Consider the following 113086-nt stretch of genomic DNA (forward strand, 5'->3'; position numbering starts at 1 on the left):
TACTTCTTCGGTCGTTACTGTTGGGATGTCTATCTCCTCTGAACTACTGTCTCGTTCGGCATTATCCTGTATGTCCCGGCTACTGTACAGATCCCTATAGAGCTCCTCGGCCACTGTGACTATTTTATCCCTATTTGTGATGACATTGCCTTGCTTATCCTTAAGTGCATACATCTGATTTTTCCCCACGCCAAGACGTCTCTTCACTGCTTTCAGGCTACCTCCGTTCTTTACAGCGTATTCGATCCTCTCCATATTATACTTCCGTATGTCAGCTGTCTTGCGCTTATTGATTAACTTCGAAAGCTCCGCTGGTTCTATTCTGTCAGCTGCGGTGGAGATTCTCATGGTTTGCCGTTTCCTGATTAGATCTTTCGTCTCCTGTGAAGGTTCACCAGTATCCTGTCTAGCCATAGTGCCCCCGACGTCTACTGCACACTCCGTGATAATGCGTGTGAGGTTGTGGCTGGCTTCCTGTGTCGTAGGCTCGGCTTCCTCGTTAAGGGCGGAATATCGGTTCTGCAGCGCGATCCTGAATTCTTCTACTTTACGTCTTACTGCTAGCTCATTTATCGGCTTCTTTCGTACTATAGCTTGTTGCGGTCCCTCCTCAAATCTAGCCTAATTCGAGATCTTACCATACGGTGGTCACTGCACCTTACCCTTCCGAGCACTTCCACATCCTGCACGACGCCAGGGTTATCGCATAATATGAGGTCTATTTCATTTTTGTGCTCCCCATTCGGGCTCCTCCAGGTCCACTTCCGACTCTCCCGTTTACAGAGGAAGGTGTTCATTATGCGTAGGTTATTCCGTTCTGCAAGCTCCCCCCTGTTATTTCTACAGCCCAGTCCCCCCTGTGGGTCCCCCCTGCTATTTCTACAGCCCAGACCATAGTTCCCAACTGCCTTGTCTCCAGCCTGATTCTTGCCTACTTTGGCATTGAGGTCCCCCATAACTACGGTATTCTGTGTTTTTACTTTGGCCATTGCCGATTCCACATCTTCATAGAGGCGTTCCACTACTTGGTCGTCGTGGCTGTATGTGGGCGCGTAGCCCTGCACCACCTTGAGCTGTACCTCTTATTGAGCCTAATTACAAGACCTGCTGCCCTTTCGTTAATGCTATAGTATTCGTCTATGTTGCCAGCTATGCTTTTATTGACTAGAAATCCCACTCCCAGTTCTCTTCTGTCCTCTAGACCCTGGTGACATAGGGCGTATCCATTTTTCAGCACCGTAGGGGCTTCGCCTGCCCTCCTAACCTCGCTAAGCCCTATTGCATCCCAATTAATGCCCTCTAATTCCTCGAACAACTCCTCGAGACTTGCTTCGCTAGATAAGGTTCGCGCGTTAAACGTTGCCAGGTTCAGATTCCATTGGCAGCCTGTCCGGATCCAGGGATTCTTAGCACCCTCTGCTGCGTCACAGGTCTGACCGACGTGGTCAGTTGCTTCGCAGCCGCTGGGGACTGAGGGCCGAGGGTTAATTGGCGTATTCATGGGAGGTTGTTGCCGTTACTACACCAGGGTGGCCAATCCTGCTCTGGTGAGGGAGTGCATTGCCGGCAATGGTCGCCGGGGTCAGGCCGCACCCCAAGCCCCTTTTGTGCAATTCCATCAATACGCGGATTTTTTTTTTTAATCCGGTGGGAACTGTCCGGCACCGGGATTCGAACCAGGGTCCTTTCTGCACGAGAGGCGGGTGTTCTACCTCTACGCCATCGCTGCATCGTTCTTGGGGCTTATCAAATGAGCCATTTATGGGCGGTTACTTTCAAGAACCCGGACAGAATGAAGAAGATTTTGGAAAACCCGGAAGTCAAGGTGAAGGGGCACCGGTGCATTGTCGTCGACCTGTCAAACCAAAAGGTACGACTGAAGCTGCACTGGTTACTTTACAACGCAGCTGACGATGATGTCCGCGTCGCCCTCGCTCCGTACGGGAAAGTGGGGGAAGTGTGCAAAGAGAGGTGGCGAGTTACTGGAGTTCAGGAGAAAATCTCGACAACCAGGACGGTCAACATAACGCTCAAGGCTGGGTGCCTCACCAGTTGAGAGTATACCTGGCGAGCTAGCCCTATTAGTAGTCCCGGGACGCGCACCACAGTGTCTGCGCTGTGGCTCGACCGGGCATGTCCGGCGCGAATGCAAAGCTCCACGGTGCACGTCCTGCCACCGCTTTGGTCACGCGGCCAGCGAGTGCGTGCGTACGTACGCCAAGGTCACGGGACCAACGCCTCAAGGAGAGATAGCGTCCGAGTTCATTATGGATGAAGCTGACGCCGAGGACGCGGCCAGGGGCACGGAGAACGCCATGGAGGAGGAGATGTGCCCTCCGGTGCTGCCGGAGCCAAAAGAGAACCTCCAACGGCAAGAGGATCAAGGGCTACCAGAAAATAAGGAAGAACGTCCAGGTGTAGCTGGTGTTTCGGACCCGGGGCAAGGCCACGGGGGAGACGTCAGCTCAACCCCTGTCACCAAGTTTGAGGATGACACAGACGCCATGGATGCGAAATCAGCGGGCGTGAGCAAGCGTCTGCGTGACAGCGACGGCAAGGGGGACGGCAACGGAACGCCGGGGCTGGGAGAGCCGCCTGCAAAGGCGACCACTCAGCGACGGCCGACGACAAAACTCAAGTCCAGCGTTGAGACTGAGCGGCACAAAGGAACCGGTCAGCTGACTTGGGTGTCCCTAAAGTGTTTGTGGTGGTGGCGTGATGGCCGCAGCAACGCGTGTTTGGTGCACCTGCATAAAGCATGAAGGCTGTACCAGGCTACCGTCCGGGAGCTACTACACCGCATTCTGGAGAGCGCAGTGCAGCGTGCTCTCGTGCACCCCGTCCAAGGTACTCGGTAATGACGAAAATGAACAATGTGAGCGCTGTTGGAGATCTTCTGCCACGCCTTCGGAGTAGTACCCATTTGAAAAATGGTTAAACGTGAACGGCCACTTCATATTGACACCTTAAATGCACGAGGCCTTAGCAGTCGGCGAAAGCAGTACCAGCTAAATCGCCTGATGAATGAAAAGGAACTAGATATTTTGGCTGTGCAGGAAACCAAAATTGGGACTGAGGAAGGTACTGATGGCATGGTGCGTCCCTTCGCAAATCTTTTCAGTGTGTGTGTCAGTCACTCTGTCACTTCATCGGCAGGGTGCTGCATTTTTGTTAAGAACGCCATAGACATTTAAATTGGAAGTGTCATGTCCAGCGACAATGGCAGGCTAGTTCTTTGTGATTTTCCTTTTTCAGGTGGTAAATTTAGAGTAATGTGCATTTACGCCCCTAATCCTGTGAACGACTGGAATCAGTTTTTTTTTTTTTTTTAAGTATTTCTAACCATCTGAAGTGTGATAGGAATATCATTCTTTTGGGTGATTTTAATTGTGTGTGCGCACGGGAAGACCGCGTAGGATCGGGGACTTGGAACGATAAGAGTGTAGAGACCCTTATTCATATGCTAAATGAGTCTGACGTGTCAGATGTGGCCCACTGCTCGGGTAACACGAGCACGGTGTGCTACACGCACTTTCAGGGAAGCAGCCATGCGCGCCTAGATCGGATTACGTCTCCCTGGAGCTTTTGTCGACGTGCAATAATTATGTATACTGGAATTTTTCTAGGGGGGAAGAGGAAGGGGTGCAAGAAATTTAGTTGGGAGTTGTGGAAATTAAATGCTAAGTTACTAAAGGACAACACTTTCAATAGAACAGTGGAGGAGATTTTCGTGAAGTGCAGAGATGAAGTTGAAATTGGGTGGGGAGAAAAGTGGGAGCTTTTCAAGCAAGACATACAAATGGAGGCCATTGAAAGAGCGGTCTGCATTAAAAGAACTGAAAAGGAGGAAGAGGATACCCTCCGTCGCAATCTCAGTCGTATGGTGAAGCTAGAGTGCCAGATGCCAGGATTGTTTGGCGACGATATCGCAACCATCAAAAGCAGGCTTGAGGCGATCGATCAGGAACGCTACAGGGGGGGCAACAATTAGATCACGTGCATAAAGGCTGCTGGCAGGGGAGGCGCCCACAAGGCGCGCTTTAGAAGATGAGATGCGTTATGTGAAGGCCAACAAAATTGAACAAATAACCTGTCAGGGTGTTGCTATGCGCGAGGAGGAACAAATAAAAAGAGAGTTTGTGCGGTTTTACACAGAACTGTTCAGCCCTGCAAGTCCCAAAGTAGATGTTTTTGAGCAAGAGTTTCTTTCACTGTTACCAGTGTTAGATGAAGAGACTAAGCAAATACTCGAAGAACCCATTTGTTTGAAAGAAGTGGAAACAGCAATTGATGAGTTAAAACATGGGAAAGCGCCGGGTCTGGATGGTCTGGGTTCCGACTTGTATAGGATGTACAAAAATAAGGTTGCCCCTTTTTTGTTTCTTTATTCGAGGAAGCTTTCAAAAATGGTGCGCTGCCAAAAACTTTCACCCGCACGCACACCATTCTTATTCCAAAATCTGAGGATCCTTTGAAAAGGCAGTCTATAACAGGATATCGACCCATTACTTTGGCCATGACAGACTATAAAATATTAATCAAGATTATTGCCAAAAGACTTCAGAGTGTGATCAGTATGATTGTCGGGCCACACCAGACATGTGGCTTTAAGGTGGCAGTATTGTAACAAACATTCACGTTGCGCGAAGTGTCTTGCAGTGCTGTGACATGTTGTGACATGTAAAGTAGCAATGTTATTGAGAAAGCCTTTGATCGCGTCTGTCATGGGATCCTTTTATCAGTTTTGGAGCATAACGTTAGAGATGTTATTTTAAAGGGCGTTAAGATGGCGTATCATGATTGTTTCACGCAGCTGATAATTAACAAAAGTGTTACCGAGTACATTCCAGTGTCATCATCAGTGAGGCAAGGGTGCCCTGCTTCCCCATTGTTGTTTTGTATTTTTCTAGAACCCTTTTGTTTAATGATTATCAATGATAGTTATGTACGAGGTTTTGTGTTGCATGCAAGCGAAGTGAAGCTGCTAACGTATGCTGATGATGTGGCCATATTCTGCACAGACGAACAAAGTGTGAGTAGAGCTGTCATGATAACCAAAGAATTTTGAGACATCACCCAAAGCTCAGTCAATTGGCAGAAGTGTGCCTTGTTTTGGCACGGAACCTGGGAATCAACACCGACTGTATTTGAACGCGTAAACTGGACCACCACGCCTGGGTGGTACCTGGGGGTACCGATGGAGAGTTATTTGGACAGCAATCAGTACTGGCAAGGCGAAACCCAAAGACTGCGTGACAAAGCCACAAAGTGGGGAGGCCGTGCATTGTCTGTCTTGGCAAGCTCCACTGCCTGCAACTTGTTTTTTCTGGCGAAATTGTGGTTCGTGATGCCAGCTATTCACTGTTCCCGTGTTCATGTGAACAAGTTGCATCGTATTTTTGCTGCCTTCATTTGGAATGTAACATGGGAACGCACGAGCCGAAGTTCTCTTTTTCGAAGAGTGAAGCTGGGAGGGCTCGGGCTATCGCATATATATGCGTAAGAGAAATTGTTAATCGTTTTATGTTCTTCAGGGACTCAAACGACCCTTTCTTGCGAAGTTTTTTACAAGTTGCACTTGCCAATGCTTTACCGCAGTTCATGGTTTCTTCATGCAACGAGGAATGGCCTACAATTAGAGGTTATCTGAAATAAGTAGTTGACGCAGTTAGATTCCTTTCTGTGCGGTTTTCTTTGGATTATCTCTCAAATGTTTCCAGGAAGGGTTTGAAAAAAGATCTGAAAGAAATTCTCTTTCCTGTACCTCTGTACCGAGCAGTGTACTCTGCAGGCCGAGGACAGGATGTTTTGTCCAGGGTGAAAGCTATGGTAATCCCAGCCTCTGTGAAAACCTTCTTTTTTAAATTGCACATCAACACACTCCCTGTGAAAACATGGATGGAACAGCGAGGTCTTTTTGTTGCTTGGAACAACTTGTGCGTTCTTTGTCAAAAACCTGAAACTACAGAACATGTGTTTATAGACTGTTGGGATGCCATTTTCTTTTGGGACGTCCTCATGAGAACCCTAAAGAAGGAGTATCCGGTGGCACCCTATGGAATCAGGTTCCTCAGTGTAAACAATGAAGACGATGTACCGCATGACATGATCATGCTTTTAGGATTGGATAGTATCTGGCGCTCTCGAATGGCGGTGCGCCACGCGGATGTCAATGCGCAAACTGTGAGCGCATATTTCAGGGAAAAAGTGAACTATCTGTGCGAGTTGTACAAAGTGGAAAATCATGACGCGGGAATTTTGCCAGTGCTTCAAAAATTGACATCATTTGATGTTTACAATAGTTTCCGCCAGCCAAAACATGGCAGGCACTTTTTATTACATCGCTGAACTTTTTATTACATCGCTGACTTGTCAAAATGTAAAAAAAGGGAAATAAAGACAAAAAAAGGATTTGTGGCGTAGTGGGAAGAGCACCGCGTACCTCCTGTTGCAGCCAGAGAGTCGTGGGGTCGAAACCGAGCGCCGCTAACAATTTCTTTTTTAAATGCGGAGCATTTCTTAGGCTCGCGATGTCACTCGTCGATGTTGTCGGCGCCGTCCATACGCTCACGACGGCGCCGTCCATACGACGCGCACCTGCGTCGAGGCGCAGGTGCGCGTCTCTCCCCCGTACCCTCCTCGCTCTCAAAAACAGGTGCGTCGGTGCGGGAGGAGCGCGTGTACCCCGTGCGCTCCGTCGCTCTTAACAACAGCTGCGGCGGCGTGGGGGGAGCGCGTCTGTGCGCGCATGCGTCGTAGCTACCCGTGCGCTGCGTCGCTCTCAACAGTAACGGCGGCAGGGCGTGTACACGTGATAACGGCGTCGTGGGTGCGTGGAAAGTTCGCTCGCTTGTGTACGGAAGTGTGCGCATGCGCGTCTCTCCCCCGTACTCCTCTCCCTCGAACGTGGGCAGTGTGTAATAAGCGGCGGAGCGCGCGTTCGGAATTCAGTAGGGCGTCTTTGCTTGGCTTTCGCTTGACTTGACGGCACCAAGCAATAAAGACAGACTTTAACTTTGCACTCTTGCCTTCGCTTCTCCTTCATCCAATAAATAAGAATAATAAAGACGAAATAACAATTAAGCATTCCCAAACCATACCCAATTACGCAACATTCACGCGATACCCCCACCACTCTGCGACGCATTTACTCGAGTCCCCCCCGTGGGAAGATGCGGGAGGGTTTTTTTATAGTGTAGGGGGAGAGGTGCGGACAACGGACGGACGCCGGACATAGCCCCGAGCAAGAGATGCTTTGCATCTAAAACGCTTCCCGTGGTCGGAATCGAACCTGGATCCTTGGAAGTATGAAACAGGCATCTCTCCGATTGAACTATCATCATCGCACTCCGGGACCGCAGCATTTTCTTTTGGTTCGTAGAGCGCAGGGGTTCGTCCAGAATTTCGAATTGGGGGGGCGTCGAGGTTCTCCTATGCAGGGTACGTGCTCGTATAAATCCCTGGACAGAACTCGTGGTTGTGGAATCTTTTTTGGGGGTGCCGAAATACTTCTGGGGAACTGTTCGGGGGGGGGGGGGGGGGTATATAAATCCCTGGTAGAGCGGGTGTTGAATTTGGACTTAGCTGAGGACGAAACTGTCCGGGCCTGCCAGCCACGGAGAACTTTCAGCGGCAAGTTCAGAAATAAATGTGTGGTGCAACAGCCGGGTCTCCGACGAAGGGAGTGGGGCCACCAGCTCTGCTATTTCTCCATGGTTCCATGCACCACTAGTGCAAGCTAGTGTTTTTGTTTCTTCGTCTTTTTTTTTGTTTGTTTTTCATCTTTTTTTTTTGTTTATTGGTTTATTGTTCAAACGCAAACGCAATACAGGAGGAGTTCCCGAAGTTCCAAAGAACTGTCCGGGGGACCTCCCATGAAAAGATATCAAACATTGCTACATTTGAAAGCAGCGACAATTATACATTGCTGAATAAAGTAACCTGATTAGTAGGAAAAACACTTCATAGACAAATTAGTTTGGACATTGTACAAGAATAATATATGTCATGAAGTTTTGAACAATACAGTCATCAACATACCGAGAGCATAATTGAAAAGTTAACTGTCAACTCAAAGCTGAGGCAAAAAACTGCGTACAAACAAGAATAAGGAAGTAATGAAGACACACTCAGAAACTTAGAAAACATGATATTTGGGGAATCCTGTGAAGTTATCCATCCGTCTCTAATAAGAGTGTAACGAAATATTGCTTCACCCTTCTACTAAACTGTGTTGACGTGCGAGAGGATTTTATATGGTTAGGGAGGCTGTTCCATATTGAAATGCCCATGAAGTAAGCCGTGAATTGACCATAGTTTGTTTTGGCTTTGGGTAGTAAAACATTGTTATTTTCGGAAAACTGCGTGTTATTGTAATTAAACAGAGCAGTGGCTGTTAGGCTGTCAATAAATATTTCCTGGGCATGAGCACGGTAAATCACTGTGGTTACCTTTTGCTGGAAAATATTTATCATAGGCAAAATATTTAAGCTGTGAAATATCGGTTTCGCGTGAGCCATGAAAGAACTAAACGTAATGAGCCGCAACGCTTGGGTTTGTAAATGTTGCACATGCGCAAGATGAGTGGCATATGTGTTACCCCATGTAGACACGCAGTATTGCAAATGGCTATGAATGAAAGCGTGATAAAGAGAGATCATAATGTAACGCGGAAAATAGTGACGTGATTTGATAAGTACCCTTAGTCCAAATCCGATTTTTTTAGATAGCAGTTTAGTGTGCAGACTAAATTTTAGGTGTTGATCCAGCAGCAAGCCTAGGAACATCACATCTGATGAGGGATGAATGACATGGTTTTGTAATCGTAACGGCGATGTTAGTTCAATTGTGCGCAGCTGCGAGTGAAAGATTACAAAATGGGTCTTTGTAGGATTTATGCAAAGTTTGTTTTCTGCGCACCAGTGGGATAGGTTGCTTAGATCATAATTTAATTGATCAACTATTACGTTTGCCGATTTATTGTAAGCATAGATGGTTGTATCGTCAGCATATAGCAAGCAATTACTCAAACGTAGACATTCTGGCAGGTCGTTTATATATATTAAAAATAATATTGGGCCCAGAATAGAACCCTGAGGGACACCTTTATTAATACTGAGTGGTTGTGAAAGAGAATCATTAATTTTGACGACTTGAGATCGGTTAGTTAAGTAGCTGCGCAGTAGTGATAAGGCGGGACCACGGATTCCAATATTTTCAAGTTTTTGGCAAAGTTTATTATGACAAATGGTATCGAACGCTTTTGTGAAATCAATGAAAACTGCTCCAACATTGTCACCTGCATCAATTCGGCGTTTTATATTGTCGGTAAGAGATATTAAAGCTAGCTCAGTGGAATATCCTGGGCGGAAGCCATACTGATGCGGTGTTAGAATGTTAAATTTATTGAGATAGCTTAACAACCGAGTTACAATTAATTTTTCGATTATCTTGCTAAAAAACGGCAGTACACAAATTGGACGATAGTTCGAGGCTGTTTCAGGATTTCCTTTTTTGAAAACTGGAGTTACCCTACCGAGCTTCAGGGCCTCTGGAAATGTGCCAAATTTAAATAAACCGTTTATTATGTGAGATAAAGCGGGTGCAATATAATGGGCTACAAGCTTCATTTTTAAGGGGTGTATTCCATCAAGTCCAGGCCCCGTCGTTTTTAGGTTTAAAATAGTAGCGATAACTTCCTGCGTGTCAGTCGGGAAAAGGTAAAACGAGCGTACGAGTGAAGAGGGGCCCGTATATGGTGTACCAGAGGTTGATGATGACCTCACGTCAGTACCAATAAAAGATCGATTAAATTCATTGGCGATGTCAGTTGAGTCAGTCAGCGTACCGGCCTGTGTAGTAATTTTTGATATAGAGTGCTGTGATGTAGGCTGATTAAGAAACGTTTTGATTAGTTCCCAAGTTTTCCTAGTATCGCCTTGACATTTTAGGATTTCCTTTTCAAAATAAGCCTTTTTCGCCTCTTTTAAGAGCTTGTTAAGCATGCTAGAATAATTAGTGAAACGTGTCCTTAGGGTTAGGTTGAAGGGTTGACGCTTTAATTTCTTATGCAGGTTGTGTCTCTTATTGATACTACGCAAAAGGGCCCGGGTTATCCATGGATTTCTTGGTGCAGAGTACCAGCGCGTGATATGAGTGGTAGAAGTTGCAACTTTGTACGAACTTTGTATTATAGAAGTGAACTTTTCAAAGGCAATGATTGGGTCTAACTCGGAAAGAACGGGTTGCCATTCAGTGTGCGCAACAGCCTCTATAAACTTCCCGTTATCGAAAGAATGCTTAATCTGCTTGTGCGTCTGCTCTGATCTGATCGACTTCGAAAGTAGAAACGTAGGATAATGATCAGTTATTGAAATACTAACAACACCTGCAGAATATTCGGATGTTAAATTAGATAGTACGTGGTCTATTGTAGTTTGTGAGCCGGTTAGCGAACATCTTGTGGGTACCGTTATAAGTGACTCAAGACCATAACCTGTGTAGCAGTTTACATAGCTAGAACAACCAGAGCTAGTTGGATCGGTGGTATCAATATTGAAATCACCAAATAGCAAAATGTTTTTGTTTTCACTGGTTAGCTTGTCTAAAATCTGTTGAAGTTGTAAGCAGAAATCACTGTAGTTCGACGATGGTGATCTATATATTGTGCCGACTATTGTACTTTGGTTATTTGTTTCCAGAAAAGATTGATCGAATTCTAACCACACAGACTCGACGTTAGCGCAATGGAACGAAATGTCTTGGCGGCAAATGTATAGTATGTATCAAGGATGAATATTGCAGAGCCGCCATAGCGACTGTTTTCGCGGAAGCTAAATTCAGAAGTATAACGGGGAATACCATATAAATTTGCATCGGTGGGAATTAGCCATGTTTCTGAAAAACACACGACAAAGAAACAATGATCTACAGTTGTAAAGAAGTCGATTATGTCGTCGAAATGTTTTGAAAGACTGCGGGCATTAAAGTGAATGAACGACTTATGAGTTGCTCGGGTTTCGTTAAGCAGGGATTTAAGCTCACCGGGGCAGTAACAGGCCATTTATCATCGGATCACAGAGCTGCAAGAGCACTCGGTTCAGTGAATGACGCTCAGGTCGTGGACGCTGGTGATGACATGCACTCGGCTGTCCTCGTCCTTTCTTGCCTTGATACGGCAGTTTGAGGTCCAGAGGAATTTCCATTCGTGTTCCTTTTTCCGATCGAGCGCCTGAGCGAATAAACGCTTGTTCTCGGGCGTGAGGTGCTCGTTGACAAAAACGTTCTTTTCTTCCGCCTGAGGAAAGCCGAGTGCAGTTGTCATCAAGCGGGCTTTTCGAGCTTTGGCCACGAAGTCTGCCTTCTTAGCACGAGAGCATAACCGAGCAATCATATTTTTCCCTTCCTTAGCCGGTACGCGGTGAACAATATCGATGTCAGCACTCGTGACAGGGCACCCGATTTTGTCACCGATTGCTTGCAAGATTGCAGTGCAGTCCTCATTTTCGGTACACGGGACTCCTTTTATCTCAATGTTATTGACACGTGAGTATTGCTCAGTCTCGCCAAGTCTTTTCGATAGTTTCTCATTTTCTTTTTTCAGTGCTTTGTTTTCCGGTGTTAGACGGGTCTGTTCAGTTTTCATGGCTTCACAAATTTCGTTAAACATACCAAGGCTCTTTTTCATTTCTTCCACCTCCTGACGAAGCAAGTCAACCTCACGTGCCAACTCTGCGTTAGTAGTCTTCATCACAAATGCAATGTACAGATCTTGGCAGCAGCAAATGTGCAGAAACAATAACGAGGTAAAAAAACACAAAGGATAACTAAACACTAACCTGCGGATTCAAAAGCGCACAGTTACGGAGTGGCCTTCTTGCACAGATGCTGCTGCCAAGTGAAGCACTGCGCAGATCGCCGGGACTTATATGCTGTATATGCTGCAGCCCGCAGCGCCAGGTTGCGGCTGGCTGGCTTGCAGATAGTGGTCCGTGGCGTGGGGCAGGGTGATGTCAGCGTTGGAGAAGCGTTGGCCGAAGACAACGCAGCCTCGTGCGCTTGATCGTCGCAGTGGTTCACGTGGTGCGCTGGCTTGAAGCTGTATGCCCTGCGGATTCAAAAGCGCACAGTTACGGAGTGGCCTTCTTGCACAGATGCTGCTGCCAATGCAACAGATGCTGCTGCTGCTCTCACGATTAAAACAGCGCACGGGACAGGCCACGAGAAAAGCTGGCAAGGATGGGCGCTGCTTGTCAATTTGGGTGCTTCTTGACGAGATAAAAGGAGTTTGAAAACGTTGAAGGAAATAGTCATATGGAGAATTTCACAGAGCGACAGCATTGCGAATACACATTAAAGAAACAACTGGAATATTTTGCGAGCCACTACTTCAAAACTTGGACTATAAGAACAGAAAGACAGACATTGAGTAAATTGGCGTGGGTGCCAGCCGCGGTACCACCGAAGTATAACCGGTAAGAGGGGAAAGAAAAGATGGTGAAGCAGAAAGCAGAGAAAAATAGAAATGTAAAGAAAAGATAGGAGACAAGGAGGAGAAAGGTAGAAAAGGGGTGAAGAGGAAGGTATGTTGGTAGAGAGATCTACCATCTGCGAAACCAAGCCCAGGGAGCGGGCCGGCAAAATGCGGCATTTATTAAGTTCCAATGGTTTTGTTCGAATTGTTCTACTGCCCCTGGGGGGTGAAAAACGATGCCTCGACTCATCCTGGCTGGGCGAAAAAACACCCCCCAGGAAGAAAGGAATGGTCGTCGCCTCTCCTGACCTATTCCGAATGATTGAATAAGATGATTGCTTCGTCCCGGTTCCAGAAAGACAGACAGAAAGAACTCCATTTTCACAGAAGTAGAGCTTGTGGTTCCCGTGCCACGCGAGCCGGTCACGAGATTTCGGTTCCTGGTGGCTTCGCCGCCATCTGGGCAAGTCATAATTGGATTACTGTTATACCATCTGCTCAGCAAGGTCTCCCAGTGCTCTGTGTTTGATGTCTATTGGGATCCCAATGGACGATTGTAGCTGTTTCAGGCTGTTTCAAGACGTCTTCAAGACAACTTGTGTTTCATGGGTAGGGTCTAGTTGGGTGGTAATTCTTCTAGCTTTGCAGCAGCAGCAGCAGCACATGGAAGCACGGCAATAACCAAATTTGCTCATCCACTAGTGCAGGCTGCTTTTCGTACTATCTTCTGCACCTCATGCATGCATTTGCGCTTCTGCGCTGTACCTTGTTGCAGCAAGTGAAGACAGCCGTCAGCGACCAGAGTGACACAACAGACCTGCAGCTTGTAGGAATTCGCTCGTGCCATTTTGTTTCAATTACCGGCGCCCCTTCTCCTGCCATCTCGGAGCGAACGGTGAAAAGACTGTGCGATGGAATGGGGGCTTGGCACGTACTTCGGACACTAGATAAACCCAGCGGCGCCTGTAATGGGGGTAGTTTCCAGCTGGGGGAGTCGCCAGCCACCTTCAAGGAGCCCACACGTCACCAAGCGGTCAGACATCCGTCCTGCCGTGCCATAAGCCTCCGGACATTGAAGTGCTGTGGCGAATGCATCTCGAGTCCTGCGCCTCCTATTTCTGCTGCTTGAGTAAAGCCCGTATTTGACTTCCAACTTGCTGTGCGGTGACGTTTTGGCAAGGCTGTTGCCTGAACTGTAGATAAGACTACCTGCAGCTCCAGGAGCTGGACTGAAACAGAACCACCAGGGCTGGGTGGCGCCATCTCGCTGCAGTGGGGTGATGCTCAACTTGCCCTGGAGAACTCCGCATCACAACTGGAGAATGGAGCCACAGGTGCTACGTGATTGCAGCGCAGTTGCCTGCGAACACCGAGATCAACACGTGCGCCCACACCTGACCCACGGCAGAGTCGTTCAGTACAAAAGCCAAATAATGCTTCCGTAGAAATTGTGACTGCTCCCACGCACGCCAGTTGAGATACGGTAGCAGTGTAGCTGAACGTTTGTGCGCGCGTTGTTAGCTGGAAGACTAGAGACATTTATCGGCAAGCGACTGAAAGAGATGGCGCTCGTCGACAGGTAAGCAATCAGCGGCCGATACCAAAACTCGGCAGCTGGAAATAAGCTGACCTGTGCCGACGACCTAACTCATGTCTTGCAACAGGTAGGCTGTAGGATGCTGCGCAAAACAGTAGTTAATGTCGAGGTAATGTTTTTAACCTCACTGGGATGCCTTATGCGAGCGCCGCCATGACCAAGCCTACGCATCCCTGTTGCTAACGACAGACATGGTTTCCAGAAAGCATGTGCACCACACCAGTGAACACAACCTATACTGCCTTTCTTCACTTGTGTATAGCATCACACGCTTTTTATGTAGGGTAGTTGTTCACATGATGTCACTCCCGTAATGTAGCTTGTTTTCTGATATGACTGAAAACTTCTACCAGAAGTTCAAAGTGCCAGCCCGTGCTGTTGTCATGCTCAAGTACCAATGCTCTCTGGCCTTGTCGAACTGTTGTTACAGCTTTTTGCCAGAGGTGCCACAACATTGCTCCCAATGTTGAAATAAACTTTGATTTGATTTCAATGTAATGTGCATAAGGTGTGTGCATGGGTCGCATTGTTTGCATTAATCTGAGAATATTTCTGGTTGTAGGAGACTATAAGCAAGTAGGTTTGGATAGGGTTTGATTTGCTGTTGCCTCCTTGCCTTGGCCTGTACAGTGTTGAGCGTGCGGTAACAGTAAAGTTAGAGGTAAGGCATGCAGTAAAGTTTGTAATAGTTTATCCCTTTGCATGAGTGACTAAAGTTCTGGAAATTCCCTTTTTTTGCCTGAAAGAGCAGGGTTCATTCTCCGGTCTGCTTCACTCCCTCCCTCAAATAATAAAAACAAACCATGTATTTTGCCAAGATTTTAAAATTATCTCATCACCAATGTCCTTACTATGAAACACTTGTATGGGTGAACTTTTAAAATTAAACATGCCTAATTATGTACCCAAATTAAGACACACAAACAGGGGGTGAAAGCAGTTTCTTGTTCCCAGGTAAAAGACAACAGCATCATTTCACTTAAACCAGCGATATATGTACACTTGTGCTGTCATGGAAGCATTTGATGCAAAAAAAAAGCCTTCTCAACTTTATTACGCAGTCCTTTGGCTGGTTGCAAAATCATCCTGCACATTTTGTGACTCAATATAATGCACCTAAATTCATTTTTTCACATTAAAAGCCCACTGAACAGGCAATAACAATACAAAATTTCTCTTGTAAACGAAACTCAATACTTCTAAGTCTTTCTTTTTTTTTGGTTGCAGCATTAAGTAATAGTGACTAAAATGTTAGTCATGCCAGAAAATAAAAACCATTTAAGCAGTTTCGCAAGCACAGCTACCACAGTCCACAAAAGGCAGCCTAAATTCCTGGCTGGCCGTTGACATTATCGACTAGTCAAAAGTTTTATGACTGAGAACCCAGCACAAGTCACCTCAAAGTTGATTGTCTATTTGGGTCAAAATTCCATATACAGATGTTACATGTGACTTGCAGAGACAGCAATATTTGGAACTGTTAAGTCAGAACGACATCATTTGGTTAAGTCACAAAATGTGATTTACTTAACACAAGCATCCAACACTGTTCTGTGGTATGTACTTTCATTTTGTTTCAAGCTGTCAGCACAGTAGTCGAGTCCAGCTAAAATCATGCCAAGCTCTTAACACAATATTTTTTAGTTCGATAACATTCTTGTATGATGCAGCCAACGTGTTGAAGTCAATAAGGGCATGTCTTTCCTCTGTTTTCACTGGGAGCCTAGCATCATACCTCAACCACATTCGGCCCAAATGCATACAAGAAAATCGAATGTCAGAATAATTCACTATGGCCCGTAGAAATGAGAAGACAAAGGCATAATTAATAAATGAGTTAAGTTAGGGACGTCAAAACAGCAGATGAAAGCGTGAAATGAAAGACTTTGATGTTGCAAGTTCCGCACCTTTTAAAACTGTAATAGCGACTATTCTCTAAATTTACAAAGTGGTCATTTGAAAAACAAGAACAAAAACATTGCTAAGCATTTGCATTAATAAAGCTACAGCAACAAACTACACTTTCAGTGCCACACTTCAAACACAAAAGTGAGCTTCGAAACAAGAGTGAGCAAAAGGAGCACTAAGTAGTGAATTCTCGGGGGTAGAAAAATAACAACAGAGTTCAAGCACCGCCAAAAGTGCCGCTACTACACTTGCTTCTCTGACGGTTCCACTGGCCCCACCCCATTGCTAAAGCCAGATGATTGTCAGAGGCAGAAGCAGCTCCTACACACGTGCATTCGTAGAAACAAATAAAAAAAATATCCTTACGTCATAACAATGGCCAAAATTTCCAAAACAAAAGAGCTGCCAGCAGCAAAATGACTTTCGAACACATGTACCTTACGGTAAACAGTTAGGGTAACTTTTCCCGTTGGCACAAAGTTGCTCAAATACTGCGTTTTATTTGTGCAGCCATCTCATACTGAATTTTACTGCTCCTGCACTGCTTTGCTGCGCTGCGATTATGACTGCTTGCCTGCATCAAAACTAACCGTAGGTTTCCTACAACTCAATAACGTGCATCTCCAATCAGAGAATAAAAGTAGCGGCCGACATCAATTACAACTACGACATTTGGCACTCACTTTACCAAAGTCAGTAAACCACTATATCGTACAGAACATCCTTCCAGCCAAGCTGCAGCTGACACAATAAATGCCCACTGTACAGACACATACACATATGGCAACGACATCTATACAAAGTGACTTGATCAGGACACTCCACTGGGTGCCCAAAAGCAGACACGTTATCACAGTCATGCACAGTGCAGCGTCCACAACTAATGCCCCAATAAACTCTATATAAATGTCGGCTTTCTCATGTCGCCGCAACATCTTTTAAAAAATCAAAGTAAGAACTCGGGCTGCCAGGTGCTAAGTGATGCGCCAACGATTATGAAATGGTGATCTCAACTTATGAAAAAGGCTGTCGCAGCGATGATGAATTCTTTTTGCCACTTAGCTGCAGCCAGGCAACGCTGCCATTGTAGGTGCCAACACTTCCCAATTATCACAGACTTGGCGCCCAAAAAGTAACAAGATTTAGACAGCTCTTCAACAGTTAGACGCAAACATGGCTAAAAAAATTGTTCTACAATGGTGTTCTATGGTGGTGGTGGTTGCAACAGTACAGAACTGCCATGACTGCATCAATAGGAAGCCAGAAGTAGATTGTTTACACATGATGTAAGGAGATAATGACAGCTTGACGGTTGACTGACTTGCCTATGTCTTGCCTATGTCTCAAATTTCCTGCAGTATAAGCTCCATCTGCATGCTTGGTGCTAACACTTCCCAATGCCATTTGCACCCGCAACAACTACCCAACTGCCACGGTACTTTGTACTGTAACAAGTAGGTACCATGTTACGATACCTGGGTGCCTGACACAAGGTACCGAGAGGCCAACTGAAACCTTGAAAGCACTTAATGATGAAGCTAAGGACCTTGTCAAGAGTTCACACAGCTCTACCTGTAGACAGGACATCAAAACAAATTAAGCTGAACCAACAGCATTGCACGCATGTCAGCAGCGTCAATTTTGATGAACACTTTCAGAAACCAAGGTACTGAAAACCAAAGTTTTCTGTCATGTTTTACATTAAAAGCGCTACAGGATCTCTGCTGTGCAGAAACATCGAAGTTTACATTATATGGCACACCATCACTTGAATTGTCCGCACTATTTCACAGCAGTTGGGACCAATGCCTGATGCCATCAGGCTGGCAACAGCAGGTTAGACACAGAGAGGTTTTGTCATGAACATTCATAAAAAATGTGCGCCGATTCAGTTCTTGCACTACCGCAGTTTTTCCACAAGCCCAGGAGCTGGCCTCCCAGTCGTTGCAAGAGATGGGATCCGGTGACCACTGGATAACCGAGACACCGGTGTAACGGAAATCATGCAACTCTCTCCCTCGAGGAGACGAACAGTATCCTTGCTACGTGGGCTGATAACGGCACCCCTCGTTGCGCTCAATGTTGAGAACTTGCACTATGTTGGTAGCACCTGAAAGACCACCAGGAAAACAACAATGAAACACGCATTAACATTCGCAACGAGGTAACTTGACAACACGGTTTTCAACTGAAGCATGCCAAGAGTGTCGTGAAAAACGAACGGAACGGCACGGCATGGACACGGGACGAAAGCAAAGGTACAAATTGCTGTCAACTTCCTTTTGACTTTTCGCTGCCCACTTTTCTCGCAAGAACCTCATCGCAAATAGTTTAGTTAACTGTTCATTATATGTAATGGAGCTGAGGCATGAAGGGTAAATAGTAACACAGTTGATGAATGCGTGAGTGTAAACCGGTGGAGTGTTCACAGGCTATGCAGAATGGCCATAAGTACACCGTCACCCTGACATAGTTACACCAACGTCATGACGCAGTCAACAGAAAAGTTAACTCCATAGCACATTCAGCCGGTACTTCTCTCGAGAGGAAAGTTTGAAAGTTTGGACTCAAGGCTTACTAATAGAGGAGCGAAGTATCGAAGCACAGCACAAGACAAGAGACAGAAACACAGAAGACGACACACAGACCGCTAACTTCCAACTTTAATGACGCAAGAAGCCTAACCAGCACATAGTGCTCTCATAAGCCAATGTGCAAATATCACGACAACACAAATAAAACCGCGTAGAAGTTTAACCTTGTCATAAAACAATACGTTGCAGCAAGGCTAGCGTGGGGCAATCTGGCAGATGATGCCTGAACGAACGCTTAAAGGAGCATAGCTACAATGTTCGTAATCAGAACCGGGGCTTTCTTGATTTGCACTGCAAAACCTGTGGCTGTTTTGCTCCCCTCTTTGAGAAGTGTGTTGTTGTGGCCAAGCACCGACACCCCCTTACGAGCGAAATTTTTGAAGCAAAAACCATCGCTGATTTGGGGGATCATTGCGTATCGAAACCATCGGTAGCTTTCGGGGCCAAAGAGCTAGAGTTTTTTAAGGTCAGACCCTTGAATGTTTGTCCGGAGCGTGTGTAACTTTCACGCATGTGTTTTCTGCTTGCACTTGCATGCATCTGGCAACGTTCTATCCGTATTGTTTTTTTTTTTAATCGGTGTACTTGTATTGTGATACTTTTATCGTTTTATGACAAGGTTAAACTTCTACGCGGTTTTATCTGTGTTGTTGTGATATTGACTACATCCTCGTTGGTTCAAATGAGGCATGTTGGCCGATAAGAGCACTATATATGTGGTGGTTGGGTTTTTTGCGTCATTAAAGTTGTAAGTTAGGGCTGTGTGTCGTCTTCTATGTTTCTGTCCCTCGTCTCGTGCTGCGCTTCAATACATCACTATGTAGCAACTCGCCCAAACCAGTGCTCTGCTGGACTAATAGAGGACCACATCATCAGTTCGAGGTTCAATGTTGAGTTCAAGGAGTACTATGCCTCTTTTTTGGACACTGCCAAAATAGCTGTTTTGCCCAAGCAACCCGTCACCCAAGAGTACAAAGAGCAATTGCCTTTGCTACGACAAGTCGCAAAATGTGTGCCCACCTCCAAGGAGGCACACAGCTTGTAACAAAGATGGCATGACGTCGCTTTAAACCGAAGACAAATTTTTTTTTGCTTTTTCTTTGGCAATAAGCAGTTTATAATAAAGCAGGAGGAAGAGCGCATGACAGCTGGTAACAGTGCATGCATCACAACATGGCCCCCATTGCAGTGAAACTGCATTTCGGAGTAAAATTCACATATTACCCTCACGCCAACTTTACAGTTCAAACTGGTCAATTAGTGCTGTAGGTTACACGTCCGAAAATGTACTGCATTGTGCCAGCATAAGAATGAAACACTCCATGATTTGCCAGAAACATTTTGAGTTATCTGCACCACAACACCCACAAACCTGATTTTGAGGCAATTAATGCGACGCCCCAAGTTAAGCAAAATAAATTACAAAATCCTCTGGTCAAAGTCAAGAAAATACAGTACGGGTCTTACCCTTACCTACTGGTTTAGATGAAGCACCTTCTTCAGATGATACATGTACCATTTGTTCGACAAGGTTGCCGGCGTTTTAGCTGCGACAAAAGAAGGAAGGGAAAACCATAAGCACTTCACAGTGCCAAAGTTTAGAATAAACGACACGCAAAACAATGAGGGCTCACAAATCAGCCCGGCTCATGCCAACAAGACTGCGCACTTATGAATAATACAGTGGCTAGTGCTAAAGATCCACTTGATTCCAGTACATCAGTCTTGACAGCTTTTTCCCATTATGACACATTAACCTCTATGTATACGGCATAGCTTTGAGTGAGAGGGGGGTCCTTGATTCCAAGGAGAAGAATGTGGTGCTGGTTTTAAATCTGGTCTCATGCCTGAAGTGTAGTGCACCCGCTATAGTGAAAAGTATCAGTGGCAGGAGTTGGCAATGTACTCTAAAGGCACATTTCAATAATATGTGCCATTTTACAATCAACGTGCAGGTTGTAACTCTGAGTGCACAAATAAAATCGTTCAACATGGATACGCCGTAATTAAAGGGTGTGAAACACCAAACTTTGTGGGCAGTCTGTGTGGAGAGGCCAGAAGATGTACAATCGCACTCCATATGAGCTATAACGTGAGTGCACACTAAAGGGAACTCGGAGGTTCCACAGTGACGGCAATAACCGTTGTCCATCAGATAGAGAAAGAGGCACTGGAGAAGGAAGATGGAGTGGTTGGTCCGTCATTCTCAAATTGACTAAGCATTCCTTGCGCAAACTTACCTATGATTATTACTCAATTCTAATTACTGTTTCTGCCTTCTGTTTTAGGCATCAGAGTGACACACCACAGCACTTCACCGCTGTATGACAGAAAGCGCTCTTCAGTGACGCAGTTCCAAAAACTATTTTAACACCAAGTGCAACAGGGAAAAGCAAAGCCCTTTCCCCCAAACTGAGATGCACAACACTGGTCAGCGCAGTTTTCAAACCTTGCAGTGCTGTCTGGCACATGATTGCGATGGTGCAGACAGAAATGGCATTAACCTCGAGTTTTAGCTCTCCTAGCGTACAGCCGGCCTCAGGACACATTCAGCTTTCAAAGCCCAAGCAACACCATGCACAGCTCGATTACACATGCGAAAATCAAAGCCAGCTTGCACAATGGTGCAAGCCTAATATCAATGCAGAGCTGTGTTAGTCTCACTAAGCTAAACTCGACGATCGCCATTTAGGTCACTGAGATCGATTTACTTAGTGCATATATACAGCGGTCATTAGCAAAAGACTAAATCAAATGCAGAGTAAAGTATATAGGTGCTTTATTTGTACCGTGCCCACTTCAGTGTTCGTATACTTCGTTGCCCGCCGCCGCAAAGTCTTTGTCGAGCGCTCCCTCACCTTTGAAGACCTGCACTACGTTTTCTTCTTGTTCTGAGTGATCGAATTTTCACCTGACAGATCGGCATGCTTCCTGATAAGCCACCTCTTCTTCGGGCGTCCGGATCTGCTTTGGGCACCCAATCCCCTATGTGCGCGGGTGGCGCAGAGTTTGAGAGAATTCTGATGCAGCCACCACAGCAGCTCCAAGTTTTACTAGCATACGTGGTTGCCCCTGACAATGCCGAGCAAGTGAAGTCGGGAGCAGACGACAGCTGTTTTGTCGGTGACACTGCCTGCTCAAACGTTGACTGGCGCGTGAGCTCAGTCCTTTTGCGAGCCCCTCACGTGGCACAAGCCCACGCGCCAGCCCGGATACATATCTGAGGATAGGCGCTTGCCCTGCCAGCTTTTATTCTTTTAATTCCAATGCTTAAGTTTCTGATTCACAGTTTTGTGTAGCGGGCACATTTGTTGTCCTTACACCTAATTCCCGGCCACTCCCCCTGTGGGAATGTGCACTCGAATTTTTCTTGGTATTTTGTCAGCATATTGCCGCGAACCATACATTGGGTTTGTTTATTTGTGTTTTGCTTTTACCGCCCGGCTGCACCGGTCTGTGTTATCTCTGCGCCAAGGGAAGCGCGTGTTCCATTCTTTCTTTCTGTGCCGCATGTGTTATCTGTTGTGATAGGGAGAGCATTCTGATCTAACGTGAACAGCCCGGAATAATCTTATTGGATCTACTATGTTCTCGATGCGAATCGACGTTTCGAGAACCACGCACGCCGAAAGATAAAAAGCCTGCAGTGCGGACGCCGGGGCATTCGATTCGACGACACTTGCCTGTGCAAGTCACTTTGTTGACCGCTGCTTCGCCGCCTCTGTATTCTTTTGAGTTGTTAGGGGAGCACAAGTTCACTCCAATAAACGTGTTTCTCCTTCAAGACAACTGCATCGTCCTTGTCTTCGTGACATCTGGTGCAGGTGCTGGGTACGCACCCTTCATGCCCACTACAACCTCGGGAAGCCGCCAAGCCAGTCCAACAAGAGCCAGCCTCCGCCTGCAAGATTTACCACCCGAGTTTGGTTTGATGCCAGAAGGGACCAAGAAAAGGAACGCTGCAACCAACACCATGGTGCAAGAAACAACGTCGCCAATCGTCCTGCAGCAGCCCCGGGAACCGCCATCGTTCCGGGGAGCCCCCGCTGAAGACCCCAAAGAATGGTTGGAGAAGCTGGAGCGCGTCCGCATCTTCAACAGGTGGGACGACAAAGAAACTTTCCGGCATGTCTTCTTTTACTTAGAAGATGCTGCTCGAACTTGGTCCGAGAACCATGAGAGTTCTTTGACCGACTGGACTCACTTCAAAAGGGAGTTCCTTAAGACATTCACTACCGTTGTGAGAAAAGAGCGAGCTGCGCTTTTGCTTGAAACTCGGACACAACACCCCAACGAAGGGGTCGTGATCTTCGTTGAGGAGATGAAGCAACTATTTCGCCGCGCGGACCCCGAAATGACGGAAGAAAAGAAGTTGCGCTTCTTGATGCGCGGTGTGAAGGAGGAGCTGTTTGCTGGACTTGTCCGCAACCTGCCCAAAACCATCGCTGAATTCGTGACCGAAGCCAGCACGATTGAGAAGGCTCTCAAAATGCGTGCTAAGCAGTATGACCGGAACTTTGTTGGCGCGGATAGTGCGAACTACGTCGACAACATGCAGATTTCGGCTGATAGCCTACGCGAGACCATCCGCGCAGTAGTGAGAGAGGAGCTGCGGAAACTTTTCCCGACAACGCCGCAACCCCAAGTCGCTTGCCTAACTGATGTGATTCGGGAAGAAGTTCAAAACGCTTTGGGAACTTCTGTGGCATCCGAAGTACACTGCGAGCCCCAAGCTATTACGTACTCCACGGCTGTTCACCGACCCCGCCCTGCTGCAACACGTCGTCAAGAGGCACGTCGTCAAGAGGCCCCGCCCTACCGCCGCCCACTGTCGCCCGCCCGACCCCCGGTAGCACAAACCCAGACGCCGAGGAAGACTGACGTATGGTGAACACCGGATAATCGTCCCCTGTGCTACCACTGCGGAGAGGCCGACCACATCTACCGTCGCTGCCCATACAAGAGACTCGGACGTGGTTTCTCCGTCGACGCACCACGCCCCCGACCCGGCCAGCACCCATCTGAGATTGAAGAATACCTGTCGAACACCAGCTGTGGACCAGCCCGTTTCAACCGTTCGCCGTCGCTTTACCCGTACCAGTCGCCGGACCGCCGTAGCAGTGCTGACTTCGCACGTGGAAGGTCTCCCAGCCCATGCGGGGGAAACTAAAGGTGGCAACTTCGGGAGGTGAAGTTGCTCTACGGCGAAAAACTGGAAACCCTCCAACGCCGCAGGGACGCGCTGAAGACAGTGATTCCCTCATCCCGACGACCCGACCTAACCCTGACGAGACTCCCGAACACGACGACAGCTACACGGCGCGACGCGTACCCGACCTGACCGAGACGTCCGTTGAGAAGACGACGACAACGACGATGCACAGTGCCCGACCATCAACACGTACAAGCAGAGATACGACGCGCCGACGAACCCGGAACTCGAGGAAGACTGCATTTGACGTCAAGGTGTCCATCGACGGCTTTGACGTAGTCGCTTTCATAGACACGGGAGCTGACTATTCGGTAATGAGCGGACCATTTGCGTCTAAACTGAAGAAAGTTATGACCAGATGGGACGGTCCGCACATACGCACAGCAGGAGGCCACCTCGTGACGCCAAGTGGAACGTGCACATCGCGCGTCACCATAGACGGCACAACGTACCCTGTGGCGTTCGTCGTTCTGCCTAACTGCTCCCGCGACGTAATTCTTGGAATGGACTTTTTGATGGACAACGGTGCAATAATCGATCTGCAGACTAAGTCAATAACTTTTTCACCCCATCCCTCCATGACGCCGGAACCGAACCCCGAACGACGTGCTGCTGTAAGGATTGTTGATGATCATGTCACCCTGCCACCCCGCGCAAGCTTGATCGTCGCAGTCTACTGTGAAGATGCTGCTCCTGACGTCGACGCTATCGTAGACACTGATCAAAGGGTGCTTCTCGACCGTGGTGTGTCTGTCGCAAGAGGCATTGCGCGCTTCAAGGAACACCAATCCCACATTTTGGTTACTAATTTCACCGAGGAGTACCAGCATTTAAACAAGGGCGCGGCAATTGCATTCCTTGAAGAAACGCAAGAAGCAAGTGACGTGATCGCGGTCGCCGACTTTGAACGCACACCCGTAGAAACCTTCAAGCTCCCGCAGCCATTCGACATGAATCCGGCGCTACCGCAAGAACGGAAAAAATTATTGGCTTTGCTGCGTCGCTAAGCGAATGTTTTTCGTCGAGCGCAGAACTACGTCAGACCCGCCCGACCTACCCGACAGTCACCTTACCGCGTCTCTTCACACGAACGGGAAGCCATCCGGACTCAAGTCGACGACATGCTCAGCGACGACATTATACAGCCATCGAAAAGCCCCTGGGCTGCGCCCGTCGTACTCGCAAAGAAAAAAGACGGCACATTAAGGTTTTGCGTTGACTACCGGCGACTGATCAAAATCACGAAAAAGGACGTGTACCCACTCCCCCGAATCGACGACGCCCTCGACCACCTCTGCCACGCGAAGTACTTCTCATTGATGGACCTGAAGACCGGCTACTGGCAAATTGAAGTGAATGAGAGAGACCGAGAGAAGACTGCATTTATAACCCCAGACGGCCTATACGAGTTCAAGGTGATGTCGTTTGGGCTGTGCACAGCACCAGCGACGTTTCAAAGAGTCATGGACACTGTGCTAGCTGGCCTTAAGTGGCACACCTGCCTCGTATACCTCGACGACGTAGTGGTATTCGCCCGGACTTTCGACGAACACCTTGCAAGGTTGGAGTCTGTACTCGAGGCCATTCGTACGTCGGGGTTGACGCTGAAGCCTGAAAAGTGCCGTTTCGCATACGGGGAACTCAAGTTCTTGGGCCACGTCGTCAACGCCGCGGGAGTCCTACCTGACCCGGCAAAAACTTCAGCCATTGCGAACTTCCCAAGGCCGAAAGACAAGAAGGGCGTGCGAAGATTTCTCGGGCTGTGCGCATACTACCGCCGCTTCGTCGCAAACTTCGCACGCATTGCAGAGCCACTCACGCGCTTGACGAAAGATAGCACCCCTTTCAGCTGGAAAAACGACCAAGAAAAAGCATTCGGCGAGCTGCAAAAACGCCTGCAAAGCCCGCCCGTGCTCGCTCATTTCGACGAAAATGCTGAAACGGAAATGCCAAAAGCAAAGCGGCTGCGAAAGGGTAATCGCCTATGCCAGCCGTGGTCTGTCGAAGGAGGAGAAAAACTTTTCTGCCTCTGAGAAAGAGTGCCTGGCTATTATATGGGCGATTTCAAAATTTCGCCCATACATGTATGGAAGGCCATTCAAGGTTGTAACAGACCACCATGCGCTGTGTTGGCTCGCCAATTTGAAGGACCCCTCTGGCCGTCTTGGGCGGTGGAGCTTGCGCCTGCAGGAGTTCGACGTTACAGTCGTTTATAAATCCGGCAGGAAACACTCCGATGCCGACTGCCTGTCCCGCGCCCCCGTCGACCCACCACCACAAGACTCGGATGAAGACAGCGCGTTCTTCGGGATCGTGACGGAAAGCGACCTAGCCGCCCAGCAGCGTGCCGACCCCGACTTACGCGTCATAATCGAGTACCTCGAGGGATGCAACGTTGCCGTTCCTAGGACCTTCAAACGCAGCTTACCAGCATTCAGCCTGAGAAACTCCGTCTTTGTGAAGAAGAATTTCAGCCCCGGAACAAGAGCGAATTACCTTCTCGTCATCCCCGCGGACCTTCGTGACGAAATTTTGGAAGCGTGCCACGACGACCCGTCTTCCGGACATCTGGGCACAGCCCGCACTATTGGAAAAATCAAGGCGAGGTACTACTGCCCCGGCCTTACCTCTGACGTCACCCACTACGTCCGGAGCTGCCGTGACTGCCAGCGACGAAAAACGCCGCCGACAAGACCCGCTGGACTTCTGCAACCGATCGCCGTCCCATCGAGACCATTTCAACAGATTGGAATGGACCTTTTAGGCCCGTTCCCTACGTCACGATCACAGAACAAGTGGATTGTCGTAGCGACAGACTACATGACGCGCTACGCAGAGACCGCCGCTCTTCCGAGGGGGACTGCACAAGAAGTGGCGAAGTTCTTTATAAGCCAAGTTGTGCTGCGACATGGAGCTCCGGAAGTCCTAATCACAGACCGCGGAACGGCATTTACTGCGGAGCTGATGCAAGGAGTATTACGCTACAGCAACACGGATCACCGAAGAACGACGGTGTACCACCCCCAAACGAACGGACTAACAGAACGCCTGAACAAGACAATCGCAGATATGCTGTCAATGTACGTTGATGTTGAACATAAGACTTGGGACGAAGTGCTCCCGTATGTCACGTTTGCGTACAACACGGCTATCCAGGAGACGACGCAGCTGACGCCGTTCGAGCTTGTCTACGGTAGAAGGCCGACTACGATGCTCGACGCCATGCTTCCGCACGTAGAAGACGACGACCTCAACGCCGACGTCCACGGATATCTTCAACGTGCAGAGGAGGCCCGCCAGCTCGCTCGAGTTCGTATAACGGACCAGCAGCTGGTGGATGCGGGCCGCTACAACCTCCGACGCTGAGACGCCGAGTACCAACCAGGGGATCGTGTGTGGGTTTGGACTCCCATCCGACGACGCGGACTCAGTGAGAAGCTCCTGCGACGGTATTTCGGACCCTACCAGATTCTACGACGTGTTGGCCAACTTACCTACGAAGTGATCCCCGATGGTGACTCCGGCACATCACGACAACGCGCGCGGCCTGAAGTCGTCCACGTGGTTTGCTTAAAACCTTTCTACGGACGATGACGAACTTTTATTTTCATTTGTTCGGACTGTCGCTTATGTTAGCATCGGGTCGATGCACTCTTAGAGGGGGGGTAATGCCGCGAACCATACATTGGGTTTGTTTATTTGTGGTTTGCTTTTACCGCCCGGCTGCGCCGGTCTGTGTTATCTCTGCGCTAAGGGAAGCGCGTGTTCCATTCTTTCTTTCTGTGCGGCATGTGTTATCTGTTGTGATAGGGAGAGCATTCCGATGTAACCTGAACAGCCCAGAATAATCTTATTGGATCTACTATGTTCTCGATGTGAATCGACGTTTCGAGAACCACGCGTGCCAAAAGATAAAAAGCCTGCAGTGCGGACGCCGGGGCATTCGATTCGACGACACTCGCCTGTGCAAGTCACTTTGTTGGCCGCTGCTTCGCCGCCTCTGTATTCTTTTGAGTTGTTAGGGGAGCACAAGTTCGCTCCAATAAACGTGTTTCTCATTCAAGACAACTGCATCGTCCTTGTCTTCGTGACAATATGGTATTTTCTTGGCATTTTTTCTGCATATGGCATTCATGGTATTTTTTTCTAAGCTCTGCTGTTAAAAGGAGGCGAAGTTCGCTCACCCTGGAACGACAGACGGCGACCACGGCGAGTGCCACCAGACAGCCGAGGGCGATGTAGGTGATGAGGTGCACCCAGTTGCGCTCGTCGCGCCACGCTCGCAGCTGGTGCATGTAGAGGAACCGGTTCCGGTACTGGGGCGGGAGCTCAAACTGCGACGGCTTTGGGAAGAGGCTCTCGTAGAAGTCCCACACCACCATCCGCACCTGCAATGGTTTGAGAGAGAGAGAAAGAAAGAGAGAGCGGAAAATTTGCAGCAACTCCCAAGTGGGAATCCTCAGGTAAACGTATAAGCCGCTCTGCTGTACACCGAGCCCCTCTAAAGTCTTCTTCTCTGCTACACACTAATGCATTATTGAGAAGACATACTTCCAGGGGCAATACAAGCAGTCTTGCATTACAGTAGGAAGGCCCTATGGGCATTCATTAAACCCATCGCAAGAACACTTGTCTCCCTGTATAGCACTATAGAAGACCTTTTAATGTAGGACTTATTAATGATAAATTGCCTAATTCTTTTATAACTTTATTATTGTTTGTTCACCTTTCTCGTGGGTAGACGGCATAGAGAGTGAAATTTGGATACATAGAAGCGGCGAGTTGGGAAAAAATGGCATCCTGTTTCACTGTGCACTCCACAAACGTGGACAGCTGTGGCAGGGACTTTGGCAGCTGGTGCTGCTGATTTTTCCTACCCCAGCAGCAGTGATGACTCCAGCAATGATGTGGGTTAGTCAGATTTCAGTTCTGGTGAAGGCGCTCCCATTCAAGGGTCTCAGACTTTGACAAGTGCTGGCAGGTAAAGTTCGTTTTTTATTTTGCGCTGCATTATAAACAAAGGGTGCTTTTAATCTGGCATCTGCGGTTTTCTGGACAACATGCGGTGGGGATATTTTGCCAAATACACCGCGCCGTATCGCGTTATCACCTTCAAGATAGCCTGGCGCTCACGTTGGAGTAGTGCTGTGGAGCGACGCATGTCGCTTCTCAAGAGCGTCGCAGAGTGCATTTGGCTCATCAGTCTCGAATGGAATCACAGGCAATATGAGAAGAGGGCACTTGACCTCAAGCTGACATAATCATTTGTCCAGGATCATTTAAGATATGCTTGGGGTGCCAGGTAAGTTTGTCCAAAGGCACCGATATCCGACTTTGCGACAGATGAGCGAAAGGCCCTACTAAAGCGGCTTGCAGAGCAGCCCGTGCAGTGTTGTATCTCATAAAATAAACCTGAGCCCCACGGGCCTGCCTGTGCCAGACGAGAGTGAGACGGCTCGGGTTCAACTCACCAGATTCAGGTTCTTGCCAGAGTGGTCCAAGTTGTCGTTCAGGCAGATGAACTTTCTGAGGAAGGATGACGACATTATAATCCGTGCACGAATTAGCATTTCTGAGGCCACTAATTGCTGCTGCTCTGGTACTTTGAATTTGAGCAAAGCTGAAAACGAAACTGCTTTTTACCACAACAACCAACAGTGCATGCTGACAAGCAACTTTCAAAGCTATTTTTGTCTGCCAAGAAATTATACGATACATCCCAAGGAGTTTTTCTTATCAAAATCCATTCCAACACGTGCCTGTATGAGATGCTAACACCATAGAGCAGATTAGACCTCAACCTTTTCTGTCTCTGTCATCTCTGCTCCACCCCTTACTTAGCCTGCCATATGTTAAAAATACAGGTGTTTTATTGCCCCCTTCCCATGGTGCAACTAATTTTTTTTTCACATCGACTGATGGTATGCCCACTGTGGCAAACACCAGAACACTCTCCTTCCCTCCATACAACCATTCGGCAAGCATGCGGGAGTGATACAGGGATGATACGGGAGTGATATGAGACTCACACGGGAGCAATGTGAAAGATATGGGAGTGATGCAGGAGTAATGCAGGAGTGATATGGGACTTATATGGGAGTGATGGGAGTGATATGGGAGTGATATGCAACTCATATGGGAGTGATTCAAGAGTACTATGGGACTCATATGGGAGCAATGTGAGAGTGATATGGGAGTGATGCAAGAGTGATATGGGACTCATATGGGAGTGATGCGAGTGATATCGCTCCTATATGGATGGGACTCATATGGGCGCGATGTGAGTGATATGAGAGTGATGCGGGAGTTATATGAGACTCATATCGGAGTGATGTAAGTGATATGGGAGTGATGCGGGAGTGATATAGGACTCATATGGGAGTGATGTGAGAGTGATATGGAAGTGATACAGCAGTGATAAACCAGTCATGTGGCCCAGGAGGCAAGCTGCCCCACCATCATCTACTCACTTGGGCTCACGACGCAGCTCATCGAGTTGCATGAGGACGCGCGAGGCATTGTTGTTCAGCATGCGGAACACGTAGTCCTCGTCTTTGACAGTCTCGAAGCGGTTGGCTGGCCGGCTGTGCGACACCTTGCGCAGCAGCGCCAGCAGGGGCTCGCACTGGGACACCGCCGTCTTGGTGATGGTTGGCTTTGGTGGATGGGATGGGTCAAGGAAAAAGAAATGACGGTGACTTGCGATCCAGTGAGCAGTTGCAAAAGGTGCTTTGTAGCTGACACGCTGCTTTAATGTGCGCAAGATAAGCTGCATGTTTCAATCAATTGGTGAACTGATGGGTATTTAAGTAATGACTAGGTCCAACAAAAGAGCTGCTGTCTATGGATCTGCACAAGCCAGTCACTCACTCAACGTTGGCCACAGGTTTTTTGCAAAGTCAATACATGTGCTCTAAGTCTACACAATTTTGCATTAAACAGACTGATAATTAAATATGCGACCGCCACTGCTCCAAATACCACTAGAGGCATAGTATGCTGTTTTTACTGTTCACCTTGCACTATTTTCATCTCCAGGAATAACAACTAAGTGGCATCACCCCCTACAACTTCTGACACATGAACAATACTTCGGAGAGAATACTGCCAAGAAGTTCAACTTCTTTTATTGGCCTTTTGCTTGTGCCTTTTTAATAAGCAGCATTGCTGCGCCTTGAAAAAGTGAAAATATTCACACAATGCTCACAGTTCACAAAGGCATATTACCAATTGGCCCAAATGCCTACCCTGTAAGTATTATGTGCACTTTCTCTGATTTCCAGTACGAGTACATTCCAACCCATTTAGACAATACTCGTTGCAACAACACATTGAAAATACAGTAAAACCTTGTTACAAGAGACACTTGGTTATAAGAGACATTTAAAGGGGCACTGACACAAAAATTTTGCATCTTGTTTTTTTTGTTGCGATAAGTAGCTAGTGACCTACTTATAACCTGTAGAAACCTCATTTGCTTCAGCGTGCGACGGTTGTTTGATTAGAGGCATTTTCAATGCGGCCAGTCGCAGTTTCGGTTTCAGCGAGTGCCGCGAAGCGATGGATTTTGTGGATTTTGTGTGAACAAAGCTGACCACGTGACCGTCGGAGGGATATCACAGAGCAGAGCCGCCGTAGCACGGTCAAATCCGCATCGACGGCAGTTTCTGCGAATGCCCCCACGTACTGATCTCGTGAGGCGCTTAATTAAAAAGCGACCGTGGATGTGACGCAGGCGCTGCGAGTGCAAATGCTACTGCGTCTAAAGAACGACGCGCGGCGCTCAAGACGGTGGGTGGCAAGACGCGCGCTGGGAGCAGCCGGCCGGTCTGCCTACAGGTCCGCCTACAGATGTGTTCGGCTTAGCACTGCGGCGGATATTCGCGTGCCGCTCTCGTAAGCGGTGCAGATGACAATTTTTAATGCAACCCGCCATCGCATCATTAACTCCTTTCTCATGTAAGCCGCCATGGTCGGGACTTGGGGACAATTTCGTGCAGCGGTAACAAGCTATCACTCAAGCTACCTGCGCCGGCCGCGGCCGTTGCCGCCGCCTGCACAGCGACCGTGCGGCTAGCTCAGTGGGCTTTTAGTGCCTCCGCCGCGTTTTCGCATCCAATGGTAATAAACAGTAATAGAAACAGAGTGCCTGGAATCGCTGTAGAACTTTGGTCGTGGCCAGCTGCCCGATGAGCTGACGAAATCACGGCGCCTCCGCCGCCAACGATCGGGTCGTTCGTTCTCGACAGCAGAAGCTCCACCCTCCGGCCCTCCGATTGGAGCGGCGAGCCGGGCGAGCCGGCAAAAAGCGCCGGCAGTGCGGAAGCGGCAAACACAAACTCGTGACGTGTGTGGATGTTGTTTATTTACAATTGCGCGTGGTCCTCTGCTGGCTGCTCGGTTGCATTTCGCACACTTTAAAATTGATTTTAAATATGTTCTAGGCTGTATTCGCCGCTGATATTTTGCAGATGATGTATATGTGTTCCCACCAATCTATCTCCGAAGTTATCTCGCCTTCAAAATTTTGTGTCAGTGCCCCTTTAAATGAAAGCACTTTGGTTGGTTTTTCTATGTTCGCCATGTTAGCAACATTGCATACAAGAGACCTTGGTTACAAGAGGCACGTTTTTTGGCTCCCTCGAGTGTCTCTTGTAACGAGGTTTTACTGTAACACACAGCAGGTACAACCAACTTCACTGCATGTTATAAGGTAGAACAAACCACCTACTACAATGCTGATTTTCGTTATTGGTTACAACAACTGAACCTGACAGTACTGGCAGACTTAAAGGGACACTAAAGTGATATGTAAACATTGCGAGATTACTAGCGCAAATTGTAGTCCGGAGTCCCCAGGCCATGTTTCGACCACTCTAGGCGCGTTTACGCGATTTTATTTAGTAGAAAAACTAATTCGAAAACGCTGTCCTCCTCTCTTTACGCTCGCCCATTTTCTGTGGCGTTTTCGTGTGACGTCAGGAGGGGATGAGCTGGCAATTGGCTGCGCCACGGCTGCGCTACTGCACGGCTCCCCGGCCGACAGAGTCAGTCGGCCCAGCGTTTCGTCCGCCGGCCGCCGGCGGGTCGTCGCAATCAAGGAGGTTAAAAAAAAATTGCTTGGTCGCAATTCGTTCGCTTAGTTGAAACGAAGCCAGGACACGTTTGTGAATGGAAGAATGTGCCTTTCTTTACTTGGTTTGTTTGTACACTGTATCTAGCTCCAAGTCTAGGTCGCTTCACACAAGCGCTGCACTTGCGACGCTTCGCTGACTGGTACGCCAGTAGGAAAATATAAGGCCTCTTGAAGGCGGGAGAAGAGTCAGCGAAGTCAATATAGGTACTAAGCAAATAAAATCAACTGATATTTTTACCGTACAGCGTAAAACTAGGGCGCGGGAAGCACTTTTTTTGCGCTGGGCGAACAAGCACAGCGGTCAGCAGCACGACTACGCATCTGCGAACGCTTTTCCGTCTACGAAATGCAATTGCTAGACGTGAGCTACTGTGGAAACTCGGGCGACGCTTACTGCACGATCGCAGTACAACAAATAGTCACCTAAGCGGCTTGAAATGCCAAAACTAAATAAAAGTGTAAACCGGTTGTACAATATATACCCTATATTAGCGAGGCATTCGCGTCCCGCTCCGTAGCCTAGCAGTCTGGGGCGCTAGGAATTCACCGCAAATGTTTTGCGAGTCACGAGTTCGAATCCCCGCGGGTACGTGCTTTTTTTTTTTTGTAATTTAACTTTTTTGTTTTCCGCCGATGTTTTCTATATTGAGTTCACCTTTTTTGGGGCCGCAACGTTCATGGCTACACGAACTAGTTCACAAAACGCGCGCAGGCTTGCACTGGCGCGCTAGCGAGTTCTCGTTGGCGGGCTGTCGCCATAAGCACCGACTGCTTGCAGGCAGTGGGCACAGGCCAGAATGAACAGACCCTTGGCCTGGTGCGAACACGCTTTTTACGATACAGGCATGAGGGAGGCAAGCTCCAAATATGGGGGAAAAGCGCATGACATTTGGGCGTCTGCGGGTACGCGGAGGGCGTTCATGCACTGCGTAGGTCTCGGCTAGTGAATGCTATGACTACAAGCCGTCCTGGGAGGCTTATCTTGTGCATTTTACAGCCGACAACATGGCAGAAGCGCGGTACGATGATTACCGAGATATTGAGAATGCCCATACAACAACGCCATTGGTTATGTTTTACAGAACCGAAACCGAAACCGAAAATTGTTTGATTGCTAACCTTGGGCATCGTCCAATCACGGCGCCCCTCCTCCCAACGTCACAGCCTTAGTTGGTGCGGCCGCCGCAAACCGCGCATGGTAGTTTTTCTTCTTTCGCGCTTTGTAAAATAATTACCGATTTGTCAACCGGATAAACGATGAAAAGTGTGCTAATTTGAGCCAGTCTATGCAGTGCAAGCAAAAACGGGAGCTTGACAAATTCACTTCAGTGTCCCTTTAAGTTATTTCATTTGGAGGCACATGTGAGCGATGCAGTGCACTCCACGAGCGTGTGGTGCACGTTTTTAAACATGAGAGAAGTCGCACCCCTGTGCGCTCGTATGCATCACAAGTTCTATTTTTTTTTAGCTATCGAAAACAGTTACCAACTGCTGTCTTATATGCAGCCAACTAGTCCCGGAGATAAAGAAAGCTCTTTTGATCACCCACCCCTGCCTTCCCACTTGCATTTCGTCCCCTTCCATTAACCATGAGACGCTCCAGCGGCGCTCAGCATAGAGTTTCATACTAATATTACCACAGGGAAATCTGTTGCTGCCACCTCATGCTGTCGTGGGCGCCGCCACCATAGCAGCTAGCAACATTCCTTTCCTACCTAACTTGGCTAGCCACAGGGCTCTCAAAGCCATGAAAAAGGGCCAAAGAAGGCAACATCTTTATTCTTGTTTGTCTGGCACGAAACTTCCAGATAATCACTGACAAATAAATCTTTAGGCAGCTTTTCTGTTGATAAAACATCGCGGGTTCGATTCCCGGCCGCGGCGGCCGCTTTTCTGATGGAGGCGAAAAGCAAAAACGCCCGTGTGTACAAGACTTCAGCGCACGATAAAGATCCCCAGGTGGTCAAAATTAATCCGGAGCCCTCCACTACGGCGCGCCTCATCGCCTGTGTTGCGTCGGCGCGTTAAACCCTACAATCAATCAATCAATCTGTTGATAAAACAGCATTAAATAATCTTTTAGAATAGTATTGAGTCTTTTTTTTTTTTTTGCAGCCACAGACAACTTTTCATGAAAAGCCTCTTTATAAGCCATGCCAAGGACAAAAGGTATCTTTTGACAGGGTACATGGCAGCGCACATGCTGAAGTGTGTCACGTCTACAGACTAGTACCCCATTTCTTTAGTATATACCGGGTGCACGAGGTATTTGAGAACAGAATATCTCCAGCAAAATCAGACATAATTTCACCAAACTTTGCGAAGGATCAATTATGGTTTATTCTCTTATGGTTTCTCTTATTCTCTTAAAACTTCTCTTATGGTTTATTCCACAACTACTCAATGCCTTTGCCATCGGCAGCAACGAGCAATTCGATTCAGCTTCGGAAACAGCTGCATGCACGAATCAGGTTATCCTTAGCGATATTGGCCATCGAGTGAGCAATAACGGCTTTCAGAGAGTTTTCTGTATTATGCAGCTGTTTGTCGGCCTCCCTCTCAATGGAGCCCCAAACATAGTAATGAGCTAATTTAAATCTGGCGAACTAGGAGACCACAAGTTGGGAGTGACGTGGTTGTAGAAGTTGTCAGCCATCCAGTCCTGGGTGACGCACGCAGTGTCGGCAGGAACCAAATCGCTGAAAGACATCTGGTTTTCATTTCGGAACATTCTCTATCCATGGCTTTACAACAGTGGCAAGAACATCCATGTATGCACCAGCATTAATGCGGTGTCCTTCTGCAAAAAGAAAAATTAAAGCCCTCCCCCTCAATGTGAAAACTGTCGGAAGTGCATGGCAGTGATTCGCCATAATGGGCTGTAGCACCATTATCCCTTCACTGCTACTGACCCATGCAATTCAAATTTCCCGCCTGTGCTGTGCTCGCGCGCCCCCTGCCTGAAACTGTGCCAGCGGGAGTTCTGTTCTTTTTGTGCTGGCTTTTCCTCCCAAACGTGCTGGCATTGCACTGCCACTTTTTTTTTGCTTACTATTGTAAAAACTAGCACAACGAGCATTTCTAACTAAATGAACACGAGTGCTGCCAGTTAATTACATATAGTTTGCCTAAACGAACCTGCAGTTTTCTTTGTGCTAAACAACGGGGAGGTGTATGAAAAGCGCCAGTGGTTCAGGAGTTTCGAACAGTTATAATTATTTAAACCACTTGGTTTTCGAAGCCTCTGCGGGACGCCCTACGACGGTACGCCGGGCTCTACTTGAGTCCGTTGTTTCACCGCACCGCCTGATTCCGGCAGTCACTTGACATCAAGCGTTACATCGAGCTATGACGGCAAGGCGAGCCCCTAAAGAGCTCTGCACTTAAAAAGTGTGGCAGCATGACGTCCCCCTCGTTGCTGACGGTGACGACGAATAACACCATTACGGACGACGGAAATTTCGTGTATACAGTTGAACCTCGATATAACGAACCTCGATTTAACGAAATTCGCGATATAACAAATTTTTTCAAGTTTTCTAACAAAATTTTGCTAAATGCATGTATTTTTGTCTCGATTTTACGAAGTAATTTTGTGCGGCGCTTTCGATTTAACGAAGTCACGGCAAGAAAGGAAGAACGAAATTCCGGTCGATGCACGTTTTATTTTGCCTCTCAGGCCCTACATTGAAAAAATTCAGTACTCAAATTGACTCTTTAAGGCTAAAATGAAAGAAAAGCGGTGAAATCTACGGTTAACAACAATTAAAAGCGAAGAACGAAGCTGCACAAACCGCTAGCGGTCATAGACGGTTTAATAGTGCGGCCACTATTTTGACGTCTCCATCGTTGCCTACGCCAGCGCCCTCTATGCTTAGGCTACCGAAGCCTGCCGAAGCCCCGAAGCCTACTTCAAGCCTTCAAGTGCTTCAAGCTTGTTTTTTCTACGCACGCGTCATTGCTCACGGTGCTGCTGCCCTAGGTTGTGCTCGCTGATAACCAAATTAATATTTTGTTCGTGCGTCGTTAGGTGAGTCTTGTAAGCAGCATGAGCACTCCAAGAGAAAGAAAAGTGTTCCGAACAAGAGCCTGAGGAAGTTCGGTGAAACTGACAGCCACCGAAGTGTGATGGATGCCATCGATGTTCTGCGGAGGCACGCAGGTGCACACGAATGTTTAAGACCTTGTTAGCGCTGTCAGCATACGAGCGTCACGTAAAGCCCGCCCTGGTCAAGAAACGCCAAGCACTGCTTACGGACTTCTTCACTACGGCTTGAACATCGAGTGCTGGTGGCAATAAATTGCTCTCTTTGAACGTGGTCATCTTCGTTTCACCCGCGTTCATTAGACAGCTGCGGTGCGGAGAAATCAGTTTCGTAAGGGCTCAGGGGGCATAAAAGTAATTGCTTAATCGAATTTGGCCGGAAGATTTTTAATGTAAGCTTTCCGCTTTCCGGAGCACGTAAGCGCTGCTCCACACAGTGAAGCGGTCCGCGTGTACTCCGCTCAACTCGCAATCATGGCTTTATCTCGAGTGTTGTGGTTGCATCACGCGTCCATACTGCAGAGCCTTTGTACATGAAAAAAGTCTTTCGAAAGTTTCATAGCAGCCTTCCGCTGTTGGCCCGCCGCGCCTAAGCCTACCACTGAATGGACGAAAAGAGGCGTAACTTCGAACGAGCACCTCGGCGGGGTGGAGTTCACGGGACATGGACGCGGGTTCAATTGACTAACAGCGGCATTTAGTAGTGACCGAAATGAAAAAAAGAAAAAGTGGAAACCTAGTCTGCTATCATATTTAATGAGGCGTTGCGAAAAAAGCACCGGTTTTACGATGACACATGAACTACCGTCGGCTATCCGAATTCCATTGCCCAAGTGTTGAAACTCTTAATTCACACAATTTTCGCGGTCAGTTTTAGTACGGATTTCGCTTTAAGTGGAGAGGTAACTACATAGCAGTTGTTGCCTGGCGAGGGCCAAAGTGTTAAAATCCCAATAACTGGTTAAATGAACTGTAAAATCGAAACCTCGATTTTACGAAATTCTTGATTTAACGAAATTTGCGGCCCCAAGTACGACTTCGTTATATCGAGGTTTAACTGTATCACTGTAGGCACCTCATCAGCACTTGCGCAAAGCCACCTGTCGTTGCGGTGATTAACTTGATGATCTTGGTCAAAGTTCTTTTCACCTAAAAAAAAACACAGCCTTTCAGGCTCCTCTGGTCTTTTCAGCTTCTTTAGAAAGTGCCTGTGCCATAGCAGACGATTCTCCCGAGTTGTATCGGACATGAATTGCCCCCTCCTCGACATCGGAATGGTACCTCAAGTCCTCGTGCACAGCGAGCCTGACAGTCGACTCTGCGACATGAAGTTCCTTCGCAATGGCCTGCATCGACTTCCCTGGGTCATCACTCACGATGACTAGCAGCCACCAGAGAAAACCCGGGGTTCTGATGACAGCTGACTGCTGACTGTGCTTTTTCCTTTTTGCCACAGATGCCACGTCACCGTTACAACACATCCGCTCTATTTGCACCTTATAAATGAAAGACCTCGACACATTCAGAAAGGCGGCAATTTTCAAGTCGCTGTGGTGCGCGGCCGGGGCGACGAGGACTGCATGGTGTTTCATTTCCTGCATCAACTTGTATGCCTGCATCTCTGAACAAACTGCACAGTATGAAAGATAAGCGGTCGACGAATAGGAAGCCGCACGCCTAGACATATATGATGAGCCTGCTGGTGTCTACGGCAATAGGGAATAGTGTTCTCAAATACCTCGCGCACCCCGTATTAGTACGACACTCTTTGAGCACTCGGCAACCCGCCACCCCTCTCACCAGCTTCGAGTCGGCATAGCGTTCGTAGGCGGGTGTCGGAGGCACGAACGCAGGTGTGAAGTTGTGGGCGCACTCTGCCAGCAGTTGCTCCACCTGTCGTGTGTTGGCCAGGTCCACGGGCAGGTCGAACAGGTGCGTCACCAGCGTGCGAATCTCCCGGTCAGACCAAGTCCTGCAGGTAACAAGAAGCGACAGGGAACGACTCATGGCGATTTAGTACGCTAAGGAGTTTTAAGAATCTGGGCATTAGAACACAGACCTTTATTTTAATATCTGCTGCAGACACATGTCGCTGATGTGTTAGCCATATACATCACTCTCTGCTCTTGTTTTGAAAAATAGCAGTCTTTCTTGGGCTACTTAAATGTGAACATTTTGGTCTGTCTGTCTGTCCCACTTTTCAGCCACACAGCCAAAAGTTAAAAGAATTCTGAAAAGAGAAGTTAATACAGGCAAAACATTTCCAAACCAGCGAATCTGGTATACTTCATACTAAACTTTGTTGTTCAGTTAAAAGCTGTAGTTCAGATTAGGCATATTTGAGGCATAACATCAATACATAACTCGTAATAGGCAGTGGCAAAAATGTCAACAAGTTCACCACCATTAATGGCAAGTTAATTTAAAATGTAGGTTCAAGTTTTGCAGAAAAAAAATTTAAAAATAGGTGTTGAAATAAAGTTCTTGATGAAAAATACAAAAGGCACTCACACCCGGGCCTATACCTCGAGAAATACTGAACCCTAATGAAGTCGCACTGACTTGCAATGGGTTCTCATGCTAAAACAGACTGGAACCTCTTGTTCACTCATTTCACGGTAGATGCTGACTTTTTATTCCCTCACCCAAGATTTGTAGAAGTTAAAAATACTAGCACTCCACTAAATTTAGCCCTGCGGTCTTGCCAGGACATCATCACAGCTGACGACAGCAAATTGCCAAAACAATCGTGCGATGGAACAGGCCCATTTAAGTGCACCTTTTTCATTAAAAATGCGTGCAAATGAGCCAAATACACTCACAACATGGTCCATACATCCTGGACTTTGACGTGGTATGGTCATTAAGCAATGCCCACAACTCAATTTGGCGTCTCTTGCCCAGATTTGTGCCTTAATTTTCAGGCAGTCATTCCCTGGTCGAAATACAAAATTTTGGAGAGTTTAAATGCGCCAAAGCTACACTTGGGTTTTGAGGCACTATGTAGTGAAGGGCTCTGGATTAATTTCCGCCACCTAAAGATCTTCTACGTAGGCCAAAATCTCGCTACATAGGCGTTTTCGTTTTTTGCCGCACTCCAGAAAAGCAGCCACTGCAGTAGGGATCAAACTTGCGTCCTTGGGCTCAGCAGGCTTAGCCACTGAGCCACCATGGCAAGCCTGATCAAAATCCAAGGGGTGTTACGGATTCTGGCAAATGACCACTGTGATATGCTTCGCGCCAAATCGCACAACACTGTGCAAGCATCGCACTGAACCTTTTGCACGAGGCTGCCCAAATGGCGTCATGCACAGTGGAATCTCGGTGATACGAATTCAGTTGACACAAATTTCATCGTGATACGAATTTGCAAAGTTGTCCGGCCAAAATGTATAGGATATAATGTAAAAAAAATAGAATAATCCGCACACATTTATCACTCCGGTGCGGGTGATAGGAACGGTCGAGTTGCGAGCAGCCGTCCGCAGCGTGGACGGGAGGCGAGAGTTGTGGTGCGACTGTGCGGCCTTGGTTGCACGCAGGCACAAAAGCATTAGTCTCCCCCGCTGACGGTATTTCTCCTCGTGGGGTGTTTACAATAGTGCCAGGAGAGGTGCAGCTCCGAACGAACCAAACGTTTCACCCTCTCTATGCCTGTTCCTTCTCCCTGTCCCATCGTATCTTTTATCCGCCACTATTAATGCGTAGCATTCTTTGCCGAGTAACCCCACAGACTGGAACGTGTAATGCCCTGCACTACCACTACAATTCAGATTTTGCGCAAGTTCCACCTGCAATCATCATAATAGCATAAACGGAGATAATTGGTGGAAAAAATTTTGAAAAACTAGAAAAATAAGAAAAAAATGTTAAAAAGTTAGGGAAAATAGCGAACCGTGTAAAGCCCTGTATTTCCACAACAATGTATATTTTGCAAAAGTTCTACCTGTTAGTTATAATAGTGTAAATGGAGATAATTGGTTGAACGAAATTTTGAAAAACTTAAAAATAAGTGAAATACAGATAAACCTCGATGTAACGAACTTCAATGTAACGAAACCCTCGATGTAACGAACCACGGAATTTTTTGTAACTTCAAGTGTATGCACACCATGTATTTTCACCCTCTGTGTAACGAAGTCCCGTTTGCCGGAATTTCAATGTAACGAAGTTTCATGGAGAACGAGGCACGATATTTAAGTTGTAGAAGTAGATTTTGGGAGACGCAAGCGCCGAAATAGGGTCCCAATAAAACGCGAACGGCGACACGGGTCGCCCAATGCCGCGGATGCAGCCAGCCACGGAGTCTTTAAGTCCCTTGCCTAGAAACTGTGTGGCGTGCATACACGTCTGGCGCGCTGTTTCTGTCGGAGCTTAATCGTCTGCGGCTTAATCGGCATCACCGTGAACCGCAAGCAGCGTTTTCTCCCTGCAAAAACGCAAAACGCGCCCCCGCAAGCCACAGGCGCGCTGACGCAGCCGCGGAGACCACCCGCGCGATCGGGTAGCTCCAGCGACCGCTTCTAACCTCTCGCTGAAACGCAACTCGAGGGCCATATGAGAGGGGCGTGCGAGAAAAAAAAAGCGGATAACGTGGGCGAAATTTTCATTGTAAAACGTGACACGCGCCGCTTACGAAAGCGCCCATCAAATATCCTCCGCGGTGGTAAGCCTAATCGCCACTGGCGTTGCCGCCGCCGCCGCCGCAAGCCGCCGCTTTGCACTTCGAGTTCGCTCATGCTTGTTGGGTTTCGTCGTCCCAGCAAGCATTTGTGAATCTTATGAGCCTTGCACGCGCGTTTTTTTTTTTTTTTTTTTTTTTTTCACACCGGCGTCTCCGCGATTGCGTGCCGGCGTCGGGAAGTGACTCGCGCTGCGCGCAGCAGTGGGAGGAGCCTGACCAGTTTCGCCAATGGGGAGGCGCGCACCCTATGGCGGGAGCTTCGAAGCGCTCGGGGATGCCGGCTGGCTAGACCGATAAGGCCGCCGCGAAGGATATTTGATGGACGCTCTCGTAAGCGGCGCGTATGACGTTTTACAGTGAAAATTTCGCCCACGTTATCCGCTTTTTTTCTCGCATACCCCTCTCGTTTGCCCCTCGAGTTGCGTTTCAGCGAGCGGTTAGAATCGGTCGCTGGAGCTACCCGTATCGCGCGGGTGGTCTCCGCGGCTGCGTCAGCACGCCTGTGGCTTGCGGGGCGCATTTTTTCGGGAAGAAAACGCTCCATGCGGATCACGCTGATGCCCGCGTAGACGATTAAGCACCGATAGAAACAGAAACAGTGCGCCGGCCGTGTATGCGCGCCACGTTTTATTTTTCAGGAAACGCTTCACGGGATGAACACTTCATTATAACCGCGAATTTCAATGTAGCGAAATTTCAATGTAACGATGTAAATAACGAATTTTGTCGACTTCGTTACATCGAGGTTTAACTGTATAAAAAAATATCCCGGAAAATCGCGAACCGTGTAATGCCTTGCATTTCCACAATAATCCACATTTGCCGCAACACCCGTAATCATTATAATAGCGTAAATGGACATAATTGGTCGGTCAGGATTTAGAAAAACCAAGAAGTTGGGCTGTAAAGAACTCGCACTCAAAACAAGCGGCACAAGAATTCTCCGAATTTCTGCAGATGCTTATCTTCTCGCTCTTCCTGTCGTTCCCGCTGGCTGCAGCTGAAGTACCTCTAGCCTCCTTTTTGTATGATACATTTTGAACAAACCACTGCATTGGGGGGGGGGGGGGGGGGCAATCAGGCATTTGTCTCGTTTCTGATGGTGAGAACTCGCCATTCACCTTCTCCACATTCCTTGCTCTCCTGTCCTGTCATTGCCTTGCCGTGTGTTGCTCACGCTGCTCATGCGTCGAACCGTATGGTTCATTCTTGCATGATATTTGTGCATGTCTGCGATGGGCACGCATTCCTTTGACGCCCGTGCAGACGATTCGGCCCGGCACCCCAGCTAATTCCGGCGGCAGCTTCTGCCTCGGTTGCTGCGCACGGCAGTGGGAGGAGCCTCACGACGTGCGCCAATGGGGAGACGTGTGTCCTAATGGCGGCAATTTCGAAACGCTTGCAGCAGCTGGCTGGGCCACCTCCGCGGTGAATATTTGGCGCAGATGACATTTTATAGTGCAATTTTCGCTCACATTATCAACTCCTTTCCCACATCAGCGATTTGGTTGACACCTTGAGCTGCATTCTAACAAAAGGTTAGAAATGGTCGCTGAAGCTACCTGCACCCCTTCACGGCAGGAGCTGACGTCACGTTGCCACTGCCTGTCACGTGCGCGGCCGTTTCCACGTGCAAAGAACTTATTTTTTCTTCTTTTCTGGCGATACAGTTTTTCAAGTGATACGAATATTTTTGCTGCCCCGTAAGATTCGTATCACAGAGATTCCACTGTAGTCTACAAGAAAACAGAGGTGAGGCGGGACATGACATAGAAAGAGGTGCGGAGGTGTTGAGTGATGTCACAACAAAAAAAGATTTACAATGTTTCTCAAAAGCTTTTCAAGCGAGACATAACACATTTTTAAAAAAGATACAGCATGACAGTTCTTCAACTCATCAGTGTTTGGCACACGATCAGTGTCTACATAATAGAAATGGGGACACGTATTTCTGCTCGTCAGCTTTGAAAAAAAAAAAATTCATTCATCGTTAACTCCAGTTTGAAACTCAGATATTTCAAATTAGTATTCCTCCCATTGAGCAGGGCAAACAGTCATCACATTTTTCTTTTCTATGGGCCTACTATCCTGCACAGCAAATTATCCAACGCATTGAACTAGTTCCCAGTCGCCTTCAAATTTTTAATTCGCTTGTAGTAAGAATGCAATACTCTTCAATACTTTTTGACCCTTGTCAGCAAACCTTAGCTGGAAAGTAATCAAGCCAGATGAAGTCATCCGTGCATGAACTTACTGACGCACATAGGGATACATTTCTCACTAAAACCAAGGCATACCTATACTCGGTGACAACTTAAGAACGGCACCGGAAGTTGCCGCTGTGCCTTATCACCGTAGACGGATGTTTCTCCGTGCGGCGCAAGTAGGCCACTACTGGGAATATTTCGAACATGGCGTGAGCCGTTCCCGTGATTTTTTCGACTTAATATGCTTATAAACGACTCCAGTGATGACACACAAACTGTGCGAGACAAGGCAGACGATATCACGCATTCATAGCAAACCCCTTTCAAAACGCGCGCGCACTGACGTCACGGGTCCGGCGCTTTGGCGGAGTGATACACTACATGAGGTGCTGCCGTTCTTGAGTTGTAACCAAGTATAGCAGTGTTCTGCAATGAAAAAAAAAAAGGGCACTTACCCAGTGTTGTCGACGTCAAAGGCGTCGAAGTATTCCTCCGGCTGAATCTCGTGCTTCTCGCTCATGAGGAAGTAGAAGTAGGAGAAGGCAAACTGCATGTCGTCCGAGCTGCGAATCTTGTGCGAGGAGGTGCGGTCAAACTCTTCGGGAAACCTGCACGCACAGGCCACCAGACGTCACGACCAACAGCTCGCTCAGTAGGCTGTTTAGGCCAACACATATCTGTCCGTCGCACCAAAAAGCCCCACAGCCCCAAGAAAACAAAATTGCGGTGGTTTAGCTTTGGTTAACCCTAGTTGACAGTGAAAGCTTCACTGCCCTGGCTAGGGCCATTGTCGAGGTGTAGTTAAGGTGTGGTTTCGCTGTGATATACAGACATGTTTGCAATGAATACACTGCTTATTCATCATCTTTTTTTTGCCTCATGGTGTTTTTTAATCCTCGCCACTGTACGAGCCACCACACCTGGACGTTCGTCTTACTGCATACGGCTCTGCACCACACATGGCCTCCTGGCCTTCCTCCGCCAGGTAGCAACACGGCTCCCGCGTGCGGCTGCATTCCCTCCTTGCCTATCTCTCGGCAGAAGGGTTGCAAGCTGGTCTAGCTGGAAAGACATATTCTTGGATGAAATCAGCGCGAACATAAGAAAGGCCACAGGAAATGGAACACAAGTTGTATCCACGTGCGTTTGCGAGAGCATGAATTGTCATTAAAGGGCCCTCTCATCCTCCCATCTTTCTTTACATTGTAGTAAGAGCAGCGGATGTAAACCTAATTTTCCTGCCACTGACATTTTATTTAGGCCCCGTGAACCGACGCCCCACGAAATTATGGAACTGTTCCACATAGCAGCAAGAGGACACAAGTGTGTCAGCCAAGCAAGCGTGTGTCTTCATCCCAAAGAGATTGCATATCTGCGAGGGTCTTGACTGTCACTGGTGTCTATCAAGTTGCCTTATCACCGTGGCTTTTGTAAACTTGTTTCCCACATGCACAGTGTTTTTTTTTTATTGTTTTGTGCTAGGTATTTATAGTCACCCTTCTTGATATTAAACTTTCGTTTTTAGACCTGCAGCTGCCCTTGCGTTCCACTTCCTTTGTCTCTGTTTCTGTTCGCGCTGGTTTCATCCAAGCATAAGCCTCTCTTTCCCCTGCTGCCTATTTCTCCCCTCCATCGGGTCGCTGCTCCATGCCGGGCACTTGCGGAAGGGGGCGTAATTTGACCTCTAGCTCTCAAGGTCAAAACTGGTCACCCCGCGAAGACTGCCCGAGGTAGCGTAGTGTAGCTTTCGCTACAAAATGTGGTAAGGGAGGTCCCAGGAATAGGACCCGGGACTTTCATGCCGTGAAACCAGCAACCTAACCACAGGGCCGCCCCGAAGGCCGAAGGGGTGCGGGTTTGCAGTGGCGGGGAACAATAACATGTGCAGCCATTTGGAAAGAAAATAAAACGCTTCACATGATTGGAACTTAACCTGGGTCCCTCGCGTTATGAAATTGGCTTCTATCCGACTGAGCTATCATCGCATCCCGGTCGCGCAGCATTTCTTTCGGGTTCATATCGCATGCGTTGGCTTTGGACTTGGCCACAGGATCTAGCGCGTGCTAATGCGGTCCGCTTTAGAAGAGAGATGTGAAAGCCTGCGGACGAAACAATCCGGGCCTGCCAGTAATGGAGAACTTTCAAGGGCAAGTTCAGAGATAAATGCGAGGTGATCACATATGGAATGGAAACTTGGCGCCTTACTATGCAACTAGAAAGCAAACTTAGGTCGGCTCAACGGCCCGTGGTACGAATGTGGTTGGAGTAACAGTTAGAGACAGGAAACGAGCTTCCTGGATCAGAGAACAAACTAGAGCAGAAGATATCATGGCACAAATAAAGAAATGGACTTGGGCTGGCCCCGTAATTAGGCGATATGTCAACCTGTGGACTACCAGGGTAACAAAATGGATATCGAGAGATGGATCTAGAAAAAGAGGAAGGCCGTTAACCATCCGTGATAGAGGGACGAAATAAGGAAATCTGGAGGCAAAGAATGGGCTTGAGGGGCACGGGACAGGAGTGGTTGGAGGTCGATGGGAGAGGCTTCCATCCTGCAGTCGACCTAGTAAGCTGTTGATGATGATGATGATGATGCAGCAGGCGGGTGTCCGATGAAAGGAGATACGGCGCCAGATTTATTCTTTCGCCAGCCTTGCTCCACTAGTGGAAGCGGCACCAATTTTTATTCTTTTTTTTTTTAATTTGACACGATAGGAGGGTGTAGGAAAGTACTTTTTCTCCATAGTCTAGAATCTAGATGCCAGAAATACCACCAAGTCAGGCCCCACAGGGACACCTATCCATAAATAGTAACATTTTAGCTCGTATGAAATACCATATTTAGTAGCGTCATCAACACAATTTTTTACCCCCACAAGCGATGCATAGTAATGCTATCGCATTAAAATGCACCCAACTCGGCCCGTACTTCTGTTGCAGCCGACTCATGATCTGGACGTCCACCATGTGGACCATGTGTGAGGGGACCTTGCGCGTCTCGTAGCCAAAGGCGGCGTTGAACAGACGGTTGACGTGGCGCAGAGAGTCGGCAAACGTGTCCAGAAGCCGTCGCTGCGGCCATCTGGTGGGCTCCTCCGCCTCACCCTCGTCCTGGCAGGCAAGAAAAGAGGGGGGGGGACATTAAGTGCAGAGCACTTTAGGGGCCCGTTCATTGCACATTCATAGCACTGGTTGGGAAGAATAAGGAACTGAATTTTTTGCTGCGCCTTTCGAGCTTCCAATGCCCAGTAAAGTGCCACCAATGCACAGGTTACATAGAGGACCCGCTGCGCAGCGCTGCTCATACTTAACTAGCACAGTTTTGTAGGAATCTGCAATTTTTGCCTTCAAAGTGAGTATGAAGAGGAAAATGATTTGCTTTGACCACTTTCGAATTCAATACTTCACATTCAGTTACGGTGAAGTACTACCATAAAGTAACCAGGGTTGGCAGAAACACAATTTCTTAGAAGTGTATGGTGGTTTTTACCCTGCATTTAACAAACCCGAAATGAAACAGTACGGCTGCACACAGACTATAGGCAATGCGTGCGACAACCAATTAAACGCAACACGCAGAAACACCACGTTTACTTTTTTCTTCTTTTTACATGCAAGTGTAAGTGGCTCATTTATGAACTCAGAATGACCCTGTCTGAAGACTCCCACATTATCGAGCTCAACTCACTCGCACAAGAGCTCATGCGCAGTAGGGCGAGGAGACGACGCAGGTATGTTATGGCCCAAAGTTAGGCACAACGTCACACTTTGAGGTCAAACATCATCAAAGCTTATAAAAAATTACAGGAGATGCTCGGAATCTTATAAAGAATGTAAAGGCGGAAGCTCAGCTCAGTTGGACCTCCTGTTGATTTGCTCTCCAACTTCCTGCTGAGCTTTGTTGCCACGCCCATCACCACTTGACCAGTCCCCTGGACAGTACTCTCCAGAGTTCATTCCACTCACTAGCCATCATCATTTTCTGGTGCACACTGTGTCGCCCTTTCTCAGAGTCCTTTTCCAACCCACCTTTCGCACGTTTTTTTTTCCCTTTCTAGGCACATAATCCACAGCCCATGCTCCCTGGCTTGTGCAACTTCAACTTCTTTTGGACCACGTATTTATGAACTTCACACAGATTTCAAGGGGCCATGCAGACAAAACACAAGCTTGGTTCATTCGAAAAAGTGTTAGAATCCCACTGACACCACTTTAAACGCACACTTCGATCAAACAAGCTATTTAATTAGGACAAAAGGAGATGGCCTTGCGACCCACTAGCTCATTTCCCGCAACAGAACCTATGATGTCATAAGCCCTGCTGTGCGATTGGCTGAGGCTGGCAAAAAGCAAACGTAAATTAGGCAGGGCTTATTTATAAGCTCACTGAACGAGTTATTTGCGCTTAAATGTAATGCATATTCATTTTACAGCGTAAGACTGGTGGGGTAAAGAATGAAAGTTACGAAAATACACGTACACACAGAAGTACTGATGCGCACTGCTGTTGGTACTGGGCGCACTATGCTTGTTTTAGCTGCACAGCAGTCCACCGCTTTGGAGGTGTCTTAAACGACACTGGCCCATTGGAGTAAGTGACATTGTTTTACGTCACCCTGTTTGTCGAGCTTACCCCACGTTACACGAAACGGTTACTTTCTCGTAACTAAAACAAGCTACCGTAAAAACCCGAATCCAAGACGACCCCGAATGCAAGACGAACCCTTAAGTGACAACAAGCAATTTTGGAAAAAAAGAAAAGAAAGCTTACATGCGTTTATTCCGAATCACTATCGCTGCTGACTTCCTTGTCACTGACTTCTTGCCAGAGAAGGTCATCTTCCGACCCGTCTAGCGCATTTGAAATGCCACATTTCTGGAACGAGCGAACGACCATGGTGTCCGGAATCCCGTGCCACGCATCCAAAATCCACCCCACAAGCTGAGACAGCGACACGCGCTTCAGACGGCCCGTTGGAGTGAGCGCGTGGTCACCTTCTTGCATCCACTCGTTGTACAGGCACCTGACCCTGTCCTTAAAAGGCTTATTAATGCAAGCATCCAGAGGCTGTAACTGGGAAGTCATCCCTCCTGGGATGACCACCATGTCGCACTTGTTGTTCGCCAGCAACGCTTTGCTGGTATCGCACGTGTGGCCTCTAAAGGAGTCCACGACCAACATGGACCGCGGACTCAGGAGTGCTCCGGGACGACGAAGCCAGACGAGCCGAATCCACTCGTCGAACAGTTCGGCCGTCATCCACCCTTTGTCATTGCACCGGATAATGGCTCCACGAGGAAACACTTCCGTCTTCGGAAGAGTCTTCCTGCTGAAGATGATGTAGGGCGGCAGTCTCCTCCCATCTGCAGTGCAGGCCAGCATGACAGTAACTCGTTGCTTCTCGTTGCCCGTCGTTCTCACTTTCACTTGCTTGGCTCCAACTGCCTCTACAGTTCGGGTCAGGGGCATGTCGAAGTAGATCGGAGTTTGGTCCGCGTTCCCTATTTGACCCAGGCAATAGCCGTGGCGGCGCCGCAGTCCGATCACGTAGCGTTGAAAGCTGGTTAGCTTCTCTTCAAAGTCGACTGGTAAGCGTTGACAAATTGAAGTCCGCCGTCGAAGAGAGAGTCCAGAGCGCTTCATGAACCGCTGCACCCAATGTTTGCTGGCCTTGAACACGGCTGCGGAAAGGCCACGCTGCCGAGCGATTTCCCTCACTTTTGTTTGCAGCATCTCGGTTGTGACGGCGATGCAGCCATTTCTTGCATTCCGAACGAATGTCAGCAACTCCTCTTCAAGTTCTGGGTGCCGTCCTTTTCTCGGCCCGCTAAATGCCTTCCGAGTGCCGGAGCAGCTTTGCAGGCGATCAGCGTCCTTCATCCACCGTCGAACATTTGCCTCGGAAACGCCGTACCTCCTTGCTGTAGCGAGATTGTTCCCTGTCTCCTTCGCGACTACAATGACTTTTCGCTTGAACGACGCTGTGTAGTAGCTTCGGGATGACATCGCATCCGCTGCTTCGAAAGTGGAGTTACAACTGAAAGCGCGATGGGCGCGATGTAACACGGTCAGCGAAAGCAACACGTCAAAGGCCGATCCACACGACGGACCGAGTCCGCGGTCCAAACGGTCACGTGATGCTACGTCACGGTCCGCCGCGGTCCGATGCAGCGGCGAGAGCATCCACACGGCGGACCGCCGTAGCAGACGACAGAGCGGACCAACCAGCTAGGTACACTCTCTACCGCAGTGCTCCCAACCAGACGTACTTGCGAACCCATACGAACTGCTCGCGCCCGCGCCGCGCATGGTTTACGGTATGTATATTTTGCGCTGGGTTTCGCGGTTCACGCACGCATCGACCCTCGACGGCCTCACGCACGCATCGAGCCTCGACGGCCTCGATGCGTGCATGCTCCCTGTCTCCCACGGAGGGACATGCGCGCGCGCTCATTCAGGCAACCAAGACCGCGCTTGTTTTTTAGACAAATCGTTGGGCGACTGATCACATTATTTTGTTCCGATGGAGAATAAATTCGTGAGTTTAGGTATACTCGCGGCGGCCGCTGCCCCCCCCCCCCCTCTTTTTTATTTTTAGGATTTTTGTTCGCACCCGAATCCAAGACGAACCTGCGATTTGGCGTTTCCATTTTTGGAAAAAAAGGTCGTCTTGGATTCGGGTTTTTACGGTAGGTGCAAATACGGTCCAAAACAAAGCAACGGTGGACAACAGTCTGCGGCTCAATATGGCAGCGCCATCTGGAAGGACTGACGGTAAGCAAGGCTGAAGAGATTGACGACGCACTGGAAGTTTGTTTCAATGCCTGCCCCTGTCATTTCATGGCAGACGTTAAAACCCGATTTGGCGGGAGGAGCAAAATTTTAAGCTAAACTGAATAATTTCTCAGTGAACGCTTCATCATTTGGTGCCGGACAAGCGCTGAGGGCACTACAAAACCCGAAATCTTTCGAATAAAACAAACATATTTTGTCTGCATGGCCCCTTTAAGGGTTTTGTTTTAAAAAAAAAATGACATGAAAATAAAGTAACAAGAGGTGACCTACCTTGACGAGACCGGCAAACAACCTCTGTTTCTCCCAAGGCAGCCAACCTGCCTCCTCCCGGACACTAAGTAGAGTCCGGTGGGGCGATCGCGACGGAGCTTCCCCCGCAACCAAGTCCGCTCCCAGCCTCCGCTGGAAGACCAGCTCCAGCTCCTGGCCTCCTTCCACGAGGCTGGCATTGTTTACGTAATGCTTGATCAGCTGCGACTTGCGTTTCCTCCAGCCCTTGAGTGTCAGGAGACCTGTATTGCAAGGAAAGTGAACACTGTGTCATTCACTAGAATAATAGGGAGTGTGTGTTATGGCCATAAACATCTTATGCTTGTGCTACATGTGGACGAAAAATGAGTTTGTGCCTAAGGCCTTAAGATACCGAATGACATTATTTGGGCGGTCTGTGCTACACGCTAAAATGCAAAGGCATTAAATGTGTTAGGGATGATTGTGATAATGACCACAAAGAGAAATGCACTCGTATTTTAGAAGTCTTTAAAGTGGAGAAAAACTTCTTAGAAGGGTTAAAAATGTTTTTTGTAAAAGAAAATGACTGTTTTCTAAACAAATGGTGTGAGCCGTTTCTAAAGTGGCTTCAGCAGCTGCCGTCGCCTGCTAGCAAAAGCCAAATCGAAAAAATTCAAAACTACGAGTACAGTTAAAGGAGCCATGAAGAGAAAATACAACTTCGTTTAATATGAAAGAACTAGGATTCAGTATCTCGCTCAGCTCCATTACAGCCCCAAAAGATGTTTTTTAATGAAAAAAAAACAAGAAGTATTTAAAAACTTTCAAATTTTGCGCCACAGTGACGTGTTATGAGCAAGCATGACGTCATACGGGCCAACAATAAAACATAATTTTCAGTGCGTTAACTGCACGTTAGCATTCAAGTGATGCGGTCAAATGAAACTAGAGGCCCCATTACAGACGTCCAGTCATGTGTCATCGCGACAGGTCAGTTAGGCGGCCGCCAATCGCGCAAACAAGGTTCAGTGACGTCATAGAAAAGTTGCGGGAAATTGGCTAGGGGGTCGCGACTGCTTCACAAGTTTTCTTTAATATCTCCGTTATTTGTTCGAAGATTGCGATGATATTGGTATCATTGTTATCGGGACTAAGCAGTCTTTCTAATAAGCCCAACTTGTATTTTGTCTTCATGGCTCCTTTAAACCTGCGTATAACGAACCTCCATACAACGAATTCCTCTTTATTACGAAGTTTTGATATTCCCCGGCGCTACTGCATAGAAGCATGTGTATTTCTGACCTCTATGTAACAAACTAGCAGCGGCGGGCACCCTGGAAATAACAAATTTTTCCGCCAAATACCTCGCCATTTTGCACCATTTTTTTTTTTTTTTTTAGCGTGATGGACAGCCGCATTCATCTGCTGCGCGGCTGCCCCGGCGCCGACAGCGCGAAACGATGTGATCGCGCACGGCGCGCACAAGCCGCGGCAACGGTCTCGCTGCTGAGCTCCCGCGGGGTGCCGCGGTGCCACCGGCGCCGGCGCAACCAACACCCTTTCAGTAGAGAGGGTGTGGGTTGCGGAGAAAGAGGAGAGGGCTGCAGAACGTGTCTGCCGCGCTCTCCCCTCTTTTTTCAAACTGCATTCCGTTGCTCCCTGACCGGTGCTACCCGTGCTCGCGGGTTTTCAAAGGCTTTCGCGCCGGCTACCGGAGTCCTCTTCAATCCGCTATCCCCGCACCACGTGACACTAAAAGAAAAGCTCCATGGAGAAAAAAAAAAAAGGAGGGGGGTGGGGGGGGAGCATGGCGTCAGGCGGCTTTCGCAAGCGAACCTCCTCTGGCACCGCTTTCTCCTCTCTTCACAATCGTCCCGCGCTCTCTCTGTTCTGTGGCTGCGTACTGGAGAAAACACACGCCGCACTCGCTTTCCGCGCTTTCCGTTCTTTGCTCCCTTCTGTGCATCAGTACTCCTCCAGCATTTTTTTATTCGCGCGTGCGAGTCGGCTCTTGCGTCCTCGCATCTAGGAAGTGTGCGGTTGTAAAGATGAGTGCCTCGATAAAGAAACGAAAGACATTGACACTTGAAGACAAGGTAGCCGTTTTGGACACCGTTGCCGCAGGTGAAAAGAAGAAGGACGTCGCTGCAAGATTTGGCATCCCGGCCAGTAGCCTGTCGACCATTCTGAACGCCAAAGATTCGATTCGCAGTGCAGTGGAGGCTGGCACCAGCGGCAAGAAGAAGAAGCTGAAGCAGTCCACGTACGCCGACGTTGATAAGGCCGTGTATACGTGGTTTATGGATATGAGGGCTCGGAATGTCCCCATCAGCGGCGCCGTTTTGCAGCAGAAGGCAAAAGACTATGCTTGCATCTTGGGATGCGACGATCTGAAGGCGAGCAACGGGTGGCTGCAAGGCTTCAAGAACAGGTACGGGATCGTCGGCAGGATGATAAGCGGCGAGTCGTCCTCTGCGGACAGCGAGGGTGCTGCTGCTTGGGTTGAGCAGAAGCTGCCAGGAATTTTGGAGCGGTACGAGCCTCGCGACACGTACAACGCTGACGAGACGGCTCTATTTTATGAGATGCTCCCAAACCGCACCCTTACGCTGAAAGGAGACCTCTGCCACGGCGGCAAGCAAAGTAAACGTCGCCTCACTGTCCTCCTGTGCGTAAATTCAGACGGGAGTGACAAGCGGGTTCCGCTGGTCATTGGCAAGAGTGCCCGACCGCGGTGCTTCAAAGGGGCACACAGAATGCCTGTCACATACGTGGCAAACGCCAAGGCATGGATGACGCGGCACATATTCAGCGACTGGCTGAAGGAGTTCGACGCGGACATGAAGAAGCAAGGACGCAGAATTTGTCTCTTCGTAGACAACTGTACAGCGCACCATGTCGAAGCCCTCCAGCTGACCAACATAGAACTGCAGTATCTGCCCGCGAACTGCACATCGCTGATACAGCCCCTCGACAGAGGAATAATCAACAGCGTCAAGTGCTCCTACCGGCGGAGGCTAATTCAAAGGCTGCTTCTGGACCTTCGTTTCCAGCGGGAGACCAAAGTGGACATCTTCCGTGCGGTTGAAATGCTTGAGGCATCCTGGCGTGAGACGAGTGCGGACGTGGTCTTGAACTGCTTCAGAAAGGCCCGGATAACAAAAGAGGTTGAAACAGCTGAGGAATGTCCGGAAACTGGAGAGGAGGAGTCTTCAAGCCCGCCCGATCTCGCCGAAGCTTGGGTGTCACTGCGCGCAAACGGAGCAGTGCCGGGCGACGTGCAGCTGTGCGACTTTCTGCATGCCGACGACTGCGCCATCACGACGGAAGAAATGTCCGATGAGGCGCTCGTCGAAAAGGTTCGAGATCAAGATGACGAGGACGGACCTTTGGAAGTCGAGGGATCACGTGACTTGCCGTCCGCGGAGGAAGTGTTAGATGCGATAGACGTTTTGCGCCGCGTCACGGGATCGCTGGACGATGGCGGGGCAGCGTTGTGTGCGTTAATCTCATGCGAGCGTTCCGTGCTGCCATCCCTCATGAACAAGCAGCAGAGCAAAATAACTGTTTTTTTCCGCCAAATAAATGTTTTAGGTGATGCCGACCTCCAGTTATACTTTTGTTTCATTTGTGCATTTTTTCCACGAATTTTTACACCAAAACTGCATATAACGAAAACCTCCTTATAGCGAAATTTTCCGAGAATTTGTCAGCTTTTTTATATCCAGGTTTAACTGTAACACAATGTTTTGCCTTTTTCTGCTGTTTTAGTAAACTTCGTCTTCTACGGAACTTCGCCACAAAGAGGGCACAAGAAATTGTGTTATTTCGAAATTCAGCTATGTTTCCGCGTCAACACTCTGGTGCTGAGAGTTTCATTGGTTTCATTTCGTGCTCATCACATTTGAAAGTAGGCAGATTTAAGGCGTTTGTGAAGGCAAATGAGTTATGCGGAGCTCCATTAAACCAAAATGACAATAGAGCGAGCTCCATTAAGCCAAAAATGACAATAGAGCGAATGGCATTAGATTGTTGTGTGTAGCAGCAAATTAATGGCATTAAAAGGCCTTAAGCACTTAATGTCATTTTTCGTCTACGTGTGGCACGGGCATTACATTTAGGATGCTCCATCTAGATCGGGGGCAGAATTCTGAGTTGTGTCCGTTTCGAAAATGTCTATTTTCGAGTGGCTAAGTGGCTAAGTACCATGCAACAGCAGCACTCTTTAGACGTGGAAAAGAAAACAGCTCTTGTGCTTTTCTTTTTGCTGCGCTAGCAGCAGTAGTGTCATTTTGTAAAAATGCAGTGTCACTGTCATCGCCTGTCTATGGCCTTAGTGAAAGTGGACAGGAATTCGACAGAGTGGTGAGGAGGGTGGGAGGGAGGAAAGGGTCAAAGCAAATTGCGTTCGCCTGCACAAATGCATCACGCAACAGGAAACGCACTTTTGGCTCACACATTACCGCACGACACAGTGCGCTTTACAAATTTACATGGGCCCTAAGGGGCATTCAATAAACGACCGTAGAGCATTTTACAGTCCAGTCCACTTACAACAATATCCAAGTGCCAAGAAAATCCCACCATTATAACCAATAATAGTTATAAGTGGGTTGCAAAAAACAAAAGACAGAACAGAGGGCAATACATTTTATTTGCATCCAAGCAAGGCCGCACTACTACTTATTTGCAGAAAGGATGCCATTGTCGGTGGCTTTGTTTGCTTAACGTGAAGCTGGCACACATCTTTTTCGAGAGCATCTGTAGGTGCTTCAGCCAGCTGAGCGAAGGGTCCTTGGCGGAAACAAACTCCCTGGGGTACTGTATCATGCGCTGGGCCTCCTGTGAAGACCCTACCTGAGCAGGCTGCACAACCACGTCGTCAGTCGTCACTGTCACCGCTGTCCGCAGCACATATCTGCGCAACGATCGCCTCTTCACTTAGGCACTCGGACGTTACCAGAACACTGGCCCTGACGTCCCTTCCACGTAAAAACGGAGGCAGTTGAAGAGGCACCCAGTCAAAGTAAAAGTGGTGTGCACGTGACACAACAGGCGAACGCAGGCAAACTTGCGAGCGAGCGGCGCCAGTGGTGCGAGTTCACAAGTGGGCGCGGGGACTATACTAAAGCGGTGGCGCCGAGAGGGGGGTTCAGAAGAAAAACAGGTCTCCCCCTCCTCTCGCTTCCTCGCAAGCGGCGCATTCGACTCGTTTTCCGAGGGTTGGAAGGGATGCGAGCCACCTCACATCCCTTCCAACCCTCAGAAAACAAGTCGAATGCGCTGCGGTGAGCCGGCGGAAGCTCAAATTTTCAGTGCTTGCTGCAACCGGATTGAATCGTTATATCCAATATCGCGGCACTGGATCATTGTAATAAGCAGTTTATTTTACCACAGAAAGCATACGAAAGTGGATGGTGCCATAGTTTTTCCTCGTTATATCCAATATATTGTTATACACAGTATCGTTACAAGTGGACTCGTGTGTATTAATAAAGATCCTGTCATTTATCGAAAGGCCATAAGCGCAGGGCCTACCAGGCAAACATATATACCGTATTTACATGATTGTAAGTCGACTCGAATGTAGGTCGACCCCCCAAATATGCACCTCTGAAAAAAAAAAATGATAGCGCCGCCTAGAAAATTGTATCACAAAGCATGGCCTCCGCAATTTGCTGCCGGCAGCAAATCGTGCAGGCGCCGCCGGCAGCAGATTGCGGAGGCCACGCACAAAGAGAAGCTCTGCGCTCGCGGTATGCGCGGTAGATGTTAAGAAAGAAAAGCTTTTGTATAAGCACCCGGAAGAACCATTCGCTGTGGGTTGAGCGGGAAGAACACATTCGCTGCGAGATGACAACCACTGAAGCAACCGGCAGCTGCCACTGCCGCGCGATACGATACCAAAACAAACAACATGTCGGCTGACGGAAGCGGCCGCGCGCGATTTACTTTTGAGCGACTAACCTCCCACCATCGTGTTCGGAAGTGTACTGAACAATGTGATATAATATGGGCTACGTTAGCGCCGCACATTGCATCAAGGGATTCTCTAATACTCATTTTGTTTATTAAAGTTGAATAAAACACTTCTTGACGCGTTTTTGCACGCGATTTGTGCGCGTCGGCGTTGCGCAGGCGACTTTTTCACGCCCGCGGTGATGATTCCGCGCGCGCGGCACCTTCTACTGCTTTGAAATTCTACCAGTTCTACCTTGATAAAACGCGCGCCGAGCGCGGCAGCGGGAGGAGCCTGACGACGCGCGCTCTTCATGGTGCCGGAGATGTTTAGGCTTACCACGGTGACGGATATTTGATTGGTGCTTTCCCTAGCGGTGCGGATAATGCTATATAGTGTCGTTTTCGACCACATTATCAGCTCCTTTCCTGCACAAACGTCTTCGTTTGTGCCTTCAGTGATACCTTAGAGAGCGGTTAGAAGCGGTCGCTGGAGCTACGCGCGCATCTTCCCGAATGGTGCCGCCATGTTGCCGCCGCCGATCGCGTAGCGCGCAGCATGCGGGTGGTAGTCACGGCAGCGTCAGGGCGGCGCATTTTCACGAGCAGAAGACGCCCCATGCGGTTCATAGTTTAGACCATAATTACGGGAACGAGGGTGCAAAGCTGTCCCCACCTCGTAGCACCCCCGATTTCTCGTTTCTCTTGCCGTTACTAGCGGTAGACGGTTCAACTTCGATTCTAAGTCGACCCCCCAACATTGGATTGTCAAAATTGAAAAAAGGGGTCGACCTACAATCGTGTAAATACGGTAGATGTTTGCGTGCAGAGATGAGCCACTGGAAAGAAGATTCACACACACAACCTGAAAATTCTCCCCTGGAACTGTCCACAAAATGTTGTTACTCGGCCCAATTAAAAGCTGCTACCTGATATTCAGCTGAGTAAATACATGTGTACCCGTTTGCAAGTTGCCCCTTTGTGCCTGTCCTTATTCAAGATCGTCAACAGCTTGTTTCAAGCGCAACACACCAACCAACTTGGACCCAAGAGATGTGAGCCTGCTCAAGCAGGATAGCACGGCCTCCCCCTGCACACACCTGACTTGTAGAGGACCTTGGCATCGACGATCTGTTGCACGAGCTCAACGGGCAGCAAGGAACGCCTCACGTCCACGTCTGCATAACGGTACATCTCCTCATCGTCTGGGAGGAGCTCCGGAGGCGGTGGGTGCCTGTATGCATGACAGTGGGGAGAGAATTGAGGAACTGAGAGGCATCAAAGGCACAAAACGAGGAGAGGGCAGGCACCAAGTCTTCAAAGGGTCGAGGAAATGTGGCACGACAAAGGCTCAGGAGAGGGAAAAGATAAGACGAGTGTGAACACTTGGTTCATCCAACCTTCTCCAGACCATTGCGTCTCAACCAATCAGTTTCTTTCTAGTACTGCGCAACCTTGTCCCCTCACACTTACCCAGACATGCCTGAACAAGCCCAGGAGTCCGTCTTACTGAGCTGCTTAGCTACCAGTTACAATTTAGTTAGTGCATGCACAGTAAATGGAGACCAGCATGACCTGACAACAAAGAACATAGTGCTGTCTTAAAGGGGTCCTGAAATACCTTCCGCCGATGCATGGATGTACATGTACCCAAACAAAGCAATGTATTTGCAATTTCCTCCCGCAAGAATTTTGTTAAAGCGATGAGTATTAGCTGAGAAATCGTAAATCAAAAACCGCGCATTATCGTCGCTCCGCGTTTCCTCCTCCTTTCGACTTACTCTCCGCTGTTGACGGCGCGCGAGCCTTGCCTCCCATGATGCTGCGCTCCGCAGCGGTGACGTACTGCCGCTATTGCGCTGCTCAGACTCGTCTGCTACGGGCAAGCTTTGTTGACACCATGAATCCCGCACTCCGCTCAAGGCTGGAAAAGCGAACGAAAAATCTGGCCGCATGTATGCGGCGGCCTGGCCTTGCCCTTTCGCGGTGTACGTTGCTGGCGGCACATGACCTTTTATCGGCGGCGAACTCGCAGCCGCACGGGGAGGGTCGTGCGCTCGTTCCCTTGATGCACCGCGCACTGTTTATCCAAAAAGCGCCGTATCAGATGTGGCCCCGCTGGTGCCAGGTCTTATTTTGTGGCGGTGATAATTCCTGCCGGCGGCATGTGAAAAAGACATTTTAAGCCGATACTGAACCCGTGCACAAAACGCCAGTTCAGCTTGGGGCGACGCGTGGTGGAGAGCGGCAACGTTGGCAAAACATGCTCCGCCGCGGCTCTGAGCTTTCTAGCGCTGGAGCGAGCACCATTTCTTTGACAATATCAAACATCAATTGCCCTGGCAACAAGGCACAAACCGCTCTAGAAGTCAGTTACGGTTGCGTGATCCCGGTTCAGCTTGGGGCGACACCTCGCGACATATGGGCACTGCAGGGATACTACTCACTCCCATTTGGAAGTGCGAGATGCATTTGACAGTACAGGAGGCAATGGTGTGTGTGTTGTGGACGCCTTTGTCGCCTTTGTTTCGCGATGAAATGAGACGTTGTGCTTCTGCGGGTGGATAGTGCTTCCCATGGTCTGGATTATCTTTCTCGAGCGGCGTACGACTCAACCTCGCATGGGGTATGTGCAGTGTGCGTGGCTAAAAGCCATCTCGGCTTGTGTGCCAGAGTTAAGTGACTTGCTGTTCGTCCCCGCAAAGCGCGCGCGAGGTGAGTACCGAATTTACGACGGGCAGGAGGCAACCCATCCTCTGTCAATCGTGGTTCAGACTTTCAACGCATGTTGTGACGTTGTGTTCGTTAGAAACGCATCTCTGGGTTGTTTTGAAGTTGAATAAAATGTATGCGTCAAACCCGGGCATTCGGCTCAGGGCGTTCTCTGCGATTGCACGAAAGAAGTGCCACGGGGCTTCAACGCTTTCTTTATGGAATGTACTCAGGTAACAGAATATCCATGTCGTGTTATGGCCGTGTTGCATTCAATACAAATGGTTAAGCGTTTGTTTTACACTTGTTTCGTTTGACGTAAAATGCCCAAGCAATCCGGCACTCCGCTGGCAGATCAGCCGGCGAGCAGACGCTGAGCAGACGACTCATCTCTTTGCCGGAAGTGCGTGAAAAAGCCGCCCAATAGCAGGATGTCTAGCTCATGACAAACATCTGGGAATCGATGATGTAGACATGTGAAGATGGCGGCGTCCAAAAACACGAAGGGAAGGGTGAGAAAAAAACGACAAACTTTGCAACAAAAGTGTGAGCGTTCCGCTGCGCGTAAAAGAGTAATGCTTGGCACAGAGGACGTTGACGACCCAATCTAACGGTTGCGCTAGTTCATTTAGTGTGCTCAAAATGCCTTTCAGGGCCCCTTTAAGCAAAACGAATGGTCTTCCTTTACAGCTACATCCCATGATATTGTAACGTGGCGGCAGAGCAGATGAGACGAATTATGAAGAAGGTGAACAATCTATTTACATTATTTACAAGGTGGCGATCAGATAGCCAGCGCAGGGTACATGAGCACCTTCTTTGTCGTCGTCGTCGTCGTCGTCGTCACTGGTCCTTTGTAATGGCGCTGAGGGGTATTGCCAACGGCTATGTGCCGTGACAATATAGTAATGCTTATAATCGTGTTTGCCATGAGTAGTCAGAATTTCTTCACACTGTTTGACTTTGCAGTTACAGCTGCTAAGAATTGAACCACAGTGGCGCCACTGCAGCATGATAAGTGAACGTTAACACTGAAAATTTTGGGAACTGGCAGGACATTGTTCGGCGCAAGTGTGACTTGAAGTCTACAACATGTCCACCCCAAACATCATTTCAACCTGCCAAAGAAGGATCAGTGCCAAACAACTGAGCACTGCAATTTACGGCCAAACCTGTTCTGGGGAACCAAAAACCTCCATCCAGGCCAGTCAAACACAGCTCATCTACACTGAAAGATTTAAATGCACCTACTTTCCCCTCGCTTGTTCGTTTTTTTTCCCTACCAACCTTTTAAAGAAGACAACTTTACTGAGAAAAAGTGCTACAAAACAATGACTGCTAGCAATAAGTGAGCTAAGCTTACAGCTCAACTTTCCTTGTCTGCATAGCCACTAGCAAAGGGGGAGACAGCTGAAACAGATTTCGGAGCAGTTTCTGAAGCCGCCAAATCTAGATTTTGGAGCAGAAGAACTTCAATTTGGAGCATTTAACACAATTTAATATGTTGAAGGCCACCTGCACTCAAATTTCACCTCGACCAAATTTATTTTCAATGCGTAGTAAGTACCCCCCAAATCAGCTGGGACACAAGCGGTAGCCCCACAAAATGCCTCGTTAATCAGTCATAAGCGTTTAAAAAAGCTCCGCCGCAGACCACGCTGCACCTGCCAGCGGAGCGTGTAAACAGCCATGACGCGCCTGTGACGTTCCAGCTGACGGGGGCTTCTTCCTCTGGCCAGCCACGCAGCTGGAGAACCGGTCGAGCTTTGCTGCGCACGCTTCACGCATGTGCCGGCCCGTGCGTGCGTAGAGCTTGCACGCAGACTTTCTCCCGAGCTGGTGACCGTCCAGCTGCAACGTCACTACAATGGTCGCGCTCTCTTGGTTTCGGTTTCAAAATCGCCGATTTTTGCTGGCCGCTTGCGGCGTCCACACGCGTATTACCGGCTGTTGTATTTTGCATGTTGCTTTATTTTTAATTTCAAGAGGTTTAAATTTTGAGTGCAGTTGGCCTTTAATTGTAGCCTGAAAAATCAAATTTGTACCAACTTGGGGGGGACACACTTTTTAATCAGTTTTGAATACACACCACCCTAAAACAGCTTTCGGAGAAAGTTTTTTTAACAAAGTATCAGAAGGTATGAACTGCACTACCTCCTCACAAACTTCCTAAATTTTATTGAGGCTGTATGCACAGACAATGTAGAGAGCAGCCAAAAATGTTAAATTAAGAATGCTGCAATCGTAACATGATTTTGCTATCATTTAAATGGCAACATTATCCTTTCTGCAATCCCAGGATGCGCTGTATATGAACGTGTGTATAGCCACGGTAAAAATTGCGCAAAGCGAGGCAACAGTTGTTGCAACTCACCCCAAAAGGCCTCCCATTTCAACCCCTGAGGTGCACGTTCACCCTGACCACAATTTTAGTAACGTTGCTATGCTTAGCCACCTCGCCTTTAACAATTAATTTCACTTGAGATACATTACCAGTTACTACTGGAGTTCAATAGTAACCAGCCCAGCTATCGGGCACTGGAAAACACTTCGCAGCGATTCTGGTTCGTCAGTCAGTCGTATTCTCGCGGCCCGCAAGCTCACTATCAAACACAGCAATACTTTGCGTTTTATAACAACGCAACGACTGCAATGTGAAAATGTAACTTTCTAAAAAAGCGACATTTGGGAAATTTTTCACTATCTGATCCCGTTTTTGATTGATTGATTGATAAATCAATCAAACTGCAAAAAACATCTTCACCTTGGGGCTGCGTGGAAATCAATGTTGTGAAGTTGACATTTTTCCCCATTGAAACTGTTGTGAGTGTCAAAATCCTCCCTTTTCAAGCCTGTTTTAGAGCAGCTTGGAGCAATTTTCAAAATTGTCATGCTTTCGGAGCAGCTTGATGCAGGAAAACGAATTTGTACCAAAACACTTCAATATGAGCAGCTGTCTCACCCCTAGAATAAGTACCACTCGGGCATCATACAGCACCAAAAAAAAAAAACAGAATAATGACCACAAAAGCAGCAGCAGCAACCGCGCAGCGTTGTAGGATGCATTGGCTAAATCCACCGCACTTTCAAGGAAACTAAACCTGAAGTAAGTCTCGATCATCATTAGGATGGGCATGCCAATACTACATCAACCCCCAAGGAAACAAAAGACTTCGGGAAACAGGGTGACCCCTGCACCATTCTTTCTTCATACGGCAGAACACAAATTGTGGGAACTCATCCTTGAAAAAAAAATCCCCGGCCATCTCCACAAATGTGAAACCTGGGGAGGGGCGAAGCAAGCAGTGCATAAGTGTATTCTTGGCGCCTTGGTGTTTTTGCCAACGGGGATGAAACCGGCGGGGAGTAGAGGTGTGCAGCTTTGCTGCAAAAGTCTGGTGTCTTTGAAGCACGAAGCTCTCTAGAGCGAGGCCTAAAAGAGTGTCCCGGTGTTTTTGTATTATGCGTTACAGAGCGCTCCAGCGCAAGGCGTAAACGAGTGTCCCGGTGTATTTTTCATACGCGCTACATTCTAGCACGAGGCATAAACGAGTTTCCCAGTGCTTTAGTACCGTGACTACATGAAACGACGATTACGATGACGACAGGAGACACCAACAGCCCCAGCCCCTAAGGGGCTTCGCCCCTAAAAAAAAATACACACACTGAGAATACTAATGCAGAAAGCGTGTTGCTCAAAGTGACAAAGTGGCAGAGTCACCCAGCAAGACAACTCGCCTCAAATGCTCCGGGTACCCCGTGAAGCCCATCATTTTCTCCGTGACTAGCTCCGGTGCTCGTGGCGTGGAAGTGCTCTCTTCAGCTGGCGGTGGTGGCTGGGGAGTGGTGGCACTACCCACGGTTACCCCTGGTATGTCCACATTGGTGGTCAGTGAGAACTTGAACTGCAAGGGGGGGAGGGGTGAGCACAAGGGGCCGCAACTCTCAGACCCTGACATACGACGTAAGCAGCACAGAAGCAAGATGGAAGCGAAGACGCAAAGGCGCAGAGAGCTGACTCCCAAAAAACATACCAGAAAATGCGTGAGCTGTTTGTTTTGAATGACAAGACTAGCAGTCAAAGCTTAAAGGAGCCATGAAGACAAAATACAAGTTGGGTTTATTAGAAAGACTGCTTAGTCCCGATAACAATGATACCAATATCATCGCAATCTTCGAACAAATAACAGAGATATTAAACAGAACGTGTGAAGCAGTCGCGACCCCCTAGCCAATTTCCCGCAACTTTTCTATGACGTCACGTTTGTGCTATTGGCAGCCGCCTAACTGACCTGTCGCGACGACACATGACTGGACGTCTGTAACGGGGCCTCTAGTTCCATTTGACCGCATCACTTGAATGCTAACATACAGTTAACGCACTGAAAATTGTGTTTTATTGTTGACCCGTATTACGTCGTTTTTGCTCATAACACGTCACTGTGGCACAAAATTTGAAAGTTTTTAAATACCTCTTGTTTTTTTTTTCGTTAAAAAAACGTCTTTTGTGGCTGCAATGGAGCCGAGTGAGATACTGAATTCTGGTTCTTTCAAATTAAACGAAGTTGTATTTTCTCTTCATGGCTCCTTTAAGACTTCTCCCTGCTGATAAGGCAGGCTGTTTTTTGTTCTTATGAAAGATGACCTGCTCTTAGTGATCTTACTGAAGACAGAGAGTTCTCAAAACTGTGGCAAACCATCCACAAATGCCAAGTACGTATAGCTTGAATGCTCCCCATTTATTTGTGCCTTTGCCTTCTCCCAGTCACACTTCCTAAATACCTTCTCTAAGCATCATCATCATCATCATCAACAACAACAACAACAACAACAACAACAACAACAACAACAACAACAGCCTACTCAGGCCCTCAGGAGGATAAGGGCCTCTCCCATAAACCTCCAACCATTTCTGTCCTGCATTGCTTAATTGTGCCCCCAGTTTACACCCAACTGTCTCTATTTCATACCTCCGTGGGGTTATTGGCCTTCCCCTTCTTCTAGACCCATCTCTTGTTATGCACTCAGTTACCCTAACTGTCAACCGGTAGTCGGTTCATCTCACTACATGGCCAGCCCAAGACTACTTCTTTTTCCTTATTTTAACTGTACAGTGAAATCTCGATATAACGAACTTCAGGGGACGGCGGAAAATCGCTCGTTATTCTGAAACGTCGTTGTATCGAAAATCGCAAAATTTAAGACAACAAATAACATTTCAATGCCTAAAACAACCTACCTGTAGAGCTGTGCATCCTTGAAGTCATTTTTCAGAAAAAAATGCACAAGTGATCATGAAACAATGCACGTTTATTTAAAGTAGTTGGCAATTTTCTCCTGGTGCGTGCAGTGCAAGTTTCCTAGCACGAAGGACTGCAACTCTTCCATATTCCTGTGGACTGACTCCTTGGCCGAGCGGTTTTCCCCGGAAATGTGCCATTTTAGTACGCTGCCCAGACATCCGCGGTCGTCACTTGCTGGTCACAGTCTTGCTGCTGCCCCGGCACCCTCAGCCGCATCGTCGTTCATGCCGTCCTCACTGCCTTCTACATCCTGAACGCTCATGCTCTGAAGATTGTCCTCTGTGGTCAGCTCCGCTGATGTCCGTGAAGATCCAGCAAGCAACCCGAGCAGCGGCGGAACGTAGAAAAACTCGAGGTGGGGCGCGAATAGCGCGGCCGCGGCTTTCTGGACTGAAGAGGCCAACCATGCTTCATTTTTTTTTCTCTTCTTCTCACCTTATTTTTTCTCTCTCTCGCATCGGCTCGCGCATTCCGCGGAGCAAGTTGCAAGACGTCCTCTTCTGCGCAGCACTTCGCCGTGTCGTCTGCTAGCGCACGCCTCTGGTTGCCGCAATTCTTTAAGGGAAATCTAAGAATCTCCGGACTTGAAAATATGAGATTGTTGTACTGAGGCGTTGTTAACATGGCACGGAACTGAATAAAACGGTCGTTATTTTGAAAAGTTCGCTATTCTGAAGTACGTAGTAGTGAAATAATTTTACATTAAAACTATAAGCAGTCGGCGTGGGATTTCTTAAATGCTCGTTATTCTGAAACGTTCGTTAATGTGGTGTTCGTTGTACCGAGATTTGACTGTAATATCATCTACTCTAGTTTGTACCCTGATCCAAGAAGCTCATTTCCTCTCCCCAAGTGTTACTCACCGATTGTTATTCGTTCAATGGCCCATTGAGTCGACCTAAGTTTGCTTTCCAGATGTTTAGTAAGACGCCAAGTTTCCGATCCATATACCGTATTTTCCGGTCTATAAGTCGCACCTTTGTATAGGTCGCACCCCCCTCAATATGACAGTTTTTAAAAAAAAACGTATATAAGTCACACCGGTGTATAAGACGCACCGGTACATAAGACGCACTTGTTAAGTAAGTAAACTCATAGTGAATCAGATCGTTAGACACTGCGGCGAAAGTACATGGTTGCGGCGGCCGCCGCCTATGAACACATCCCCCGGTAAGGCGGGCTAGACACGTGCATATACCGTCCAAAGTCTGCACAGAACTCACTTCTCAAAAATGGTTTATTGATACACACAGATGGCATGTACTTACAGACGGTGCTTAGGCAAAATCATCGAAGTCTTCTTCCTCCGACTCGCTAACAATCATTCAGCAACTTCAAGCGGGAGTTCCACCGGTGCATCACTGTCCTCAACCGACTCACTGGTGTCTTCTTCGCCAACATAGTCACCACTCGCGGACCGGATTAGTCCGGCCTTTATCAACCCGGCTACAACTGTTTTTGTAGAAATGAGTCCCAAGAGTCGGAGACCCATTTATTTGGCCACGTCTCTTGCGTGCTGTTGTAAATCAGCGCAATAAAGGTGTCATGGCGGACGGAAGCGACGCGAACGGAAGCGGCGCGAAAATCAAAATTGATCAGAAGCTGTCATTCTAAGAATTAGCAGCACGTTTACCTCCCTCAGAGTAACTCTCTGTAATAATTTACAAGCTGCATTTTGTTTTTGCAACCCAGTTTGATGTTACTTTGAATTTATTCTGAACTGTATCTACTGCGCATGGCATAAAGTGGCGCGTGGTTGTCGCAGGCCATTATCATTGCTTTTGACTAGAAAAAGCTGCAAATTCTTTGGTTTAACGTCCCAAAGAGACATATGGGCTATGAGAAACGCCATAGCGGTGGGCTTGGGATTCATTTAGACCATACAGCTGTGTCTCAAAGTGCGGTGGCCATGCGCGGCCGCCGCGAACCGGATTTATCCCGTACATAAGTCGCACCGGTGGATAAGACGCTCCAACAAAAATTTCAGAAAAAAAAACGCGACTTATACACCGGAAAATATGGTAATGTAAATACCTAATCTTGGTGAGATGATGTCCCCTTGCCCGATGTTCTCAATACATGCCACTCTACTCACGAAAGGTTATCGTGCCCTTTCTTGTATACAGAGCAATATATTTGTCTCCTCTTGCCCGATGTCACTCAACGCTTCTATCAATGTGCTGGTGTGTCTACTAACTAAAATGCGTTTTCGCATCTATAAAAGCTATGTAAAGAAGAGCATCGTGATTAACCATTCAGTGGTCTGTCCTAAACGCAGCTTGTTCCCTTGGTTGTTAGAAGTCTTCGTGGTAAACTATTACCATGGTAAACAATTTGTATTCTACAGTAGGCTGATGGGTCTGTTATTCTCAAAGCCTTTTGACGTTGCCTTTCTTGTGGATTAGAATCAGGTTGGCGTTTAAACTCCTGAGTCAAATTAGGTCCCATCAGAAGGTGGGCGGGAAGTTTCCGCGGTAAATGTTGCAATCAACCGAGACAGACCGGAGCAGTGGCCTGCAGCCGCCCCAATCATGCAGTTTGTCACGTCATAAACAGACAGCAGCACAGTCTCGCACATACTGTTGCATTGAAACCTGGCTTCAGGGCAGGTTCGGCAGAACAACTACTCACAAGGCTAGTTGCATGTCGGCCCACCAGAGCCATTTTGCAGTGGCAGTTGATGACTGCAGGTAAAGGCAGTTGGAAAACTAAACAAGAGAGTCTGGTTGCACTTAACTGCAGCTGTCTCAGCAATGACATTACTTGGTGGTCACAATGACATTTTGCAACGTGCAATATGCCTTGAAAACATGCATGAAAAGGAGGCCAACACATTGACACAATAGGCAATTAATTAGCCATGCTCACTCAAAAAACAGTGAACACGAAAATCCGTTAAGATATGGCCATTTGCAATGCCCAGAGTACAAATGGCATAAATAGGCTCAATTGTGTGTTGAAACGTGTGAACGGGTTGGTCCTACAACCCACAGTGCATCATCACAAACTTGCACAGATTCAAGCCCTGTCTAGTTCGCACTGAAACGGCAACACGATGCTTTGGAAAGCCCACCTCAAAGGCAACTCCACTGCGGAGGCCCTTGACGGTCATGTTCACCGTGGTGGCGCTGCTGTTCGGGAACACCATGACGGTGATGACGTTCATCGGCAGCGACACAGCCACCAGGCGCACAGCCGCGTTGTCATCGTACTGGCCCTCCGTCAGCTGCGTGTCCGCTCCCAGGAAGCCCGACAGGTTGAAGTACGCCATCACCTGGCCTGCAGCGACCATCGGGCAGCGACCATCAAATGCAATGCGCCACTCTTCTGGTATCGTTCACCAGTATCGTTTCTCTACAGTTAAGAGTGTCGATGTTGTAGAACAAAGAAGTCGTAAGAGACGAACAAAAAAAATTAAAGCCGTTCCACTCAATGTGAACACTGCCGGAACGGCAGAGCAGTGATTCGCCATAATGGGCTGTAGCGCCGCTATCCGCTCACTGCTACCTCCCGACGCATTTCAAATTTCCCACTTTCGCAGTGCTCGCGCGCCCCCTGCCTGAAACTGTGCCAGCGGGAGCTCTCTTCTTTTTGTGCTTGCTTTTCCTCCCTTACTGTGCTCGCTTTTTTTTTGCTTACTATCGGAAAAATCAACCCAACGATCGTCCCTAACTAAATGAACACGAGTTAATTATGCATATATTGCCTCAACTGTACCTGCTATTTTCTTTGCGCTAAACAACGGGGAGATGCATGACAAGCGCCAGCGGTTCACAAGTTTCGAACGCTTATGAGCATATAAACTGCTTGGCTTTCGAAGCCTCTGGGTTACGCCGCGACGACGGAACGCCGTGTGGCTCTACTTGGGTCCAGCAAGCGAGCTATGAACCTAAGGCAAGCCCCTAAAGAGCTCTGCCCTTAAAAACCTTTGATAGACTACAGTTGGCTTATGTGTTTTGAAGGCAAAAGCAATGCGGCTCCTTCCGGGGCTACTTGCCAAAAAATCCTTCACTGATCCATCGCAGCTGTGCTTCTCCTTTCAACGTGGTTTCATCATCTTTGGGTACAAATTACTTTGACAGGAAGGCTGACAACCCAACACGTCACAGCTCCCTCGGAATCCGAGCTGTCGGGCAGCTGGTGTCCATCTGTTCTATTCAAGTGCTGTTAAGTTCCCCAATCGCGTGATATGACGTCATCTTCGCACAAACAAGCTTAACCACTTGCACCACTGCTGGCTACACACTAAGATAGCGCAGTGGTAAAGCACTCCATTCCCACTCTAGAGACTCACGGTCAATGCTCATAACTAGACAAACGTGTCTTACGTTTACTCTTTACAGTGGCAGCCGTCTTCTGTACCAGACAACCACAACAACAGCAATGCCAGTTTTTTGGCATATTGTTAAGGCTTTTTAACCCTTTCGGCCCTGGTGTTGTCATTTGACGACACCACACAATATTCTCCAGCGCCTACAGAACAAAACCAAAACTGCCAGTTTTCTGGGCAAAAGATCTTGCGATAGACGCAAGATAGACCCATTGTCACATTTTCACGGAGCTGGATGCTACGAAAAAGATGTTCCAGTGGACACAAGGTATGGCAACGAGAGGCAGGTGAGGAAACTGAAATCCAGGTTTTTCAAAATATCTATAAATCTGTAAATACTTTCACTACGAGCTTTATTGTTTCCCTGTAGGCTCGGGGTGTCGTAGCCTTTCAGAAAACAAGACAATCTTTCTTCCTTACTTGAAAGTAAAATTTTAATTGCCTAATGACATACAGTTGAACCCCTTTATAAGAGACACATACCGGGGAGCAGTTTCTGTCTCTTATATGAGATCTCTCTTATAAGCAGGGAACCATGTTTTCACTTACTAATCAGCCCTAGTTCAATGTGGGCACCGTATGACAAAAATAAGCTCAAAAGAATGCTACAGCATGTTGCAAAAGGCTCATTCTAATTTATGTTTGGCCCCCAGAATTTATGAAACAGTTCTAAATCTTTGTTTGCTGCAATACTGTATTTACACTGTTTTTTTACAAGCGATTCTACAAGCTTTTTTTCCTTTCACTGTTTGCAGAAGATAAATCATAGATGTTGAGTTCATAAGCCTGATGAATAGCCAGAGTGCACAGCTTCTTCCGCTGTGTGCTCAGGCTATTCATTACGCTTGCAGGACTCAACATCTGCGATGCTTCTTAATTGGGAGCTACGCGAGTGGGAAAGCCCGCACGTGCGGTCGCACTTCAATGGATGGCAGTAAGCTTCAATCACTTCTGTAAGTTGCATTTCCATTGGCAGGGCTTCTCATCGTTTTTCATAGCTGCCTGAACTGCTGTATGTTTGGTGAAGTTATAATAAATAGCGACTGCAGGCGTCTGTTGTCCACCTGTGTTTCCACAATGGAAGCAACTGCAAATATTGACTGGTGGCACTGCATCTGAAGTTAAAATGTCTGTTACAAGCAAGATTATAGATTAAATTTCAAGGATGACTCGTCCCTTATAACCAATCTTCTACATCCAATGTCTGTTATAAAAGAGGTCAATTTAATGGGAAAGATAGGGCAGCCAACCATGTGGGTGAATAGTGTCTCTTATACCCATTTATCTCTTACATCCATGTCTCTTATAACGAGGTTCAACTGCAATTATTTGTCACAACTGCAAATCAATAAATACTCACCCTATCAGCTCAATTTTTCAATCCTACACTTCTACGGTTCAAAACTGTACAAAAACATGCCGAAATACAATTTTTGCCCGAAATAAAAATTCTAAGGCTGAAAGGGCTTTTTTTAAAACCCCTAAGGTGGGCTATGCAGGAACTGGTATCTTGCAAGCGGTAATCGAAGGTCCTCCCATGGGCCACCCACCTGCAGGCAGGCTGTAGTTGCGCTCGTCCCACGACAAGCTCAGGCCGTAGAGCTGGTTGAAGTTGGCTGTGCCACAGTCGCCCGCGTCGAAGGCACACGGCAGGACGTTGCACGCCTGGTTGCAAGAGGCCGCGGTTGAGGGAGGAAGAAAGGGCGATCACGGGGGAACGACCCACAAAGTTGGAGCAAGAACCTCTTTTCAACCACGCAAATTGTTGGAATGGGCCCAAAACTATGTAGCAAGACAGACAGGAATGCCAACAAAATCCCCAACAATAACCAGAGCAAAGCCACACAAGCGAATGGCACCCACCACGGTGGCTCAGTGGCTAAGGCGCACTGTGCTGCGGCGCCAAAAGGACTTGGGTTTAATTCCCAGCCATGGTGGCCACTTTTTTGATGGGGGAGAACAGCGAAAACGCCTGCGTTTTTTAGTTTTCAGCGAACGTTAAAGATCCCCAGGGGGTCAAAATTAATCCCAGAGCCCTCCACTACGGCGCGCCTCATCTCCTGTATAGTGTCAGCGCTTCAAACCTCATAATCAATCAATTAGCAAGTGAATGACAGATACGAGAGCTCGTTTCCGCTTTTACAGAAGCTACGAATGAATGATGTGGAGAAACAAAATACGCTTACAATTGAAAATGGCTCTGCTAGACTTCAGGACAAATTTGCGCACATCTGCTATCACATTGCCCGTTCATCAATGATCAGACATAAATCAATTGAAGGTACCTAGTTGAGACCTATTGTTGTTTTAACTTTTACAAACAGCTTGAAGGGGCATGAAATGCCGTTGCTCCCCCAGCCCTTGGGAACCCACCTGATCGCAGAACTTGTCGGCCAGCCAGCTGTTGGCACAGCTCGCACTACAGTACACTGCGAGGGGGAGAGGGAGAAAGGAGAACAGGACATCAGCACACATGCCCCTGCAATTTGCCCAAGCATGCCGCTTTAAATCATCATCCAGAGCAGCGGTTGCAAGGCGGATAAAAGCAGTCGGCTGGAGTCGGATGTTTCAAAGTGCCATTCCAACGCAGTGTCAGTGCAACGTGTAGAACCCCTCCGGGACAAAATGGACCATTTCGTATTGCCACATGTGTCAGGGATAGGTAGATAACAAAGCAAGCGAGAAATACCGGAGCTTCAATCTCAGCACCAGCATACCCCCCCAACAAGTTTTTATCTACAGCTCGCAGGTGTCCACTCATGGTGTGACACGCACAACCAGTGTTGGAAAGCCTCTCGGTAATATTCTCCCACCCTGTTGGGGTGGTCCGTTTTCTCTGACGAACAAAAATGCATCAGCTCAACCTGCTTCTCACGGGCTCTACTAAGTTGATTTTGGTTTAGGATTTCTGGTCTTCAAAACAAGAACCCAGCCGGGTCAGAGCCTCCACTCGACAGAGCCTCCACTCCACTGAGCGGAGGCTCGTTAAAAGGGCGTTAAAAACCACGACAGAAAAGTGAGGGACGACGACACAGATGAGTTCGTCGTTCTTCGTTTTTCTGTCGTGGTTTCTGGCGCTCTTTTTCTAGAAGCCATACGCACCAACTAGCCCAACAACAGCATATTTTAGTCATAACACATTTCCACTCAGCAAGGCGCCAGCCCACATGCGACACTGCGTTTAGAGGAAAACATATTTCCACACACTTCTGAACACGCCGCTAATTACCGACGCTAAAGTGTGCAAAGCAAGGCCATGACTAAAATGAAACTGGCTGCATTATCCAATCCATAGTGCTTTCCGCAAGCCACCGAATGCCAATCCGAATCCCGTTCTATCCATCACGTCTACCCTGGCAGATGATTGCAGCCCCAGATTCCTCTCTAGGTGTAACTGCATGGCACTCTATGGTACAACCCCTTGGGAAAGGCTGTTCCCCGCACAGAACATTTGGATCCACCGCAAAGCACTCACGCCTGGTGAGGTCCGGCCGGGGGAAGGGCAGCAGGTGGTAGGCCGGCCGCGCTGTGGCCGCTGCCCCGATGCAGTCCCCTCCGTCCCACTCGCACTTGGAGTTGTTGCACGGCTTGTCGCAGTAGCCGTCTTTCACCCATGACGTTGGGCAGCCCAGGGCACAGTCCGGGACGGGCCACGCCAGCCGCACCTGCACACAGTGTGCGTGTGTCTCTCAGGGAGGCGTCCTTCCACTTCATGTACAATACAGATGTGAAACTTACCAGTACCCGCCTACAGGGCAGAAACTTGGGGGCTCACTAAGAGGGTTCAACTTAAATTGGGGACGACTCAGTGAGCAATGTAACGGAAGGTGATAGGTGTAACGTTAACGGACAAGAAGAGAGCGGAGTGGGTCAGGGAACAAACGCGTGTTAAGGACATATTAGTAGAAATTAAGAAGAAGAAATGGATGTGGGTAGGGCATGTAATGTAAAGGCAAGATGACCGTTGGTCCTTAAGGGCAACAGAGTGGATCCCTAGAGAAATCAAGCGTGGCAGGGGGCGGCAAAAAGTTAGACGGGCAGATGAGATCAAGACCGTTTGCGGGGATAAATTGGTCGAAGTTAGCACAGGACCGGGATAATTGGAGATCTATGGGAGAGGCCGTTGCCCTGCAGTGGGCGTAGACAGGATGACAGATGTGAAAGCACCCAGCTTCATCTACTGGTTCAGTTTCAACACTAGAGACGTCCTCTTGACAAACTGCTAAAGAAGGCCCGCCCTCCGATCTTCGCGGCTTTCAGGTAGAGTCTATGGTTCCTATCCTAATAGCCTGAGTTGGAGCCCACACAACCCTACGGGATTTTTTTTTTTCCCCCGAAGTCTGGAAATTTTTGTGAAAAAATGTTCTAAATCAATATCTCTACCCATTTTATGCAAGAATAACAACGAACGGAGATGTTTTAGACTGCGTTAGGCAGTGCGCAGCCTACCACCATGTTTAAAAGAGACAATGTGCAGTTTAGGAAGAGCTGCTTCTGTATGGTAGACGAAATAGAAAGTCGCCTTGCTAAGGGGCTTGCATTTTAGCCAGAAGAAGAATCTCCTCAACAGGGTCTTCGAATTGGGTTCTGTGAACTCCTTTAAAAAGACCCCCCTGTGCAATAAAAACCCTACATTCTCCTCCTGCACTCAAACACCAGTGGCACTGCAAGTGGTTGGTGGTGCGAAGTTGGCATTTGTGCGCCAAAGTAACGTGGAAAAGATTCAGATGGACATAAGTCACACATTAAACACCAGTATCAGCAACTTGTGTGCAAAAGGTATTGATGAAATTGATCAGCAACTCCAGAAGGCTCGTCCTTTTAGTCTGTTCCTCACTAACTTACCGTTATTTGCTTATCCAGTTTGATGTTATGCATTTATAATCCTGCTGCTACACAAAAAGAAAGAGCGAGACAGAGAGAGTACGGAGTAATGGGGGGTAGAAGGTGAAAGGAGGAGGTAACGAGAAGAAATTTGGTTCAATTCCAGCGAAGTTTCAAATGTTTCAAAGGGGCAGTTAGTAGGTCAACCTCACAGGAACCCCAGAATCATGAACAACAACTCTATCAATTAACGACATGAGGTTAACGATCCTCACTCTGAGCCACAAAGCAGCCATGGTTCCACAAATGTGGAACTTACCGCAAGCAGCAATCCACTTAGCTCATCGCCATCGCCTCTTCACTGTTCAGAACATATAATTCATCATCATCACCAGCCTATCTATGTCCACTGCAGGGCAAAGGCCTCTCCCACTAATCTCCAATTATCCCGGTCATGTGCTTACTGCGACCAATTTATCCCCGCAAACTCCTTGATCTCATCTGCCCATCTAACTTTCTGCCGCCCCCTGCCTGCCACGCTTGCCTTCTCTGGGGATACACTCAGTTACCCTTAACGACCAACGATTATCTTGCCTTCGCATTACATGCCCTGCTCACGTCCATTTCTTCTTCTTAATTTCTACTAATATGTCCTTAATTTGCGTTTGTTCCCGGACCCACTCCGCTCTCTTCTTGTCCCTTAATGTTACGCCTATCATCTTCCGTTCCATTGCGCGCTGAGTCGTCCTCAATTTAAGTTGAACCCTCTTAGTGAGTCTCCAAGTTTCTGCCCCGTAGGTGAGTACCGGCAACATATACTTATTCAAGGGATAAACCTGGCTGCCAGAGCTCCAAAACAGGCTCCCCCAAAACATACAGACTGTAAGTGTCCAACGACACAGAGTGTATGCTACAACCACAGCACCACAACAGTGTGACAACGTGAAAGCAAGTGGCTGCTACAGTGCTGCACCGATGTATGGTTATCATGGTGTTAACAACGCGATGAATAACTCACAAGCTCCCCAAAGCCTCTCAGAGCTAACAGCATAGTCGTTCAGAGCTCATACACTGACAACAATTCCTTGGGGCACTTAGACCTGTTTATGTGCTCTGAGGGCGAAAGCGTTATGCCTTCTTCAAAGCATGGACTAATCTGACTGTTGTTTTCTCTTGGCAAAGTGCTGAGGTTACGCAATAGTAACCCATTCGGCTCCTACTGTAGAGACCCACGCCCAAATCTCACACGAACTAAAATGAGCTTTTTTTTTACTCTTAACAGCAGTAGTAATTTACTGTGCCAGACAACAGCACACCAGCTTTTCACACAAAGGCCACTAAAACTTTCAACTGTGAACCCAATGCCTCCTGTGAGTTTTTCAGAGCGAAAAAGCCTGTGTTGTCTCCAGACGAGCTGACGCCCCCTAAACACTGCCTATAGACCACTGGAAACTCTACCGTCTTTTATACCCGTGCCACACGTACACGAAAAGCTACATAAAGTGTTTAAGGGCGTAACATATTGAATGACATTACTTGGACAGGCCATGCTACATGCGAAAAAGCAAAGGCATTAAATGTGTTAGGCGTGATGGTGATAATGACCAAAAAGAGAAATGCACTCATATTTTAGAAGTTTTTAACGTAGAGAAAAACGTTGTTACAAGAGTTAAAAAGTTTTTTGTGAAAGAAAACATTATGGGAAACAGTGTTTTCTAAAAAATGGCGTGAGCCGTTTCTAAAAGTGGCTTCAGCAGCTGCCGTCGCCTCCCGGCAGTAGCTGAATTAAAAAAATTCAAAACGACGGGTAACACGATATTTGCCTTTTGCTGCTGATTAGTGAACTTCATCTTGTTCTGAACTTCTCCCCCAAGAGGGCACAAGAAGTAGTCTTATTTCGAAGTTCAGGTACATTTCCACGACAACACTCTGGTACTGAGAGTTTCGTTGGCTTCATTTGGTGCTCATCGCGTTCGAGAGCAGCCAGATTTAATTAAGGCATTCACGAAGGCGAATGAGTTGTGTGGAACTCCTTAATAAACAAAAATGACATTAGAGCGAATGTCATTGGATTTTCGCATGAAGCAGCAAATGAATGGCCTTAAAACTTAAGGCATTAAGTGCTTCATGTCATTTTTCGGGCACATATAGGAGATGTTTGAAGAGGCGGGCAGACCTTGTATCCGGCCACGTGTGTGTAGAAGTCCTCAGGCCAGACCTCCTTGCCAAAGAAGACGTCGTCGTTGAGGTAGAGGAAGCGCTGCGACAGGCCCGGGATGCGGTGCAGATGAGTCTCAATGGCCGGCGAGCTGTATGTTGGCAGGTGGCTTCGGTTCGGGAAGATCTCCTGCGGTGGCCACAGAGAAAGCTAAGTGAGCCACTGACCACTCTGGCCTCGCTCTATCTCGTTTTTTTTTAAGGGACCACAAAGGCAAGATACAACCTTGTCAAAGAGCTAGCCTCTGGTAACCCACTAAGCTTTACTTCAACTGCGAAATGTGGTTTCTCTTTTTACGGAAAAAAAAAACAGAAAAAGTGAAAAAAAAACTCGATTTTTTCACCACATGATGCCAGCAGTGACACAATAGAGAAAGCACTAAAAACATATCTTGAGTATACAGTTAAACCTTGATGTAACGAAGTCGGTAAAATTCGTAATTTACTTCGTTACGTTGAAATTTCGATACATTGAAATTCGCGGTTATAATGAAGTGTTCATCCCGTGAAGCGTTTCCTGCAAAAAAAAACGTGGCGCGCATACACGGCAGGCGCACTGTTTCTGTTTCTATTGGTGCTTAATCGTCTACGTGGGCATCAGCGTGAACCAGCGTGAACCGCATGGAGCGTTTTCTTCCCGCAAAAATGCGCCCCGCAAGCCACAGGCGCGCTGACGCAGCCGCGGAGACCACCCCCGCGATGCGGGTAGCTCCAGCGACCGCTTCTAACCGCTCGCTGAAACGCAACTCGAGGGGCAAACGAAAGGGGCATGCGAGAGAAAAAGCGGATAACGTGAGTGAAATTTTCACTGTAAAACGTCATACGTGCCGCTTCCAAGAGTGCCCATCAAATATCCTCCGCAACAGTAAGCCTTATCATCTAGCCAGCCGGCATCCCCGAGCGCTTCGAAGCTCCTGCCATGGGGTGCGTACCTCCCCATTGGCGAAACCATGGCGAAACTGGTCAGGCCCCTCCCACTGCCGCACGCAGCGCAAATCACTTCCCGCCGCCGGCACGCGGTGCAGCGTTCGCCACTCGCGAGCAGTGACGTCAGGCGGGATGTCCGCCGGCGCGCACCACATAGCAGATAAATGCCTGAACTAAGCGTCCCTACCGCTCCCATTGAAAAGCACGCGACGCGTTAGGCAATGTTTATACAGGCGGCGTTGGCAAGACGCACGGCAAGAAGAGAGGAAGAAGAAGGACGTGTGTGGGTGCATAGGCTAATGATGATTATGATGATGACGACGATGGCAGTGTGATGATGATGATGGTGGTGGTGGTGGTGGCAATGATGGTGACCATTGTTGTTGTTGATGTTATTATTATCATTGTTGTTGTTGTTGTTCATGTCGAGGGTGCATATTACCTCGTGGGTGACCAGGGTGAGCCGTGGGCTGTCCAGGTTGAGCCACGAGGGGATCTGGCCGTTGGTCACCACGTACACCCGACGCACCCAGGGGGCAAACCGCTCCAGCGACCGCAGAGAGTACCGCAGCTCCTGTATACAAAAGGAGAAGGAGAAGACGGCCAAGGTCAGGAGGTTGAGGTCAGGGAAATCCTTAACGAATGAGCCCCACACGTCCCAAGTGCTTTTTTAGTGGATACCGGCACACACACCCAATTTCAAGAAGGGCTTGATTTGCAAATGAGTGGTACAAGAGACAACTAACACATTCAAGAAGCCAAGAAGCATGCACTCTTCAGAAAAGTGAAGGCACAGAAAGGAGTGGTACGCTCGGAGCAAGCAAAATGTCCACAGACTGGGTAAACTTGGTGGCTCTCTCTAGATATATAGATGTGGTGTGGGCCACCAAGGAATGTCAGAGGATAATTGCACTCGATGGCACTGTTGTAGAAGTAGAGGTAGATGAAGCGCACGTGGCACTGTAGCGTGCAATAAAAGAAAGAGGAAGCATGGTATGGGCATCTTGACTCTTCCTTCCCTTCTTCGACAAAGCTACCTTGTCACAGCTATCAGCCACCATGTTTTGTTGTAAGCAAACAGGCGGCTTGGCAGAACTCACCATCATCATCATCATCATCTGCTTATTCACTCGCAAGCAAAAGCTTGCAGAGTACTGCCAGAAAGGTTGCATGGCCTGAGCGCTAAGATGACTGCATTTGAAAGCTGGTTTGGAAGAGGCTTTGGCCCTGCACACTACTATGGATACTACCAAATTTACTCACATAATGATCGCACCCCTGAAGTTTGTCGTCAAAATTCCTATTTTTTTAATTTCCCGAACAACGAACACACCCTGAACTTGCCGCAGCAGTATGTCGTATGAGTGCCAAGTCTAGCTGATGATGATCGTGCTTCAATCTGTTTCCTTCCCTTTCAAAGCGGACATGGCTAGGTTATTGCCACGGACCTGCCGATATTAGCGATATCGGCAAGCATGCGTTCAATATTGCTGAGGAAGAAACTCTCACTAAATGCACATAATGTGCTCACAAGACAAAGAAAAAAATGCGCTCAGCTTGCTGCGTCGGCCCCCATGTCTGTGTTGATGTCCCACACTGCAACAGCGGCAGCCACTTATTAGTCGCCCTGTAGTCACCTCGCAGTAAACTTGTTCCGGCAGGTTCCGTAATTCATTAAAACACTGCATTTTGCGTCACTTTGCAAACTGGCTGGCGGCAGTGTGTGGAGTTTTTATTATGTTTTATTTATTATTTTCATTATGTTCATGAGACCTATCGTAAAAATTTTGACGCACAACTTGCTTGCCTTTTCTGTGCTGAAAAGCTTTTCGCGAAAAATTTACCCCGCGTAATGAACGCGCCCCTAAATTTGCATCAAATTTTTGGGAAAGGAAGTGCGATCATTACGCGAGTAAATACTAGTTTTAGCCATGGGGTTAGTGCAGTGGTAACACCCTCGCCTCCTGCTCTGGGTACCCGGGTTTAAATCCCAGGTAGACCCAAGTGTGTTCTTTATTTATTTTCTCTTTGAGCAGTGACAAGCTGATGGCGCCACATATGGCCACTTTTTCCATTTGATGAGATATCTAACGCTTTAGCCCTAAACGAGGGCAATTTCTACTATTGTAACACTACAGCAATGGACACAAAATTAAAAAAGAGCGAGATTAGGATGCGTGATTAAGATAACGGGGTATAGCTTTTTTCGTATTCCTCATCACCACTGCTAAAGTCTTTCTGAATGCCCATAAAATTGATATACTAATCTGTGCCATCATGGGAATTTGATAGGGCAGCACTTACAGTAAACGCAGGTCACACTACAGCAAGGCAGTGCCTCCCATGCATTAAGAATACATTTTGCGACTTGCACTATCATCAACTCATTCACTCCCAGGCGCAGCCAAAAGAATTGCTTTCTTTCGTAAAAGCCACAATGTACGGCATCCTCCCCTCCATCCCGCACGACGTTCTTCAAAGAATGCACAGAAAATAATGGCGACGCTGTTCCTGCAGGCCTTAAGGGGGTACACTGGTCTTGAAACAGCTCCTTTTAATTTTTAAGTTAACACTGTGAAACTTGTCAGTCTTGCTGCTTTTTTCAAAACCATTGATTTTAAATATGCCATTATTTTTTCAGCTGGTCAATTAGTTCCCAAGATAATTACAGATAACTACTAGTCATTTTTGGGCAAACACAATAGACAAAACAGTGTTGGTCACAAAACTGTAATCTTTGTATTTTCCAATACTATGAACCCTGGTGAGTGCAGTAAGAGAATCGGTTTTTTGATGCAGAGCTCAGGACTAATTTTACAGCTCATTAAACTTTCGCGGCACCAGTGGCAAGGAACCATTTCGAACGCCCATTTCAAACACCAAAGTTTAATGAAATGTAAAATTAGTTCCAAGCGGTGCATCAAAAAAACGATTCTCTTATTGCATTCACCAGGGTTCATAGTCTTAGAAAATACAAAGATTACAGTTTTATGACACACACACTGTTTTGTCTATTGTTCCTCCGAAAATTGCTAATTATCCCTAATCATCTTGGAAACTAATTGACCAGCTGAAAAAATAATGGCACATTTGAAATCAGTAGGAAAAAAGCAGCAAGACTGACAAGTTTCACAGTGTTTACTTAATAATTAAAAGGAGCCATTTTAAGACCAGTGTACCCCCTAAACCTCCTGCTAAGGAGGCACTGTCTCGACTACGGATACGGATTCTGGCTATTCTGAAAGCTTCCTGCGATGACAGTGCCTGTGCCGTAAATGATACATTGCACCGTGTCCTCGTGTGTTATGCAATTAGATTAGTGACATTTTAAGAACATTTGTTTTTTCTTTTTTTAACTTTTGTGATATTTTAAAACCTTGAACCGATCAAAAAAAGAGTCGTGTTATACTTGAAGCCCAGTTCTGAACATTGGAAGCACAAAAATTTGCAGGAAAGAAAAAAAAAAACCCCACTTTATAAACATGTAAACACACCAATGTATACCGTATTTACTCGCATAATGAACCCACTCGCGTAATGAACCCTCCCCCCCCCCCCCCTTTTCTTGTTGAGATTTTACTTTTTTGTCACTGAATAAAAAATGCGGCGGTAATATGTTTTTATTTCAAGCATGGTTGCTCATGCTGTAGGCAATCGCAGTAACTTGATATCGTGCTACAGTACGCGCAGAAATGCTAAAAATGCATTCCAAGAAAAACAAATCTCATCAGTAGCCGGAGACGCGAGCACGAATGCCGTGGCTTAGAATTTAAAAATTGCGCATTTGCGGTGCGCCACCTGTTGAATGCAAAACAAACCTTGCGCCATAAAAACGTTGCGGCAAGCGAATAAACCACCAAACGTACTCCGCACTCCTTCTCTGCTATTTGATGTTTAATCTTGTTCCGCCGGCGTGCGAACAAAGCACTAAACGTACTCCGCAGTCCTCTGCTCTTGCTGTGACGCGAATTCGCCATTGCGCTCCGTGGTTTTGTTGTTCAGCTGTGTTCCAACCTTTTTTTGTGGTCCTGCTGCGCGGCGTTTTAAACTATGGTGGCGGAGAATGCTCTGCACATGGAAATGGTGCAGCTGTGTGGCACTTCGGTGTTGACCCAGTGCGTGTAAGCTACGGGCGAAAACGAGAGGTTTTCAGGCGGTGAACAGGGGTCGCCGTGTGTTTCCAGGGCCCAAAGGATGCCGGCGTCGGAAAAAAAATTTTGGAGTGCCTTGACGGCACGGAAGACGGGGCCGACAACAAAAGTGCCGCCGCAAGCGACTTCAGTGAGGAGGGAAGCTCCATGGCGAAGGGGGACGATGACGAGTTGCAAATAAAATATAAATTTCATTACATAATTACCTACGTGCTTTTACGAAAATGGTAAGGCTCTGACAGCGCTTCTCTTAGCAACTGTATAGTATGAAATTTCAACTTTTACAAATCTCTTGCAATTTTTTTCCCGCATAATGAACCCTCCCCCCAAATTCACGCCGAATTTTCCGGAAAAAAGTGGGTTCATTACGCGAGTAAATACGGTATTTAGCAGGAACTTGTTTTGTGCAACGTTCATCCATGTTAGGCTTCTTTACACAGATGGGCTGTTGTGTGGAGAAGACAACTCAAGAACGTGTGCTCTGCGGTTAGAGTGGAAGCTTGGCCAAGTTGGCGATTCATTATCGACACGACCGGACAGTGCAAAAGGCGAGGACCATAGGGAAGACAAAAGGCAGGTGGTGACTTATACTGAAAGGCACTGACTTTCTGCTTGTGTTTGTGTACAATGTATAAATTTCAGACAGTTTGTTTGTAAAGCTTAGTTTAAGTCAGCGACTGTCTTTTCTTCTTCCTTGTGGCCTCATCTTTTTCAGTCAATCCTGCGTGGTTAGGTTTGGAAAATGTGCATGTCTTGAAGCAAGGCCAGCTCTTATTGTTTTGTTACTTCTAACCTTTGAATTTGCGACAAAAGAAGAAGTAGCACATCCTGAACAATCGCTTTGAATTGAATTGCAAATGCTATTTGTAAAGTACTCAAAGCTTCCATTTTTCACACAACTCTACCCATAACACTTACCGTAAATGCACCAGAGCTATGTCAACCAAAGATTTTTATTTTTTCCAGAGGCAGGAACTCTAGGTTTTATTTTGCGCCGTTAACCTGACAACAACTTTTACAAAGAGAACGGAAAAAATACTTGTAAAATAGCCCCACACAGAACAAATAGGATGCAGGTCGTTCAGATCAACAGCTCGTGAGTCAGAACATGTAGTTTTCTGCTTTAACAAGAAGTGATGAAGCAGTGAACTTCCAAACACCGACGAAAACAAAGGAAACGTGGAAGCAACCTGAGCAAGAACAGAAGGAGAACTTACATCATTGTCGGCAAACCGGCTCGCCACGAGGTCTTCATTTTCCTGCAAAACGTGTTTCAGGTAAGTCCAGCGCTCTGGATGCAGCATGCTGTCTCAGCGCCAACTAAGAGTTAGATGGGCCAAGTTCAGCACTGTTAGTCAAACTAACCATAAGGCACCAGAGCTAGCAACACTCTCAGGACACAGCCGACAGAATGAACAGAAATTCAAAATCCAAGACAGCAGCGAACTCAGGCCAAGCTGCTCGAAACTACATTCCAATGCCGCAAGATTTTTAAGTTGCCATGTCAATACCCTGGCTACAAACATGTTGGTTTCGAAAAACAAAAATTACCATTTGCCCAAATGAAGCCATTCAGCTACAAGTTTGCTTTGTGGCCACAGGGCCACATTTTGTGGGGGTCTTATAACTATTACTTGGCATGAAAACTTCCCCATATAGACATTCGAGTAAAACAAATGATACATCCCCAAGCAATACCTCCACTAATCTAAAAAAAAACCAGTGGGCTGGCTCTCGGGGAGAATTTCTTGGAGTCTCTAATGCCCAGATGTTAGAGAGAGAGAGAGAGAGAGAGAGAGAGAGAGAGAGAGAGAGAGAGAGAGAGAGAGAGAGAGAGAGGGAGGGGGAGAGGGAGGGGGGACACTTTTATTTGAGCCACGGTCACTAAGGGTTTGTGGTGGCTGGGCAAAGGCCAGCCACAACTTTGATAGCCCTACATACTGTATTTTCGCTCGTATAACTGGCACCAAAAATGCGGAGATTTTAGTGGCAAAGTAGGGGTGCGGATAATACACGGGGTTTTTCCTTTAGTGCAGCTTCACGGCAATGCACGTTGTGCCGGGAAGCTCCTACGCAGTAACACTGACTAAGCCTTCCATGGCAGCGCTTGTGAAAAATGTACAAGGACGAGGAAGAAAAAACAAGGACGAGCGCACTCTAACAACTGAACCTGATTAGTGAATTGTGACTTTCGCCTTGTAGCCACTGTATTCTACTCGCTAAATATTCTACTTTGAGTGTACTCCACTTGCTGTCTACACAGCACGTGATGTGTTGCTTGAGCAGTAGCTTTGGTGCAGCCTTTCCGGTATCCAATGTGTGGGCAACGCGCGAGGATTTTTTTCTTTTCCGGGAGGCTGAAAGTGGGGGTGCGGATTATATGCAGGGGCGGGTTATATGCGCGGAAAATACGGTACCCAGAACCTCCCGATTCACTTGGCTAGAGCATCCCCAGCTCGCTGCTGGAGTTTTGAGGGAAGGGATCACAAGGGCAAGCCCACACGGAATGTTCCGAATGGCGCGTTGGCGGCATTGGGGGCAAGTGGGAGATGGAAAAGATGAGGGTTGGATGTTGTAGACGAGCTTTGCACGGGAAAGAATCCATTAGCAAGACTGGCCAGGAGAAATGTTTGACAAGAGAGGGAGGAATGGGCAGGGGGAAAGTATACGACGAGAGAGTCTGCAGTGCTCCACAATGTCACTGAACGTGTTTAGAACTTCTATGGAGGAGCGTGCGCCGTGTCGGGGGACGACGCTCACACCAGCATGGAATGCGAGATTGCGATCAATGGCATGGGCAAGTTTGTTTCCCAGCAGGCCAGTGTGAAACGGACCCACACCAATTCCACCATCTTTGGAGGTGCCTTATGCCCCTGTCACACGGCAAATCTAGTCATTCAAAGTGAATGACATTAGCTGCTAATGGCATTCGGTTTGGCCGTGCGGGATTGCGCGGCAAAACAAATGCCATTTGATAGTGACAGCGGTGACGATTAGCGAGCTCGCAAAACCGCAAAATTATATTTCAAGTGCATCTAGAATATTCTCATGCATAATATTTAAAAAAAAAAAAAAAAGGATTATTCTTTAAAAATAAAAATGACAATCACCAGTTTAGGTGACTTCAGTAGACATCACAAGCCGAGATAAGACCACAAAAAATCCGCATTGGGGACAAGATTTTCTTTTTTGATAGTACTTGTTTGTCCTTGTTTATTTGAAAAACAGCATGAAGGGTGAAATATGAGTTTACTAGCAGTTTCTAAAAACAGTATTTTTTGGATTATTACTGAACTTTCTCGTCTAGGAACGCGCCACTGCTGTCGAGGCTACGCATTTGGCTGCTGAATGAGCTCCTGAACCTCAGTTAGCCGCTAAATGTCATTCGGCATTCTCGAGTAGCAGCGAATTAATGACATTTAGAGCAAATGACATTTGCTCTAAATGTCATTAGATCTGCCGTGTGACAGGGGTATTACTCTGGACGATGCGGAGTGCTTTAGAAGAGATAGTCCCCCGTATAAAATGCAGCAGGGCCAGCTTGGAGTCAGTGACTATCTTGGGCGGTTGGTCGTTGTGTGAGGGCCAGTGCAATGGCCACTTCCTCTGCAGTCGTGGGTAAGGTATTCAAGATGGCGATCATGCTGAGGGGGGTGCTAGCGGAGTTGCGCGTGACCACCAGAGCGTAGGCGTTGTGATGGCGAAATACAGTACACCACTTCCAGCCATTTTGCCAGTTGCCCGTCCAAGGCACGTGTACGGGCTTGGTGGCATACTGAGTTGTGTTTGGGGTCTCGTGAAGATGTTTTCCTGAATTTAAAGGGGAATAGGCATGGAACTTTCAGCTTGTAGGAACAGTGGAATGCCTTGATTAGCAAGAATAGACTTGCCCGCTTCCGTTAGCTCTAAGCGATTCCTCTGTGATGATAAATGCGTTTCAACTAACTCGTGCGGGTGTTGAAGGCTCTGAGCTGGAGCAGACACAATTTGTGGATGCATTAGGGGGGATCTCCAGGGCTGCGCAGTAGACCTTGCAGGTGAGGCCATAGATCTTGTTCAGTTCGACCTTTGACACTTGTATATACGGCAGGGTATATGGGAGGCGGCTGATGAAAAAAGAGTGCACTAGGTGAAGGTGGTCATGTTCATCTAGTCCATGGTGTCGGTTGGTTTCCACGCCCTGTAATCCAGTCATGAGCGAACAATGCACGTGGAATTAAACTGTTGTGCCTAATGCCCTGCATGTCTCACCATGGAACCACAGAACCTCGCAGCTGCAGCAACCAGAGTTATGACAACCTCGTAACTCTTTCACCTCTGTAGCAATGGGCACCACTTCTTTTCATTTTCTACAACCCCCTTTCCCAAGTAGCATGAATCTCTCTCTCTCTCTCTCTCTCTCTCTCTCTCTCTCTCTCTCTCTCTCTCTCTCTCTCTCTCTCTCTCTCTCTCTCTCTCTCTCTCTCTCTCTCTCTCTCTCTCTCTCTCTCTCTCTCTCTCTCTCTCTCTCTCACGCACGCACGCACGCACGCACGCACACACGCACTAGTCATACAGTTCTGGTTGGTTTCAACCATTGACAATTGACAAGATGGAACGTGACCCAAAACCATCAGAGCCGAGTCTACAAAGCAGTCAGAATTTAAAATGGAAAACTCTGAAGACGCTGCAGCATATCTTAGAAGTTGTAGAAGTAAAAGCAGTATAACGCATCAAGTTGAATGCCCCCGAGTGCTTCTTTTGGTACTGTGCTGTTTGCAGAACGCAGAACAGCACTGGGCGTTGGCCAGTATGCACTCAGATCCGAAGCCAGTGTGGGGGGGGGTTAGGGAGCCACTTTGCTGCTACAGGCAGAGCCTGCGCACATGCCGCTGAATGTCCACACGCTAGGAACACGGTGCAGCCATTGGATTCTCTTCTTTCCGAATTTGCTGTATCTACGCCCACCGTCTAAACCTGGAGCCAAGGTCGGTCATCCTGCGTTTCACTAACATTGTTTCTCCCTTCCTTTTGAGACGAGGAATGACACACCACCCCTCCAGTCTAAGAGACAATGCCGTGCCAACCACTCCACACAAAGGAGGGGGAGAAGAGACGCAGATGCCAGCTTTTTCACCCAACCGGGTGTTGAATGCTTTCGAGTTAAAAACGCCCCCTGCCCCTCCAGCAGTTGCGTGACACTCGCTTGCTGCTCTAGAACACAGCAGCTCACCGAGAGGGGCTCGAGGACAAGTGACACCCGGCTGATGGTGGCCAGCCGGGCCTTGAGGGACATGTTGGCCTTGGCTATGGCATCCGTGGCCGCCCTGCCCGAGGTCACCACCAGGGCCAGGCTCTCCTCCTCATACAGGTACACCTGGGCAGCCCCGGGGTAGCACCACTCAGGACGAATCAGGGCACAAAGAATGTCGGGTTTGAAAAGGAACAAAGGCAGGCCTGGCCCTTAAAACACAGCACTGAGACATTACAGGAAGGAAGTATATAAAAAGTAAGAGCGAAATTCAAGGGCAAATGAAAAAGTCCTGAGCCACTTACTGTACTACAAAATTTTTGAAGTATGCAGTGACGTTTCCACTAATGTCAACTCATTTGAACTACTATGTGCTTTTGAAATTGCTCATGACTGCTCAGTACCGAAATTAGCGTGTAAATGTATTGAATACTGAACTGGCGTGTTGAGACTACATCATTAAGGAGTCTGCTGACAATAGCTGGCGTCACAGTACTCCAAAAAAGGTTTTTTTTTCTCTTGTATTTACAAGGAAAAAATAAACAAGCTGCACAGCACCATCCCTGTCGTAAGCTTAAACTCTTTCTTTTTTTATCATATCAGAGCTTTCCCGGTGACCCTCATACCAATACGCATGTCCGGAGAGCCAAGTTAATTGCACAACGCAAGTCAGTTTTTATTCATCTCACCTGGCAACTGTTTTGACCATTTATTACCACTTTTCATGTTTTAAGCAGTGAAATATTTCCCTTTCACAATGCATAAAATCTCTCATCAGTCCTGAAGAAATGACAAGCACTGTGATTAGTTGTGTTACTTGGGCCAAACTATTGCGTGCTGATCATTGATTCTTGCAATATCGCGTGCGGTGATGCAAGAATCATACATCACATGAATTGCACGAGTAAACTGATCATGAAGTGTCATGACGAGCTTAGCATGAGCAAAAGACCAAGTATGCAAGAAAAGACCTTCTTTTCTTGCACACTGTGTCTCATTCTAGAGTTTTGTCACTTTCAAGTAATCGTAGTGCATATGTCTCCTCAAGGTAAAAAAAAATAAATAGTGGTGCAGTCCAATCTCGCTACAACCAAATTTGTGGGACATGCAAAAAACTTTGTTGAAGCGAAAATTCGTTGAGGCAAAATCTGCCCCAACAAACCACAGAAGGGCAAGAAAAATAGCCCTGTATATTTCTGCATCATTTGCAGCATTTGCAGCAATGGTTCGAAAACGGAGTGACGCACAATAATGTCGTGTTTATTCTGATAACAAACATACTAATGGTGATCTGCTTTTTACCTGCACGCAAAGAGCAAAGAAATACAGGCACAAAACATATTGCTGCACAACAAGACTAACTACTTGCACATAGCTGCTAGGTTGCCCCCTGTCGCTTGTGGCAGGAGCAGTGCCGTTATCTTGTCCTCTGACTGGGCACGGCAGCAACTGACTTAGCAGGCAATCCCCGCACACTTGCATTTAACGCGACCGCCCGCTCACGACTAAGATAGGATAATGTGAGTTCAAGACTAAACACGAAAAAAATTAATTTTGCTTTTGACTTTGAAGAATTGTAGAAGGAAAACTGCAAGGACAGCGGCTCAGAACGCATACATGACGGCGCAGCGACAGCAGCAGAGCACATTCGTGTGATTTCACCTGGATACGGATTGGCTGTAGCTTCAGCTTGGCAAACCGGGCCTGCGCCTCATGTAAAGATGGCCAGCCACATCATACTAACCAGCAAACAATGGCGTCCACCTATGAGTTAGTTTTTGTTTTGGGTGGTGGTGTGGGCACACGGCGCATGTTTTTGGTGAAACTAAATGTCCTGACTGAATAAGAAGTTATAGATAGCTGGTGTTTATGCTTATTTTATTGTAAAACAAATGTTCAAGCCCAGCCCCAATGAACGAAAATTTTGTTGAAGTTGTGGCGAGGACTTTTGGTTCGTTGTGGCGAGGACTTTGTTGCATAGACTTCTATGGCTAACTGATGGGGAATCGGAAATATTTCACTGAAGCGTAAATTTCATTGAAGCGGAGTTCACTGTAGCGAGGTTCAACTGCACTGCAACTTCTGCACAAAAAATGCTAGGCAATAAAAATATGGTGGCACAATGTCCAAAACCCCAGACACAACACTGATAAAGTGGGCCTGTGGGCTTCACACGGCTTTTTTTCGCATTACCGTATTTTCCAGTCTATAAGTCACACCTTTGTATATGTCGCACCCCCCTCAAAATAAAAGTTTTTCCGGAAAAAAACGTATATAAGTCGCACCAGCGTATAAGACGCACCGGTGTACAAGACGCACTTGTTAGGTAAACTCATAGTGAATCAGATCGTTTGAAAGAGCGGTGAAAATACATGGTTGCGTCGGCCGCCGCCTATCAACGCATCGCCCGGTAAGAAGGGCTAGACACGTGCATATACCGTCCAAAGTCTAGACAGAACTAACTTCTCAAAAATGGTTTATTGATACACACAGATGGCATGTACTTAGAGACGACGTTTAGGCAAAACCATCGAAGTCTTCTTCCTCCGACTCGCTAACAAACAATTCAGCAACTTCAAGTGGGAGTTCCACCGGCACATCGGTGTCGTCCTCCGACTCAATGATGTCTTCTTCGCCAACATCGTCACCACTCGCGGAACGGATCATTCCGGCCTTTATGAACCCGGCTACAACTGTTTTTGTAGAAATGGAGTCCCAAGAGTCTGAGACCCATTTGGGCACCTCTCCAAACGGCGCGCGTCTTTTGCGCGCTGTCGTAAATCAGCGCAATAAAGGTGTCATGGCGGACGGAAGTGACGCGACCGGAAGCGGCCCGAAAATCGAAACTTATCAGCAAGCTGTCATTTTAAAAATTAGCAGCACGTTTACCTCCTTCAGAGTAACTCTCTGTAATAATTCATAAGCTGCATTTTGTTTTTGCAACCCAGTTTGATGTTACTTTGAATTTATTCTGAACTGTAGTTAATGCACATGGCGTAAAGTGACGCGCGGTTGTCACAGGCCATTATCATTGTTTTTTACTAAAAAAAGCTGCAAATTCTTTGTTTTAACATCCCGAAGCGACATATGGGCTATGAGAAACACCGTAGTGATGGGCTTCAGATTCATTTAGACCATAGAGCTGTCTCTCTTAACGTGCGCTGGCCACACGCAGCTGTCGCGAAACGGATTTATCCCATACATAAGTCGCACCGGTGGATAAGACGCACGTACGAAAATTAAAAAAAAAAAACGCAACTTATACATCGGAAAATACGGTATGTGACACTGTAACTAACCTTGACGACACCGCCTTGCATGGCATACGACAGCTTCTCGCCAACCTCGGCCCCACTCACGCCCTCGGGGATCCCCGAGACCATGAGCATGTCGTCCAGGGGCACGGTGTTGCTGGCCGCCGCATCGGCCGTCACAAACGTCATCCCCGTTGAGACGTTCCTCCCGGACACCAGCACGTGACCATCGGCGGCCGACTGCTTGGCTGGAAACACAACGTCCCGTTGATGTCACTTTTCTCGAACAGGCAGTGAAACGAGTCAGGTTGATCGGTGTCACAATTTTCTCGCTTTCTTTTGCCCCCCCCATTAAGACCCCCTAAAAAGGTACTCACCTACGGAGCAGAAACTTGGAGGCTCACTAAGAGGGTTCAACTTAAATTGAGGACGACTCAGCGAGCAATAGAACGGAAGATGATAGGTGTAACGTCAAGCGACAAGAAGACCGTGGAGTGGATGCGAACAAACACGTGTTAACCCATTCGCTTCCAAAGCCGGCGATCCGCCGGCCGCGTTCGTCAAGGCCAAACTGCGATAAACCGGCGGTTCGCCGGCCCCCAGAAAAACCATTGCTTTTAAAACACCCCGGTAGAAGGCGCTACCCTCTGCTCTGTGTCTGGTTGTTTTGTCCTATTCACACCAGATGGACATAGTTGTCCAGTAAAGTCGACCTTGGTTGTCGAAAAAAAAATTTGGCGGGTATTTTGGCTCCCGTTTCTCTTTCGAGTTGCTCGCCGCTTGAAGCATGGCGTCGCGAAAGAAAAAAAGCCTTACGTGCGACGAAATTCTCGAGCTGGTGTTTCAAAGTGAAGAAGAAAGCGACTCTGGGGACGACACAGAAGTTCTCTCCGACCAAGGAGGCAGCAGTGACGAGAGTGACTCCCACAACGACAGTGATTGTGAAAGCGAGGTGAGTGTACATCAAGGCGGTCTCTCCAACCCACCACCTTCAAAGAAGTCCAAAAATGACGACTGGAAGTGGGAGGAAAAAGACAGTTCTGAAACTGTCACCAAACTGCCTTTTAGCGGATGTGCTGGTGTGAAGCGATCGATCGAACTGAAAGTAGGTGACAGTCCACGAGCAGAAGAATTGTTCAACGCCCTCATAGGAGACGATTTTTGGGAGATGATTTCCAGGCACACGAACGCTTATGCAAAGGAAAAACAGGCTTCCAACCCGGACCCCACATGGCATGATACGACACCGGGGGAGATGAAAGTTTACTTTGCGCTTTGTGTACTAATGAGCCAGGTAAAAAAGAGCAGCATACAGGCGTATTGGTCGCAAAGAAGTGTTATTAGCACACCATTTTTCGCGACGGTGATGCCAAGGCAACGTTTCTGGGCGCTCTCCCGGTATCTACACTTCTGTGACGACAACCTCACCGCAAGTGATGACAAGCTGGCGAAGTTACGACCTGTACTGGACAACATACTCAAGTCCATCGGCAGTGCCTACTCTCCAGAAGAAGGTCTCACTGTGGATGAGAGCTTGATGAAGTTTCGTGGTAGTCTCGCATACGTTCAATTCAACCCGTCAAAACGCGCCCGTTTTGGCGTGAAGTTTTATAAGCTGTGCGAATCTGCTAGTGGGTACTGCCTCAACTTTTCTGTATATACAGGAAAAAGTAAGCATACGGCCGCTACCATTGGAATGTTGTGTAGTGAGGCTGTCGTCATCAACCTTTGCGGCGATCATCTCGCGGATGGTCACACGATCTACATGGACAATTGGTATTCCTCACCCTTCCTTTTTCTTCAAATACACGAAGCCGGATCTAACGCCGTGGGTACTGTTAGGGTGCATCGCAAGAACATGCCCAAAGAGCTAAAAAAGACAAAGCTGAAAAAAGGCGAGTGCAAGGCCTTTTTCTCCCAAGGCATCATGGCCTTGACATGGCAGGACAAGAAGCCGGTCAACATGCTTTCTACGTGTCACAAATCAGCCAATGTGACTGATACCGGCAAGAAGAAACGCCACAATGATCTGCCGGTTTTGAAGCCCCAGGTTGTGCAGGACTACAACCGTGGAATGGGAGGTGTCGATCGAGAAGATCAACAGCTCGCTTCCTTCCCCATAATGCGTAGGTACGCAAAGGGATACAAGAAAATATTTTTCTACATCATGGACATCGCTGTTTACAACAGCTACATCTTGTCAGCCAAGATTACGGGAAGGCGAGCCAGCTACACAGACTGGAAAGTCGACCTGGCGGAGCAGATGATCGAAGAGGCTGTGTTGCCGGGCTACCGGCGTCGAGGCAAATTTCCTGTCGGTGACTCACCAATGCGACTAGAGGCCTGTGAGTGGGCTCACTTCCCTCGGCAAACACTCCCGAATACCATCAAGTCAAACCCATCAAGGCAATGTCACGTCTGCAAAGCCCAGGGCAAAAAGAGCGAGAGCAGGTGGGAGTGTGAGAAATGTGGGGTGGCACTTCACATGCCCGTCTGCTTTAAGATCTTCCACACACGCAAGGTTTTCTGACTGCAGTGCTTTTCGAACTATTTCTTGAACAGAATAAAACAAAAAGTGTTGGTGTGCGATTTAAATAGCCGGAGTTGTGGAGGTTTCTTTACGGCGGCGTAGAGGGCCGCTCGTGCCACCGAAATTTGCGCAGTACAGCACGCGGGGACGGGCGTTAGAGCGGCGGAAGCGAATGGGTTAAGGACATATTAGTAGAAATTAAGAAGAAGAAATGGACGTGGGCAGGGCACGGTAATGCGAGGGCAAGATAACCGTTGGTCATCAAGGGTAACAGAGAGGGTCCCTAGAAAAGGCAAGCGTGGCAGGGGGCAGCAGGAAGTTAGGTGCGCAGGTGAGATCAAGAAGTTTGCAGGGATAGAGTGGTCGCAGTTGGCACAGGACCAGGACTAGGTCGCGGCACTATCCAGGGCGCAGTCATATCGCCACTTATGGTTAATCTGACTATCCTTACAATACCACAAAAACCGCCAGCACGATGCCCCAGCCTATACGCAAATGACATTGCGCTTTTGGAGATCCATGGGAAAGGCCTTTGCCCTGCAGTGGGCGTAGATAGGCTGGTGGTGGTGGTGGTGGTGGTGGTGATGGTGATTATGATGATGAAAAGCTACACTATTACAGTCGGGAAGTAGTTCAGCAGTTCAGCAATGCACTCCTTCCTTGAGAATTCTAAGCTTTCCGAACTTCCCGTGCTAACGTAGAAGGCAGTGCCCCAAGGATGGCTTTCTGCACCAGACATACGCACACACTTTTTGATTTTGGAAGCACTACTGGGCAACTTCTTGAAGATATGATGACCTCATGTGTGGTTCACGTCCGTACATGTGTGCCCTAACCCCAATGGGGAACCAAGTCGTAAACAACCTGTCCATGCCATGGTGATGAGCATGTTGAGGAGGAGATTTTGAAAAGGAGCAAGATTGCAGTGCCATCTGCTCTAAAAGAAAAAGCACTGTTCTGAATTCCCTCATAAACACACACTCTGCACGTTTGTTGTCATGGATTTCCTTTGTGTGCTTAGCTTTCTCACAAAACTTCCCTGTTGTGCAGAAAAGACATCATACCACCGCGTACCGTGCAGTGAAGTCTGTAAAACGTGCCTGCCTCACGTTAAAGGGCCCTTTTACACATATCATTGTCCACAGTTTCTGAATAGAAAAAAACAATATGTACTTCATATTGTAAAAGTTTATTGCAAAACGAATCAAACAGCACCACAACCTAGGAGTTATATTCAATGTTTCAAATATTCACACCATGTTCTCATCCTTGTCTAATTAATAAAGCTTACTAAGAGTTGGGCCAGTTCACACCCATATAGAATAATAAGTCGTGCTGTTGTTACAGTCAGAGTTAAAAATGGGAACTTTTAAAATTACTTGTCTAGAGTCATTCTTCAAACTTCTTATAGTGACTGTACCTGTAGCTGCAACAGTATCCCTCTGATAATCAAAAGCTGTTGCCACTGAGTAAGCTGCTCCTGAAAAACTAGACAATTAAAAGAAACTCTTTTGTTGTTTTTAATGTCTTGAACTTCTGGAGCACTGTGCTAAGAATAACAGTACTAAGTACTGTGAGCAACTTTATTTTCACAAGAGCCACCCACATATATATATTTTTCCACTTCTCACAAATCATAAACCATTTCCAAAAAACTGGTCCTACGAACAATTTGCGCACAATTTTACCCAACTTCCACAAAAAAATTCTTCGGGGCACTCAAGCCTTCTTGCATGTTTTGAGGGCAAAAGCATTATTGCTCCCTGTCGCGATACTTATTAAAGCCTTCTTAGCTGCAGCATCGTGTTTGTGCCTCTTTCTTCGATTTCATTTCTCCGTCTTTTGGCGCAAATTACTTCCGACAGGCAGAGAGGGCAGCACTTCACGCCAAAGCTTCCGCAGAATCAGAGTTTTCACCCATTTTACTCACGTGACATCGTGTTCACCTGTAATGTGATACGACGTCAGTGACATCCTGTTCCGCCGTTAATGGTGCACCAAGAAAGCATGGTGGTAACGCACCCAGCTCAGACTCTGGAGACCCAGGCTCAATTCCCATACAAACTGAAAGGAGCCATGAAGACAAAATACAAGTTGGGTTTTATTAGAAAGACTGCTTAGTCCCGATAACAATGATACCAATATCATTGCAATCTTAGAACAAATAACGGAGATGCTAAAGAAAACGTGTGAAGCAGTCGCGACCCCCTAGCCAATTTCCCGCAACTTTTCTATGACGTCACGGAACCTTGTTTGTGCGATTGGTGGCCGCCTAACTGACCTGTCGTGACGACACATGACTGGATGTCTGTAATGGGGCCTCTAGTTCCATTTGACCGCATCACTTGAATGCTAACGTGCAGTTAGCGCACTGAAAATTATGTTTTATTGTTGGCCCGTATGACGTCATTCTTGCTTATAACACGTCACTGTGGCGCAAAATTTGAAAGTTTTTAAATACTTCTTGCTTTTTTTTCATTAAAAAACATCTTTTGTGGCTCTAATAGAACTGAGTGAGATACTGAATCCTAGTTCTTTCAAATTAAACGAAGCTGTATTTTCTCTTCATGGCTCCTTTGAAGGAGCCATGCAGACAAAATACAGGTTTGTTTTATTTGAAAGATTGTGTGTTTTATAGCGCACCCCCCCCCCCCCCCCCCGACTTGTCCGGAAACAAGTGATGCTGTATTCACTCTGAAATTAATCAATCTAAGTTGAAATTTTGATTCTCCTGCCAAATCGTGAGTTTTCGTGACATCTGCAATGAAGTCATAACGGGCGCGCATTCAGATGAAATTCCACTGTGTTATTCGGCGCTGCAGCTTTGCTTGCCGCCAAACTTCCCAAATGGCGTTACCGTACTCAGCCATGGACCATCGCCTGCCGTTGCTTTGTTTTTGACCGTATTTACATCTTACAGTAGAACGTAATCATTTCATGAAACACGGGGTATGATCGACAAACAGGATAACGTAAGGCAACGTCGCTTAAGCCTATCGGCCAGTGTCGCGTAAGACAACTCTAAAGCGGTGGACCGCTATGCGACCAAAACAAGCATAGTGCACCCAGTACCAACCACAGTGCGCATCGGTACTTCTATGTTTACGTGTATTTTCTAACTTTCGTTGCTCACCCCAACATTCTTACTGCTATAAGATGAATATGAAAAGCTCGTTCGGCAGGCCCTGCCTAATTTGCGTTTGCTTTTTCCGGCCTCAGCCAATCGCACAGCTGGTACGTATGACGTCGTAGGTTCTGTTGCAGGAAATGAGCGAGTGGGTCGCATGGCCATTCCCTTTTTCCCTAATTATATAGCTTGTTTTAGTGAAGCGTGCGTTGAAAGTGGTGCCAGTATGATTCTAACGCGGCAACCTTTCGAATTAACCAAAACTTGTGTTTTGTCTGCATGGCCCCTTTATTAAACATGTAGTTACTTTGACAGCGGCAGCTGCTTTCTGTACAGAACAGCAACGCCAGTTTTTCACGTTTTCACCAATGAGGCACACTCGCGTTAAAAATACTGGAGCACTCCATTACTTTCAGAGCACACAACCGGACAATGGACCACATGTCGGTTGGACACCGCTGAGCCATGCAAGCTGGCACTGTTAACGCTCATTTCAAAGGAAGGTGCGAAGCGCACACACCTGCGTCCACCGTGGAGTACAGCAGCGCGATGGTGGAGTGGGGCTGCTGCTTGACGGTGTACGAGAGGCGGAAGACTCGCTCGACCTCGCCGGCTTGAATCATGGGCAGCGAAGAGCCGTTTGGGTCGTGCTCCTTGAGGACCACGATGGGCGACACCACGCACATCTTCAGCGGGCAGGCAACTGTGCTGCAACAGCAGGGGTGGGGGCGTTGTTACGGCCAGAGTCCCGTCATTACCAAAAAGACATGTCTACTCAATATGTAGTAGTACCGAAAGAGCTTGCATAAACTGAAAAATTAAAGCCATTCCAGTCAATGTGAAAGCTGTCAGAAGTGCAGAGCAGTGATTCGCCATAATGGGCTGCAGCGCCGTTATCCGCTCAATGCTGCCACCCAACGCATTTCAAATTTCCCGCCTTCACAGTGCTCGCGCGCCCCCTGCCTGAAACGGCGCCAGCGGGAGTTCTGTTCTTTTTGTGCTTGCTTTTTCTCCTGCACGTGCCAACGTTGCACTGCCACCTTTTTTCTTACTATCGTAAAAACCAACCCAACGAGCGTTCCTAACTAAAGGAACGCGGGTACTGCTGGTTAATTATGTATATTTTGCCTCAAATGTACCTGCAGTTTTCTTTGCCCTAAACCACAAGGAGATGTATAACAAGCGCCATCGGTTCACGAGTTTCGAACGCTTGTGACTACATAAACCGCTTGACTTTCAAAGCCTTTGGGTTACGCCGCGACGACAGCTGCTACGACGGGACGCCGCGTGGCTTTACTTGGGTCCAGTGAGCGAGCTACGACGACAAGGCAAGCCGCTAAAGTGCTCTGCACTTAATACCTGCTTGAAAGGTGGCCATGTCAAATCCACGATTAAAATAACTATACCTTTTTTTTCCTCTGGTTCCAGATATTTTTTTTTATGGGCCATTTAATGACGCATTTATTTTCTCAAAAGCAAGCATCCTATTGTGCCGGTATTTTTTTTTTACTGCTAATACCAGAAATTTCTGCCCAAACTTTATATCTGCTGTTAGTTATATGCTTAAGAAGAATTTCACTGCAGTGAATAAGAGGAAGTTCAGTAACTGCGCCAGTCCTAGGCGATGATGTTAAGTGGTGAGCTGTGGAACAAACAACATGCAACAGATGCAGCCTGCTGCCAGGCATCACTTTTACGCATGAGTGCGTATCCCACCTACTTTGAAGATTCACCTCACGGGTGTATAAAATCTTTCAAAAGCACGTACCAGCTGAAAAGAAATTTTCCACTGTATCAGGCCATTGGCATGTGTTGGAGACAGCTACAAAACAAGGGCATCTCAAACAACAATATAAGAAGAAAAAAAAGAGCGAGCACGTCCCCTTTGTCTCTGCCAACTTTCCCACTTGGACCCAAAGATGTATTCGAAGTCATCATACTTAGCAAATGGATGGTCTGCTTGGACAGGTAAGGGCAGCTGAGGGCAGCTTTTGCAAAGCTACATACTGCAAGGGGACAACAGCCCTGAACTGCCAGTGACATACTGTTCCACGCTGGGTCTACAAAGCAGGTTATTCTGTGGACACTGGTAGCTGAGTTATAAGAACTCAACATTGGCAGATTTGACATGGCACCTTTAAATGAACGCAATCTGTGTTCAGATACAGTAAATTGTTTTTATAACAAAGTCTTTAAGGCAAGAAAACAGCTTTGCTAAAGGATATATGTACAGTAAAACCTCGTTGCAAGAGACCCTCGAGGGACCCGGGAAAAGTATCTCTAGTAGCCTTGGTCTCTTGTATGCGATGTTGCTAGCATGGCGAACATAGGAAAACCAACCAAACCGCCTTCATTCAAATGTCTCTTATAACCAAATGTCTCTTGTAACAGTGTCTCTTGTAAAGTGGTTTTACTTTACTTCATTATTAAAAGCAGGGATAATTTACCCTCTCTGTGCTGCACTGGGGACCACGAAACAATTCGAATGAAGCAAGATTGCGAATAAACCTACCCTGTTAAAACGGGCGTTTGCCGCTTTTAAAAAAAGAGCGTTAATCGCATACAATATGAAATTAAGGCTCCTTTTTAAGCATCTGCTCAGACTACCACCAACCTTTTGGCTGAGCATTGGGGAGAGATATAACGAGGAGCTAAGGTGTGAATGTTTATTTATTAAATTAGGTTATTACATAACACTTTCACTGCCACTCCCGAGATAACTCAGCCAACCCCTACCCCCCCTTTGTGTACTCCTGTTGCCTCTTTACCTAACTCCTTGCCACTTCCAAAAAAAATTCGGGTAAAAAGATGGTTGTAGGCATGTCGCACCATTATTGAAATGTCAAATAAACACAGAAATCGTGTGGAGTAAATTTGAGACAACAGATGGAGCACGTTTCCTCACCCACGTCCCTTCGTCTTATCTCAGCAGTGCAGCCATGAGGCCGTTGCGAGTCCAATACGACCAAAGCAACAAAGGGAGTCTCGCTATATCCATGTAAGCTGCCAGCTGCCACCTTGTGTAGTTCATTGTGTTAGACATTATCATACTAAAACGTTTCCCAACACCTGGTCATCCTGATTGATTGATTTTAGGGTTCAACGCGCCGACGCAACGAAGGCGATGATGCGTGCCGTAGCGGAGGGCTCCGGATCAATTTTGACCACCTGGGGATCTTTAACGTGTGCCGAAATCTCGTACACACGAGCGTTTTCGCCTTTCACCTCCATCAGAAAAGCGGCCCCCACGGCCAGGAATCGAACTGCGACCTCATGCTCAGCAGCACAATGCCTTAGCCACTGAGCCACCGTGGCGGGCCATCCCATAGAGTTTCTCAATATCACCTAGAGTGGAAAGTGTCGCTGCGATCGCACGCCGCCATGGGAATTGTGGGTACTGTGGGAATCAGATTGGCAGCAAGTGGCTAGTGCAAAGGACTACGGATTAGGCTTCCCGGGTCTGAAGCGTTTGTTAGTTCTGTTTTCGGGACGCCCTGTTTGACATTCAATGGCTATCACAGACATGTCTAAATAGCAGCGTGATTAGCTCTTAACGCATGTGCTCGCGTTAGCGGGGAGTTTCTTCAGATGATGGGGTGACCACATGCAGCGACGGCGACAAGTGACGCGAAAAACGCAACCCAAAAGGTGCAACAACAGAGTGTACTTGGCGAAAGCGACAAGCGAAAAAAATTAATACACCGCCGCCTATGTCCTCTGTCGTCGTCGCTACAGTTCACTGTATCGTCACTGCCACTCGCCTGTGGGCTGGTTCTGGCCGGAAAAAAGCGAGCGAGGGCCCCGGCGGCCGCTTGCTGTTGTATACCGCTTGCTGCTGTCGCCCACCACTAAATAAGCTTCGCTAGCGCACACTATGTGTTTTCTGCACCCATTAAGTAACAATTTTCGTGTCGCTCGTCGCCGCGTTTACTTACCCCTTGAAGCATGCGCTGCCTTGGACAGGCGCAATGGGGCAACATACATAGTGACTCGACAAGCCAGTATTTATTTGCCATTTGAAGTATTCATGCAATTTCATAATGCTTTTCGCGCGTGCTTGCACTTACTTGCGGTAATAGGCTTCGCCCCTATGATTGTTTATACTCGCTTAGACAAAACAAATAAATACAACGCGATTACATCATTCGTGCATCTCTATGTTGCATCTGCATGATCTGCATCGCCTGCCAAGGCGCGCAGCATACGATAATGAGACTAATGAGATGGAGCAAAAACACAGCCTTAGACAATCTAAATAATTTTTTTCAGCTAAATATTACGAAAAATCAAATAAAACCTCATCCAGTTTGGAGGATGTAATAATTTAAAAATATATATCCGGGACGGCCCGCTGTATCTGGCAGCATAAGCCAAGGCAGGACTTCTACTTTTTTTTTTCTTTGTAACCCCCAAATTTGTTTTGCAACATAAGCCCTCTAACACAGTGCCTTGCAGAAAACAAAATTTGTTGACAGCAGCACTTTTGGCAGCAATTTTTTAAACAAAAACTCAATTTGCGTAGCCATAAAGTCATTGCCGGCCATGCCATGCCGAACTTCCGGCCGAACTACACACTATGGCGGCACTCATGGAGGCGTAGAGCGCTTCCGCCGATTCACGTTGACGCTAGCACCAGATTCCACTCTATGTAAGGTAGTGAGAAACTCTATGGGCCATCCTAATTAGCACGTAATTATATTGAAATTAGTTAAGTATCAAGTGTTTGTATTCCGTACATTTTTTTTTAATTTAATAAGGTAATCCTGAATAAAGTGCTTATACATCCTGCGGAGCATCGTAATGCCTTACTAGCGCCAAATTTCCATTGGGCAAACACAAAAAAATAACTTGGCAGGGAGTGAGGACTAGCCATAAAAATAACTCTGCAGTGAAAAGGTTAATCTACTCATATTTGGCTTTTCCCTAAAACCTGCATTTTTTGCGATCGCCTCTGTTAGTTCTGATCCGCTGTAAACCTGCTACAGCTTTGCTAGAGCACTTGTTATTTCTCAATTTATTTTTTCTTATTTTGTGAGAAAAGGGGAAACGCAGAAAAAAATTGGAATAGGGTCTATTATTGGGATTGATAGCCATGTCATGTGAATTAAGGGGCCTCACAATATCTGAAAATGCCCTGCACACCTGCAATCGAGAACAATAGCTGCCGGCTGTTTGCGTTTCTTTGCAGTCAGTAGGAGTGAAACATGCGACAACGCGGCCACTTAGTAATTTTCACAATTTTCACAAGATGAGCTAGCATGGCTGCTAGTGTGCTTGAGAAATACTTACAGCACGATGGGCCTCCTCTCTGGACAGAAATAAAAACAAAAAAGTATCGTGCAAGCTTTGAATGACCTTATGTTTGCAGTAAAGGACAACAAGTAATATTTCACAAATAAGTGCAGCAATGACAATGCTGGCTTAACAGTACACAAGAGGCAAGAAGCAAGTACACATGTTGTTCTTCTGTACATAAAGATCACCATACAGTAATTAATCACTCATTTTCTGTGCGTGCTTTGAATGCTTTTTGCCGATGTTATTACACGCACAGTCATGTTGTTACTTGAATATGGTGCACTGCATGTTTGTTGCGAATGTAAGCAGCACATATGCTTCTGTGCATATACACTTGGGGCAGAAATAAAGTTATCCTCTGTACTTATGTTTTAAAACATTTTAAGAGTGAAGCCCCTTGGGGCTGGGGCTGTTGGTGTCTCCTGTCGTTGTCGTAATCGTCGTCTCAAGTAGTCACGGTACCAAAACATCGGGAAACTCGTTAACACATTGCGCTAGAACGTAACGCGTACTAAAAAAACACCAGGACTCGTTTACACCTTGTGCTAGAGAGCTCCATAGTTCAAACACAAGAGACTTTCACGGCAAAGTGCCTGTACCCCCCAACGGTTTCATCTCCATTGGCAAAAATGCCAAGGCGCCAAGAATACACTTGTACACTGCATGCTTCGCCCCTCCCCAAGTTTCACGTTGGTGCAGATGGCCCGGGATTTTTTTTGTTTACAAAGCACTGTGTGTATGTGTGTGTGTGTCTGTGTGTGTGCACGTATAGGGTTTGTGGTTGTTGCACACATGCAAAGGTACGATTCCTACAGACCACGAGCACCACATGTTGCTGCATTCCTGCAGCTCCTATGGGGTAGTCCCTACTGTGTAGTAGTAAAGAGGAGCTCATGCGACGTTCTGGCTTTCTCTTGCTTGCTTTGGCGCATGTGTGCTTTACACAGCTTGCTATAAGCACGCATGTAGCAAAACCGTTTAGTACATGTCGAAAAAAGTTCAGTGCAGTTGCACGTTAATCGAACAACACTGTGATGCCCGTTTCCTGGCTCACTACAGAAGCGCGGCTGCAACAGCTGATTGCAGCTGTCCAGGATCACGTGGAAGTACTACTTATTGCTGTTACATTCAGATCTAATAACTATATCTGTGTGGCATTGTACACACCAGTAAGCTTAGCCTAGCGATGCCATTACGATGCCAAAGGCATCCATGCGCACTGGATTTTTCCACATTGTAATCACAGTGAGAAAATTGCGCACTTTTAAGGTTCCCATCCTTGGCGATCACAATCATCAATGGAATAATCGTTCCCAACACATTTGAACAGAAAATCAGAGTCACCAGTTAAAGGGGGACATTGGTCTTAAAACAGCCTTCTTTTTATTTTCAAGTAAACTCTGTGAAACTTGTCACCCTTGCTGCCCTTTTTCCACTGATTTCAAATATGCCATTATTTTTTCAGTTGGCCAATTAGTTCCCGAGATAATTAGAGATAATTAGCCATTTTTGGTGGAACAATAGACAAATCAGTGTTGGTCATAAAACTGTAATCTATGTATTTTCCAACACTATGAACCCTGGTGAGTGCAATGTAAGAAGTGTTTTGTTTATGCATTGCTTGGAACCAATTTCACAGCTCATTAACCCTTTCAGGGTCACGGATGCACAATGTACGTCCTCTGCAAACACCTTCAAAATGGTCAATAACGTACATGTACGTCATCGCTTGTATGTTTAAAAAGCGCGCCTTTTTCACTAACTTCTCTTGCTTGGCATGTGCTGACACACTGCAGGAATACGTCGAATTATTTTCTTGCGCCGATGGCTCTTCTTTTTATTTTTTTATGATTTCCTTCAGCGGCACGCCGGCTATCGCTTGCACATTTGGTAACAAGGGGGCTGGGTATCGTCTACCTAAAGCCCCTTACGCCCACCGGGCACCTCTCGCTTCTTGCGCCTGCCACAGACCAAGGGTGCCTGCGAAACTGATGAGGCTCTTTTCTCCTTTTTTTGTTTTTTTTAGAAGCGCTGCGCCGTCTATCGCTCGCGCATCTGGCCGCGCGTACGGGCGGGCACAGCGGCTGGTTTCGGTACCGTCCTCCGGGCGCTTCCGCTTTTTGCGCCCGCGAAACTGATGTCTATCCGATTTTGATTCACTCAAAAGGTGCCGGCTTGTTACTCTCTCGTTTTTACTTTGAATTTTTCTTGTGTTACTCATGAATAAACCGCAAGTATGCAACAACACAAACTATTTTTTTTGTCACTTTATGGCCACCCTAAAAAAATTACGATAATTTTTTCTCGAAATCGATTCATCCAAAGAATTTAAATCAGCAATAAAAAAAAATCGGCCCAGGGGGGTCGCATTTGACAAAAAAATTCGACCCTCAAAGGGTTAAACTTTGGTGGCACCAGTGGCAAGGAACTATTTTGAGCACCCATTTCAAACACCAATGTTTAAAGGAGCCATGAAGAGAAAACACAAGTTTGGTTCATCCAAAAAATGGCCTCGTAAGAATCATACTGACGCCAATTTTAACGCAAACTTCGCTCAAATAAGCTGTATAATTAGGAAAAAAGGGAATGGCCATGCGACCCACCAGCTCATTGCCCGCAACAGAACCTATGATGTCATATGAGCCAGCTCTGCGATTGGCGGAAACCAGCACAAGCAGACGCAAATTAGGTAGAGCTTATAAGCTTGCCGAACGAGCGATTTGCGCTTAAATTTAGGGAACATTCTTAATAAAGCAATAAGAATGGTGATACAAACAGTGGAAGTTACGAAAGCACATGTAAACATAGAAGTACTGCGCGCACTATGCTTGGTTTAGCTGCACAGCACTGCGGGGCTTCGGGGTTGTCTCGGACGACACTGGCCAATTGACGCAAGCAACGGTGTCTTACGTGACCATATTTGTCGAGCAAGCACTGTTTCAGGAAACGATTATTTTCTCCCGGAACAAAAACAAGCCAGGTTTAAATACGGTCAAACACAAACCAGAGGCAGAAAACGGATTGCCACGGTATGGTGGCACCATCTACGTTCAGGTAACGTAAAGAAACGCGGGAACGCCACCGTAGGGTATCTCGAGAGCAACACCACCGTACAGGGTGGAGACACCCTTTGAACGGTCCCGTGCCGCCGCAATTGGGTCAACGTGCTCAATGCATTGTACTTTTCATTTCCCACGAGACCTCGTAATGCAAAACAGATGAGATGGTTCAAACTTCACCAGTAAACCGCGTTACAGCGATAATTTTAGCGCGGTTTTGACACAATGAGTTGCTTCGGCGGTGAGCAAGTGACCCAAAATGGCGCCGCCAGCGTATACGTGTCTCTACCCTCTACGCAGACGCATGAATCACGGAACTCTAGGCTGCAGAGCGGTCGGTTCCTGTGATGTCATTGCAGACCACAAAAACAAACGATTTAGCGGGAAAATCAAAATTTTAACTTAAATTGATTAATGTTTAAGTGAATAAAGCATCATTTGTATCCGGACAAGCGCTGGGGGCACTATAAAACACGAAATCTTTCGAAAAGAACAAACTTGCATTTTCTCTTCCTGGCTCCTTTAATGAGCTGTGAAATTAGTTCCAAGCAATGCATCAACAAAACACTTGTTACACTGCACTCACCAGGGTTCATAGTGTTGGAAAATACAAAGATTATAGCTTTGTTACCAACACTGACTTGTCTATTGTACCATCAAAAACGGCTAATTATCTCTAAGTATCTCAGGAGCTAATTGACCAGCTGAAAAAATAATGCCATATTTGAAATAAGTGGGGGAAAGGCAGCAAGACTGGCAAGTTTCACAGAGTTTACTTGAAAATTAAAAGAAGCTGTTTTAAGACCAGTGTCCCCCTTCAGCAGTTGCAGCAACTGCTTAGAACGTACCACTAGGGGACCCCCTACTGGCAGCCCTCATGGCCTATAACATCCTTAGTCCAAAAGATCGAACTGGATCTTTTGCCAGCAAGACATACACCAATCCCTGGTTTGTGGGCCCAACTGACAAGCATCTTTTTTAAATGTTCAATACCGATGAAGAAGACGCACACCAGACACCTGATGTGCAATTGTTGCTTGGAGCATTGGCTAAAGAAAATCCATCCGTCTACCCGAACAGGTGATTATCCATATATATATATATATACCACTACTATGCACACCTACCTCGACTTGTTGGCCTCCAGCAGCAGCTGCTTTCGGATGATGGACAAGTTGCTCACGAGCTCTGGGTCCGAACCGTTCACCCAGGTGTAGACGGCATCGATGGGCGTGTGCTGGCACAACCTGGGTCCGAACGGAACGCCAAACATTGAACGTCGATTCCAACATCACAACGACCACGCCCAAAGCAAAAAACGAAAAGGCCAAAAGGCACCATCACAGCTTTCTTGCATGATCCGTTTACTGTATAAAGTGCAGTCTTTTTCGAAGCATACCACGGTATTAATAAATTTTTGCAGCGCATCCCTTTATTTCCCGCTAGTAAACCTTAACTAAATGTAGAATAATTTGAAGGCCTGTTACTCGATAGCCCTGCAAACTGAAACAATAAACAGTGCATTGCTGTCCTGTCAATTGTTTCAAGTCAGGCTCACTCCACTTGTGCCTGATATGCGATTGTTTCGTACAATACAATTGTTTTACAATTTTCATACAAAAGTCATACAATTGTTTCGTAGCTCCAATGCACAACACCACTCTGTGTGAGCAGCGTTCCGATTTGTACCAGGTAAAGCAGTTTTATACCGAAATGCTTCAGTTTCAAAGCTCCAAAGCTTTATATTCTCTTCGGTGCAAACACGTTACAGAGGCAGATTGAGAGCTACCAAGTATTATTTTTTTTATTGTAGGGTTTAACGCGCCGACGCAACGCAGGCGATGAGGCGCGCCGTAGTGGAGGGCTCCGGATTAATTTTGACCACCTGGGGATCTTTAACATGCGCCGAAATCTCGTACACACGGGCGCTTTTGCTTTTCGCCTCCATCAGAAAAGCGGCCACCGCAGCCGGGAATCGAACCCGCGACCTCGTGCTCAGCAGCGCAACGCCTTAGCCACTAAGCCACCGCGGCGGGTAGAGCTACCGAGTATTCTTCAAATGTCAGATCGAGAGCACCGTCGCGGCCAAGGCTGCCCCAAAATCAGTGGATGTGACTGGAACTCAAGGATAATTTTCTCTCTTTCACATGACGCCGCCATTTGCTTCTGGTCTGCTGCACAATCTGCCCGTCTGCACGATAAAGCACAGGGAAACCTTCGTAACCTGCCGGCGGGGCGTGGTTTAGAGGATTACACTTTCCTGTGGACTAAACTATATCGGCCAAAATGGGCAGGTGTTTGAATGTCCATTTGAAAGAGCACCACAACAAAGTTAATCCCACAGCTACAGACAGACAGCTGCCACCCATCGCAAACAATGTTTTCCTTGAGGCCCGTGCCGCCCGTTGTTTGATCAAACAATTGCTCTGTACCACCACCCCTCCGGCCTGACGAAGGAAATCATGGGAGTAGTGGAAATAGCCTGTGCAGGAGAAAAATGTGGTAGCAGGCCAACTGTGTTGTTACTGCAGCTAGAGCTCAATGTCATGGCATACGCACCATTTGACAAGTTTCGTTTTGTCTTTTCCTTTCCTCCTTTCCCTTTGCATATCGAATGTGCGTACAAATGCACAGATCCGCAATAAGCAATTTTGTTGAAAGCTAACGCTCATCCCGTCTTTGACTTGTCCTTCGCCCTGTCTTCCCTTGCATTCATTGTGAAAACCGTGTACTACCAACACACCCACACCTTTTCCCTTCTTTCGCCTTCAAAGCCCGTAAGCAGGGTTAAGTGCTGTGAGGAATTTTTTTCAAGTACGCTATATAAGCAATGCCCAGTGCCACTGCAGTCACGACAGTGGTTAAACTAAACATCTATAGCATTTCCAAATGTGTCATTGCCGTCCCAACAGTGGCTAAACTAAACATTTATAGCACTTTCAAAGTGTCTAGAACAAATGCCCAGACATCCATCTATGTTGCAGTGTTTAAGCATTGCAATACAAGATGGGCATCGAGATGTTCAGCAGTAAATTTGTACTGTGCGATCCGCTGAAAACCCAGCCACTGCATTTTTTCAAAAAATTAGTAACCGAGCAAGAGTCCCAGGTGGCTGTTATGGCGTATACATGCAGACAAGTTGGCAGTCGTACCCATCTTTACGAATGCAGCCGCACCAGGCTGTAAGCACGTGCATGCTGTGCATGCAGAGTTAACTTTTTTTGTAACGGAAGGCATACTTTGGTTACAGCGTAGTTTCAGTGGAGGTCTGTGGCTCAAGAACGCACTAAGATGTTCCTTAGAATAACATGTACAGAGATCATTGTGAGCCACAAACACACTTCATCCGAGATTTATGACGTACAAAGTAACATACAGATCGAATCACGGGTACCTTTCATCGACAGGAACAGCGGAGTTTCACCAGGCGTTTCATATTACGGGTGACATATGAATGATCTCCGACCACCCAAGATCACGACGGACGCGCGCACGCAACAAAAACATCTTTTTTTTTTTTGTCATAAGACTTTATACACCGCGGTTAACGCTGCCAAAACAAAACTTGCCTGTCTTGGTAGTTCTCGCCGGCAATGTTGTCCCGAAACCTGTCGAAAACGGCTGCATACTTGGCTCTGCTCCAGTCAAACGCAACCTAGAGCAGACAAAAAGAAACACAAAGCTGATCGCTGCCCAGCGCAACCCGATCGGCGTGACTTTTGATCGCGCGCCGCACTGGATCGAGTAACGAGATGCGCGGGACGAACAACAGCGTGCACATGACAGCGTGCGCCTCCACGGACGTCGAGCAAAGTGGACGCAGAAGTTGATCGGGGTGGTGGTGGGGCGACTTACCTCGCAAAAGTGGAACGCGGACACTGTCAAAACGGCGAAGGCAAGAAGCGAAACCACACAGAGGCGCTTCTCGGACAGGATGTTGTACGTCTGCCGCTGCAGCAGCTTGCAAAACACGGTTCGGCGCATGCTTACAGTCGCCTAAACACGATCCTCTCCGACTGGGCCCTCGTGCCTCGACGGGGCTTATCATTTTCCCGCGATAGCCGCCGGTTATCGGAGTGCGAGGCGCCGCAGATCAGCGTCGCGAGATCCCAGAGCAGGCGGTGTCAACGCCGTGCCACACACAAACCACGCGACTTCTGCGCCTCGCACGTCGATACAATGGAGGTACTGATGGCACTGACGCAATGGCCGATGATGATGATGATGTCGACGAAAGGGTCACCTCTCTGTGTCTGCACTCACCTCGCCCGCACCTCGCTGCTGCAACGTTAAAATGTCGCGTTACGCAACACGAAGGAATAGGAAGTCTCTTTCCTTCATGTTATGCGAGAATGCAAGCAGAGTGAAGCAGAAATAAGATGCAGATGTTCGGGTAAGCAAATGCGAGGCGCTGATGCGCAGCAGGCGCGCAAGTGCGTGCCGACCGCGAATTTCGTTTTCGCATAGGGTTTCTCGCTAAGTTTCCGTACTAAGAAATTCTTTGTATATGCAGAACATGAAGCGTAAACGAATACGAAAGCAAGCAAAACGAATACAAAGCACAGGTGAAATACAGCAATTAGTTTAGTAATTAACGCAATCATGCAGCATAGGCACAGGCACACACATTTATCTTTTAGTACCAACCATACGCACTCTTACATCAGAACTGTGAGGAAATTAGTGGGCTGATAGGTATGTACGCGTAATGACAAAACCACACAAAGACAGCTAGGAGATGTATACAAACATCAGTGCTGTTTCCGCTCGCGCCTTTTCCATCTCAGGGCTATTAAAACTAGAGCTCTATTTCGCCATGAGCTCGCAAGGTCATTCATCGCGTCGCGATGACCTTTAGCCGCGGGAGCACTGGTGTGCCGTCCCACCACGTACCATTAATTGTACAACTGGCGTCAACGTCTATAGGTTCGCCGCCATCGGTAGAAAACAGTGCCGTTAAAACAAATATGCCTCTCGTGGCCAGAGCAGATGTTCACATCGTAATGTTGGAAATGCCAAAAGCGCCAAAACAGGTATCGCCCCCTGCATTCATTTTCGTGCATTACAATTTGTGGCACCACGAATCTTGAATGTTGCAACATGAATCGGTGTGGAAGAAATACTAATTGGAATGAAACAAACTTCCTCAGATTCAGCCTTTGTGATTCTTTCAGAAAAACGCCCAGCCAATTGCAAGCCAATACAGGTGCATAGGACTTGCCCAGCGCCTATAGACAATAGTCTGCTGGACGCGCCATTGCTGCTGCTTCACGAAGATTCACGTCGAGGCTCCTCGCTCTTGTTGCTCGCCTACCTATCCCTTTATCACCCCCTTTCTCCTCTCTAATCTTTATATACCCCTCCTCCCCCTCTCCCCCCGCACTGGGTTGTATGCAGGTGAGCCCCCAGCTGGGCTCAATAATATCCCCGGTGCATTTCCTTTCCTTTTCTCTTGAACCACTTAGTAGTAGTAGGTGCATACATTCAGCTCCGTGTATGTGCTGGGATTGGCCAATCAAATTTATTTACGAGGCCATGCAGTCAAAGTGCAAGTTTGTTTTATTTGATCGATTTGGTGTTTAATAGTGCCCCCAGCGCTTGTCCAGCACCAAATGATGCTTTATTCACTAGGAAATTAAGAAATTTGAACCATAATTTTGATTCCCTCACTGAATTGTGTGTTTTGTGACGTGTGAGATTACGTATCAAGGACAAGTACTCAAGCAAATGTAAGTATGCGGGCTAGGGCTTCAGCGAATGACGGAACGTGGCCTCCGCGATCGGCTACCGGCGGCGCGCGGTTGCTCCGCCCGTTCCAATCGCCCAGAGAGAGCGTAATTCCGAAGAGGCTGTTTCGCCGTTTTCCGCCGCACCGCGGCGCGCGTAGCCTAAGGTCGTTTTCCCTGGCGCGGGCGGGTGCAGAGGACGAAAACTCGGCCTTCGTAGCCTGTGTGCGACGTTTAATAATAAAAAAGTTACCGCACACCAATGCAGGTGAAAGGTAGAAGTAGTTACTGGTCCCATAGGGTAGTTACTGGTGCTTTGAATTTTTGACGTAGACTATGCCCGGGGTGATGCATAAGTGAATTCATTGCACAGCAGTATTCTTTTTTGTAGTCACGTACGCATGGTTCCAAAACACAACACGTTTTCCGGTTTTGTTTCTAAAAATCTCGCACATGCTGTTTGGAACGCACGGAACGCATATTCCGTGCGTTCCAAGCAAGAACCAAATTATGGGAATTCAACCGACCGAAATCTAACCATTAGTAAACACGAAAATACCCACTATGTCGTTTCCTTTTTTCTCCTTTAAACGTGCGGTCTTTGACAGATAAAGTAGATGACATGGCAACACTATACTTGAAACGTTTGGCGTAACTTTTACCGCGATACTATTAACAGAGACGTCGTATACTTCAGCATCTGAAGTGTATACTGTCCAAATGGCTATCGGTATTTCTTCCGCAATAGGCAGGGTAAACGTGCTGGTGCCGTTTATTGGCATGCATGCTTGCATATACAAACGTACCGAGAGACTTCCAGTCTACCATAAATGGACGTGGTCTAAGTAATGTAATAAAAATCTTTACCCGAGTTACGATTGGTATAGTTCTCCACTTGATGTGTTTATTCACTAATATCCCGAACAACTTGCTTACAGCCGATGTTGTGCATACAGATATTAGTGATCAGCTGAACTGCTCACCGAAAAAAATAATGCCTTCTACACTTTAGTGTTCCTTTTTAAAAAAAATTACCCAAGCTTCATCGACTTAACGCCGCAAACGGTGATGTTAACAGCGACGCTGCTTGGCATTCCCCAGTCACAAGTCTAAGTTTCATAAAACTTCTCGAAGCCAGCAGATCGATCCCTGTTTGTGCCAATTCATTTTCTCCGTGTTCCAGTGCTCGCCCCATGACAGAACTTTTGATCTAGGTCACGGGTTCCATTCCCGGCTGCGGCGGCCGCTTTTCTGATGGAGGCGAAAAGCAAAAACGCCTGTGTGTACGAGATTTCGGTGCATGTTAAAGGTCCCCAGGAGGTCAAAATTAATCCAGTGCCGTCCCCTACGACGCGCCTCATCGCCTGTGTTGCATCGGCACGTTAAAACCCTACAATCAATCAAGAACTTTTAATCCTATAACACTGCCAAAAGGGGGCACCGTGAGCGCGTCGTTTTTCAGTGTATTTTTTTATTTGCTATCGCAAAAATCAAGCACGTATGTATTTTTGATTGAAAGAACAATGAAATGTCACTGATGCCTCAGATATACTTACTGCTCCTTTTGCTCAACAATGTTGGCGAGCGTAAACATTGCCAGTGGATTTAGTTCAAAAACGCTTTTTCTCGTTCAAGCATACTTTTAACTTGCTCTGAACGTGTGCTTGGCGTTTCCTCTCCTCCTTGCTAGGCTATTCCCTCTCCACATCACTGCAACCGCATTACCATGTTTTGTCCCATGAAAGGCTCGACAAAGAATATATTCGCTGTCAAACATTCTCCCGGAAGTGTCACCAAATGCGGGCCCTCTCAGTTGCGAAGCTGATGGCTTGTCAACCAAGTCACGTCAGTTGGTCGTTCTTGCAAAACAAAGGACAGTCTGTGCTATGCGAGTTTTTAAATGATTCCACGTTTCGTGTGCAAGGACACTCGCTTGCATGTGCAAAACAAATACAAAAAGTGAGCCAGAATTGCCATCAGGAACGAATAAAAAAGGACTGGTCACACCGGATTGCCTGAGAATGGCATTTGCAACATCTGCAAGTACGATCATCTGCAGCCCATGCTCAAACCACATCACTGCTGCAAAGGATTTAATAAGCAGAAACTGGACAGCTTTCGAATTTGTGGACCAAGAGAAGGCCACCCAGCTTTGCGTCTTTTTTTCGCTTATTTTTACTCTCGCTCCGCTAAATGGCTCCATAACTCACTCGCTCGCTCAAACAATGGCATAACGATGCTTGCCTTGGTGTTAAAAATGGCTAAATCAGTCCACGGAAATTATTTTCGCCAACTACCCCGTGGTTGGCAGCCAAACGGTCTCATTATTTGTTGCAGTTCCTCATTGCACTACTATCATAAGTGCAAAACTCTAGCCTTTGCAAATATTTTTTTTCACAGTTGATAAAGTTGGTGCAATAATAACCATATTGCTGAATACTTAAGCAAGATTTATGGCATATGTAGAAATAAACAAAAGAACACAATTCTTCAAGGCATGCAGCAATTGTCTTCGAAATTTTTACTTGTGCAGTAACTTTCTACCACAACTAAAACAAATTCAAGCTCAACTTTTCACCGCAGTTTTGTTTTGTGGTCACAAGTAAATCTGATGTCTTTTTTTTTTTCTGAATTTTTTTTAACAGTGACCCTAAGTAAAAAAAAAAAAAGAAGAAACAGGACGCCCAAACACTTCTTACTGGTTGTGAATGCATAACATAACGATGTCCACTTCAATGCTATCGAGTTCGGCACTGCAAGCAACTGTGCGCGTTGCACCACTGTGCAGCGATACACCGCTGAACAGAGCACTCCTACACTGTACTGAAATGGTTCGAGGCAACGTGACCTCTATCCTTCCTTTATACTGCCACCATTCATATAAACGAGCAGCAAGCATAATATAACTTCACATTCAAACAGCATGCAAAAAACTACAAAGCCAACAGACATCAAGGTCAGATCTAAGAAAGATGGTTTCCCTACAGACGACAACGAACCTATGAAAAACACAATGAACTTGCGAATTGGGGTGAATCATCACCACAAACTTTTGAAACGAAAAAGTGATGAGCCATTCCACTCAATGTGCAAGGGCGATGCGACACTAAATTTTGAACAAGGGTACAAATGCTTGACGGAAGTTGTGATGCAACTACTAATTCCTCGACACATAGTAGACAGCCTATAATCAGGGACGTACCTGTTCGTGGTGGAGCATGGCACCTTTGTGCAAAAGTCTTTACCACTCCCACACTTGGAGATTTTCTACATCTCCAGCAGCGTCACGCTGTCTGGACTATATGCAGACTCAGTGTTTTAACGACAGAACAGATGTTCAAAATGAGAACAGCTACTTGTCGATGGAAGCAATTGCAGAGCTAAATAAAAGCAGGCAAAATAACAAATGCACAAAAATGCCTTGAGCTTTGCAAATGCACTCGCACGAATGCCCCACACTAGGGAACAACCTTGCGCTTTGCTTTAAATTGGGGGTCAGCCAAGACTCTACCCATGCAGATTTGTAGATGGACAGAAAAATTCGTGGGACCCTAT

General features: G+C 47.4%; 1 protein-coding gene across 3 annotated transcripts; it reads right to left on the reverse strand.

The window, feature by feature from the left end:
* Window positions 1–14993: 14993 nt before the first annotated feature.
* Window positions 14994–108020, reverse strand: LOC144175845 (N-acetylglucosamine-1-phosphotransferase subunits alpha/beta-like). Of its 3 annotated transcripts, none has more exons than XM_077704860.1 (24): window positions 107661–108020; window positions 107375–107460; window positions 104933–105052; window positions 95969–96156; window positions 89837–90039; window positions 86520–86663; window positions 82525–82566; window positions 77599–77730; window positions 76189–76359; window positions 72664–72853; window positions 71562–71617; window positions 70739–70853; window positions 67932–68137; window positions 63294–63460; window positions 57944–58077; window positions 50925–51166; window positions 46788–46969; window positions 44311–44463; window positions 38765–38936; window positions 30254–30438; window positions 29255–29309; window positions 27968–28171; window positions 20049–20118; window positions 14994–18087 (listed from the first exon to the last, which is right to left on the reverse strand). In XM_077704860.1, exons 1-23 carry the CDS (start codon window positions 107787–107789, stop codon window positions 20071–20073), a joined length of 3324 nt encoding a protein of 1107 aa, XP_077560986.1. In that variant the 5' UTR covers window positions 107790–108020; the 3' UTR covers window positions 14994–18087; window positions 20049–20070. The 3 variants fall into 3 exon arrangements, with proteins under 3 accessions (XP_077560986.1, XP_077560985.1, XP_077560988.1); XM_077704859.1 differs by having other exon boundaries at window positions 20045–20118; window positions 107661–108018; XM_077704862.1 differs by lacking the exons at window positions 107375–107460; window positions 107661–108020 and having other exon boundaries at window positions 20045–20118; window positions 95969–96151; window positions 104933–105050.
* Window positions 108021–113086: the final 5066 nt, after the last annotated feature.

The sequence above is a fragment of the Haemaphysalis longicornis genome, unplaced genomic scaffold (genome assembly GCF_048455015.1).
Source record: "Haemaphysalis longicornis isolate Haplotype H1 unplaced genomic scaffold, Haemaphysalis longicornis Haplotype H1 scaffold_3, whole genome shotgun sequence".
Lineage (NCBI taxonomy): Eukaryota > Metazoa > Arthropoda > Arachnida > Ixodida > Ixodidae > Haemaphysalis > Haemaphysalis longicornis.

What these genes read in the sequence shown, in the direction of transcription:
- LOC144175845 (XM_077704860.1), bottom strand. Translation starts at nt 107,789, where the DNA reads ATGCGCCGAACCGTGTTTTGCAAGCTGCTGCAGCGGCAGACGTACAAC. An exon ending in CAAGGTCCTCTACAAGTCAG is followed by an intron (nt 51,167 to 57,943) that starts GTGTGTGCAGGG and finishes CTTGCAATACAG; the next exon opens with GTCTCCTGACACTCAAGGGC. An exon ending in ATGAGTCGGCTGCAACAGAA is followed by an intron (nt 44,464 to 46,787) that starts GTACGGGCCGAG and finishes CTGTGCGTGCAG; the next exon opens with GTTTCCCGAAGAGTTTGACC.